Source organism: Acomys russatus, chromosome 8, assembly GCF_903995435.1.
Source record: "Acomys russatus chromosome 8, mAcoRus1.1, whole genome shotgun sequence".
Classification (NCBI taxonomy): domain Eukaryota; kingdom Metazoa; phylum Chordata; class Mammalia; order Rodentia; family Muridae; genus Acomys; species Acomys russatus.
The window spans coordinates 66,067,669-66,174,197 of record NC_067144.1 but is presented as its reverse complement, the minus strand read 5'-3'; the positions used below and the strand labels follow the sequence as shown (position 1 = coordinate 66,174,197).

General features: G+C 41.6%; 3 protein-coding genes across 6 annotated transcripts; 2 read left to right on the top strand and 1 right to left on the bottom strand.

Annotated features, from left to right (window-relative positions):
* The first annotated feature begins 14,144 nt into the window (after window positions 1-14,144).
* On the top strand, window positions 14,145-22,138 carry Rwdd2b (RWD domain containing 2B). Of its 4 annotated transcripts, none has more exons than XM_051150170.1 (5): window positions 14,145-14,295; window positions 18,956-19,182; window positions 19,317-19,384; window positions 19,515-19,877; window positions 21,724-22,138. In XM_051150170.1, the coding sequence occupies exons 2-5, from the start codon at window positions 18,976-18,978 to the stop codon at window positions 21,956-21,958; spliced, it is 873 nt and encodes a 290-aa protein (XP_051006127.1). In that variant the 5' UTR covers window positions 14,145-14,295; window positions 18,956-18,975; the 3' UTR covers window positions 21,959-22,138. The 4 variants fall into 4 exon arrangements, with proteins under 4 accessions (XP_051006127.1, XP_051006130.1, XP_051006129.1 ...); XM_051150173.1 differs by having other exon boundaries at window positions 14,285-14,309; XM_051150172.1 differs by lacking the exon at window positions 14,145-14,295 and adding an exon at window positions 14,442-14,522.
* A 10,872-nt stretch (window positions 22,139-33,010) lies between these two features.
* Ltn1 (listerin E3 ubiquitin protein ligase 1) lies at window positions 33,011-81,649 on the top strand. The gene is made up of 31 exons (XM_051150375.1): window positions 33,011-33,104; window positions 35,487-35,572; window positions 36,839-37,042; window positions 38,226-38,324; window positions 38,947-39,177; window positions 39,765-39,817; window positions 41,172-41,352; window positions 43,901-44,074; window positions 45,149-45,339; window positions 46,921-47,056; window positions 48,766-49,575; window positions 49,812-49,853; window positions 52,526-52,715; window positions 53,198-53,437; window positions 54,929-55,082; window positions 55,846-55,990; window positions 56,410-56,596; window positions 59,400-59,559; window positions 61,168-61,272; window positions 62,768-62,910; window positions 64,390-64,525; window positions 64,684-64,828; window positions 65,750-65,963; window positions 66,320-66,557; window positions 66,930-67,004; window positions 69,817-70,003; window positions 75,051-75,222; window positions 76,341-76,561; window positions 77,161-77,355; window positions 79,437-79,604; window positions 80,661-81,649. Exons 1-31 carry the CDS (start codon window positions 33,011-33,013, stop codon window positions 80,721-80,723), a joined length of 5,439 nt encoding a protein of 1,812 aa, XP_051006332.1. The 3' UTR covers window positions 80,724-81,649.
* A 4,847-nt stretch (window positions 81,650-86,496) lies between these two features.
* Window positions 86,497-99,546, bottom strand: N6amt1 (N-6 adenine-specific DNA methyltransferase 1). The gene is made up of 6 exons (XM_051150169.1): window positions 99,364-99,546; window positions 97,527-97,613; window positions 96,797-96,887; window positions 92,153-92,236; window positions 88,049-88,190; window positions 86,497-86,707 (listed from the first exon to the last, which is right to left on the bottom strand). The coding sequence occupies exons 1-6, from the start codon at window positions 99,495-99,497 to the stop codon at window positions 86,601-86,603; spliced, it is 645 nt and encodes a 214-aa protein (XP_051006126.1). The 5' UTR covers window positions 99,498-99,546; the 3' UTR covers window positions 86,497-86,600.
* Window positions 99,547-106,529: the final 6,983 nt, after the last annotated feature.

The following is a 106,529-nucleotide window of genomic DNA, read 5'->3' as shown; positions in this document are numbered from 1 at the left end:
CTCTCATTAACCCTAATTCTGTCCTATCCACTTATAAAACTGAGTAATCATTCTTCCAACCTCAGCCTTCACCTTGCGGATCTTGCGAAAACTGACAGGAGTTAAAGGAATATGTTACCGTGTAACATTTACAGTTGGTTGATAAAGAACAGTAAGTATACACGTTGTGCCAAGCCTTTGTAAAACAAATTAAATGGATCTCAATAGGACTGTAATCACAGAAAATTACATGTGGATGTCAGTACTAAAACAGGCAGAAGCAAGCAACACAATAAAAAACAAAGCTAGGCGTGGTGGTGCTTTTAATCCCAGCACTTGGGAGGCAGAGGCAGGCAGATGGCTGTGAGTTCAAGCCCAGCCTGGTCTACAAAGTGAGTCCAGGACAGCCAAGGCTACACAGAGAAACCCTGTCTTGAAACCCTTGCATCCCAAAACACCCAAAAACCAAACAACAAAAGCAAAACAAAACAAGAAACAGACACAGACTTGATTGCACATGCGAGGCGGCGCAGTAAAGTAGTTTCAGTGGAAACTACTGTTCTGTTAGGGGGAAGGTTTTATTGTGAATGAGAGCTAGAAAATATTTAAAGGCGTCTGGAATAGCCCAACACCAAGAGAAGAAGAATCTGAGGTGAGAAGGGCCAGGAGGCTAGTGTGGGCTTTGGAATACGTAACAGGTGCTTGCGAAAGGGCACTGAGGGGGCCTGGAGACTACCATGGGCTTTAATAGACAGCCATAGGTGTCTGTCAATGGAGAATCATGACTTTCTGCCAGAGGCAAGGGACATGAGCAGGAGGGAAAAACCTCAAGTTTCTGGGGGATGCTGGCTTTAATCTAACCACCAGAAAACCTTCTATAGTCTAGCTTGAGCTCTTTTCTGGACCTAACATAATATAAATGAAACATTCAAACTTATTAGTTGCAAGATAAGACATTAAGTAGTGCAGTAAGTGGTCAAATTGGCCAGTGTAATGTTTACTAAACTTTGGGGGGTGGGGGGAATTAACCTTCGTCCTCCTTACAGATGTAGCCAATGGACAGCTCAGCCTTCATGTGGGGCCACAAGGGAAAAGGACCCACTTAGTCCTCATGTGACTTGATGAGCTGGGGTGGATGGGAAAGGGGGGCTCCCCTTTTCTAAGTAATGCCCCGGCCCGCCAGGGTTCAACTAACGCTCGGGAGGAGAATTTTCCTGCATGGAGACAGAACACTAGACACGAAGAAGGGGGCAAGTCTGCATTTTGATCAAACCCCATTTATTGAGAATTTTTACAGAGTTTATATAGGCACAGAGGCATGGGTATTTGCGTAAGGGGGGTTGCTGTGGATACCTAACTCTGGAATGCTCCAGCAGGTAGGCATCTACCTTTATAGCTGCTAATTGCAGGAGAGAAATTCCAGGAAAGTCATGAAAGATCTGGTTAGTCAGGAAAAAGCGCCCGGAACTGCTGCTCACAGGCAGCTGCCCTTAATCTGATCTTATCAGTAGTTCCACCGGAAAAGGAGTAGCTCGGGGGTCTAGAATGACCAGCCCCCACAATAAACCACAACAGATGTCTAACTGCCAACCTACGACAAGGTCAGCTAGTTTCTGGTGAATGGCAGACTTCTGGAGAAATAGGAACCTAGGTTCTAACAAGATGGCTGAACATTGGCCATGTAGCCCGTCCCCAACAGAGTAATAGAGAAGGGAGGGGTGGGACTGAAAGGAGAGGACGATGGGGCTACAACCAGGTAAAATGGATGAATGAATGAATGAATGAATGAACGAAAGAATAGAGCCCGGCACGGTGGCACACGCCTTTAATCTCAGCCCTCAGGAGACAGAGACAGAGGGAATCTCTGTGTGTTCGAGGCCAGCATGATCCACAGAGTGAACTCAGGACAGCCAAGGCTACACAGAGAAACCTTGTCTCAAAAAACCAAAATAAATAAATAAATATATAAATAAATAAATAAAACTAACCGCCAGGTGGCGGTGGCGCATGCCTTTAATCCCAGCACTTGGGGGTCATAGGCAGGTGGATCTCCATGAGCTCGAGGCCAGTCTGGACTGCAGAGCGAGTTCCAGGACAGCCCAGAGCTGTTACACAGAGAAACCCTGTTTCGAACCCGTTCCCCTGCAACCCCTCCGCCGCAAAAAAACAAAGCTTACTAACCTTGTTCTTTACTGGTGATAACACGTGGTGGGTTTCTTTTACGTACTTATTTTGAGACAGGATCTCACTGTGTAGCTTGGCTGACTTGGAACTCAGTATGTAAAACAGGCTGGTTGTGAACTCACAGGGTGCAGCCAGCTTCATGCTCCCGGCTACTGGAGTTAACTGTATGCACCATCATGCCTGCACAGGGCATGAGAATTTAAAGCTAACTACTTTTCAGACCCAATGACAAGTTTTTCCTCCCTCCTTCCCCTTCATTGCATTGCCTGCTTCCTGTGCCTTGCTCTATCCCTTAATTTTCTGTGGTTGGTGCCTTATTCCACTCCCTAAAACTCACACTCACAGATACAAGCTAAGCAGCTTAACTAACACTGTCACTGGGTCACTCTCATCTTATTTCACATCTATGCCAACTAACCTTCATTTTGACACATTTATTTGCATGTTTGCATGTGTGAATGGAGGATATAAGCAGATATAACTGTGTTTCACTACATACACACATATGGGCAAGGATATATGTATACATTGAGATACAAGAACTAAAACTGGATTTCAGGGTTACCTGGGCAAAGGTTTAGGAATAGGCTTACAGGAGGTAATCTGGCCTGCTGCAGGGAAGAACCAGCAATGAGTCTTGTTGCATTTCTTTCTGCCTACAGGAAATAAAGTTGCTAGGAAACTGGCCCAGAGAGAGAGGGGAGGAGGGGGCAGAAGAGAGAGAGACAGAAGTGGGGGAGAGAGAGAAAGAGGGAGGGAGCAAAGAAAACCAGAACCATTTGTGATTTTGGTGCCCTCTCACAACCAATCATTTTAAAGCACAATACCCCTTGTGTATCAACCAATAGGTGATTGCCAGGCTGGAACTCCCCTGCATTGGGTACACTGGGAGGGAAAGGAGCCTATACATTTACCCTCAGCTCAAAGTCTGGTGCTTTTTCCAGATACCACTGCTGTGCTGATGGGCAGAGCCCAGTTCGAGTCGAAAATTAAAAGACCCCATGTGTATTGCATCAGTATTGAGTCCTGGAGATCTTTAGAGGTGGGAAGTCTCACTATCTGAGCACAACATTTGGAGGCTCATTCGGGATCCCCCAGGACAGCCGCCTCCCTGCCCCGTGGACCCCAAACTGGAAGGTCTTACACTGGCTGGTAAGTGTATAATCTGTGTCTGTGCCATGACTCTGTCTGTTACTTTCCTTTTCAGGTGTCCCAGTACTTCAGTATCTGTGGCAGGCAGGAGTGACTTAGTGGACACACTGTATAGTCAGGGCTGCGAGAGTCTGGAAGCTGATATTCCACACTCCATCAGGGGGGACTCCAATCCCCATCAGGAGGATTTAGAGCCTCACATCTGTTTGTCACCTGATCTGGAGGAGCTGATACTTTCAGCAAGCCAAACGTGTTTGTCTGTTTGTGTGTCTGATGACTGTTTTGTATACAGTGTTGATTGAGACTTATGGGACAGACAACCTCAAGTTTGTCTGGGAGACTAAGCAGGTTGCTCCCATGGTGTGGCAAGATGCCAACATCCCACTACCTGTGAGCACCAGGAAGTCTGATTTTTCTCAGTTTGTGCTTTGTTTCTTTCTTTGTCTTTGTGTGACTCTTGTGACTAAGAATCTTTCATAGGATATCCAGACCAGGTCTTGTTTTCTGATTTTGGCAAAGCCCGGTTATGGGATAGGCTGCTTCTGGTTTGGTTTATTGCAGAATGTGCAGTCCACCATTCTAAAATTTGGTTTTCTCGATGTACTGGTACATTTCTGTTTGTGTAGTCCTTTTGTGTTTCTGTTTGCTTGTAACCATCTCAGTTCTAGAAATGGGTCAGGTCTCAGGTGCCATTCTGCCCAATGCTTTCTACAACCTGCCGAAAGCATAGTGGCTTGAACCTGGTGCCTCCCATTTCCTGCTTAAACATTGCTGCTGAGTCCTGGCTAGAGAGGCCTGTCCCAAGCACAGAAGGCCTTCCAGGGATCTCTGCCACTAACATGGGGACTATTGAATCCTTGCTGATAGGAAATACCTGAGCACTCATCCAGCAGTGGCATGCCCTGCTCCCCACCTACTTGTACTCCCTATGGCTTGAGTGTGCATTTGGGGAGGGGTAGAAGCAGGGTTGCCAAGGTCTTTTAAGATGTCCCACTGTAGAGACCAAATCAGCACCATTTTGTGTTCAAGGCCTGAGCACCTGACCCACCCTCTCCCCAGAGTTTCCAGGGAGAGCCACAACCACACAACTAAAAACTGTTCTTAGGAGCTTGCACCCGGGGCCAACCAATCAGAGCTACAGGTCACAATGACCAGAACAAATGAAAAATTCCCTCCTGCAGTCTGGCCCTGGTCCCCTCGCTTAGCTCTGGTCACCCAGCCAATCAGCTTAAAAGTCACCCTGTTAGCCAATCAAGTTTGTACTAATCACTGTTGCTAAAGTCTGCTTCTGTAAAGGGTATAAAAACCCACTACTTTTGCTGCTCAGGGTCTCCTCCTTCCCAAAGGCAGATAGATCCTGTCATGATGGATCAATAAAAGCCTCTTCCGTTTGCATCAATCTTAGACTCAGTCTCTCATTGTAGCTTCCAGAAAAAAGACTCTCCTGACATGAGTTTACACCTTCATTCTCAAAAAGGTAAAAATCACTGCCCTAGGAATATGTTTGGGCTTATTTTCTGAATATGGCTATGTTTTAAAATTGCCTGCCACAGCCTCTAACACCATGTGGCTGGCCACCATGTTGATTCTGTGATAAAAAAGGGTAGGGCCATAGCCTTTCCACCATCTTGGCTAAGGGCAGTCCCATGGCTGGGAGCCATCTTGCTATAGCTTCCCCACCATCTTGACTAAGGGCAGTCATGTGGCTAGCAGCCATTTTGGTTGTGGGAGACTCAAGCCTCTCTGTTGAAGACTGCCAACCACATTCAGTTAGTTGCCTTGGTTAGCACCAAGGGCAACTTCTGTCCTTTAAGCTAGCCTTTTCTGTTTAGTCTTAATGATGAAATGTGACAGAATCAGCAAGATTGCCAGTCCATCAATGGATTGTATCTATGATTAAAAGTTTTGCTTTGATGATAGTTCAGAAATATATTTAAAATTATACTAATAACTGATGTAGTTTATGGTAAGCTACATCAGGGAATCAGTTGTCTGATAGTTAATGAAACAATTCTAAGAGAATGATGCTCCATTCCCAAGGTGGCGTAGATTTTTTTTTCAAATCTTTGTATATTGATACAAAATTAAGGTTATATGTTGATGACAGCATACTATGTATCAACTCTTTTAAGATATTGTGCCTACGTAATCCTTAAATATGCTATGTGCAGTTCCATTTCTTTTAAAAGCCACTATCACAAACTGTTTAGGATAATTAAAGCTTATGGTTTTGTTAGGTACTAGTTCTGTTAATCACGGGTGTTTTCTAAGTTAATCAGCCAATATATAGCTAGAAATAAGTAATTCAGGTATACTAAAATTAAACAGATATGGTCCTCTAACTCCTATTTGCAAATTATAAATTATAATATTCTGTTTTATATTTGAAAGATGTAGTTTAGAGCAGATAGCTAAAGACAGACAAGTATTGAGCACAGATATCCTCGCCCTCAAGCTTGTCAGAGATCTGATGAATATGGCATTAAATATATTTAAACTAATTATGACAGAGACTCCTACATCCTAGCAGTAACTCCCCAAGGTCTCAGAAGATTTTGGTGCAATGACAGGTGACTTTAACCCTAGATTTTGGTTTCTGGCCACTGAGCAAAACTGCTCCCAACATTCAGCCCTCTGCTATGGGTCAGCCTAACTGGACAAACTGGACACCCAGAAAGTCATTGTTTTACGCTGCTGAATAGGAAGTGAGGTCAATTTCTTCCGTGTTCTCCTTCCATGGAAAGAGCCTCTCATCATCTGTGCTTCTGTGCCTGATGGCCAGAGAGTCTCAGCCCATGGTGCCAGGTTACCATAGGAGACAACTGGGACAGCTGTCTAAGTACCAGGCTATAGTTATTCATCTCTGTCGTTTTAAATGATACATAAAATCGTCTAGGTTACAATTTATCCTTCTCAAGTCTCTGACTGCACTGATGGCTAAGCTAACAGTAGCTTGTCAGCTAGAGGACAATTAGGTCTACTGTTAGTACATTAGTCAGTTCATTAGCTAGTTGAAACTACTAGATACTAAGTCTCTTCTCTTGTTTAAAAAGGCAAATAGGCTTGCCTTGCTCACAGGCTTTGTGTTAAATGGTAAACAGTTTTTGGTGTAACTTTTTATTAATCCTTCATTTGGATGACTGCACTCAGTAACCAATTGCCTGTGTGTCTTAGCAAATCACTAGATTAAAAAAAATGTATAGTGGCTGAGGGTGGCGGTGCACACCTTTAATCCCAGCACTCGGGAAGCAGAGGCAGGCGGATCACTGTGAGTTCGAGGTCAGCCTGCTTTACCAAGGTAGTCCAGGACAGGCAAGGTTACACAGAGAAACCCTGTCTCAAAAACAAACAAACAAACAAACAAACAAAAGGTATAGTTTATATAAGGTCTGAGGATATGAAAGTTTAGGTTATGCAAATCTAAAGTATTTGATGGTCTGAGAAAGTGTTTAAGGGTTGATAAATGCAAGTTATAAAAGAAATATTTGAGGGTCTAAGAAAGTGTTTAAATGTCGCTAAGTGCAAGTTATAAAAGTTAATGGATATAAAAATTATAAAAGTTAAGAGAAGTTTGAGGTATATAAATGCAAGTTGTAGATTTAAAATATATGAAAAATAAGATCAATAGAGTTATTATAAGCTGATAGAGTACTCGGTACTTATTAATTAGCCCCAAGCTCAAGATTTTAATTTCTCTTTGGTTTTATTCTGAATATAGGCTTAAGGGTGCTTCTCATCATGCTAAAATGAGTCTTTCCAATCTGTCTATCAAGTCTTCTGGACTGAGAAAAGAATGTTCATGCTTTTACTGGGTTTCAAAGGCATAAGCCTACTCCAGGCTTATAGAGCACACTTTTAACTTTTATCCCTACTCTGTATTTGTCTCAGACAACAATTGGAACAGGTAAATAAAGTTTCTTTTCCATAGATACGCGCGAGAGAGAACATCCAGAGGCATCTGGAAGAGTGCAGAGGAGAGAAAGAAAGTAGACTGAACAGGGACAGCCGATTGAACATGGCCAAGGCTATCTTTAAGTGAGGGGAGAATAGCAGGGGATAGAGAATAGAGAAACCACTGAGAGAAGCAGGAGAGGGAAGAGAGAGTGAGAGAGAGAGAGAGAGAGAGAGAGAGAGAGAGAGAGAGAGAGAGAACATCCAAGAATATTAGGACTATAAGGAGAATGAGTACCGGGGGGTAGGGAAGCCCATGAGCTGGAGGGCATTTGTGGAAGAGGAAGTGAGAAAGGCTAGGATGCTAGCATGGACTTTGAAATGTGTAACAGGTTTTTGTGATACTGAAGATGCGCGGAGGCCATCTTGAGGTTTGATATGCCAATAAGCATCACAGGGAGCCTATGTCCCTTCTGCCAGAGGTAAGAAAAAGGATTCCTTTTGGTAGAAGAGAACCAGCCTAACAAGTTGCTGGCCTTTAACCACAAGGAATAGCCCACACTGAGATCATTTCTGCCTTTTAGACTTTGGGGAATTGGAGTTTCCTTTGGATCTAACATCGAGGTTTTTTTTTTTTTTTAAACATTATCTCTTAATCCCAAAGATAGGAAGAGAAAAACCACCAAGGAAAATCATCATGGACGAATTAATTACAGCAAATGTGAGGCCCGGTCCTTTTGGTATACCTATAGCCATTTTGTTTTGTTTTATTTTATTCTGTTTCAGGCCTAAAAGCCACATCATCTCAGCTCATTGCTGATATAGAGAAATCTCTCTGTGCAAGAGCAGGTTGACAAAAACAATGTGTGTGTTTGGTACACTCTGTGGCCTTGCTGCTCCTAGAAATTCCCCAACCATAAGCACAGTTGGCTTTAACTATAAACTCCACTTGAAACCATTCAAATTAAAGGTCAGCTAGTACTGCTTTGTCTAGTTAGCAAGAATTACTTAAGTCAGAGGTGACTATGCTATTCCGTGTCCCCCTGCCTTCCTCCATGTGATCTAATTGACATTTTGCCTTTATTAGATAACTCTGAGAAACATTCCATGTCACAGTTTGGCCCCCTAGTCTATTCTGTGCCCTGATCATGATCAGTCTTGGGGGATGCGTTCAACAAACCATCCACATCTGAGATTGGTATCTGAATGGTTTGTCCTGTTTCCTCTGGACCCTAACAGCAAGTGTTTGGTTACAGCAAGTTTTTTTTTTTTTTTTTTTTAATTCATGTACACAGGCTCCTTCCCCCTATAACAGGGTTGCAGAAGTTAACATTGGACTGGAGAAGACAAGGTTTTTATAGCTCAGTGGTAGGGAGTTTCCAGATGGGGGATTTGCAGGCAAATTGGGTGGGATTATAGAAGAACATAAGCATAACAAGTTAGTCATAACAACGACATGGCTGCAAGGGGTCATAACAATAGGCAAGCATAACAAGACAGTCAGAGGTGGTCAAAATGACCTTTTGAAACAAAGGCAGGATTGCAAGGCTGTTTTGAAGCCGTTGGGGATCAGGAATAGCTGCACACTGACCACTCAGACACTAGGTTCAAATAGACGGGAGTTTATTGAGCACTTAGGGACACAGTCTGGATTGGGTAATCAAGACTGTGACACTGAGCCATTTTCAGAGTGAGGTATTTTTTTGTTTTTGTTTTTGTTTTTTTGAGACAAGGTTTCTCTCTGATAGTCTTGGTGGTCCTGGACTTGCTTTGTAGACCAGGATGGCACCTGCCTCTGCCTCTGCCTCCCAATTGCTGGGAGTGATGGCATGCACCACCACTGCCTGGCCAGAGTGAGATTTTAAAGACAACAAAACAAAACAAAAAGACCATAACCAAGCAAAAATAATCCATTCTATTCCAGGTACATTGTATCTAGGTAGCTAGACAAATCATTTTAAGCTGATTGGCTGGGATAAGGTAGGGGAACTTTAGGGGAAGAGCTACGGTTATGCTAAAAGCTAAAGTAAGTCTAACAGCAAAAAGCTAAGGCAAAGACATGGTTGCCATTTCCTGGAACAGACAATACAGAACCATTTGCTGTTAAGGGGACATCTCCTGCATGTACACCGGCAGGCCAGAAGAGGGCACCAGATGGCTGTGAGCTACCATGTGGTTGCTGGAAATTGAACTCAGGACCTCTGGAAGAGCAGTCAGTGCTCTTAACCTCTGAGCCATCTCTCCAGTATCAGGTGGGACATCTCAATCCGTGAGGAACTGAGATTTAATGACAAATAGAAATGAGCGTAGCTTGCATTTACTATAACACAGCTTTTAAGCCCAAGATGGACACAAGCCGCTTTATCATGCTGTTTCAGAACAGCAACTTCAACCATAGGGAAATGTGCCCTGCTTTGCAAGAAGTGAAACAGATAGCACTTCATACTAGATAGCAGGACTTGGACAATCCAAAATGCATTCAGACACTGCTTGGGGTGAGGTGCGGAGCACACTAAGGCACACTCTCTTTATAACTGCTCTACTCTAAAATTGTCATTTAAAAAGCTCGGGGGGGGGGGGGGTTGTATAATAATTGGACCAGCAAAACCACAAAGCCTCCAAGATGGAGCTAGAGAGTTGTTATAGAGGATTTATCTTTGTAGGTTTTTTTTTTTTTCTTTTCCAGTTCTGAAAGGTAACAGTGGCATCTACTGTCAATGAATAACAAATGTTTACAAGTCATTTCTTTAAAAATAAACATTTAAAAAAGTGTAGAGGAATTTTACTTCAGAATATGGTTGTTCTGGCAAGAGATCACATACAAAGACCTTTTAGGTCTGTGTATTCTGGCTGAAATACAAACACCCCTTTAATCCAAAAGACAAAGGTAAACAGATCTGAGTTCAAGACCAGCCTGGTATAGAACAAGTTTCAGGTAGAGAAAAGCTTAGGTCCAGGTGTGGTGGTACCTGCCTTTAATCCCAAACTATGAAGGGAAAGTTAGTTTGGAGAAGGAAGCACTCATATTTAAAAGTGATGTCTAATTATGTGGCAGAAAAAGTAATGTCTAATGATGTGGCAGAAGATTTAACAGACTAGGATATTCCCAACTCTCCCAAGAAGAGAGGGAAAAGGAAATTTTAAGGGGCAGTTTTAACAGAGAGCAGGGGTCGAGGGAGGAGTTTTACTAGGACAGCAACAACAAGTTAGAGACAAAATAGCTAGACTCATTAAAGACTACGTGAGTCAGAGAATGAGAAGGAGTCTGAAAATTAGAATATATTTCTCGAGTTAGTTTGAGGCCAAGCAGAGCAATTCAGGGGCCGAGAGAGAAGCCAGACTGATTAAGTTAGGTGGGAGAGAAGACTGAGCCAGAACAGCTGAATTGAACCAGCCAGCCCAGAGCTGAGAAAGAACAAGAAAGGGTGAGCTTATTAAGCAGTAAGACTCAGAGGCTGAAATCATCCTAGGCCTAGGTTAGATTGTACGGAGGCTAGAAGCTTCCAGGTCTAGGCCTAGGTTAGCAACCAGAGGCAGTAATCCTCTGAGATTACAACTGAAACAGGTGAATAAAAGTTCCTTTTACATAAAAGTGTGTTGCATAAATATAGTTGGATAAGGAAGAAAAAATTTTTTTCCTTTTCTTCTTCTTTTTTGGCTTTTCCAAACATCCTGAACTCACTTTGTAGGCCAGGCTGGCCTCGAACTCACATTGATGCTGGAAGAAAATATTTTAAAAATACTTTCATGCTGAAGCCCCCTTCACTGTCCTTTTATTAATAGGGAGAAATTGACAGCTCTTCCTAGCTTAAAGCCAGGACAGTTAACTATCAATCCATAGTGTTCATGTTTCTAAGGCCATACTGCTCTATGGTTTAGAGAAAAGAGGAATTGCCACATCTGGAAAGGTTCTATAAACCTGGGATTTGTAATTATTTCCATCACCCCCTAGTCCAAATCTGCACATTTAAAAATTGCTCCAGTGAGCCTGGAGCAGTGGTACATACCTCTAAGCCCAGTAAGCTCTTGGGGAGGCAGATTGCTGTGAGTTCCAGGCCAGGCAAGGATACACAGGGAACCCTGCCTTGAAAACAAACAAACAAACAAACAAACAGTTGTTCCAGTGGACCTCTACTGCCTCTGTAAACACAGCCCGCAATGCTTCTGAAGAAGAAAAACAGCAAGCTTCACATTAATTTCATAATTAACAAGCCTACTGGAAGAAATACCAAATATATATTTTAGTAAATGCCATAAACCTTGTGTTTACAACAAGGAATTCAATTTTGTTACTTTTGTTTTTGTTTTTGTTTTTGTTGTTTTCAGACAGGCGAAAAGTTTAGCTAGCCTGACTCCATCTTAGGCCTGTCCTCCATATTAGCACACAGGTCTTTAGCTCAGGGAAAAACTGTAAAACCCACCAGAACAATGGGATCCCCCATCAGGCAAGGGCAGAGAGATGCTCCCACTCCCGAGATAGACCACTGTAGCTGCCTCCACACATTGCTGATGCCCCGGTCCTCATCACAGTTTGCTGTCTCTTGCCTTGTTAAAAATGATGAGTACTCTCATTTGGAAAGCTACTAATCTGCACTCCCGGCATACTCAGTTAATCAGGATTATTCCCTCTCAAGTCTCTGATGGGGTTGAAGACCAGGCAGCTTAGTTTTATAATGAAGCTTAGCTGTTTAGGGGTTAAGATATTTTTAGGTCTAGAGAGACGGTTTAAGTTGATGATGACAAGACGTCATGGGGATTGATTTACACTCAGAATTTTAGATGCACCAAGATAGGAAAACAATGTTTTCTTCAAGGCTCTCAAATACAAATAGTCAAAACACCAAGAATGTAACACTTACATAATTTCTGATTGTTTTATGGATCTTCTTGTTATAGGTAGTTTAGTGTATATACATGTAATAATATAAATATATATGTAAAAAGTAAAAAGAATTTTAAAAAATGAGTCTATCTGGTACTGACCAGTCCAGATAAGACTGCCCTCCCCTTTCTGTACATGTTTTTTGCTTTTAAAAGACTGTAACAAGCTTGGTTTTTTTTCTTGCCTTCAGCCACATCCCTGGCTGCCAGTGCCTGTTGTATGATAAATAAACTTTTTGCTCCACTACAGGTGTTCTAGGTGTTTTGTTTTTGAGACTCTAGACCCAACAACAGGGTTTCTCTGTGTAGCCTTGGATGTCCTGGACTCACTTTGTAGACCAGGCTGGCCTTGAACTCACAAAGATATGCCTGCCTCTGTCTCACCAAGTACTGGGATTATAGGCATGTGTCACCACACCTAGCTAATTCAAATATTTTTATCTCCCTCACCTGGTAAGAATTTTATGTACTATTTGACCACTTCCCCTTGGTGGGGAGGCCTGGTGGCACTCACAGAAAGGATAAGCAGGCTGCCAAGATGAGACTTGATAGGCTGTGACCATATAGTTCAGTTACAGACCTAGGGGAGGGGAATAGGGTGGAAGAGGGAGGGAGGGAGGAACAGGAAGACACAAGTGAGGAGGATACAACACTTGAGTTGTAATCTGAATAAATTAATAAAAATAAAATAATTAAAAAATAATTTTATGTACTGTTTTACCCAACCCTCCCCCCACTTAAACCTTTGTTTACCCAAAAGGCCAAGTGCTCTTTTCTAGTAATTTGATCACCTGGAGCAGTATGACCCTTTTCTCCTCAGAACAGTGACACAGTGACCCTTTTTCCTTTTTTTTTTTTTTTTTTTTTTTTTGGTTTTTGGTTTTTTGAGACAGGGTTTCTCTGTGTTAGCCTTAGCTGTCCTGGACTCGCTTTGTAGACCAAGCTGGCCTCGAACTCACAGTGATCCACCTGCCTCTGCCTCCCAAGTGCTGAGATTAAAAGCATGTACCACAACTGCCTGGTCTCCTTTCTCCTTTTTGCTTGCTTGCTTTTCGAGCCAAGGCTTCTCTATGTAATCCTGGCTGTTTTGGAACTCAATCTGTACACAAGGTTGGTCTCAAATTCAACAATCTACCTGGCTCTGCCTCAGGCATGGTAGGATTAAAGGTGTATGCTGCCACCTAAGCCATGGCCATCCGCCTCCTCCTTCATTTTCTATCTGCCAGTTATTTTCAGACCAGTTAAACTGAATAAAGACTGTGAGGTAGGATGGGTCAAAGGCAGTTACCACCTGAGTTATTGTAAAAACCAGATGTACTCCGGCAGAGGATGCAGAGGCAGAGTTCAAGGCCAGTCTAGTGTATAAAGCTACAGAGAGAAACTCTGTCTCGAAAAAATGCAGCGGACCAACAACAAAAACCCAAATGCACTTCCTGCCTGTGCTCGTTCTTCTAAGAGCGCCTTTTTGGTCAAGAGTAAAGTTTGCCTTGTCTCTGAGCATCAGCTGGAGTGGTGGTCTATTTCTAGGAGATCGTGAGCTGTTTTACTAACTCTTACTTAGGAAAAAGTTGTTAGGTAGGAATAAGCAAACAGACTATAAGTCAGATTTGCTTCTCGAATAGTCAAAAGTTCAACTACTGAACACTTTTGTCGGCCTGGAGTCGTCCTTTTTTCTGGAAAAGCATACATCTCTTGAGAAGTGACCACCACAAATATCCCTGTAGTATACACCAAGTTCTGTTTGCTGAAGTTACATGGCTCCAGTAAAATTAGCTTAGCTTCGGAGAAAATCTCGTTGAAGCAGGGCCGGGTCACACATAGAGAGTGACAAAACTGGCTACCCTATGTAAGCTATTAAGTGTTTCTGCTGCAGCCGCTTAGGCATTACCTAAAGTCCTGCCTCGCGCTGAGAAAGATTTGTTCTGGACTTGCTGGCCCTGTAACACTCCCACAGCCCCAGCACTCAGGAAGACAATGAGTCCAGGATGGTGAAGGGTTAAGAATAAAAACCAGGACAAGGAAGCACCTGGAGGATCAAAGTATCCCTTCGCTGTTCCAGACGTCAAGCCCCATCCTAAGCAAGAAGTGAGGAGCTTCCTGCTTCCGGGACTTAGGTCCTCTCTGCGCAGGCGCCTGCCCACAAAGAGCTAGCTGGCTTCCCGCAGGAAGGGTTCAAAGGTCGCACTGTTCCCTTTCGTCTTCCTGCCGGTGAGAGCTGTGCTGTGGGTGCATCTATTTTGTTTTTTCGAGACAGGGTTTCTCTGTGTAGCCTTGGCTGTCCTGCACTCGCTTTGTAGACCAGGCTGGCCTCGGACTCACATCGGTCCACCTGCCTCTGCCTCCCAAGTGCTGGGATTAAAGGCGTGCGCCACCACGCCCGGCTTGTGGGTGCATCTAGACGCGGGGTGTCTGCAGTACAGGAACCTCGGCTCTGGGTGAGTATGGCATTGGATGCTCATGCGAAGCGGAACTAAGAGCATCTCTCTACATGGGGCTCGAACGGGCAGTGGAGGAAGCAACACTTCCGCCCATTTGTCAGACTCGGTTTTGGTGTTCCTGGCCCCGCCCACAGTCTCCCGCTGGCCAGTCAGCAGTCACTGCGCCTGCGTGCGTGCTAGCGTGTTTATAGCTGGGTACTTGCTTTTGGGTCTAGCTCCTTAAATAATCCCACAGGGGGCGTGGTGGCTCCTCCCAGCACTGGGGGATACTCAGGCAGGGGCAGGGTTGGTTGGAGTGGATCTCTGAATTCTAGGCCATCCTGGTATACATAGCGAGTTCTTGGCTAACCAGGAGGGCCCTTTCTCAAAAAGGGAAAATTGTCCCCGTTAAGAAAATTCACATTTTTATCTACCTTTTCAAAGCAATCACATGTCTTAAGCCAGAAATTTATTTTAAGGACTTTTTTCCTTTCTTTTTCTTTCCTTCTTTCTTTTTCTTTTTCTTTTTCTTTTCTTTTCTTTTTTTTTTTTTTTGTTTTTTTTGTTTTTTTGTTTTGTTTTTTTTGTTTTGTTTTGTTTTTCGAGACAGGGTTTCTCTGTGTAGCCTTGGCCATCCTGGACTCACTTTGTAGACCAGGCTGGCCTCGAACTCACAGAGATCCGCCTGCCTCTGCCTCCCGAGTGCTGGGATTAAAGGCGTGCGCCACCACGCCCGGCTTCTTCTTCTTCTTCTTTTTTTTTTTTTTTAAGGGAAACGGGAGTGAAATCTTGGAAGAGAAAATAATTTGGCAAATAACTGATTAGCAACTTCTTTCTTGGAGCTGCTCGTCCACCGGTTGCTCCATGCTACCCTTATTTATTACTTCTGTTTGTCTCCCATAATGTATACCCCACTGACTGCTGTGCATCTCCACCGAATAGATTATTAATAGATACTATTACTTAATGTGCAAAAACCAAGTGCCACATTCCCACAATTATATCCATTTAAATAAGTTTTAGATCTATGGCACACGCCTTTAACCTCAGCACTTGGGAGGCAGCGGCAGGTGGATCGCTGTGAGTTCAAGGCCAGCCTGGTCTACAAAGCGAGTCCAGGACAGCCAAGGCTACACAGAGAAACCCTGTCTCAAAAAATCCAAAAACAGAAAAAAAAAAAAAAAAGATTTGTCATTGTGGAGAGGATGAGAATCCAGTAGCTGCGCAGTCTACAAGGCTTTCTGCATCAGCAGTGCCAGTCTGCTACTAGAGAAATCCTGAATCCCAAAGAAGGTGGTTCGAATACCATCAGAGGAAGGCAGTAGGAACAGGGTAGATGAGTTGCCAGTGAGGCAGACGGACCAAGAACAGTTACCTCTTTGCCCACCTTTTTATCTGGGACACAACGAAAAGGTATCATTCATATTCAGCGTGGGTTTTACCACTTAAAAAATGATCTGGTCAAGAAAATCCTCCACAGGCAGGCTTGGTGGCACACGCCTGTGATCCCAGCACTCTGGGAGTGAATCTCTGTGAGTTCGAGGCCAGCCAGATCTACAAATCGAGTCCAGGACAGCCAAGGTTACACAGAGAAACCCTGTCTCGGGGGGTGGGGGGGGAATCCTTCATGGAAGTGCCCAGCAGCTTGCGTTCTAGTTGATTCCAGCCAGATATAGTCAAGTTGACAACCCAAAAAAATGGCTTTTCCTTGTAACTCTACACAGTCCCCTATCCCCTGGCCCACGGTTGCTCATTCTTCTTGCTGTGTCTAGAGTCTTCACAGTTACTCACTTAGCACATGAAAAAGATCCTCCCACCCACCCCCAGACAGGGTTTCTCTGTGTAATAGCCCTGACTGTCCTGGAACTCTCTTTGTAGACCAGGCTGGAACTCACAGAGATCTGTCTGCCTCTGCCCCCTAAGTTCTGGGATTTTTTTCTTTTCTTTTCCTTTCTTTTTTTTTTCCAAGACAGGGTTTCTCTGTGTAACAGCCCTAGCTGTCCTGGACTTATTTTTTAGACTAGGCTGGCCTCGAACTCACAGCGTTCCACCTACCTCTGCTCCTTAGTGCTGGGATTAAAGGCGCACACCATCACACCCAGCTCAAAACCCCTTTTTTGATGTCAAGAGTTCCTCTCACTAACGTAAACCTCTGTGACAGCAGTGATATTTGTTGTCCCTTTTATTCGTCATTATATGCTTAGTGTCGAGGACCATGCTTGGCACACATAGGTATTTGGGAAGCAGTTGTTGAATTAATGACCAGCAAAAATCATTGAAGACACTCATATAGCACTTTACTGATGCGAATCATTTTATTTTTTGCTGTTAATTTTATTTTACTTTTGACACCGAATCTCACTATGTAGATCAGGCTGGCCTCAGACTGATTGTTCCTACCTCTGTCTCCCAGGTAGTTGGGTTTAGGGCTTGTGCTCCTATAACTGGCAACCCATCCATTATGTCTCTAAGCATTGGCATGTTTGCTTCAGGCCCTGGCTTTGATTCAAAGCTCTGTAAAATAGTAACAGCTAATAATTACAACAATGATACTTTGTTGTTCTTTTTACTGTTTGTTTTGTTCGGGAGACAGGATTTGCTGTCCTGGACTTGATTTGAGACCAGGCTGGCCTCAAATTCACAAGAGATTTGCCTGCCTCTGCCTTCCTGAGTGTGGGATTACAGGTGTGGGTCACATGCCAAGGGTCTGTTTCAGCAGATTCATGAACATTAGTAACAATGTCTATTTTAATGACTTTATAACATTTATTTGTTTACGTATAGTTGTTACACTAGTTTCTTTCTTAAGTTCATTCTTTCCTTCTTCTTTTTCTTTTTTTTTCTTTTACTCTGTAACCTTAGCGGGCCTGGAACCCTCTGTGTAGACCAGACTGGTATTGAACTTAAAGAGACTGTCCTCCCTCTGCTGAGTCACTGCCTCAGTTTAATTGAGCGTTGGCATCAAAGGGTTACGTCACCATACCTGGCCGGAAGCTGGAGTCTTGCCTGAAGCATCTGCTTGAATGCAGGGCTCAGGTGGAGGAAGGATGCGGATGAAAGTGGATGATGTTGATTATTCTGCAGTTTCTGCTTTCTAAGTTTGTACTTTTCAACCATTAAAAGGGGTTGCCGGAGCTATGGGACGTTTTACCTTCTCCTTCCCCAAAACAGGCTTCCTCTGTTATCTTGGCAGTTCTAGGCTTGCTTTGTAGACCAAGCTGCCCTCGAACTAACATCAATCCACCTGCCTCTGCCTCCCAAATGCTGGGATTGAAGGCGTGCGCCAACACACCTGGCTCTTCCATTTAAAGAGCAGTAAGTGGGGGATAGAGAGTTGGCTCAGCTGTTAAGAGCACTGCTTGCTCTTCCAGAGGAATGAGGTTCAAGTCCCAGCATCCACATGGTGCCTCACAAGCATCTCTAACGCCAATTCCAGGGACCCAATGCTTTCTTGTTATTTCTTCAGGCAGCAGTCCTGTACACGGTACTCAGACACACACCATGCATATAAAATACATGAAACTTGCAAAAGACTAGTAAACATGAATAGTTTCTTGAAAGACACATAACTTGCTGTCTTATTCTGTTCATCCTGGGTTCCAGGGTCACAGCCATCCCTGACTATATCATTGGGGTAGCTTTTTGACTACAAATAGTTTGTTTTCTTCAAGGAGACTGGCCATTGTTGTACCTAGAAATACCAGATCAACTGTCTAAATAATCTGCTGTGTAGATATAGAATACTTTACTGCATAGATTTTTAGGAATGTCAACATATTATCTCTTTTTTGTTTATTTATTTATTTATTTTGAGACAGAGTTTCTGGATGTCACACTGGCAGGATTATCTCTTAATTAAAAAGTGTGTGTGTGTGTGTGTGTGTGCGTGCGCGCTCGCGCGCCTGTGCGAGTGCGACTGCATGTCGTATGTCTGTAGCTACCCATGGAGGGCATAGGGTTCCCAAGGGCTGGAGTTACAAGCCCTTGTGAGCCGTGCAGCACGGAGCAGTGGGGACTGAACTCAGGTCCTCTGGAAGAGCAGGTAGGAGTCCTAACTACTAAGCTACCCCAAGCCCTGGCCAAGTGTTTTGGTCCTTAGCGTATAATATATGAAAGTAGAAAAACAGGAGAAAGACTTTGGCTAGTTTTTTTATTTTCTGACAGAATTAAGTTGTTTGTTTGCTTGCTTTTTTTGTTTGTTTGTTTGTTTGTTTTTTCGAGACAGAGTTTTTCTGTGTAGCCTTGGCTGTCCTGGACTCTCTTTGTAGACCAAGCTGGCCTCGAACTCACAGAGATCCACTTGCCATACTTCCCTGAGTGCTGGGATTAAAGGTGTGTGTCACTGCGCCCAGCTAGAAATTAAGTATTTTTAAAGGAAAAGACCCTGTCACTCTATTGAATTATCCTAACATTGTATGTATAAACCCTCTCACTTCTCCTTAACTCCTCAGGAACTTACAGATGTCTCAGCATGGCTGACATAGAGCACGCAGAGGCCCAGCTCTCCGAGTTAGACCTGCTGGCCAGTATGTTCCCTGGTGAGAGTGAGCTCATGGTGAACGACCAGCTGGCACTAGCAGAGCTGAAAGACTGTATTGAGACGCGGACAATGGACGGGCGATCGTCACAAGTGTACTTTACGATCAATATGAACGTGGACTTCTCTGAAGAAGCAATGGTAATTCTCTTCTGTTCTGGAGGGAATTGGAGCATGTCAAGAATTGTGTGTGTGTGTGTGTGTGTGTGTGTGTGTGTGTGTGTGTGTGTATTAAAATAACACTTACAACATTTTCTTCTTCCTCCACTGCTCAGGTGATGTTTTCTCTGTCTTGCATTCTTCCCTTTAAATACCCTACAGTCTTGCCTGAAATTACAGTCAGGTATGTCACAGACATCGTGTCCACTGTACAGGTCAAAATTGATGTGAAAATAAAAGTAATTCTTGCATTTATTTGCTTGTGTAAGAGAACTGACTGAAATTCCACCCCCACCCCCCTGTGTTTCCATCAGATCAGTGTCACTGAGCAGGTCCCAGCAGACCCAGCTGAACACAGATCTAACAGCATACCTGCAGAAGAACTGTTTGGGAGACGTCTGTATACTGAATGCCACAGAGTGGGTGAGGGAGCATGCGGCTGACTATGTCAGTAGAGATGCCTTCCCCTCCTCTGCCAAGGAAAGCGTGGTCCAGCCAGCGGATCTCACTCTCACAAGGCTCTGGATCTATAGCCATCACATCTACAACAAATGCAAACGAAAAAACATTCTAGAGTGGGCAAAGGAACTGTCCCTGTCCGGGTTTAGCATGCCTGGGAAACCTGGTGTCGTGTGTGTGGAAGGCCCCCAGAGTGCTTGCGAAGAATTCTGGTCAAGGTGTGCTTTCACCTATATTATGTATCATATCCGTAATGGTAATTTGAAATATGGTGCTAGAGATGTAGAAATAAACATGTTTGAGGGGAGATATCTTCATGTGGGTGGTAAGGCCGACTTCACATAGAGTCAGCATTATCCTCCTCTCCTAGCAGAGTGCACACTTTGCGAGGCCCCTCCCCCATGTCGGCTAGGACCTATCAGTGCTCACGAATCTGCTCCTACGTATCTAAAGAGTATGCTGAACTTCCAGTTTGTGAGGCAGCGAGATTATCCGTGAGCATTAGGATAGACACTAATCTAATTCTCTATCTAGTTCTGAGGGAAGTTCCTTAAGCAGTTTAGGAGTCAGAGATTTGTAGGATACTAAACTCTCTGCAACAGTGGCCGAGTCTGTAGCTCCTCCGTTGCTAGAGTGCCGGCCTGGCGTGCACGTGGCCTTGGGTTCTATCCTAAACACCACAGCCAACAGGCGTGGAGCCACATGTCTGGAATCTTGGCCCTGTGAAGGTAGAAAAAGGAGGGCCCAGATCTCAAGATAGAGGCCAGCCTGAGATTCACGTGACCCTCTCACAAAATAAATGATTAAATACTAAAACCCTGCATCGGATTCCAGTGGAAGATAGTAGTGATGACCATCACAGAATGTTTAGATAGACCCAAACCCAGACCCACTAGAGCAAGCCCCTGGGAGACGCCTCTTTCCTCACAGCAACATACACCAGCAAGTAGTTCATTGTTGTTGTTTTTTTATAGTATGTTTTGTTTTGTTTCAAGACAGAATTTCACTGTATAGCCTTGGCTGTCCTGGATTTGTTCTGTAGACCAAGCTGACCTGGAACTAACGGAGATCCACCTGCTTCTGCCTCCCAAGTGCTGGGATTGAAGGCATGCGCCACCACCGCCCAGGTGTATGTTTTGTTTTGGTTTTGGTTTATCTTTCTTTCTTTTCTTTTCTTTCTTTTTTTTTTTTTTTGGATTTTTGAGACAGGGTTTCTCTGTAGCCTTGGCTGTCCTGGACTCGCTTTGTAGACGAGGCTGGCCTTGAACTCACAGTGATCTGCCTGCCTCTGCCTCCCGAGTGCTGGGATATTGTTTTTAAAATTATATGTATTATTAGTATTATCTGTAGGCCCGGCTAGTAATCAATCAAGACACAGACACGTGTTATATTTTAAAATAGCCTTAGTTAACCTGGGGCAGGGCAGATATCAATCCTTTAAACTACCTCTCATAGTGGGGTCCCTGTCTCAATCTCAGGCCATCTGTTTTTAATAATTTTTATCAAGGTACTTTTTATGTATAATCTCATATACTTGTTTATATTTTTTATCTGGGCTGGATTTTCCATCCACGCCAGCCATGTGCTTTTCCTTTAGCTAACCCATGGCGGCCTTTTTCTCTTTCTTTTAGGTCTTTTTCCTTTCTCTCCCTGGCTGTCCTCTCTTTTTTTCAGAATTTTTTTTTTCTCTTAGCCCCACCTATCTTCTGCCCTGCCCAGGTGAGATGGCTTTTTATTAAAGAAAAAGTGGGTCAGACAACAAACTGTAATTAACATCAAAATACCATCCCCCAACACTGGGATTAAAGGCATGTGCTGTCTCTGCCTGGCCCATGTGTTCTGTTTTTGAGGCAGGACCTCACTATATAGCTTTGGCTGGTGTGGAACACATTATGTATACTAGGCTGGTCTCTAATTTACAGAGATTTGCATTCTGCTTCCCACGTGCTGGGATGAATGCATCTAGAACCACTCCCAACTCTGATAAGTGGCCTTATAAATTCTCTTCTCAGTGCTGTAGAAAATACATTTTGAAATTTTCCACTTTGAAAAACTATTTTCCAGGCTCAGAAAATTAAACTGGAAGAGAATTTTAATTCGCCATCGAGAAGATATTCCTTTTGACAGTACAACTGGTGGAATGGAAAAACAACGGAAGTTTTGTGTTTTTGAAGAAAAGGCCTTCAGTGTCCATGGAGCCAGAGGAAACCACATGGACTTTGGTCAGCTGTACCAGTTCTTAAATGCCAGGGGTTGTGGGGATGTGTTCCAGATGTTCTTTGGTGTAGAAGGACAGTGACTAAGCAAGGGGGTGTTCATGCCTGTTGGGCCATTGTTCCTCTTTCGATTATTTCTTCCCATTCTTTCTAGAAACTTAATTTTAGTTCCATTCTAGAATGTTATAGGGTTGCGGACATAAGAAAAAAAATTAATACAGTTGAAATTTGTTTGTTAAAATATGCCATGCCAGGCCAAGCATGGTGGCGCACATCTTTAAATCCCAGTACTCGGGAGGCAGAGGCAGAAGGATCGCTGTGAGTTCGAGGCCAGCTTGGCCTACAAAGTGAGTCTAGGACAGCCATGGCTAACATAGAGGGACCCTGTCTCAGAAAACAAATAAAAAACAAAACACAAAACAAAAAATGCTGTGCCTGGGCTGCTGAGATGGCTCAGCAGTTAAGAGCACTGACTGCTCTTCCAGAGGACCCAGGTTCAAATCCCACCACCCACTTGGCAGCTCACAACTGTCTGTATCTCCAAGATCTGACACCCTCACACAGACATATATGCAGGTAAAACACCAATGCACATAAAATAAAAATAAAGGAATTAACAAAAAAGCTGCCTTCAAAAAAAAAAGTTACATGCCTGAAAGAACTGCGTTTCAATGTATAAACTTTAAGTTACTAACTTAAAGGGAATGGCTCAGAGATTAAGAGCATATGCTGCTATCGCTGGGAGCCTAAATTCAGTTCCAGCTTCCATAGCAGGGAGCTCACAGTTACCTATAACCCTTGAGTTCAGGCTTTCTGATATTCTCTGTCCTGCAAGGGTGAATGCACAACCATGCACGCATACATGTACTCAGGGCATCACAGCCCATGCAGCTGGAAAGACAGGACATTCTGAGTTGCCCAGTGTGGTACTGGGAACCAAATTTGGGTCTTCTGCAATAGCCATCTATTAACCACTGAGCCATCTCTCGAACTTGCTGGAAACTTCTTGACAGGAGCTGGACTTGATAGCGCATGCTTGTAATCTCAGCACTTGAAACACAGAGGTAGGAGCATCAGGAGTTCAAGGCTAGCCTGGGATACATAAGGCTCTGTCTCAAAAACTAAAACTAAAACATAGAAACGTTTGAAAGACAAATTATATGTGAGGGTAATTTTGGTGGTTCCACTTGTTAGGCATTTCCCACACCTTCACTGAGGAACCTGGAAAAGCTGCCTGTTCACCCTCCTGGCCTCTCTGGTAGCTACATCTGGCTGTGGGTTACAGCGGCAGGACTTTTGGGGAAGAGTTTGCTGCTTTTCTCTTTCTGCCATGAATCCCGAAGTGAAGGCAGAAAGAGGGAATGATGGGCCAAGACATCTACAGAGATGCCAGACTTACCTACCTTGTCACCTGTGGACCACCATTAATCCTTGGCTATATCCAGACTTTTTAAAATAAAATGAAAATTTCAACTCTCTGTGCTTGTTATCAGTAGTCAAAAGTTAGTCTGTCAGGTTTTTCTTCCCCAAAGCTTTGGCTTTGAAACTACCCTGGCTTTTAATTAATATACAAATAATAACTTTTTTTTTTTCATTTGGTTTTGGTTTTTTGAGACAGGGTTTCTCTGTGTAGCTTTGGCTGTCCTGGACTCACTTTGTAGACCAGATTGGCCTCAAATTTATAGAGACCCACTATATAGAGAGACGTCAAGAGCAAGAGAGCTTGTGAAAACCACAATTATCTCATATAAGGGGGCAATGGTGGAACAGGATGGTCAGCTCTGACTCAAGTTATTTTGCTAACAAGAAGTTCTAGTGTACCTTGAAAGTGTGCCTGGCAGTTGGAGGCAGATGGACTTGTAGTGGGGGGATTTCTGGGAACAACGAGGCCATAGAGTTTCTCATTGAGCATAAGCATAGTTTATGGTCAACCTGACCGTGTACAGAGGTCCTTCTACATCAGCAACGAGCTGAGATAATGTGGCCGGTGGGCCTGAAGTAAGAATATCTAAAGTTATGCTACCCAGAAGAAGCAGGCCTCAGCATTCCTCCGTGTCTTGGTGTATCTGAATCAAATCTTTTTTTGGGGAGGGCGGTGTTTCAAGACAGGGGTTCCCTGTAGCCTTGGCTGTCCTGGACTCCCTTTGTAGACCAGGCTGGCCTTGAACTCACAGCAATCCACCTGCCTCTGCCTCCCGAGTGCTGGGATTAAAGGCGTGTGCCACCACCACCTGGCTTCTGAATCAAATCTTTAATGATACATTTTTGTTTGGTTGGTTTGTTTGGTTTTGTTTTCCCGAGACAGGGTTTCTCAGTGTACTAGCCCTGGCTGCCCTGGAACTTTCTTTGTAGACTAGGCTGGCCTCAAACTCACAGCAAACCAACCCCTTCTGCCTCTGTGATTACAGAAGTGTGCCACCATGTCCAGCTCAGTCAAGGATATTTTAAAGAATACAATCATTCATAAGGCAACCGACGATTTGCACATCTCAGTTGTCTTCAACAGTCCATAATAAAATGACGGCTGTTCAGCGAAACTCCTTCAGCATTAAGATATCTGAGTACAGAGACTGGGAACTTCCCTGACCCCTACATGGCGTATCACTCTAGAGCACAACAGTTCCCTGTATGCCCCAGGTTATAACCAGTTTTTAATATTGCTAATAAAAACAAGGAGGTTAAATATATATTTTTAAATCTGTCTTTGTTAGCCTGAATAGACCTTATGAGCCAGTCACTCTCATTTCCTACCATCCCCCCCCCCCCTCCCACCCCCTGCCCCACCTCAAGAGGAGTTTTACATCCTGACCAACTAGTAGTCAGAGTGTTTTATTTTTTATTTATACAGAGTTCATTTGGCAGGGATAGATGTATGTTGTTCTAAAACATAGATCACTTTTGTCCCTGGACATGTGTTCATCACAGATAAACCATGACGGAAAAGAATTATTTTTTTTATAATCATGTTTTTATTACCCCAACCCAATTTTTAACAGTCTTGTAGTGTTAAGGGCACATTTTGCCAAAGCATGACCACCTGTTCTTGGGCTTGTAGTTTTTGTAGTTTCAGGGACATTAGACAGAGAGAAACCATCCAGGCCATCCTGGGGGAATCGTCATGTCCCAAGAAGTGACTTTTAATAGTCAGAGAGCAAATTGTCATTAGGCCCAAGAAAAGGTTGCAGACCAAAGCTGCTGTAGTTATTATTTATGACATCACAGTGGCCCTCCATGAGCTGATATTTTAAGAAAGGGGGTCTAAAGATTGTGTTGTGTGGCACGTAGGGCATTTTTCAGTCCTCAGATAATAACTGGAACGACAAGAATCAAGATAAGCACAATTCCCAGATTTGTTTTCAAATTGATGATAATAGACCAAAAGTTGTCCTGAGAAAGGAATGAGAGATTGTTAGGATCTGTTCGCATCCTGGGAAGCTGAGGTGGACTCCAATAGAGCTGAACTAATAGCTTGTTAATGTAGACTGCATGTTTATGCCTAACTCAGAATTGTTTCAGTGCCCATGGAGTTGGAACTTAACCTATGCCCAGGTCATCTTAAAAGCATTGTATCTGGGAGCTGGAGAGATGGCTCAGAGGTTAAGAGCACTGACTGCTCTTCTAAAGGTCCTGAGTTCAATTCCCCTCATGGCAGCTCACAATCCTCTATAATGAGATCTGGTGCCCTCTTCTGGCTTGCAGGTGTACATGCAGGCAGAGTGCTATATACATACATAAATAAATCTTTTAAAAAAAAAAAAAAGTCAGGGAGGCACTGGAGAGATGACTCAGAGGTTAAGAGCACTGGCTGCTCCTTTGTTCACAACCATTTATAATGAGATCTGGTGCCCTCTTCTGGCATGCAGGCAGAACACTGTTATATAATAAATAAATACATCTGGAAAAAAAGGCATTGTATCAAATGCATTAGTGCCTGGTTATCAAACCAAGGCTGGGTCAGATTTACAGGTAATAAAACATAAGAAAGTTGATTTACCCAAACAAAACTTTTTTTTCCCCAAGAGAAATTAATACAATTAGCAACCATACAAAAGGAACAATTGATAGTAAAAAGAAACTACTCTTTTAGTTTACCTATTTCATTTTAAAATGTCTCATAGCCTTATATATTTAAACATTTTCCCCCACCCCTATTTAAACATTTTTTAAAAGGCTGTTTTTGCAATAAAGTACCTTTTTAAAGAGTGAAGTCACAGACCATACGCATAGTTTTTATAAGTTAAAACCAAATTTTAACAGTGTACAGAATTTAGTGTCTCTAAAATCAATACCAAGTGCATTATTTTCATGTTACAAAGTTTGGCTGCCAGTAAGAAAAGTTCCTGTAGATTTACACATAGAGGCGCTGCTCGGCTATTTCATTAGTTAAGCATAGTTTTAAATGCCATGCCTTTTGTTTTGTTTTGTTTACAGTCCAGGGCCTTTTCTTTCTTTTCCTACAGTAGGCCACAAGTTCGTACGGAGTGGGCTCCAGCAGCTCAGGCTCCTTTCTGTTTGTCCTCACAAAGTGTGCGTCTCTGGGTGGCGCGCGCTGGCGCTTCAGCTGGATCCGGGTGCCCTTCTCCCTGGCTTCCTTCTTCTTCTGGTCCTTTCCCCTCACGCGCTTCCGGAAGCTGCCCTGCTCTTAGAGTGCTTGATGTGTTCAACGCGCACTTTGGTCCTCTTGGCGAGAATCTTTCCATTAACCTGCTTTTTCACAATGATGCTCACAGCATGCTGAGTGACGTTGTAGACTCTTCCGGTTTTGCCGTGGTACCACTGATGGGCGTTCCTTTTCGGACAGTGCCCATTCCCTTGATGTCCACGATATCACCCTTTTTGTAGATTCGCATGTATGTGGCCAAAGGAACAGTTAGTTCCATGCTTCCTAAAAGGCCTGGAGAACATATAGTGAGTGCTCCTCCTCTCTCCTTTTGTGTTTGTCATTTTCGTGAGTTACTGGAAGATCGCTGCTGCCGTAAACTTGGGTTTTTGTTGTTGTTGTTTTTGAGACAGGGTCTCTCTGTGTAGCCTTGCCTGTCCTGGACTCATTTTGTAGACCAGGCTCGCCTCAAACTCACAGTGCTCTGCCTGCCTCTGCCTCCCAAGTGGGGGGGGGGGGGAATTAAAGGCGTGCACCACCACACTCAGCATGAGACCTGTTTCTTTAGTTGGCTTATATTATTTGCTGTTCAGAATGGCTTTAACCCTAACTTATGGGCTAAAGTTAACTTTTTGTTACAAATGTTAGGAATTTTTAGCCATACTCAATAACCAATAATTTATAAGCAATTTATATACAATGTAGTAAATTCATGCATTTAAAGCCAGTCAGAAACAAACATGTAGTAAGACAGACAAAACTTTCCTTCCTTTTTCTAGCTGTAGTTTCAAGGGAGGAGCGTCTTGCTGCCTGCCTGGTCAGCGTATTACAGTTCTCATTAATGTTATTATTTTAAAGCACAACTCTAAATGGACGTAAGTGTTAAATGCTAAAGGTAGAACTCGTGGAAGATAATAGAGAAATTAGGGCGCTCTGAGTTTGGCATCCTGCCCAGGATGTTTCTATACACACAATTCCCGGTTGCAAATGCTTTGCACAGATGCAGCCTCCATGGTGAAAGTTATGCAGAGCCCATCGACAACCAGTCCAGGGAGTGATTAGGACTGTAAGGGACCTTATCAGTGGCTTCATCTGGTCACTGCTTACCCCTGAGCTCTGGGAAAGACCCACCATGTTACCTCCCCACTGCTCAGGCACCCTGCAATCACCATGTTGAGGCTTTCTGGGCTTGCTGGAGCTCAGGACCATGTTATTTGTCATTGGGAGTTCAGGCAGCCCTGGGCTTGATGTCAGTTTGATCTAGGCAGGAGACTCCCAGCTGCAAAGTCAGACCAAAGAGAGCGAGCACTTCAGTAACTCTTCTTGGTGGAACCAAGCCCAGCCTCTTGTTTTGGGCTCATCTGTACATCTCTCAGTGTGTTCAAGGTTGTTTTTCAGCTGGCAACAACCAACACTGCCGTCCTCCCATGAAGTGGTTCAACTTCTTAATGGATAACCATCACCTGCTCTCTCACAAGTCTGTTCCCCATCCCATACTTGGGATTAAAACAAAAACATGTTTATCTTCCTCTATAGCCCATCATAAAAAAGATGAGAAACACAACATCAAAATGCTTTAAAATTTTCTAGTGTACCATATCACCAGCGTTAAATATTGCTTTGCCAGCATAATATATGAAAAGCTTAATATCCTGCTAGGTTTCAGAGTGCGGGAGGAGAATAAGGGGCTTAAGAGAGAGGTGACCCGTCAAATTATCTTTCCGATAGTATTAGCACCACTCCTCATAACCCCCCCCCCCCGCACCGTCTACATACATACTGGGTTCTTTCAGTGGTCTCTAGGGTGTTAGACAGGCAGAAGAATTTTGTGTGCGCGTGCTTTCTGCGCGCGCGCGTGTACGGTCTGAAATAGAGTTTCAGCCTTGCTGGGGAGAAATGAACTTCTCCTTTTTAAGAGTCCATTATGGAGGGAGCAAGTGTTGTGTTAGGGGGAAATGGATTCAAGGTTGGCTCATGCCACCTAAATAGACTAAAAGAGATCACGTGTTCTTGTATTTCTGCCTGAGACGCATGTTTGGAAAGCCCCGAGGGCATTTCTGGATAAAAAGCATCTAGAAGAACAATGACCCCAGTTACTCTAGGATGTGACATCTCACTTTCCCTGCTTGGCTTGTGGCAGGTCTTTGCTGTGCTATCTGGAAGGGCCCGCTCTCCAGGAAGTATGGGAGTATATGTGGAGGGGGATTAAGGGAGCAGTTCTTCTGCCTATGCCTTTATTTTTTGAGACAAATTTTCATGTAGCCCAGGCTGCCCTTGAACTCACTAAGTATGCAAAGCTCTCTTTAACCTCCGTGTCTTCGACACCGATATTGGAGGGGTGTGTCGGGCACATCTGGTTTACTCTGTGGGGAATCAAGTTCAGGCTTTATGAACGAATGCTAGGGAAGCACTCTACCAAGTGGTACCCTACCACTACCCTCCCCTGCTAAACTCTGTTTTTATTCATTTGACTTCTAGCGTGTGTTGTTTTTGACTTACCAGTACGGCCTAATAACGTTTATCATCTGGCCTATACCTATTATTATTACATCAGTATAATCCACAAGCAATCAATCAAGACACAGACACCTGATATATTTTAAAATAGCCTTAGTTAAAACCTGGGACAGGGCAGAAATCAATCCTCTAAACTACTTGCCATAGTGGGGGGGCAGTGTATGAGGATTTTAAATGTTTAATTATTATTTTTTTCAGGACAGGGTTTCTCTGTGTAGCCCTGGCTGTCCTATAGACTAGGCTAGCCTCAAGCTCAGGACTTAGAGATCTGCCTGCCTCTTGCCTCCCAACTGCTAGGATTAAAGGCATGTACTATCACTCCCTGGCTCCAATGGATATAATGGTTTTTTTGAGACAGGGTTTCTTTGTGTAGTCCTGGCTGTCCTTAACTCACTTGGTAGAACAGGCTGGTCTCAAACTCACAGAGATTCGCTTCCTCTACCTCCCAAGTGTTGTTAATGTTGTTAGGGTCCAGAGGGAGCCATATAAACCACTCAGAGATCAAGCTCAGTTAGATACTGATGGCTTATTGAATGCACACCCCAAGACTGATCATGATCTGGGAGCTGGTTCAGACTTGGGAGCTGAACTGCAACCTTGAGTACTTCCCAGAGTTAGATTATGAAGGCAAAACTTCAGTTAGCTCCTATGGGGGGCGAGGGCAGACCGCGGAACTTGATGCACGGCTCTGACTCAAATTATTTTTGTTAACTAGACAAACACTTCCAGCCAACCTTGAAGGTATGTCTGGTAGCCGGAGCCTGCCACAAGGCCACAGAGTTTCTCACAGAACAGAAACATAGTTTATGGGCAACCTGACCTTGTACAGAGATTCTTCAACAACCTGAGATGATGTGGCTGCTGGACCTGAAACAAAAATGGCTATAGTTATTCTAAAAGGAACAAACCTCAACAGCTGGGATTAAACGCATGTGCCACCATGCCCGACTTCCAAGATTAAAAAAAATATTTATTTTATGAATAAGAGTACTCTATCTGCATGTACACCTGCATGACAGAAGAGGGCAACAGATCTCATTACAGATGGTTGTGAGTCATCATGTGGTTGTTGGGGATTGAACTCAAGACCTCTAGAGGAATAGCCAGTGCTCTTAACCACTGAGCCATCTCTCTAATCCCCAAGATTTATTGTTGTTGTTTGTTTTTTGGTTTTTTTGAGACAAGATTTTTCTGTATAGCCTTGGCTGTCCTGGACTCATTTTTTAAGACCAGCCTGGCCTTGAACTCACAGAGATCTGCCTGCCTCTACCTTCCCCAGTGCTGGAATTATTGCACAGTGGCTCCCCCCACCAAGATTTTTTAAAATATATGTTTTAATTTTTTGAGGATTTGGATGAAGATCTTGACACACACACACACACACACACACACACACACACACACATACACACACACAACACACACACACACACATACACACAGAGTCTCACTATGTAGTTCTGGCTGTCCTGGGAGCTCACTGTATACACCAGGCTGGCCTTAAACTCAAGAGAACAGCCTGTGTTTGCCATCCAAGTGCTGAGATTATAGGTGTGCACCATTAGTGCCCAACACATATTTTTACTTTCATACATTTATTTTCTCTCTGTGTGTATATATGCGTGCGCACATGCACACGCGCACACATGTATGTTCCATAACACACGTGGAGGGCAGAGCTCAACTTGCAGAAGGCAATTCTCGCTTTCAGGACTGGCAATTGAACTCAGATTATCAGATTTTGAGGCAATTACCTTTACCTACTGAGCCATCTTGCATGCCCTAATCCTGATTTTATCTTGAAATATTTACAATATATAAGAAAAGTAATAATAAGAATACAGTGCATGGCCATAATGTTACTGTCCAGTTTAAGAAATAAAACTTAAAAAAAAGGAAATAAAACTTTTTCAGAGTCTCCACGCCTTTATTTTCAATGATTACAGTCTTGCTTTTTGATGGTCTGAGCCCTCCCCTGAAAGTGTACCGCACTCTCATATTTCTTCGTACTTTCAGGGCATACATTTGTATCCCTTTGCAATATCTATGGCTTCATGATGACAAATATATTTATTTTTATATTTAGGTGTGTGGGTACCTGTGGAGGTCAGAAAAGGTTGTTGGGTCCCCCAAAGCTGGGTTTATGCATTGTGGTTATCAGCCACCTGATAAGGATGCTAGAAACCTAATTTGGGTTTTCTGGAAGAGCAGTGAGGTCCTTAACCACTGAACCTTTCCAAACCCTTGAACTCGAGCTCTGATGGCTTCATGCTTAACATTTTGGAGTGAGACATGCAATAGATACTTATTTTATACAACAGCAACTAGTTTTCCCGATGATGTTTGAGATGCCACTGTTCTAAGTGCTTGAATGCAGTGAGAAAATTTAAAGAGTTAAGAACCCTTGCTGCAGAGCACTCAAGTTGGGTCCCTAACACCTGTGTCAGGTGACTCACAGAGGCTGGACACTTCAGCTCCAAGAGATACAATGCCTTTTTCTGGCCTCCATGGGCATCTGTACCCTGTCCCCCGCCCCCACAACACAATTTGAAATAAAATAAACCTTTAAAATTAAAACAATCTAATCTAAGTTCACATTCCTCTAATAGCACATAATTTGATTCAAGCAAGAACCACACATTGTTTACAAGTTCTGTCTTAGGTTTTAAAAAATATAATTTTCTCCCCAACCCCTGCCAAGATACTTACCATTTGTTTATTTTTTTTATTTTTCACTTTTTGAAACAAGGTTTCTCTGTGCAGCCTTGGCTGTTCTGGACTGGCTTTGTAGACCAGATTGGCTTCACTCACAGAGATCCACCTGACTCTGCCTCCCTGAATGCTGGGATTACAGACATGTGCCACCGCGCCCAGCTTGCCAATATATTTATTTGTGGAACCATTTAAAAAAAAATTATTTGGTCGTGCCAGTGTCATTTTATATGCTCTTATTCTGTAAATTATTAGATCTGAAGCTCTGCTAGAATCGGTTTTAGACTTCTTTGCAAGAATACTTAATAGATCTTGAATACTTCTATCTTATTACATCAAGACGCTTAGTAGCTTACTGATAGTTTTTTGATGCTCATTAAATTCTTAGAGAATTTTGAGGGTAAGAGATTTAAGCAGACCTTTCAGCATGTTAGATAAGTACTCTCTCATTGATCGGCACCCGAAATTTGATGCTATAAAGATCTGTCATATGTTGTCAGTTTGACCCCTCCAACTTACTATGGGCTCTTTCCCGATACCTAACTCCTGCCGCACGTTAGTATGGAAAAGGGGGGGGAGAGCTACAAAGAATATAGCATAAACCAGTATCCAAATTTTAGTACGATTAGGACTCTTCTTAAATGCAGAATGTGATTCTCTAGTCATGGGTCTGAGAGTCTGTTTTTCATGCCGATGTTCGCATCACTTTGTTTACTTCTACCAGTTTTTTTTTTTTTTTTTTTTTTTTTTTTTTTTTTTTTGGGTTTTTCGAGACAGGGTTTCTCTGTGTAGCCTTGGCCATCCTGGACTCACTTTGTAGACCAGGCTGGCCTCGAACTCACAGCGATCCGCCTGCCTCTGCCTCCCGAGTGCTGGGATTAAAGGCATGCGCCACCACGCCCGGCTCACTTCTACCAGTTTTTAGCCCAGTTGCTGCCATATCATTCTATTGCTAGCTTGTGCGAGGATATAGCTGAAGTCAAATTCCCACACACGATAAAGGAAGTCTACATGCTGCAAATACCTAGGACAGGATTTGGCGCCTGGGGTTCAATGTTGGCTTCTGATTGGCCCTCAGTGATGCCACTCACGCAGGCGTGGCTTTCTTTGTTACGTTTCAAGCAGCAGATGGTCAAAGTCCCGATGGGGAGGCGGGAGCGGAAGCAGGAAGCGGGAAGCCAAAGGGCCGGGTGGGTGGTGGGAAGTTTCTATTATGAGTTCCCTTCCGGTGCGAGGGCCCGGAAGTTGTGGCCCGGCGGTGTCAACTTCGGCCCTGCAGACTGAGAACGCGGCCGCCACCGCGACCATGGGCGGGAAGAATAAGCAGCGGACCAAGGGGAACCTGAGGGTGAGGCCCGGCATGGCAGTCCCTGCGGCGCGGCCCGGGTGTCCAGAGGGCCGTGAGGGAGTCGGGTGACCTCTCCTAGTGTGAATCCCCACGGGTGGGCAAGTTGAGGAGTTAGGACCCAAACGACGGTTCACGTTGGAGCTGTGCGTGTAAGGAGCGCGCACAAGGAGGTGTCGCTGGGAAACGGTGTCAGCGTGCAACCCACCCGGGTGGTACCTGCCCAGGTGGCCGAGGTTGTGTAGGAGCGGTAGGAAGAGGCGAGTGTGAGCTTCATTTGCACGGAAGTGTAGTGTAGCTTTCCAGGTCCCTCCCTGCCGAGGCCCGAGCCTGTACGTGGAAAGCCTGCTGTCAGATCGGTGTCTCCCATTGGGTCTCTGGCCTCCAGCTCACCTCGCTCTTCTGCCTCATCTTGGCCATCCCGAGCTCCCCGCGTCTTGGCCTGGCCTGGCTTGGCAGGCTCCGGATGCCCATATGTTAGGTGACACCTCAGTGCACCCTTCCGATTGTATCAGCCCCATCTTAATGTAGCTATTTTCTGTGCTGACAACACTGTGTGCCATGTAATTTACTAAAATGCTTTTATAAGCATTGTAAAGGCAGATGTTTTTCTGCTGCAGTTATCGTAATGGAACACACACACACACACACACACACACACACACACACACACACACACACACACTGACCCACACACTGTTCGGTTTTATAGAACTCTTCCGCCATTTCTGAGTTAACGTTAGTGATTTCAGTATCAGAATTGCGGTATTAACGTTGCTATGTTAACTGCTTTTGTTGCATGCTTGTGTAATTGTCACAGCACAAAAACTTTAATAACTGAAGGGGCACAGTTAGTAGAATTGTTTACAGTTCGCAGTTTCTTTTCTTTTTGTTTAAAGAATGTTTCACTGTGTAGCTCTCTGCCTGGCCTGTAATTCATCTATGCAGATGACCAGGGACTCACAGAGACCTACTTTCCACTTGCCTTGGGGGTATTGGAATTAAAGATGTGTGCCAAGCCCAGAAATCCCCATATTTACTCCCAGTAATCATCTGTTAATATTTGTTCAGATTTCATTTTCCTCTCTCAATGATACATTTTTTGATACCCTCAGGAGAGTTGATTTCAGTAATTAACAACCAAATTCTCCACTTTATATATTCTAAACACAATACCATTTTTCATATAACATATGCAAAGCTTTAACCATGGTGGAATACCCAAATATAATGTTTAGACTTATAATTTCTACTAACATGTTTATTTTAAATTTTGTTGTTTGTTGTTGTTATTACTACTACTACTTTGACTAGCCCTAGCTAGTTACACTCATAGAGAGGTGTCTGCCTTAGCCACCTGAGTGCTGGGATTAAGGGTGTTGAAAGGATTTATAATAACTTTTTTTTTTTTTTTTGAGACAGGGTTTCTTTGTGTAATAGCCCTGGCTGTCCTGGAACTCTCTTTGTAGACCAGGCTGGCCTCCCAACTCACAAAGGTCTGCCTGCCTCTGCCCCCTGAGTACTGGGATTAAAGGCGTGTGCCACCACACCCTTAAAGCTTTTATGACTCAGCTAAGTATCACTTATTTCCTTTGGCAGCCATTTAAGGCTTTTGATTTAAACGGTCTCTTGTTTCCTGCCCCTTAGATGAACCTGTCTTTTATGTCATAAGAACCAGGAAGAGTTGCTGTTGCTTTGATTTGTTTAGACTTATCTGTTAGTTTTCTTATATCAATTCAAGTTAAGCTATTTTTGACCAGAATGCCATTCTCAGTATATCACACTAGAAATGCACATTCCCCCCCACCCCCTTTCCAGATAGGACTTCTCTGCGTGTGTATCCCTGGCTGTTCTGGAACTAGTTCTATAGACCAGGCTGGGTTTTTTGTTTTTTGTATTTCTTTTTCTTATTATTGACATTTGCTTACTGTTGACCATTGGGTAAGAATATGTATTATAGTCTGAAATTTAATATACTTATCCCTAAAGATTTTTTGCACCCTTAGATGATTCTTTCTGGGATCAGTTATTATTACTATAGTTGTTTAAAAACTTACTTTTGATAATTGCAAATGCCTCAGAGTGAATTGATTGCTCTTACAACAAGCTGGGCATGGTGGCGCACAGCTGTAACCCCAGCATGGAGGAGGCAGAGGCAAGTGGATCTCTGAGTTCAAGGCCAGCCTGGTGTACAAAGTGAGTCCAGGACAGTCAAGGTTACTGACTGACTGAGAGAAACCCTGTCTTGAACAACCAAAAAACAAACAAAACAGATGATCTAACAAGCTTAGAGAAGTTTATTTGCTTGACTTTGTGGGGCCCAGAAACTTCAGAGTTAGGGCTTGAAGTTAGTTGTAGAATGTTGCTTGTTGGGTGTGGCGTGGTCAGAGGACAGCTCCTGGAGTCCACTCTGTCTTTCTCTTTATGTTGTTCCTAGAGTGGAAGCCCAGTCTTCTGACGGCTTGTACAGCAAGTGCTTTTACCCTAGAAACATTCTTACTGGGCCTGGATTTGAACATAAAAGTAACATTTGTTCAATAGAAAATAGTGCTGGGTGCCATATATATTTGTAGATCATAGATACATGTCTGGTTTTTTGGTGGGGGTTTTGTCTTGAGATAGGGTTTTTGCTATGTAGTACAGCCTGACTTGAGGCTTCTTATGTATGTAGCCCAAACTGGCCTCAAGCTCGTGAACTTTTTGTTTGTTTGTTTGTTTTTTGAGACTTGGTTTCTCTGTGTAACAGCCCTGGCTGTCCTGGACTCACTTTTGTAGATAAGGCTGGCCTCAAACTCACAGCAATCTGCCTGCCTCTGCCTCCTGAGTGCTGTTAGTGTTCTTCTAGCTTGTCCAATGTTCTTTTTATTTAGTTGTTTTGGTTTTTTGAGACAGGGTTTCTTTGTGTAGCCTTGGTTGTCTGGGACTCGTTTTGTAGACCAGGCTGTCCTTGAACTCACAGCATCCACTTGCCTCTGCCTCCCAGTGCTGGGATTACAGATGTGTGCTACCATTGTCAGCTCTTTTTTTAAAAAGTGCTTAAAATATTTATTTGTTTATGTACATGAGCATGCCTGCGTATGTGCAGTTGTGTGGAGATGAGAGGCCAATCAGTTCTCTCCTTTCACTGTGTGGGTCCTAGGATGTAACTGAGGTTCTCAGGCTTGGTGTAAGGTACCTTTACTTCCTGTGCCATTTTGTTTGGCCCTTAGGTTTGTAATTTTAATTTAACTATGGTATAAGTATCTAACCTGCAAAAATCACAATAGTAATTGTATTTTATATCCACAGTAGACATTGAATAAAAGATACCATTTGCACATTTAAGGAAATTGTTGTAAGTGGGAGGCTGGGGATTTGATACACTTTTCTCTTGCTCTAGTTATCACTGTCAAGTCAACTCGACACTTTAGTTCTCAGTGCAGTCTTCACTGGTTTAGTAGTAGGACTTCGTGTTTTTTGTTTGGTTTCTGAGACAGGTTTTTCTCTCTGTAGCCCTGAATGTCCTAGAACTCTTTCTGTATGTCAGGTTGGCCTCAAACTCAAAGATTCACCTGCTTCTTTCCTTAATTGATAGTGACTAGATTTTCTTTCTATAATTCAGATATTTGTTTTTTCTTTAACAACAGATCTCCTAACATTTAGAACTAGCAGATTTTTATGTTGAACATATTAGTCAATATACTGACTGAGGTTCAAAACGGTATTATCTTTTAAAAAAATGTATTTTTAATTAATGTATGTGTGTGAATGTCTTGATTTTTTTCCCCCTCTATTTTTCTTCCTTATCAGCCTTCCAACAGTGGCCGAGCTGCAGAACTCCTTGCCAAAGAGCAGGGAACAGTGCCTGGATTCATTGGCTTTGGAACATCTCACAGTGACCTCGGCTATGTTCCTGCTATTCAAGGAGCTGAGGACATAGACAGTCTCGTAGATGCTGACTTCCGAATGGTGCTGCGAAAACTTTCCAAAAAAGATGTCACGACAAAATTAAAGGCAAGTTTTCTTAAAAACAATTCCATAGTTTTGTTAGAATAAATGTTAGGTATGTTTGATGTAAAGAAAACTGTGCAGTAATTTATCATTAGTTCTTTTACAGTTGTAATTTTTTTGACACATAAATTTAGTTTTCACTTATGTTTTGGGTTATAAATTTGTTGCTCTGAAACATTTTGAGCCACATTTTGGAATATTGGATATGTAATTATTCATGGTAGGGGAATATAATTTTTAAAAAATTTTCAGTTATTTTTAGAGTTTTGCCCTTGCTGTTCTGTAACTATGTAGACTAGGCTGTCTTTAAATTTGTGGTAATCTTCCTATAGGTGTGAGCCACCATGCCTGGCTCTTATTTGTATGTATGTATGTATGTGTGTGTGTGTGTGTGTGTGTATGTATGTATGTATGTGTGGTGTGTGTCTGTGTGTGTGTGTGTGTATGTATGTATGTATGTATGTATGTCTGTAAGTATATAAGTATTCTGCCTGAATGCTTGGGTGCCATGTACATGTGTATGCCCAAGAAGCCAAGAGAAGTTTTTGGATCTTCTGGAACTGGAGTTACGGCTGTGAGTCGTCATGTTGGTGCCTGGAACTGAACCTGGGTTACTTGAAGAGAAACTGGTGCTCTTAACTGCTGAGCCATCTCTTCACTATTTTTTTTTTTTTTTTTTTTAATTTTTGAGTTGCAGCGTTGTGTTATTGCTAAGCTAGTCTAAGATTTCTAGGCATAAGTGGTCTTCCTCAGCCTCCAGGTAGCTGATGACATGCTTGGCTCAGTCCTACCCTTTTATTATTCATTGATTGTTTGTGTCTGTTTAGGTTTTTAGGAGACAGGGTTTCTCTGTGTAGCCCTGTCTATCCTGGAACTTACTCTGTAGACCAGGCTAGCCTTGAACTTAGTGATCTGCCTGCCTCTGCTTCCCAAGTGCTGGGATTAAAGGCATGTGCCACCACTTGGCTTTGTTTTATTTGTTTATGGTAAAGTCTAAACGTCAATGGTTATGTTTCTTCTGTAGTGGATTTTGGAAGAATTTTTTTTTTTAATGTTTCTTTGTCTAACAGACAGAAATAATGCATTCTCCTTTTAAGTAAAATGGATTAAGCTTCCAGAACAAAAGAAAGAAAATTGTCAGGCAGTGTTACATTTGCTAATCCTTGATAATGTCAATTATTTTTAGGCAATGCAAGAGTTTGGAACTATGTGCACTGAGAGAGACACAGAAGCTGTGAAAGGAGTTCTTCCATACTGGCCAAGAATCTTCTGTAAAATTTCCCTTGTAAGCATTAGTGTTTATGAGCCTGTTTCTGCTTAAATGATTCATTTCTGGGGAGGGTTTCCCTTCTGTACTTGAGAATGAATTTCGTATAGTTACATTTGAGAATGAATTTCGTATAGTTACCAAGTCTTTGAACCTATCTTAGATATAATCTCATTGGAAATGGAGGACAGGAAAAAATTATTTCACATGATTGCCAGTAAAGAAATGCTAAATCCTCAGTATTTCAAAGCATTTTTTCTTTTTCTTTCTTTTGTTTTTCTTTTTATGGCTTGTAATTAAATTCACGACTCCCCTAATTCTCCCTCTGCAGACAGGGTTTCTCTGTGTAGTCTTGGCTTTCTTGGACTCACTTTGTAGACCAGGTTGGCTTTGAACTCACATTGATCAACCTGCCTCTGCTTCCCTGAGTGCTGGGACTATAGGCGTGTGCCACCATGCCCACCTAATTCAGTGCATTTTTAATGGAGAACATACTGATGCCCTACTGAGTTATTACTCTAGCCTGTCAAAAGTTAATATTAGTTTGATTATATACATAGATGATTTCTTATTGTGAGTCATTGTAGAATATTTACAAATATTAATATTTGTTTTTAAACCATATTTCTGTTTTCAATAGGATCATGATCGCCGGGTACGAGAAGCTACGCAGCAAGCTTTTGAAAAACTTATCCTTAAAGTAAAGAAGCACTTAGCTCCGTATTTAAAAAGTGTAATGGGATATTGGTTAATGGCTCAGTGTGATACATATCCACCGGCTGCACTTGCAGCGAAGGATGCATTCGAGGCTGCTTTCCCTCCAAGCAAGCAACCTGAAGCCATAGCGTTCTGTAAGGAAGAAATTACAAGTGTGAGTTTTTGGAATCACTCTGTACCTGTATGTCTACGGTGTCTAAAGCACGCAGGCATGCAGTGGTAGCTCTTTTACCTGCTCTTGTGAAGTGTGCCAAGAAGTAAACTGTGTCTCTCTCCTCAGACATAATCACCATAAAAAGTTTCTGTAACCTGAAAAAGTATAGCGGTGCTAGCAATATGGCTCTGTGGGTCCAGTGCAGTGCTCTCACCGTGTGAGCCTGAGTGCCTGAGCTTGTTCCTTACAACCCTCATAAAGGCAGCGAGAGAGCACCGACTCCACAGCTGCCCCCTGACTGTTGTAGGGACTATGAATGGCAGTGGCTGCAGGTGTTTAGTGGAGAATTTCCCTTGATGGGAATTGGAGCTGCTTTACAGTACCCTGTCTTTACCACAGTAGCAGCCAGTGTAGGAGATAGATAGGAAGAAAAAAAGGGGCAAAATTCCCACCTGTTAGTTTTGATGTCTGAAATGGCTTATAGGCAGTTGACGGTATGGGAATTTTTAGAACATGAATTTTCTCTATATCTGATCACCATTGACAGGTCCATAACATCTCATGGCTTTGGTGGTTTTCTCCTTCAGGTCCTACAGGATCATCTTCTAAAAGAAACTCCTGATACACTCAGTGACCCTCAGTAAGTCACATTGTTTCTAAGAAACTCCCTAGGCACTTACTTGGTTGGTAGCCATGTGTAATTTCAGTATGACATATTTTGAGAAAGAATCCTAAATGTGGGTGAAATTATTTTAGAATATGCTACATAGTGCCTGCTTGAATTTTGGCTGTTAAATTTGAATTTTCTGAGATACATATGTAATTTTATTTGAATGAATTTTACTTTTATTTTAGTTTTTTTTTTTTTTTTTTTTTTTTTTTTTTAAAGATTTATTTATTATTATGTATACAGTGCTCTGCTTGCATGTACTCCTGCAAGCCAGAAGAGGGTGCCATATCACATTACAGATGGTTATGAGCCACCATGTGGTTGCTGGGAATTGAACTCAGGACCTTTGGAAGAGCAGGCAGCACTCTTAACCACTGAGCCATCTCTCCAGCCCCCTTATTTTAGTTTTTCAAGACAGGGTTTCTCTTTGTAGCCCTGGTTGTCCTAGAACCCACTCTGTAGACCAGACTGCCCTCAAACTCATATCCACCTGCTTCTGCTTCCTGAGTATTGGGGTTAAAGGCATGAGCCACCACCTCCTGACTTTGTTTTTTGTTTGTTTTATTAACCTTTTGGCAGTCAGGAACTCTATGAAGGTATACTTGAAGATGTTATTACATAGTTCTGTCAAAAGTACAAATATTTTATTTACCTTTACCATTACATTGTAATCAAACGTCTAAAAACTGCATGAAGGAAAGTAGTTAGATGCCTTAGCCCCATTCCTAGGTAGTACATGTTACTGAGAGAACATTTTGCTTGTTCATTTACTCCATCCTGTTAGCTACGCATTTGCTTTCATTTTGTATTAGTTGCAAAATGTGTGTTTAAAATTCTGTAGGCCAGCCGACCGGCCCAGTAGGTAAGTGCACTTGCTATCAGTCCTCACAGCCTGAGTTCAGTTGCTAGGACCTGCATGGTGGAGGGAGAGGCCCCCACAGTCCAGTTTGTCCTCTGCCTGCCTGCGCACCCGTGCGTGCTCTCTCTCTTGCGTGCTCTCTCTCTCTCGTTTGTCCTCTGACTTCCAGCCCTCCCTCTCTCTCTCTCTCTCCACACACACACACTCACACAAACACACACACACACACACACACACACACACACGCACGCACAAGTGTGCACACATACCATGGCATAGGAGCATAGACACACATAGTAAATAAATGTGACAAAACATTCTGTGTGTGTTTGTATTTTGAAAGGAGTTTGCAGAAGGGGAAAGATACAGAAATAATAATAATAATAGCCATTTTAATTAAAAGCTGTCAGATATGTGGTTTGGCTTCTTTGCAATCTAACCCACTTATTTATTTTTCGAACCCAGAACTGTGCCAGAGGAAGAGAGAGAGGCTAAATTCCATCGGGTTGTGACATGCTCCTTATTGGCACTGAAGAGATTGCTTTGCTTCTTACCTAACAATGAGCTTGATTCTCTGGAGGACAAATTTAAATCACTTTTATCACAGAATAAGTTTTGGAAGTATGGAAAACATAATGTACCTCAGGTATCATGATAGTTTTTACTTAAAGCCTTCTTTTTTTTTTTTTTAATTTATTTACTTATTATGTATACAGTGTTCTGCCTGCATATATACCCGCATACCAGGAGAGGACATTAGATCACATTACAGATGGTTGTGAGCCACCATGTGGTTGCTGGGAATTGAACTCAGGACCTCGGGAAGTGCAGTCAGTGCTCTTAACCACTGAGCCATCTCCCCAGCCCTCAAAGCCTTCCTTTTCATAGCTTCCCCTGATTTTTACTGCATGTATGCTCATGTTTATTGTTTATGTTTAAAGTCATGCAAGCTCATCTCTGTGGTTGGTCCTTTAGGAAGTCCTTGTCTCTTAGACTGCTGCTCTGCTTTTGCTTCTGTGTGGTTGTTTTTGAGCACTGAACTCTTGTACATGCTGTGCTAGGTCTGTGTTACTTATTTAGTATTTAGGTTGGGCGTCTGTCTGAGGGCTGGGGTTAAAGGCATGCACCATTATAACCAGCTGTCTTTACATTTTCTCCTTCTCCTCCTCCTCTTTCTTCCACCCTCCCCTCCTTTCCCCCTCCCCCCCCCCCCCGTTTTTCTTCTGTGTTTCTGAGACAGGATCTCTCTGTGTAGCCCTGATTGTCCTGGATTTGCTTTGTAGATCAGGCTGGCCTCGAACTCACAGAAATCCCCCTGCCTCTGCCTCCTGAGTGCTGGGATTAAAGGCCTGTGCCACCACATCGAGCTCTTTACATTTTAAAAATTGTAGTATGTGTTCTGGTGTGGAGTTTCTATCACACATTTATGTGTCTTGCTCATAATTAGGATTTTTTTTTTTTTTTTTGAGACAAGATTTCTCTGGTAGCTCTGGCTGTCCTGGACTTGCTTTGTAGACCTGGCTGGCCTCAAACTCACAAAGAACCGCCTGCCTCTGCTTCCCAAGTACTGGGATTAAAGGCGTGAGCCAGCCTTTAATTGTTCAGTCTGTGGATTGGGGGACATTGAATTGCCTCTAAAATTCTTAGATATTGCCTCCAGATAGTCCTTTTATTTCATTCTTCTTCTTTGGTGTTGTAACTAATTATAGATTATTCTATGTTACGTGTCCTGTGTGTTTTTCACAGTTTTCTCTCTGTGTGCTGCTTGTGAATAATTTCTTTTACCCAGTCTTCCACTTCACTGATTGTATTTAATCTGCTGTTTCAGCCCATCCATACTACCCAAACAAAATAGCTTAAACTAGGTAATTAATAAAGAGTAGAAATGTATGTCTCACAGTTACAGAGGCTGGTCATGGCTTGATGGAGGGGCTGAAGATAGGACAGCGGTTTGGGCTCTTGCCGAGGATCTGTGTTCAATTTCCATCACATCACAATCATGGGCAACTCCAGCTCCATGGGATCTAACACCTCTTCTAGCCTCTACCCTTAGCTTATGGCCTCTGCAGGCATCAGGCATTCACGTGGTGCACAAACATAAGTGCAGGCAAAACACTCATAAGATAAAGTAATTCTAAAAATATGTTTGAAAGACTAGATGATTGTTCTAGCAGATCTTCTATTGAGGGATATTGTTTCAAAGATGGGCTTATGCTTCAAAGATGGATTCTTGTCACTGCATCCTTATATTGTTGGAAGACATGGAAGGGCAGAGGGCCAACTAGCTCCCTCAAACCCTTTTGTGCAGTTATTGTCTTATTGCGTTGTTTTACGTTTTTAATTTTATTAATTTATTTGTATTACATCTCGATTGTTAGCCCTTCCCCTGTTTCCTCCCATTCTTCCCTCCCTCCCACTTCCCCCCTTCTCCCCTCCCCTATGTCTGTGATTGAGGGAGACCTCCTCCCCCTGTATATGCTCTTAGAATATCAAGTCTCTTCTTGGTAACTTGCTATCCTTCCTCTGAGTGCTGCCAGGTCTCCCCATCCAGGGGACATGGTCAGAAAAGGGGCACCAGAGTTTGTGTGAGAGTCAGATCTCACTCTCCACTCAACGGTGGAGAGTATCCTGTTCATCGGCTAGGTCTTGGTAGGGGTTTGAAGCTTACTGCCTATATTCTCCTTGGCTGGTGCCTTAGTTTGAGGAGGACCCCAGGATCCAGATCTGCCTGTCATAAAGTTCTTCTTGTAGGTTTCCAGGACCCTGTGGGTCCTACTATTTCCCCTTTCTTCCATGCTACTCTTGCCTAAAGTCTCAATCGGATGTCCTCTCCTCTGACCCACTTTCTTGGTAAGTAAAGATTTTCATGGTACGTATCCCTTGGACTAGTGTTTTGATATAAGTGAGTATATACCGTTTGTCTCTTTTTGCTTCTGGGTGAACTCACTCATTATGATAATTTCTAGATCAATCCATTTGTCCACAAATTTCGGGAATTCCTCGTTTTTAATAGCTGAGTAGTATTCCATTGTGTAAATATACCATGTCTTTTCAAATTGCTACTCTTTATTTTTATATAGTGCCTTTAGTTATGTAGACAGGTAGTTGTGAGTAATTGTAACCTGCTGCTGCCATAATTAGTTGTATCAAGCATCAGTAGGCTTTAATTTAATTCTACTTTCCGCTTCTTTTAGGTTCGCTCAGCGTATTTTGAGTTAGTTTCTGCTTTGTGCCAACACGTTCCCCAGGTGATGAAAGAGGAAGCTTCCAAAGTGAGTCCCTCTGTCCTGCTTAGCATTGATGACAGTGACCCTGTGGTGTGCCCAGCTCTCTGGGAAGCTGTGCTCTACACACTGACAACTATTGAGGTATGAGAGTGGTCATTACATCATCCTGTCTAATACACTTAGTGGAAATGCTGAACAAATGCGCTAAACATGTTGAACTGGCCATTAAGATGCATAAATGTTATCTTCCCTTTCCTACTCCTTTTTTCTCTTCTTGCCTTTCCTCTCCCCACCACCTTTTTTCATTTAAAAATTTTTTTTGAGACAGAGTTTTTGTATCTCTGTCTCTGTAGACCACAGATTTACCTGTGTCTGCATCTGGAGTGCTGGGATCAAAGGTGTGCACCACCAAGCTGGCATCTTTTTTTTTTTCTCTTTAACTTTTAAACATTCACTTACCTTTTCACATCACTGATTTTGAGTCTCCTCAGGGAAGCACAGCAGTGTGAGTGCCTGTGGCATCATGAGGAGAACTCGAGTCTTTGGTCACAGTGTTTGTGGCCTTTGCTTTAATTTTACTTTGTGGCTTAGTAACTTGAAAACTCAATCTCAACACTACAGAAGCATTTCTGTCTGAGTTGCTCTTGCTTGGTGATTGTTTCTTTAGAACTCTCCCACGAAGAATTTCTCAATAAAGAACATGGTTATTTCTTTAATAAAGTAGCTTTTCTAGAAATGCTTTATATAATCTTCCTGTTAGCACAACAAATACATAGTTATTAAATGCAATGTATTTTTTCAAAGTTTTATTTTAATAGTAGTGAGACTAATGCCTTCTTAGTTAAATTATTTTCTTTTAAATAAAAAAAATTTTTTTTTCAGGCAGGTCTTCCTACATCGCTCTGGCTGGCTTAGAGCTCATATTTAGACTAGGCTGGCCTTGAACTCACGGAGACACACTTGTTTCTGCTTTCTGGGTACTGGGATTAAAGATGTGTCCCCCGTGCCTGTTCTTATTTTTAGTTTGTATTTATTTTTCTTTGGGGGCAGGGTCTTGCTATAGCTATATGTACAGCCTATAAATAGCCTCACAAGTGCTGGGCATATGGTGTGTTCTACCAGTCTCAGCTTGATTTTCGTCAGATTTGTTTTCTCTTATTTGGGGAACATGCTTGTAAGTTCTAATTGCTGTTGTAATTTTGTTGTTGTTGTTAGGACTGTTGGCTTCATGTAAATGCAAAAAAAAGTGTGTTTCCCAAGTTGATGACTGTGGTTCGTGAAGGTGGCCGGGGCCTAGCTGCTGTCATATGCCCTTACCTTCTACCGTTTATCAGCAAACTCCCCCAGGCCGTCACGGAGCCAAAGCTGGACTTCTTCAAAAATTTTCTCACCTCTCTAGTTACTGGGTAAGCAATTAATTTTCTTTTAACTAAAAAAAATTTACATTTGTGCTTTATTGTGTGTGTCATGGTGTATGTATGATGTTCAGAGTGCAGGCTGCAGGCGCCTCTTCTGTCTCCCCAGAATGTAGGTTATAGGGTGGAGCTCCTCCGGTACTTGGGGTTCGTGACGAGCGCTGTTCTCCGCTGAGCCGTCTTGCCAGCCTAAATTCTGGTTTTAAAAGCAAAAGGAATTTCTCTTGTTTTTATTCTTGTAGTTTTCCTTATTTGAATTTCACCATTTTTTCCCCTTCTGTTTGTTACACACTTAAAGCTTTCAGAGAAATAGGAATGTGGAAGCAGGGCAGAGTGTTACCATGTTGTGTAGGTTGGCTAGACTCAAAAGAGCCCCATGCCACAGCCTCAGCTTCAGCCTCTGATTGCTGGGACTACAGGACCCAGAGTGGTAACCAACTCACGTCTTTCTTTGAAAACTGTCAAAGCTTTTGTGATAGTGTCCAGTACAAAGATAAAGACAGTTAAGTGCCTAGATGGAAATAGGACACATTCTAAATGAGTCATGGTATTTTTATATTGATTAATATAGATGCCCAAATCCAGAAAGTAAGCTAATTTTAAATGTTCCCAAAAATTACACATTAGATCTGTTTAAGGGCCCAGAATATGTCTCATCTGCCTAGAAACAGGTGTGAGGTCTCAGGTCCTGTGTCCAAGTACCAGAAAAAGTTACTTCTGTTTAACACTTAATAAAGATTGCATTTTTTTTCAGGAAGCAGAGGTAGGTGGATTGCTGTGAGTTCGAGGCCAGCCTGGTCTACAAAGTGAGTCCAGAACAGCCAAGACTACACAAAGAAACCTTGTTTCAAAAAACAAACAAACAAACAAACAAACAAAAAAACATTATTTTTTTGTTTGTTTTTTGTTGTTGTTTTTCAAGACAGTTTCTCTGTGTATCCTTGGCTGTCCTAGACTCACTTTGTAGACCAGATTGGCTTCGAACTCACAGAGATCCTCCTGCCTCTGCCTCTGCCTCGCAAGTGCTGGGATTAAAGGCCTCTGCCACCATGGCATATTTTTAATAATTATTTTATACCATTTTCACATTTTATGTTTTTTTTTTTTTCTCGAGACAGCATTTCTCTGTGTAGCCTTAGCTGTCCTGGAACTCGCTTTGTAGTCCAGCTGGCCTTGAACGCACAGAGATCCACTTGCTTCTGCCTCCCAAGTGCTGGGATTAAAAGCGTGCGCCACTGTAGCCTGGCTTTTGTTTCTTGTTTTTGTTTTGTTTTCTATTTTCACATTTTAAATATAATCTCTTTGGCTGTGTTTCATCGTTCATGTTTATAGATGGATTGATGCATAGGCAGGAACTATGTCTTACCTTAGGTGTGAAAATAAGTTGTTTTTCTTTTCATAATTCTTGACATTTACATTCTCATCAGCTGTAATATTTTGGTTCTTAGTTTCTAGTTTGAAGAAATTGACTTTTAAGTCTTTCTTTAATATGATGCCCTTTTAATGTCTTTAGTGATTCTAAGTTCTTATTTTCTTTTTCTTGGAAGAATAATCCTCACTATCATTTCTCAGCCTGTCAACAGAGAGAACCAAATCAAGCTTTTCTGAGTGCTCAGCTGTCATCTCTGCGTTTTTTGAATGTTTACGGTTTATAATGCAGCAGAACTTAGGCCAGGAGGAGATGGAGCAGATGCTCATTAATGACCAGGTACGTGTGCGTGTCACCTGTGCTTTGTCACAGAGGAAAGACTCAAACTCACTGTGTCCTCTTGACCTTTTTGTAGTTAGCCTTCTATGTCAGGATTTCACTTTAATAATTTACAAATTGAATACTTTACAAATTGAAGAGTATATTTATGACTATTCAGAATAGTAAAAATTCTGTACTGTCAGTTGCTATTGTAGTATCTGTAGACTAATTTACCGTATCCTATCTCTGGATTTAAATCCCTGACTGCTTTAGAGAGAGAGAGACAATGCAAAACAGAATTTGCATGGTGCTCTTGATGTTGTGTAGTGTAGGTTTCAATTATTTGGTAATCTTGCCATTTCTAAATTGCTCTGATGCATTTACCCTTTTATGAACACTTGCATTTGACTATGGGATCCATCATAAGAGCAGGTTCTCTATTATAGAGGGGTGAATATTTGTTGACATCTTGGATTCTTATTCTGTCTGTTTATCTGTCTCTCTTATTTATTTATCTATTTATTTATTTAGGTTTATTAAGATAATTTTTTTGTGTAGCTATGCTTATCCTGGAACTAGCTCTGTAGTCCAGGCTGGCCTAGAATTTAAAAAGATCTGCCTGTCTTTGCTGTGCTGGGTTTAAAGGTGTGGGCCACCACTGCCCACCTCTTTCTTTACTTTTTAAAATGTTTTCTGTGTGTTTTTGGGGTGTGGCTTTATGCATGTGTGAGTGTAGGCATCCAATGAGTCTAGATGAAAGATTCAGATCCCCTGGAGCTGGAGTTAGAGGTGGTTGTGAGCAACATGTTATTGGTCATCTGCAAAAGCAGTGCAAGCTCCTAGCTACTGAGCCGTCTCTAGCCCCATTATCATCTCTTCCCTTCTTCCTTGCTTTGCTTTCCCTCTCTGTCTCTCTCTCTCTCTCTCGTTTCTTCAGACAGGGTTTCTCTGTGTAGCCCTTGCTGTCCTGGACTTGCTTTGTAGACCAGGCTGGCCTCAAACTCACAAAGATCTGCCTGTCTCTGCCTCCCTAGTGCTGGCCTTCCTTCCTTCCATTTTTTTTCTTTCAAGGTGATTTGAGACAGGGTTTTTCTGGAACTTGCTCTGTACATCAGGCTGGCCTTGAACTCAAGATTTAATTGCTTTTCTAATTTTTCTTACTTTTCTAATTCAGGAAAGGTGTTCTGAATTTTTGGTGCCTAAGTGCCTCAATTATCTTTCAAATGACTTATGCTTTTTTTTTTCTTTTCTCTAATTTGGCTTTGGGGGGTTGAAGTGAGGTCCTCATCCTGCTTGGCAAGAGCCTTATTGACTGAGCCATGCCCTTGGCCCTCACATGGGAGGCTATAATGTTTAAACCTTGTTTAAACTCTCTGGAAATGGAATTTAAATTTTTACCTTCCCGTTGAGTGGAGAGTGGGACATGACTCTCTCACGTACTCTGGTGCCTCATATTTCACCATGTCCCCTGGAGGGGGAGACCTGGTGGCACTCAGAGGAAGGACAGCAGGTTGCCAAGAAGAGACTTGATACCCTATGAGCATATACAGGGGGAGGTAATCCCCCTCAGGAACAGTCATAGGGGAGGGGAATAATGGGAAAATGGGAGGGAGGGAAGAATGGGAGGATACAAGGGATGGGATAACCATTGAGATATAACAAGAATAAATTAATAAAAAAATAAATAAATAAAATAAAAAAAAATAAATTTTTACCTTCCCTTTCAGCTGATCCCATTTATTGATACAGTTCTCAAGGACCCAGGACTGCAACATGGGTCGATGTTTAAGCACTTGGCAGAAACATTAAGTTCTTGGGAAGCCAAGGCAGATGTAGAAAAAGATACTGAAACAGTTTACAACTTGGAGAATGTTCTGCTTAATTTTTGGGAAAAACTGTCAGAGATCTGTGTTGAGAAAATCAGTGAACCAGAAGCGGATGTGCAGTCTGTTTTGGGTGTGTCTAACCTAGTAGGGGTCCTTCAGAGGCCAAAGAGCTCATTGAAGTCAAACAAAAAGAAAAATGGCAAGGTTAGGTTTGCTGACGACGCACCCGAAGCTAATAAGGAGACTGAAAAATGGGCATCTTCAGGAGGAGAGAACAGTGAAGGCTCTGAAGGAGTGATTGAATCTCCTTCCATTTGCAATTCTTCAGACCTTGTGTCTCCTTTAAGGAAGAAACCGCTGGAAGACTTAGTCTGTAAACTTGCAGAGGTCAGCATCAACTTTGTCAATGAGCAGAAGTCAGAGCATCACCTGCACTTTCTCTCTACGCTGCTTGATTCCTTCTCCTCAGGCCAAGTATTTAAAATTCTCCTTGGTGACGAACAGAAGAACATTGTCAAAGACAAACCTGTGGAACTAGCCGAACTTGCACAGAAAAATCCTGCAGTGAAGTTCTTATATCATAAGCTGGTAGGCTGGCTAGATGAGAGCCAGGAGGGGGACGGGGCCTTCCTGGTGGACATCTTGTATAGTGCCCTCCGATGCTGTGACAGTGATGTGGAAAGGAAAGGTGTCTTGGATGATCTGACCAAGGTATCACTGTCATTTATCTTCAGAAACATTTTTATGATGCATGATAAGAATAAGCCTGGGCTATTTGTGCATTATTTACTTGACTCTGAATGTCAGTTTAAAGTCAGTATGCTCTTTCAGACTCTACCCTTTAAAGCTGGACTGCCTAGAGTAATGTTTTGTTTTGGATGTGTGGAGCTTCAGTAAGTTTTTAAAGCATTCCTATTCATCCTGTAACTTTGTGTTTCTTCTTTCAGGAGGACCTGAAATGGAGTTCTCTTCTTCAGGTTATTGAGAAGGTATTTTAAGCCCCTACCCCTTTTCTTTATCTGGTTTTGTGTGTGGATATGGACAATTAAAACCACAGCCCTATTTTCATACTGACTGTGGTCAAGTGTCTGCTATAGGACATCCCTCCTTTTTTAGATTCTAATGAGAAACCAACTCTGTAGAGTCCAGGTTGTTGCTTAGCAGGTAATACCTCATTCTGCTGTATTCTAACTGAGAATGTGAGGCTCTGCTTGTTGTGGTTTATAGAAGTGAAGTGAATGGTTAATGTTCTGACTAGAACACATCTGGAAATTCTTCTTTCTGTGGAGAACTGTGCAGGATGTGAAAATGTCTCAGCCCTGTACAGGTTGCCACTTGATTAAGTAAGAAGAATGATAATAAAAGTGATGAGGTGAAATCAAAGGATGCGATATGGAATTTTAAAAAATGACTTTAGTATTCTTTCCAATGATTATTTAAATGACAACCACATTTTCAAATGTAGATGCTTATGATCAACTACATAAGAGACTTCTTCTTAGAGCATATTTTACTGATTTTTCTATCTTTATGTTTTTTTAAATTGTAGTGAAAAATACAAAACAAAATTATTATCCTAATGATATCTCTTCTTTTTTTCCCCTTTGCTATATTGGGAATTGAACCCACAGCCTCCTGCATGTTTAGCAAGTATTCTGTCACAGAGCTATGCCTCAGTCCCACTGTGTTTTTATGTACAGTTCAGTGATGATTAAGTATAATCACAGTATTGTCTAATTTTCACAAACTTTATTTTGTGAACTACATCATGGTTGTTAGTGTAGCTCAGAGGTAGAACACTTTCCAATTGTGTTTGCTGCCCCAGCTTTGATTCTTAGCACTACAAACAAAAACCCTTTCAATTATGTTCATGGATTTCCCAGTTTCACCAGTTGGTTTACTTTTTACAAAATACAAGTGCAGAGTATGTTTTTCCTGTTTACTGAGAATTATAACTCCAGGCACACAATTTACATTCATTCACTGAGTAGTTTGTAAGCTACACGAAGAGTTAGATTAGCTGCTTGGTAGGCCTTGACTCGGAACAGGGAGAGTCAGTAATTTACTAAGTAAACTGACATGGGCTCAGTGGGTAAAGGTACTTGCCTTTTGACCTTATGACCTGAGTTTGATCCCAGGGACCCACTTGGGAGAAAGACAGAACCAATTCTTGCAGTTTGTTCTATGATCTCCACATCTGTGCCATAGGTTGTATGTCCACACACATACAAAATGTAAGCATGTCTCACACATGCATTTGTGTGCACACACCCACACCACAAATGTAAGTTTTAAAATCTAAGAGAAAAAAAGAGTAAATGTACACCCATCCGCGTGACACCAGCTGTAGTTGCCTGGTTGTCTAGCTCTTGTGCTGTTCAGAAGAGCACCCTCCTGTGCAGTGTTTGTAAGGCCCCAGGTCTCTGGGCTCTTGGAATGCCTAGCTGTCCTGGCTTCTTAGGGCTGCCTAGAGTCGAGCTGTGTTAATGCATTGAGACCCTGTCTTGGTAACTTGAAAGACATTTTATTCAGACATTTATTTTCTCCACCAGGAGAGAAACTTATAGTTTCTGAATATTAAACCTATTAGTTTACAAACTAGTAAGTGTGTCCAGGTTGGTTGAGAGATTTGTCAAAGATCATAAGGCTAGTTTAATGATAAAGCTTAGATTGAAATGTAAGCTCTGATTGTCTATACTTTTTTTTTAAAACATAAAAGATAAGCAATTTTTAAGTCACTACCCAATGTGCACTTGGGTTTTCTTTTTTTCCAGATTGCTTTGAAATGAACCAAGTTGCAAATTCCTTTCTTCTCAGCCTTTAAAGCAAACGAAGCTGTGGGAACATGGATCAGCAATGGTTTTGGGGGTGGATTTACAAGTTTTTTGTTTTTTGTTTTTCTCTCACTTCCCTACTTAAGAAAAATAAAAAAGTTACCATTAGATATTTGGCCCTATGCACTCTGTTTCAGAGACTTTGGGGAAATAAACCCCATTGTTAATATTGAAGTAATTGACCATTATATATTAATTATTCTTTAATTTTAGAAAAATTAATGAACAAAAATGTACCATTAAGAAGCCATTTGTAAATCTTTCTTCAGAGTTCTTTCATTGTTCATTGACCATATCTTCAGGGTTGGTAGCAGGTATCCAAGAAGTTTAAAACAGTGTCAGCTATCAGGGAACTCATAGTCTCAAAGACAAGACACACACACACACACACACACACACACACACACACACACACACACACACACAGATGAAACATTTATACAATAATGCCTTCTAGTAAGTGCTTTAAAAAGTGAAAAAGTAGTTGGCTTGGGCAAGAAAAGAAAGTGTTCTGGACTAGGAGGAGTGGGGAGATTTTGAAAACAAAACAAAACAAAACAAACAACCAAACAGGTGGGATTTGTACAGATTTTCAAAGACTAAGTGGGGTTTTGATACACGGGAGTATGTGCGGTTGGAGGATAAGATAGCAGAGCAGGGGAGTGATCACCAGGTGACTGGGAAGACTGGTCTCCCCAGAGCTTGCCGAGGAGGGAGAGAGGATGGGACAGTTGGGACCACATGATGGAGGGAGCCATTGAGAGCTACATAATGGTCTGGACACACCTTTTGATCTTGCTTCTAATCTTAAATTTTATGGTTCTTAGGCATGCTCTAGTTCAGATAAACATGCTTTAGTGACTCCGTGGCTAAAAGGCAGTATTCTTGGAGAGAAATTGGTTGCCCTGGCAGACTGTCTTTGTGGTAAGGGCTTGGAATCTGCGATGTCTTCTGAATCTCACTCCTCAGAACAGTGGACTCTGCTAAAACTGGCTCTATCCCACCATGTTAAAAACGGTAGGAAGACAGCTTTTGTTTTATGGCAAGGTTGATATTCCTTTCCACCCTCCTGGGGGATTCTGTGCTTTTAACTTGAATCTTGTTGATTGAGATAAGAGATATTTTCTTAAATATCATTCATTTGTTATAAGTACTGTGTTTGTTCCATGTTATGGCTTGAAAGATATGTAATATTTTTAATTTTGATTTAAAATTCTTTGAATATAACACAGCAACCCACTCTTTAATTTTGTAGGCCATTGCTGGGTTTTGCTTTTAAAATTGCTTTCTAAAACTTGAGGGCTTTTACGTGTTAGAGGGGAGATTAACTTTTTAAATAACTTTTGTTGTTTAATATACATACATATATAAGTGGCTTTAAAAAGACAAATACTAAACATTAGAAAGATTTACATGCTTGCTTGTCCAGGGCAGGATATTTCAAAATACATTGTTAATACTCTTTACATTTGTCTGTTTGGATTTTTTTTTTCCTGTAGATTACTTGATTGGAGAAGTGTACGTTGGAAGAATTATTGTTAAACTTCATGAAACGTTATCTAAAACAAGGGACTTGTCAGAAGCTGAGAACAGTGACTCTTCAGTGTCTTTTGTCTGTGATGTGGCCCATAGCTACTTCAGCTCAGCAGGAGCAGGCTTGCTAATGCCACCGGCTGAAGACTTGCTGTTAACTCTCTTTCAGTTATGCGCTCAGAGCAAAGAACGAACACACTTGCCAGGTAACAGCCTACTGCTCAGATGTTTTGTTGGGAGTCTCTGGCTCTGACCTTCGTAGTGAGTATAAGTTCTTAACTGAATCATGTTTGTTCATTTAAAGAACCTTGAGAAAATAGCACCTTCATGTTTTTAGTTGTAAAAACCAAGCTAAAAATGAATGTGTGCCTGATATTTCTAAGTGCATGCTTGTTATCGAGGGAGCAGTTCAAGGGCCTGAACTAGATGACTTGGGGTCTTCACCTCTTCACTCAGCAGCACTAGTAGAGTATTTCCTTTCTTGTACAGTTAACATTTAGTTAGTATTTGTGTACAGGTGTGTACAGGTGTGTGGGCATTTGTAGTTCATGAGTATGTGCCACTGTGACTGTGAAGTCATGGGACAACTTGTAGGAGTTGGTTCTCTCCACCACATGGATGTTAGGGCCAGCACCTTTGTCTGCTAAAGACACAGTACCAACCTGGGACCTCATTCCTTCCCTTTCCTTCTCTTCCCTTCCCTTCCCTTCCCTTCCCTTCCCTTCCCTTCCCTTTCCTTTCCTTTCCTTTCCTTTCCTTTCCTTTCCTTTCCTTTCCTTTCCTTTCCTTTCCTTTCCTTTCCTTCCCTTCCCTTCCCTTCCCTTCCCTTTCCTCCCCCACCTCTTCCTCCTTTTTGGTTTTAGTTGTTTTTTTTTTTTTTTTTTTGAGTCAGAGTCTCACTGTGTAGCTCTGGCTGTTGTGGAACTCAATATGTAGACCGGACTGGCTTTGAACTCAGAGAGATCTACTTGCCTCTGCCTCTCTGGTGCTGGGATTAGAGGGGTGCACGTCCATTTGTACTGTACCTTGATGACTTAATTCCCTTATTTATAAGAGGATGATGATGATAATAAGTCTTTCTATTATAGTGAAATTTTTTGATTCTTAATGTATGAAAAATGAAATTGAGACTGCCTTTTAAGGACTAAACTCTTGCCTTCTGTATTCAAGTTTATCTAAGAAAGAGAGATATAAAAAAATATTATTGATAAGGCTGGGCATGGTGATGCATGTCTTTAATCCCAGCACCAGGGAGGCTCACACAGGAGAATCTCTGAGTTTGAGGCCAACCTGGTTCACATAGTGAGCTTCAGGCCAGCCAGGGCTACTCAAGGGGATCTTGTCTCAAAAAAGAGCAAAAACTAAGTAAGTAAAAAATTTCTAGATGGATAGCTCTCTTCCCCTAGTCCTTTCTTTAACACTTACTTTTCTGTTGGAAAGATAACTTGTTGTACGCCTCAAAGGGCGGCTTTTGGTAAAGAAGCTCAGGGAGGGAAAGCCAGCTACCCTGCCATTTACACTCATGTGCTCTCTCGTGAATATGATAGCTACTTTCTTTTGGTAATGAGAGTTTAATTTTGTATTTTATTTCCTATTTAACATTTTAAAGATCTCATCAAATTTGTTTCAGATGTTTTGTATTGATAAGAGTTCGTTCAGTGAGATTACACATTATTGATAATACCTTGATTTTTTAGATTTTCTGATCTGTAAACTGAAAAATACTTTGCTTTCTGGCGTACATTTATTGGTCCATCAAACTGCAAGTACATATGAGCAGAGTTCCTTCCTGCGCTTGTCCGTTCAGTGGCTGAGGGACCAGGTTCAGTCTTCAGCTCTGGATAATGCAAGGTAACCTTTCTGTGTACATTTGCAGTATCCTTATATACGATCTCCTTCTGGCTGTGGTAGTGCATGTCCTGGCTCTCAGAAGGATTGCAAGCTTGGGCAGTTCTGGACTATATAGTGAGGACGGCCTTCAAAAGAAAAAGAAGTTCATGATTAGTGTGTTGGCAGTCTGTTTAAGAATTTTGTGAAACTAGACCACCCAGATTTTACAAAAAACATTTTGTTGTAACATTATTCATTTAAATTGTCAATTGAACAATTATTTATCTGCTAAACTATGTGTACTCAGTAGCATGGTTGTGGTATTATTCTGTGTAAAAGATTTTGGTTCATTAACTGTGATCTTTAATGGCCACCATACATACTAATTGTCCTTGGTGATTCATTTTTAAGATATCAGATTACAATTTTATATAGCTGTTCATATGATGAGCTTGAAAACAATGCATACAGTGTCTTTGGGGTTTGTCCAAATAATCCTCCTCTTACCATTCCATAAGGTATTTGTGTTTCAAACATTCTGCACCTGAAAATGGTCGTCCACTGAATCCCGAGGTAGATGCCCCATTCAGTTTCACATTACAAATGTTAGATTAACTCTTAGTTTTGAGTCTGTGCTTCTTAGGTATGGCAAGGGGTAGGAAAGATCATTTTCTTTTTCTGTCTTTGCTCAGGTATGCTATTTCTCTAATTGGATGTTTACGGCGTTCTAGATTGTTGAACGTGGTTGTACCATAACTACAGCTGTTCTTTGCACTCCTTTTAGTCTTCAGGTCCTCTTGTCTGCTGCTGGTGATTTGCTGAGCACTCTTGTAGAGAGCAAGGACCCTTCTCTTGTTGGAGGTTACATTGGGAGTGTAATGCCCAGCGACAGTGAGTGGGACAAGATGAGGCAGTCTCTTCCTACTCAGGTGAGTCAGCTTGGAGTGCATGTCTCATTCTGAAGTCTCTGTTTGCTTCTGTCTTAGTCTTTTTATCCTGGAGTAGAAAAAACAGATAACAGTGTTTCTTGCTTTGCTTTTATGTCTCTGAACATTAATAACAGTTGTTATTAATGCAAATAATACCACCTGGCACTGGTGTCAGACTCATGGAAAGAAGAATAAGGCTTGGCTCTGTCTTACGGCATCTTATGTGTATGCTGGTGACTGCTCTGATGCAAACCAAGCTTCCGAGCTACTGCGCTTTTACATAAACTACATATTCCAATAGCTTTATTTGAACAAAGAAACTGGGTGAATACAGTGAACAAAAAATGGAAATCTATAAGTAATAAGCAGTTTACACTAGCTAATGAATTTGCATCTAACTTAGTGTGTTCTGTTTACAGTGGCTACACAGACCTCTGTTAGAGGGAAGGTTGAGTTTAAATTATGAATGCTTCAAGACTGATTTTAAGGAACAAGACATAAAGACTCTACCCAGCCATTTGTGTACGTCATCATTATTGAGCAGCATGGTCTTAACTGCACGGAAAAAGAAAATAGTCCTGGAAAACAACGTCCTTGAGAAAATAAGTAAGTCTATGAGGATTCAGATAAAAAATAAAAAAATAGGATTTATCATGTAGTTTAGACATGCTATAATATTGTGACTTGTTCAGCATAATTTGGTATAAAATCAGTTATTTTATTCAAGCTGGCATAACATCAGAGTAAGGAGGTCCTGTGCCACATGCCCTGAAGAGAGTTGGTGGGATGCTCTGTGCTTTATCAGGATTCTCTTGGGATTTGAACATACATACCATTATAACCATGGCTTTGATTATTTTACTGGCGAGTAGAGACTCAAATGTTGGCTCTCAAGAAGATTTAGAACCTCAGCAAATTTCCCCATTCATACTATTGTAGGTGTGTTCTGTACACAGTAGTGTTCAAGTGGAAGATTTGTGTACATGAGCGAATACATGCTCTGGAAGAAAGATGGGACTTCATTTGGCGATCGAGGGCTGTACTTAATTTACATTGCTCAGAGACTCTGTTCAAACAGAAGACTAGAAGTTGATGGTTCTTGTTGGTTTACCAGTTTTAAGCTGTTGTATTATTTTATGGTTGTGTACATGTGGTTATTCCTAGAAGCCGGAAGACCACCTCAGATCATCATAGAAGCTAGTGGTGCAGGCACTTTTAGTGGGTCGATATGGCTGCTGGGAACTGAACTCAAATCTTCTAGAAGTGCAACTGCTTTTAACCAATGAGCCATCTCTCTAGCCCCTTCCCCCACTTTTTTTGGGAGACAAACTCTCCGCCTGCCTCAGCCTACCACACATGGAGATATTTAATCATTGTAATCTTTCTCGATTGATTGATATTTTTTGAGATAGGGTCTCAGTGTATAGCCGTAGCTGATCTGGAACTCAAACTCAGAAAGATGGACTTGCCTCTGTCTCCCAAGTTGCTAGGATTACAGGGCTGAGCTACTATTTCCAGATAATGGATATTTAGTTTTCTTGTCAGCTCTCAGTTAAATACAGTAATTGTTTTTGCTAACTTAAGAGCACTTGTTAAAGTAGAACCAAGTTTCAAGACTCTGACTTCATGACCTACACCTGACTTTATAAAAACCTGTGATTGTGAACTTTTGTGCTAGACTCTTGGTCCTTTTATTCTAATAGCCCTAAGAGACTTTAACACAGAGAAGGTTGTTACTGAGACACATGGTTGCTTTTCTGTTTGTTGTTTTGAGACAGGGTCTTACTATGTAGCCTTACCTGGCCTCACAGAGACCTTCCTGTGTTTGCCTAAGTGCTTAGATTACAGGCATGTGCTGCCACATCCACCCATGTTTACTTTTGTGGTTTACATTGGATCCTATTTTTGCCTAATTGGCTTGAAGCTCTTGTCTAAGGTCTTGGAACCTTTTAGGTTTTTTTCCCTGTTGTTTTTGTTTTTTAAAGTTCCTTTTTATTTTTAATTATGTGTATGTGTGTATGTACATGTGAATGCACATTCCCTCAGGCCAAAGGAGTTGGATCCTTTGGAGTTAGAGCTGTAGGTGGTTGCGAGCTACCTGGCATTGGTGTTGAAAATGAAACTTGGCAAGTGCTTTTAACCGCTGAGCTCTTCTTTTTTATAGACCAAGCTCACCTTGAACTCACTGTCTGCCTGCCTCTTCCTCCTGAGTGCTGGGATGAAAGGCATGTGCCACCACCACTTTTAGCCCTGTTTCTTTTGTCTTAGTATAGTTTGCCAGTTGCACTACAGTATTTGCTGTTTTTTTTTTTTTTTTTCCTTCTTCCTCTTTATCAAGACAGGGTTTCTCTGTGTAGCCTTGGCTGTCCTGGACTCACTTTGTAGACCAGGCTGGCCTCGAACTCAGAGATCTCTGCCTGCATCTGCCTCCCTGAGTGCTGGGATTTTTTTTCAATGTCTAGTAAATTAGGGCTGTGTTTGAAAGAGGAATGGTATTTCCTTTGATATGGATGCTCACAAAGTTACCATATTGGTCTCTGATTTCTCTGACTATAGGTACATGCCACTGCACCCAACAAAAGTACTGTTTAATGACTGGCAGCTATTGTTAATTTCATTATGCTTTCAAATGTCAAAGCAAATTGAAAACCAGCTGATAGCACAGCTATTAGAAAATGGGTAGAGGGATGAAAGTGTTTCAAGGGCCAGCCACAGTGTATTCTGTATGTCCAGAGAATCTATGATGGCTGTGCTTTAGATTTTTGAGTGAGCAAATATAGTAAGTGCATAGCAAGCAAAAATGAAAGAAGAAATAGCAAGTACCTGATAGAAGTATCAGAGAGCTAGCAAAACATCATCCATTAAGCAGCACAACATCCATCACAGATGGCTACAGATGCTCGATTAAGAGGGTAAACAAAAGGTAAAGCTCACAAACACCCAGCAGAAATCAACTGGGGAAACCAAGTTGAGGCAAATAAGTGGAGTTCCTATTGAGCCTTAGTCAGAACAGTGTCACCTGCAGTAAAGCTGGCTTATAAAAGAATAAGTAGCATCAAATAACATCATCAAAGCAGGGACTTAAGTGACCTATCAGTCATCAACTCAAGGAGAAACCCAGGTGGGGGATCTCCTCGGTCCTCTCCATGGAGGAGCAGCTAGTGTCCTTTCCCCATTGCAGGCAGTTTTTAGACTGTGGGATAAACAGTAGTTACGTGGTGGAAACAGATTCTTTCTCACCATCATATTTTCAGTGCCTTCGGCTGCTTACAGATTTTCTCCTTGTTACAGAATTAGGAAGCCAGCTTGCCCCAGGACAAGGGAGGGCACAGACTCAGTTTCCCTCAGGCTCAGATAGTATGTGACAGTTCCGTGTGCTTCTGGTAACTGGCTGTCTCTGTTCTTGTAGTTGCTGAGCTGCTGTACTCGCTGCAGTGGTGTGAAGAACTTGACAATCCACCATCTTTTCTAACTGGATTTTGTGTAATGCTTCAAAAATTGAATATAACTTATGGCAACTTATCTGTACTTGGTAATACTTCTAGCCTTTTGCAGCTGTTATTTGACAAGTAAGGCTTCCTTTCAGTTTATTTTTAAAGTAATTATTTGTGTATGGCTTTCCCCTCTTTAAGATGTCAGTCCAATTGTGCTTTTGTTTTAATCAGAACATTGATCTGAGTCCCTTTTAATAGTGTCTTAGTTTGGGTTTTATTGGTGTGAATAGACACCATGAATAAGAGAAAACATTTAACTGGGGCTGGTTTACAGTTTCAGAGGTATAGTCCATTATCACCATGGCAGGAAGCATGGCAGTGTGCAGGCAGACATGGCGCTGGAGCTGAGAGTTCTACATTTTGATCTGAAGGCAGCAGAAGGAGACTGTGCCACACTGAGTGTAGTTTGAGCCTGGGAGACCTCAGCCTGCCTTCACGGGGACACACTTCCGCTAACAAGACCACACCTCCTAATAGTTACACTTCCTGTGGCCAAGCATTCAAACACTTGAATCTGTGGGGACCATTTCTGTTCAAACTAAAACAAATAATAAACAGTTACTTTATAGATTTTTTAAAAAGAATTATTTATTTATTATTATGTATACAGTGTTTCACCTGCATGTCAGAAGAGGGCATCAGATCTCATTATAGATGGTTGTGAGCCACCATGTGCTTTCTGGGAATTGAACTCAGGATCTTTGGAACAGCAGCCAGTGCTCTTAACCTCTGAGCCGTCTTATAGATTTTAAATATTTGATTTAATCTTCTAGAGGAGGTATTTGGATTTTGCCTCTTATTTAATCCGTAAATACACTCAGGAGGCAGAAGATGAAAGAAGCAGAAGCCTGTAGACATTGTTTTAATTTGTTACATGGGACTGATTTTCCTATTGCTTCTAAATTCAACCTGCACTTTAACTGTACCTGTAAGTTAGAAGTTTCTTAATGTCCTAGCCATGAATTCATTCTGCTAAGGTGAAGAAAATGGATCATGAAAATAGTCCTTGTAGCATTATAGTAGTTAGATGTTTAAATTTTTGAGTGAGATTTTTCTTGTTTTAGTTTACCAGTATTTTGAGAATGCATCATAGTATGAGGGTACCAGACTTCCTCTGTATCACCAGTCTGTACCAACACTTACAACTTGCTGGACCTGGTGACGCAGGCTTTTAATCCCAGCATCCATATCTCTGTATGGGAGATAGAGGCAGGTGATCTCTTTGAGTTTGAGCTAGCCTGGTGTACATGGCAAGATCCAGGTAGCCAAGGCTACATAGTGAGACCCTCATCTCCGAAAAGAAAAGAGAAAAGAAAAGCCAGCTCCAAGTACAGCTTCCCTCTCGGTTCTGTTTGTGTTTCTTCTCTGGGAGACAGCCCTTTCCTAGCTGTGGCTCTGGTCTTCAAGCCAGATGTTTAAGGTCGTCCCTCTGATGGGATCTTGGGGTACTCTGACTTTTGCCTGGGAGTGAGAGCTCAGTCCCAGTTGTGAACAACCTACCTTTGGGTAATTAGTGGCAGTTGGGTTCAAAGGTTTGCATTACTATTTAATCCATGCTCATTTAATTCTGTAGAAGGAATCCTGTTAATCAGTGTTTTAAATCTTAACAATTTTCAGAATGATTGATCCATACCTATATCTATATATCTGTATTTATTATCCATGTATTGCTTCTTTTCTTAGATCTAGAAAAAACGGCACACTTTGGTCTCTTATTATTGCTAAGTTGATCCTTTCAAGAAGTATTTCATCTGATGAAGTAAAACCATATTATAAAAGAAAAGAAAGGTATTTTTAATATGCTTCCACTTTGCAATTTATTATTATAATCGCTTACATTGGCATTGGCTATCTGTGATTAGTGAACAGTGTAGTGAGTCAAGACCACAAGGTTGGGGAAGTGAGGGAATTGAATGAAAGGAGAGCAGAACTAAAGTCTGACTGATGTAAATGGGCTTTGATTGGAGTTATATTTGTTTGTTTGTTTGTTTGTTTTGTTTTGTTTGAGACAGGGTCTCACTAGGCAGCCTTGCTTCACTCAGAACTCATTTTGTAGACCAGGCCGGTCTGCCTCTCTGCTGCTTGAGTGCTGGAATTAACAGATTTTTTTTTTTTTTTTTTAATGAATCATTTTCTAACTTGATGCTTCATGAAATTTTAGACTTTATCAGAAAAAGAACATTTTATAACCCTAATTGCCTCGGGAATCCTTTGGTAGGGAGCTAGAGAGAAGACTCAGTACTTACGAGCACTTGTTGCTCTTGCAGAGAACCTGGGTTCAGTTCCTAGCATCCTAGCACCCACATCGTGGCCAACAACCATCTGTAAACCCAGTTCCAGAGGATCTGACACCCTCTTCTGGTCTCTGAAGGTAGTAGGCATGCAAGTGGTGTACACAGACATTAGGGCAAAACACCAGTACACATTTTTGTTTTTTGTTTGTTTTTTTTTCCCTCCAAGACAAGGTTTCTCTTTGTAGCCTTGGCTGTATTGGACTCTAACTCACAGACATCTGCCTGTCTCTGCCTCCCCGAGTGCTAGGATTAAGGCGTGTGCCACTGTTCTCGTCTTAAATTTCAGTTTTTAAAATCTTATAAAAAATTAAGATGCCAGGTGTGGTGGTGCACACCCTTAATCTCCCAGCACTTGGGAGGCAGAGGCAGGGGCAGGTGGATCTCTGAGTTTAAGGCCAGCCTGGTTTACAAAGTGAGTTCAGGACAGCCAAGGCTACATGGAGAAACCTTGTCTCAACAAAACAAAACAAAACAAAAAATTAAGAAATTTTATTTAGGTAACTTGATTCATTTATAGGAAGTAAGAAAAGAATAAAAATAACAAGGAATAAACTGTGATGATATGTATGCCCTCTGTTACTCATTGGTACCATTCTGTGTAGAAAGTTTACGGTTTTTTGTTTAGTTTTCTTGATTTAGACATTGATCCTAGGACTTCAGGACTTTGTGAATTCTATGCAAACACACCCCACTACTAGGCTGTATGCAGTCCAGCCCACTGGTATAAGAGTAAGAGAAAAAAAAAATCGTCAGACTCTAGGAAAGTTATAAATCTTCAGTTCAAAACTGAGAAATAAGCAGAAAACATAAAAAGCAACAAAAGAAAAAAATAAAAATTTGGAATTAGCAATTGTCAGTCTCGTGGTTTCTTTTCATGTACAAGTATTTGTACATTAGACTTACTTCCTTCTGAGTGGTCTGAATGACAGAATTTTGCAAAAGAGCTATACACACAGAATAACTATAAGTCATATTTTCTCTCTAAACAGTTTCTTCCCTCTAACAGAAGGTAATTTGCATACCATTCAAAGTCTCTGTCCGTTTTTGTCTAAAGAAGAAAAGAAAGAATTTAGTGCTCAATGTATACCTGCTTTTTTGGGCTGGACTAAAGAAGACCTTTGCAGTATTAATGGTTAGTTGCTGGGTAATATTCTATGTTTTAATCATTTCTTAAGATTAAAAAAGGATTTTTTAATATGTAAAAACAAATGCACAAATAGCCAAGTGTACTTGAGTTTATTTGCTTCCACTGTGTAGTTTTGTTACTTGTAAAGTTGGTAATTGTTAAAGTGAGTACCTGAAAGGGTGACCGTTACCTCTTTTGAACAGAAGTGCTCGAGCCTTGAGAGAAAATTTACATCCAGCAGTGCCCTGTAGTCTATTTTCCATCTGTGGGCGGTTTTCATGAAGGGATCTAGGGCCTTCTGCACTCTAGACAAGCACTGTCCCGCTGAGCAGCCATATCCTCTATCTTCACCCATATAGGTTTTAAAGCTATGTCTCATTTCTCCCTAGTCACCAACAATTGAACATTTAAAGGTAGACAGAATAGTTTTTGCAGAATTTGGAAGTCTTTTGAACTCTGCACTGTGTGTGTTCTTGTAGTAAGCATGCCATGCAGTTTCTGTGGTAGAGAAGACAGACAGAAGTCATGTTCCATGCTGTTGTAACTGACTGTAGCAGAGAGCCTATACTGCTACGGAAACAGCAGGAAGGAGGGAGCGTCCACTGCTTCCCAGTGTCAGCGGCAATTTCGCAAGACGAAATACCTCAAATAAGGTGTTGAAGTACATGTTTGAACACGCATACATGCTGGAAAGAGCATTCCTGGCATGCAGTGAGTGTAGATAGTTCCGTTTACCTGACATTTACCTACAGATGCGGGATAACCAGAAGGTGGGTTTTGAAATGGTAGAGTCCGTAGGAGTGACGTTATGAGCTGAGTGGTGTGACCGCACCAATTTTTAAAGGTATTGATTTGGACTCTGCTCAAGAGAGATAATGGCTTTTAAAGTACACTTTGTGCCTTATGGTAGTAGAGTTTAAAATGCTTTTGTGTTTTACTTTACAAGGTTTAAGCATCTTGTAAAAGCTTACTGGAAAGCATATGTGCTTATATAATTTTACATTCTATATATCCTGTTTTCTACCTTACTTAACTTCTCACTTCGTAGCTCTGCCTTTTTGTTTGTTTGCTTGTTTTGCTTTTGAAAGGTAAGTACAAAAGGCCCCTTCCTGCATACAGGTAGAGCAGTCTAGTGTAAAGCCCAGTGCCATGCATTTCCTGCCTGTCTCCTTCTGATTCTCTGCTCTGGATTCTGTGCTGGGCTGGGGCTCATAGACTGAGTAGCTCTTTTGTTGTCTCTTTAGTATAATACCTTTTAGATAGATTTGCTTATTTTTGTTAACTTACTCATAGAGAAAGCCTGTGTGCAGCCCCGGGCTTGTCTGGATGGCAGCATCCTCCTATCTCCGCCTCTGAAGTGCTGGGTGCAGGAGTGTTAGAAGAGTTAGCAACTTGTTCATTACATTTGTAGTTTTCCAAAGGTAACTTTTGTTTTATAGAAGCTGTTTAAAATATATTTTCTTTTCACTCTGATTTTTACTTTAGGAGCTTTTGGACATCTTGCCATTTTCAATTCTTGCCTGCAAACAAGAAGTGTAGATGACAAACAGCTATTGTATGGCATATTAAAAATTATAATAAACTGGAAGAAACAGCATGAAGATATTTTTCTTTTTAGTTGGTAGGTAATACTTTATTTTTCCCCATGTAAAATGTGAACCCAGAGTCTGTATTGTATACTTACAATTTTTTTTGAGTTAAAATTTTTGTAGATATTTAAGGCATTATATATACATCCCTGTTTTAAAATGGAATATTCTTTAATTGTCTTTATCACAGTAATCTATCAGAAGCGAGTCCAGAGGTACTTGGTGTGAACATAGAAATCATGCGATTCCTCTCCTTGTTTCTGAAGTACTGCTCGTACCCTCTAGCAGAGAGTGAGTGGGACTTCATCATGTGCTCCATGTTGGCTTGGTTGGAGGTAAATTAGCCTGATTGTCATTGCCTTCGTTGGGTCTTTGCACACTCCTGTATATCTTAACTCTTTACCCTGCTTTAAATCATGATTTTAATCAGTTCTTTTGTGAGGAAAGCATTTAAAATGCTTTGTAGTTTTTCCTGAACTAGCTATTGCTGGATAGGCCAGAAAAAAGATAGTGATTTCATGAGTCTGGCTGTCAGATCTCCAAATTGCATTTAAAATCTTCCATTAACGTGTTTTGATTTATTTAGTATTTACAACACAGCCTTTTCAGGTTACATTTCATCATGGCAAGGTTTGGGGTTGTTTTGCTTTGTTTTTTTGTTTTTTATCTCTAAAGCATGCTGTGCATATTACTAAAATAATTTATGGAAGGCAAACACATTGAGGAGGAATTAGTGTTCTTTTCATGAACCAAAGCAACTAGAGAAATAGTAACTCGTATAGTCTGTGACAGCAGGTCAGTCAGGGCGGATGTGGTATGAGTCTGATTTGCCTGTTAACCAGCTGTGAGTTAGAATTTTAGCTCCCATCTCATCCTAACATTCTTTGAGATAACTTAATGCTCAACTTGTAAAGTCCAAAGCATGTGTATTTAATGTATTGCACTTGGAAAATGCAAATATTTTGTTCCACACTTTATGAATTTAAAAAGTTCATTTCAGAATAAATTGTTCATTGATAATTGTTAATTTCGGTATTTAATTTTAAAAGCTGTTGATGTAAACATACATGAATTTCTCCTGAACTATGTATTCGGCAACTACCTTCTCCTTTTCCTCCTCTTCCTCTTTCTCCTCCTCCTCTTTCTTTTCTTCCTGTTTCTCTGTTTCAGAATGATGAAGATCTTCTCCGTCCTGTATTCTTTGTGGTATTCTGGTAGCAGCCTGCTTACCTCTTTTATTTCTATTGTTTCCTTAGACAGCCAGTGAGAACCAGGCGTTGTATTCTGTTCCGCTTGTGCAGCTGTTTGCCTGTGTCAGCTTTGACCTGGCCTGTGACCTCAGTGCCTTTTTTGATTCAGTGACTCCAGATACCATTGGCAATCTTCCTGTAAATCTAGTCAGTGAGTGGAAAGAATTTTTTTCTAAAGGCATCCACAGTTTGCTATTACCTCTTTTGGTAACTGCTATAGGTAAGTACAAAGGGGCATAATAATCATTATTGAAAACAACTGTTGAAACATTTTAAATAAGCTTGTTTCTTAGAGGCAGTTGTTATACTGCTGCTTCATGGTAGAGACGGAGTGAAAGATGGCTTGATGTCAGAGACCGTTGCAAGTTATGATACAGCAGTTCAGCAGAGTACATGACTTTTTAAAAAGTGTGTGATAGAGCCCATTACAGCAGTTGAGGGTAACAGAAACACATTTCGTTTCTGGTCAGGACTTTTGTAGTGGTGGTACCTAGTTTTCATAAGTGACTTTTGATTTGATCGGGCCACTTATGCTTCTTTTTTATGAGTTGTGTGTGTTTCTTCACTTTATATCAGGAGAAAACAAAGACCTGTCTGAAACGTCCTTTCAGAATGCAATGCTGAAGCCCATGTGTGAAACGCTGACATACATCTCAAAGGACCAGCTGCTGAGTCACAAGCTCCCTGCGAGATTGGTTGTCAGCCAGAAAACAAACTTGCCAGAGCACCTCCAGACTTTGCTAAACACTCTGATCCCATTGCTTCTCTTCAGAGCCAGACCTGTGCAAATTGCCGCTTATCACATGCTCTACAAGTAAGACGTTTTCGACTGGATGAGTATTTAGTGTCTCAAACATGGTGTGATTTTAGGTTACTTTAGTTTAGTTTTGTTTTAACCCATTGAGCCACCTTTCCAGCCCTTAGTTTGTATTTTTAATCTTTAAAAAAATTAAATGAGAAATGAAAGGAGGACTGGATTATATATCCTAGTTATGAGGAGGACAAGGTTTTGACCTTGTCGTTTTTGTCCCTGTGTAATTCATATTTAATTAATCTTGGCCATATGTAGTTATTTTGGAAGAGAATTATTAAAAGATAGCCTCACCACAAAGTATGTCCTGTTGGCCGTAAGCACAAGTTAACAGTAGACAATTTAGGTATTTAAAAGTAATGTTCTGTTTTTCAGGCTGATGCCTGAGTTACCACAGTACGACCAGGGTAATCTGAAGTCATATGGAGACGAAGAGGAAGAACCAGCCTTGTAAGGTGGAGTGTGTGTGTGCCATGGTGTGTGTGTGTATGTGTGTGTGTGTGTGTGTGTGCGTGCGCCATGGTGTGTGTGTGTGTGTGTGTGTGTGTGTGTGTGTGTGTGTGTATGCGCCATGGTGTGTGTGTGTGTGTGTGTGTGTGTGTGTGTGTGTGTGTGTATGCCATGGTGTGTGTGTGTGAGTGTGTGCCATGGTGTGTGTGTGTGAGTGTGTGCCATGGTGTGTGTGTGTGTGCCATGGTGTGTGTGTGTGTGTGTGTGTGTGTGTGTGTGTGTGTGTGTGTGTGTGTGCGTGTGAATGCTTTCTATCTTGTCTGTGATAGTTTCTTGTTTGCTGCTGCAATTTGCCCTGCCCCTCTACCTGCCATCTTTCTCTGTGAGGGCTGGGATTAAAGAGACATACTAACAGATTCAGCCTTACGTGAACTCTGAGGATCCAAAGTCAGGTCCTTAGACTTGTGCAGTAAGTGTGTCACACATTAAGGTACCTCAGTCCTGTCTCCTTTATAATTCCGTTTTCCAGATTCTTAGCATTTGCATCCTGACTTTAGGAAGTTGAAATGCAGACTCTGACTCCAGAATTTGCACCAATTCTGCATTTATACCCTTTCGAAGTTCCATAGGGCAAATGAAATCCAGAGTTCGTGTTAAAAGTTTTCTTCCTATTTTAAAAATTACTTTATGTGTATGAGTGTTTTTTGAAAGATTTATTATTATTTATACAGTATTCTGCTCCCATGTGTGCCTGCACGCCAGAAGGCACCAGCTCTCATTACAGATGGTTGTGAGACACCATGTTGTTGCTGGGGATTGAACTCAGGACCTTTGGAAGAACAGACAGTGCTCTTAACCGCTGAGTCATCTCTCCAGCCCTGTGTACGGGTGTTTTGTCTGTATGTATGTCAGTGCACTACATGTGTGCCTGGTGTCCATGGAGGTCAGAAGAGTACCTCACAGCCCTTAGCATGGAGTTAGAGGTGATTGTGAGGTGCCACGTGGGTGCTGGGTATCAAACCTCAGCTCTCTTAACTGCTGAGCCGTGTCCCCCTACCCTGTATTTTCTCTCTTCATTGTTTTTGAATCATAGTTCAGCGTGCTGCTTGCTGTTCATTCAAACTCTCTTTGGCCATGTGGTAGCTGTATAGATAGCGAAGCACTTCAGGTATCTATAGAGCCCCATTTTGCACACCATATAGGTGTGGAGGGCAAGTACAGTATATAAGCACATGGTTTTTGTTAAGGAGCTTATAATGTAATGGGCATGGCTGCTTTGTAGTAGAATGTACGTGTGACAGCTGCTAAGAAAAAGGATAACATATTAACCTTGCAGTAGGACACAGAGAAACACTGGGCAAAGACATGGAGCTATGACTGTTGAAGACATACATGGGAAATGTTGAATGTTTGTCACTGAGTATTTTATCCAGTTATTCAGCAAACTATGAGAGAAAGAATTTCTGTCACCTAACCTTGCCATATCATGCAGAGTGCTTGAGATCATAGCAAACCCACAAGTAACTCTATTCAGTGCGAGTCAGAATGAATTACTGTGTACAAATCAGGGGACGCTATAGTGGAAGGGGAAGCTAGAACAGTGGTTAAGGGGCAGGGTAAGAGATGGCTTTAAACATGGTGTTGGCCTAGGAACCCTCAGACCTACAGAAGAACTGGGCATGACTGATGTGCCCGGTATCCAGGTTTGGGAGCAGGACAGTTAGAGCCTGGCAAGTTCCCAGAGTAACCTAAACAGTGAATGAGTGTTGGGCTCAGTGAGAAGACCTGGTCTGAAGGGAATACATTGGAGAGTGGAAAAGGAAGAAACCCAGTGTCCTCTTCTGGCCTGTGCATGTGCATCTGGGCAAACACATACATGCACATACCACATATAGCCTGTGAAGATGGAATCATCAAGGATGTAGGACATTATGCGCTAGGACGTAGTATGCCACCAGCTGATTCTGACATGATGTAAAGCATAAATTCAGAAAGAAACAAGCTGAGGCAGAACCGTTCCAGAAGTTGCATGACAGTATTGAATGGCAGCATGGAAAGCAACTTCAGATGATGTTTGTAAGATAGTAGTCACAATTGTCAAAGGCCAGGAAGGCTTAGTCCATGAGATGGTGGAAGCTTGGAGAAAGCCTTATAAGCTAGCAGCAGGAAGCCAGCAGGGGAAAATAGCACCGGACTCAAAGGAAAGAACCAGGGTAGAGTGATGAGGAGAAGAGCTTGAAAGGCCAGCAAGGATCTCACCTTTAAGACTCCTAAGTTCACATGCAAACGGTCCTGAGGGAAATGATCCAGTAAAGAAAGTTAGCTACATGGTGAGTCACTGGAGCATCAAGCTTCTCAGCAGAGATGCTCTGATGAAAGTTTATCCTTTGGATAAATTGTGATCATCTTTTTGACGTGTTTTAACTGCAAAGGAAGTGGACAGTAGGAACTGGAAGTGGAAAGTAAGGCAAGGCTCTGTGTCTTCTCCCCTTTCTTGGTACAGAGCTATAAAGGGCTCAGTAAGACATGGAAGCCTTACACTTACCTGACTTGCTTTTACATAAGTCATGTGTTCTCTGGCTGTGGGACTTGTTTTCTTAATTATGAAACAGAAAGTTGGGATAGGTATTTTCTAAGGCTGTGTTTGGGTGTTGACATTTGTGTCTATTTTTATAGCATGGCAACATTTTTTTTTTTTTTAATAGGGGAAGACTTTCTTTTTTTGGGAAGACGTTCTTGTTTTACTGCTTGAACTTTGTAAATACCTTGAATTTGTTGAGAGACAAGTGAATGGTCCTGTGTTGTTCCTCAGGTCCCCACCGGCAGCACTGATGTCTCTCCTCAGCACTCAGGAAGACCTGCTGGAGAATGTCTTGGGCTGTGTTCCTGTGGGGCAGATAGTTACCGTTAAGCCCCTGAGTGAGGATTTCTGCTGTGTTCTGGGATACCTCCTTACTTGGAAGTTAATACTTACTTTCTTCAAAGCTGCTTCATCCCAGGTAAATAAGTTCAAGGGCTTTTCTGGGATGGTGGTGAGGGTGCTGTGTGTGACAACTTTGGACTGTTCTGTCACATATGTTCTCCAAGCTCCTTCTTTCCTATCTTTTGGCTCCGAATGGGGATGCCCTACATTTTGGTCTAAACATGTCCAGCCAGGTTCATATACCTGATGCCGAGATTATTTACTCTTCTGAATGCACGCGTCTTTCCCCCAGGATGAATCTTGGAAATGGGTCTGAGACATTTTTCCCCCTTACAGAATGTAATCAACTAATTTCTGTATTTTAGGGAAAGATGTTATGATTTGACTTTGGCTCTAGCAGTGATTTTAGAGAGTTGAAATCAGGGGTTGCTCTTTTGGAAGTCGCCATCTTACTACAAAGATTCAGTTGCTGTGCCACTGAGAACCAGTGTTGTGAGGAAGGTCTTTGAAAGACTACCCACTGTCATGACTATATTTCCTCCTCATCAAAACTTCGATTCAGTGAAAATAGCTTAATAATCTCCAGTTACCACAGTGGCCACTAGATGTCTCTGTTATTTCACATTTCAGAAGAAAGTGCTCAGTCTCCCCCACCCAGCCTGTTTTGGATGGCCAACTGTTCCTGGGCATGTGGCCTGCCTCAGAGTGTAGTGGACACACACAGTGACTCTTTCACTGCAGAAAACTGATTTTCACTTTCCCAGGGGGTCCCAATCACAAGTAGCTTCGTGTGTCCACTCCCTTTCTTTGAGCTGAGATTTTGTCTGGTTTGAACTGTGCAGGTTGTGTGTGTGCTGTCATAGTGTCTATAAGTTCATATGTGCATCAGTCCTGTGTGTCTGGGTGACACTGCTTCCTTTGAGTCATCCATCACCTTTGACTGTTCAAATCTTTCTGCTACCTCTTGCACATAACATGCCAGAGCCTTGAGTGAAGGTGTCTGATAAAGCTGAGTATACCAAAGTCTCTCACTCTCTGCAGCTTGGCCAGTTTTAGATCTCTGTGTTAATTACCATCTACTACGAGGGAGAAGGGTTTCTGCTGGGAGCTACGTGGTACACTAATCTATTGGTGTAGCATGATGCCATTAGGAGTCTTTTTATTGCTGTGTTCCTTTAGCAGAATAGAAGTGGGTTTTCCCCCTGGGGCTGCCCATGACCTATCCAGTTTGGTTGCTTTGGCAGTGTTAGTTATAGACAAAGTCACCTTCCAGTACCATGAACACTACTCAGTAGGAGTGAAGTGTTTGGTTGGCCAATAGCACTGTCCCTCCATGTTTGATGACATAAGTTATATCTTCAACAATAGGGCCTTATCCTCAGGTTGCAGTGTTTGGGGGAAGGTCTATGGGGCCCCTTTAGCCAATGACTCAAGAAAGTGTAACCCATTCCTGGCACTGGAGGTTTAACTTGGTGGCATACGATGTCCAGTTGGGCATTGTCTTATTTATATGGTGCCTACTTCATTTAGATCCCTACCATACATGTGTGTGCCGTAGGAATCTTTTGCAGTAGCAGGTTTCCTTATGGCTCTTCCACAGGCCTCTCCTTTAGTGTTAGTTTTTCTCTCCATATTTATTCCTTTACGCTTTTTCCCTGTCTTCTTCCCTCATATTCTGGTCTTGCCTTTATCTCTCCCCATAGCAATATTTTCTATTCTCCCTACCTTAGGAGGCCCTCTCCTCCATCCTGGTCCCTTATTAGCTGCCTAACTTCTGTGGTTACTTGTATCGAAAGAAAAATATCTAAATCCACGCATGCAGTGTTTGTTTTTCTTGGGTCGGCGTTACCTCACTCAGGATTTTTCTAGCTCTATCCGTTTACCTGCAAACTTCAGATTTTTACTTTTCTTAACAGCAAAACTATTCCATTGTATAAATGTACCCACATTTTCTTTATGTATTTATCAGTTGATAGACATCTAGGCTATTTCTAATTTCTGGTTATTATGAATAGAGCAGGAATGAACATGGATGAGCAAGTATTTCTGTAGTAAGATATGAGTATATGCCAAACAGTGGGGTAGCTGAATACTGTGGTAGATCAGTTTTCACCTTCTTGAGAAACCTTCTTACTGATTTTCTTTTGTAATGGCTTTACAAGTTTGCACTCCCACCAGCAATGGATTAGGGTTCCCTTTTCCCTGCATCCTTATCAGAATCTGTGGCCATTTGTTTTATTGATCTTTGCCATTATAACTGTGGGTAAGAGGAAATCTTAAAGTAGTTTTAATTTGCGTTTCCCTGATCGCTGAGGATGTTGAACATTTCTTTTAAATGCTTCTTAGTCATTTGTATTTCATTTTTTGAGAAATCCCTGTTTAGTTTCATATCCCATTTTTCATTTGGGTTATTGTTTCTTGATGTCCAGTTTAAGTTGTTTGTATATTCTAGATACTAACCTATCAAATGGTAATTGGTAAGTTTTTTTCCCCCATTCTGTAGGCTGCCACTTTGACTGATGGTGACATTTGCTGTACAGAAGCCTTTTAGCCTCATGAGGTCCCACTTATGAGTTGTTGATCTTAGTGCCTGTGCAATTAGTGTACTGCTCAGAACATCTTTTCCTATGCCAAGGAGTTCCAGACCGTTTCCTACTTTCTCTTTTATCAAATTAAGTGTATCTGGTCTTCTGTTGAGGTCCTTGATCCACTTGGAGTTGAGGGTTTTTTGCAGCATAATAGATGCAGATCAGTTGTCATTCTACATGTAAATATCAGGTCTGACCAAGACTATTTGTTGGAAATGCTGTCTTTTTTCCAGTATATACTTTTGGCTGCTTTGTTAAAACTCAGGTGTTTATAGGAATGTGGAGTTATTTCTGGGTCTTTGGTTCCTTTCAATTGGTAGACATACCTATTTTTAGGCCAACACCATGCTGTTCTTATTACTGTAGCTCTGCAGTACAACATGAAATCTGGGATGGTGGTACTTCCAGGACTTCCTTTATTACGCAGGATGGCTTCAGCTATCCTAAGTTGTTTGTTTGTTTGTTTTTGCATATGAAGTTGATTATTTTTTCAATTTCTGTGAATTGTGTTGGGATTTTGATGGGGATTATGTTAAATCTGTAGATTGCTTTAGGTAGGATGACCATTTTCACAGTATTAATCCTCCTGATACACAGACTTCTATGTAATGTTTTAAAGATGCTTATTTCATTTTTAAGTATGTATGTGTCTGTATGTTTGTGTCTGGGCATGAGCCAGAAGAGGATATATGATGTCAGATCCTTTGTAACTGGAGTTACAGGTGGTTGTGAGCTGCTCAGTAGAGCTCCTAGGAATCAAATCTAGTCATCTGCAAGAGCAGCAAGTGGTCCTACCTGATAAGCCATCTCTCCAGGCCTCCCTCCAGCTTTTTAAAAATATGTCTCACTGTGCAGGGCAGACTGACTTGGACCTTCATCTAGCTTCAGGCTGGTCTTCAGCTTGTGGCAGTGTTTCTGCCTTCCCTCTTCAAATGCTGGCTCACAGACATGGGCATGCCATGTACAGCAAGAAACACAAAACCATACCCACAGAGATGTAGTTACTATCATTTTAATTTTTAAAGGATTTACTTAATTTTAATTATGCATATATGTGGTGGTAGTGGTGAGTGCCCATGAAGTGAGAGCCTGAACTGCCTGACGTGGGTGCTGGGAACTGAGCTGAGGTCCTTTGAAGGAGCAGTACATAGTCCTAACCACTGAGCCGTTCTCTAGCTCTGTTCATGTTTTGAGACAGTTCCGTGTAGCCAAGGCTGGCCTCAGATTCTCTGGGTAGCCTGAGATGTCCTTGAAATTCTGATCCATGTGCCTCTAGCTCTCAAGAGCTGGGATTATAGGTATATGCCAGCACACTGGTTTTATGCAGTGCTGGATTGAACCATGGAGCCCACATGAAGAGAATGAGCTTAGTTAGGTGGTGTGTGTGTGTGACAAGCATCCTTATTCAATGAGCCATCTTGCTGGCCTCTATATTTACTTGTATTTATTTATTATTTGGAAATATGTTGTAGATATCAGGATGCCTTATAAAAGCAGTTAACCATCTGTATTTGTAGTGTGTTTTGCAATTTGGGTTTCTTTGATTGCTTTCTCCTGATTAGTTTTCAGCAGAGATACTTGCCACAGGTCACGTGGCTTGCTTTCTTAGGAGGCCTGCACTGGTGTGGTAGTGGTATAAAACTTGGCTACTTAATAAAGATTCTGTGTCTAGATTTCTTCATTGCAAAGATGTTTTATCAGCTCCAGATCTTACAGCTTATGGTGTGAGGTGTGTGGTACAAAGAAAGGATTCAGAGACCAAAGCAGTAAAGCAGTAAAGCTGTGAGAATGCAGGCTTAGTTACCGAGAGACAAGCAGGCATGAAGCATGAGCAGCACACAGAGCATGGGTGCTCCTAGGCTGCTGGGCTGTCTTAAGTCTAAGAGGAACTGAAATCTGTATCTCTATATAGGAGTTCCTGATTGGTGGTTAAGCAGTTGTAAAAACATTCTGTGCTACTCATTTGTGTGTTCTGTTCTAAAAGAACGTGGTAATACTTGATATAGAATGAAGTTACACTTGAAAATGCATTTAGTTTTACTCAGGAATTTGCAAGATTAAGACTATGGTGTGGAAGGAATGTGTGGGAGTGTGGGAGTGAGTCATTTATGGGGAATGGCAACTAGATTCTTGGTTCAAATAGATCCTGCAAACCAATGTGGCTGTGTTGATGGGGAGTTGATTTGAGAAAAATAGTAGAAGTATATATCTAATAACGAGGAGGGACACTACTAATTTATGAGGAAGGGTGCAGTGCCATGTCATGTAGCGCATTTGGAAAATAAAGATTGATAGGAGTGTTCCTGTAACGAAGCTGTGACTCTTTCTGTCTCTTTGTCGGTGTCGGAGATGAGCCTACTATCTCAGTACTTGTTAATGCTCTGCCACTGAACTACATCCTAGCCTCTTCTGTATAATTCCAAGTGTTGAAATACATTTTTTCGTATTGTTGTATATAATCTGTTATAGTTTGATTTGCTCTTTTGCCTTGGTTTAGTTGAGTTAACTAATAATATATTCTTTGCTTTCTACCAGCTTCGTGCTCTGTATTCAATGTACCTTCGGAAAACAAAGAGTCTGAATAAATTACTCTATCATCTGTTCAGACTTATGCCAGAAAACCCTACTTATGGAGAGACACCTATTGAGGTGTCAAATAAGGACCCCAAAACATTCTTCACTGAGGAGCTTCAGCTGAGTATTAGAGGTCAGTGGGTTACATGTGTGCATCCTTCTTAGCGACTGCTCAGACCAAGTACTAAACAGCCTAGGGGCACGGAGGGCAAGCCTAGATGGAAGTCTCAGCTAAGAGAGTGCCGACATGCAAGATTTTCCAAATTTATCTAATAGGACAAATGCTGGATCTCAGGGGTAAGGATTTCATTAGTTTTTGAAGCTTTGTATTCCTTATTTTATTTTATTTTATTTTAGAGACAGTGTGTCACTTTCTGGCCCTTGCTGGCCTGGAACTCTATGTCCAATATGGCCTCAAGCTCATAAAAGATCTGTCTGCCTCTTTAGGGATTAAAGGCATGTCCCACCACACCCAACTATCTGTATTTAGTTGATGAAACAAAAATAATAAGTTCTTCATTGAGAACTCACATTTTAGTTTAGGAGATAGAAATGCAGAACACCATATAAACTGTGTCCATGAGGAAGAGCTACTAAAAAACCTGTGACCCAAGGATGCTGTGCATGGCGTGAAGACTGGGATGTTTTGTTTTGTTTTTCAGCTTTTTAAGGTTTATTTTCTTTCCTGTGTATGGGTGTTTTGCATGCATGTATCTACACCCTGTTCCTGCCCAGAGGGGACAGAAGAGGGTGTGTGTTCCCTAGAACTAGAATTACAGAAGTTGTGAGCTGCTGTGTGGGGCTGGGAATCTGGTTCCTTTGCAGAAGCAGTAAGTGTTGTTGACCAATGAGCCAGGACTTCCAGGGCTTCGATACAGCAACTCAGTGAGCTTTGGGGACAGTAAAGGAGACACCTCACTTTTATAATTAAAAAACTAAAAAGGACACATATTTCTCTTTTAAAAATTACGTGTCCCATTTCATTTGTGATCTTTTGTATGAAACATAGGATATTATTTCTAAGCTGCCTTAGTGGGATTTTTACTGCTACGTCTTGTCATTGCTGTGGTTCAGTTTGAGTGTGTGGGAGAATGCTAACACTCTTTGAGTTGGCGTCTTTCTTTGTTTTCTGAGCTACCACACTATTGCTGAGTAATGATGGGGGAATATACTTTCTAAAGAATATACTGTTAGTCTGCTATTCCAGGTGAGAAGTACACATCACTAACTTGGAATTTGTTTTTTCCTCAGAAACAGCAACTCTTCCGTACCATATTCCACACTTGGCATGTTCAGTCTATCATATGACTTTAAAAGACTTGCCTGCCATGGTTAGGCTGTGGTGGAATAGCAGTGAGAAGCGTGTTTTCAATATTGTAGACAGATTTACAAGCAAGTATGTCAGCAATGTTCTTTCTTTTCAAGAAATATCTTCTGTACAAACAAGTACACAGCTATTCAATGGCATGACGGTTAGTATTATTGTCTTGACTTTCTAGAAGTAAAAATACCAGTTATATCTTTGATTGCTTATGTCATCACAAATTGTAACCTTTGATTTGGAGTTTATAGAAAACTATCTACCTTATTTTCTGATTCCTCTGTAGTAGAAAGACATGGTAGGCATCCAGCTGACACATAGGACTTTGAGTGTCCTTTGCCTGTTCAACAATGCTTTACTGTATTAAAACCTAGCTATAGTTAGGTACTTTTTCTGTACAAAGTATATCTTGTAGGATAATCTAAAGTCATAAAGTCACTCTAAAGTATGCTAATGTCTTTTATTTTTTGAGACAGTCTCACTTGTAGCCTTGGTTCACCAGAGACTCACCATGTAGACAAGTGTAGGCCATCCACTTGCCTCTGCTTTCAGAGTGCTAGGGTTAAAGGCGCGTGCTATCGTACTCTGCCACATGTCAGGCTCTTACACCTATTTTTTAGAGACCTGGTACCCAATAAATTATCTTCCTATGTAGTCTTCAGCTGTTAGTTGCTCAATCAAAGTGTTTTCATTTTTCAACAATAATAGGGTGTTACTTGGTAAAGAGAAAACACTGTTCTTGTATTGTAGGTTAAGGCACGAGCTGCTACTCGGGAAGTGATGGCTACTTACACCATTGAAGATATAGTCATTGAACTGATAATTCAGCTGCCTCCCAATTATCCCTTGGGTTCAATAACAGTGGAAAGTGGGAGAAGAATTGGGGTGGCTGTGCAGCAGTGGCGCAACTGGATGCTGCAGTTAAGCACTTACCTCACCCACCAGGTATGCTTTTGCTTATACATTTGTCTTTCAGACAAGAGGGAGGATCTATTTGAAAGAGCAGCTGAGCACAAAGTACAATCTCTCTGCTACATGTAGAAAGTAAAAATTCTTGGATAAACACAAATGCATTCCTAAATGACCTGAAGCTGCCATTTTTGCTTTAATTTTCAAAGCTCAGTAATTACTTTTCTGTTGTTTGGCAAAGATGGGCTTCATTCCATTCATAATGCAGGAGATGTAGAACAACATGTGGTGGTAAACTGAGGGACCCTCTTAAGAGTGTTGATGAGTGCTTTTTCAGTTGCCTTTATTCTTGCATTTCAACTTTCCTTTGGTCTTTAAATTAATTATAAATCTCTGGTTTTGTTTCTGGATTGTAAAATAAAAATTATTATTATTATTATTTTTAATATTTATTTATTTTTATGCATATGAGGGCATCAGATCACATCTTAGGTAGTTGTGAGCCACCATGTGGTTGCTGGGAATTGAACTCAGTGCTCTTAACCTCTGAGCCATCTCTCCAGCCCAATAAAAATTATTTTAAAGCAAAATTTCATTATTGTGAATCAGTTGAGGTCAGATGGTGTCATCACTATCAGTTAAAAATTAGGAAAGCTGTAAGAGCATAACACTTAAAATATTGGTTCAGAAGGCTTTAAAGTTTTTTTTTCCTATGTCTTTAAAGAATATCTTTTATTTCTCCCATTTTTCTACATATATACACTGTATCTTGAGCATACTTGCTCTCAACTTCCCTCCCTAAGTTGCTCCCAACTCGTCTTCCTCTCTTTCATGTCACAGTAGTCTCCCTCCCCACTGAGTCATTGCCAATGCTGCTGTACTGTTGGCATCTTGTTGGCTTGACCTCGTGCAGGTTATCATAGCTGCAGTGAATTGATAGGTATAGAAGCCATGCCATGTCCAGAAGACAGCACTCTTCCATATTGTCTGCTGCTTACATTCTCTCTGCTCCCTCCAAGATGTTCCCTAAGCTTTGGGTGCTTGATTCAGATGCCTCATTTAGGGTTTATCAGTCAAATGTCATGTATTCTTTGAGCATTTGACCAGGATGAGTCTACTGTGGCCCACTTGAGAAAGAACATCACTTCTCTATGGATTTGAAACATAAATGTTTAAAAGGACGTAAAAACCATACTTGTCATTTAGCAAAATAAAATAGGACATGGGCTTTTGACCAGTTCACAGTACTGGGCTTGAATTCCCTCTTATGAAGCAGATCACAGACCCAATGGGAAAGCTCTTGTTACCCTCAAAACAGTCTTGTTACCATTGCACCAGTGGGCACATAGCCTGCCTGGGAAGTCAGTACTATAGTAGAGTCCAGCGCTGGGTAAGACAATGTCCTTTCTCCCCCAGCATCCTACATAGCACCTTTTGGCACTATGAAAGCAGGGAGGAAGTGTTCAGGCCAGTTCTAGCTTGATTTCTCTATGTTCCGCAACCAAAGTGCATTGTGTCATATTATGTAGTGTTGGTAGGAAGCCAGGGATAATAGTTGTAGCCTTTGTTGTTTGGTGGCCTCTGAGAACTTGTTAACTAACCATTCATATATAGGTAGCATTATGTTAAAAGTTTTTAAACCCCCAACCTCCTTTTTAAAAGAGGATACAAAGTTTGGGTGGGATTAGTTAGGTGGAAGGTAGATTTGAATGGCGATCAGGGAGGAGTTGGTAGATAATGATCAAAATATATTATGTGAAATTCTAAGATTAATAAAAAGCCTAAATAAATAAATTTAAATTAGCTTACCAGGTGTGGGCTTCTGTAAGAATTTCTCGTACTCTTTAGCTTTGGTTAACCCACTCCCAAACTCCCCCTTCTCTTCTCTGCTCCTGCCTGAATCTTAAACCTTTAGCTCCCAGCATTTCTTGTAAAAACTGTCTTTAATGAGAAAAATTGTATTTCTTCCTAAAAATTCAGAGACAATTTACAATAACATTTAGGGAAGTTAGGAGATAATATAATCAGCCAAATTCAGGTTTGAATTTTGTGGGATTGAATAACAGTACCATCCGGAGGCCTTCAGTGTGTGGTGATTTTCTTCCTCTTTACTACAGAATGGAAGTATTATGGAAGGCTTAGCACTATGGAAGAATAATGTAGATAAACGATTTGAAGGTGTTGAAGATTGCATGATTTGCTTCTCAGTTATTCATGGTTTCAACTATTCTCTTCCCAAAAAAGCCTGTAGAACATGCAAGAAAAAGTTCCACTCAGCTTGCTTGGTAAGGCAAAAAGAAATTTCTCAGGAGGTAAACTTTAAACCCCTACCCAGATCTAGCCAATGGTCAGAATATTCTCCACAGTTGAGTGGAGAGTGTGATACGACTTTCTCACATACTCTGGTGCCTCACATTTGACCATGTCCCCTGGAGGGGGAGACCTGGTGGCACTCAGAGGAAGGACAGCAAGTAGCCAAGAAGAGACTTGATACCCTATGAGAATATATAGGGGGACGTAATCCCCCTCAGGAACAGTCATAGGGGAGGGGAATAATGGGAAAATAGGGGGGGGGGGAGGAATGGGAGGATACAAGGGATGGGATAAACATTGAGATGTAACAAGAATAAATTAATAAAAAAAAAAAAAAAAAAAAAAAAAAAAAAAAAAAGAAATTTCTTACATGTTTTGTGCTCTGTATATATGTGTGATATTTATTTGAAAGACGGTGTGTAGGGACTGGTAAGAGGGCTCAGCCAGTAAGGAAAGAAACTTGCTGCCTAAGACTGGCAACCATGTAGAGGTAGAAGGAGAGAACCAACCTACAAGGGTTACTCTCCAATCTCACATCCTTGCCATTGCACCTTCCTGTCATGCAAACACACACTTTCAGAAAAGAGTATGTGGTTATAGGAGACATCAAGTGAATTTTCAAAACCTGTAAAAGATGATTAGTGATTTACTGAGATTGTGCATCACAGCACTTTAAGGAATGGATGCTCTCATAGCGCTCTTAGCACTCAGTGAATTGCCGGTCCAGGATGGGAGGCTACAAGACTTGACGTGGGCCACCTAGCATTAGAGCTCTCTGTAGGATGTTAAGTTCATTTCTTCATGTATCCTCCTTCTACCTTAGTTTTATGCATGAGCCTAAGTATACAGAACAAAGGGACCAGTGTAGGCTCTAGAAAAAACATTTAGTTGTGCAAATTTTGGAGATGGGAGGCATAATCCCTAGTCTTTCCTCTTTTTCATTTTGTCCTTAGAAATTACCTTTGATGTATATATGTGAAATGAAAGCTTTAAAATTTATTTTAATGTTACAACCTTTTCTTTTTCAGTATAAGTGGTTTACATCTAGCAACAAATCAACTTGTCCACTCTGTCGTGAGACCTTTTTCTGAGGTGTTTTTATTGGAAGTTATCCCTGCAGTAGGTCAAGCCAGAGGCAATGGACTTGGTCCCACCGTGAAGGACTGATGTGAGGAAGCCAGTGCGCATGACAGAAGTGCCATCTCTGTTAATGTGACCCTCAGATCAGGCTCACCTCTCCCTAGGTTTGCTTTGTGAATCTTTGGAAGCTTTTTCTTTTACAAGAGAACATTACATATTTGAGAGAAAATATTTATATTAATGGCTTAATCTCTTTGTATATTTAAAAATAAATATATCTCTTCTCAAAAATACCCTAAATTAAAGAACTGAAATTTGTGAAAGTATAAACCATATTATAACTTATAGAATTGAGAGCTGATTTACATCTATAGGTAAAACTAAGATTTGTTAGTGATGACAAACAATAATTAAAAATTACTGATTTTCATAGGTTGTTTTAATGATAAAGTGACCCTGAGCTTTTTATAGCCGCATCCAGAGCTGTTTGAGTTGTGCTCTGAAATATCACATAGAAGAGTGAACTGAGCTCTAAGAAGTTCTGTCGAGAATTATGAAATTCATACACTATAGCCATGACACTAATCTTGCTTGTGAAAGAACTATTTCCGTATATTAATGAGATTTGAATTGTAAATTTGTTAGATGACTTCATTACTCAGTTTAGTGAGTCTTCAAATGGTGGGAATTTGAAGCAGTTTTTGATTATTTTGTTTCTGAAGTAAAATGGTAACTGTCTATCAAGAAAGGACTGAGTATTACTAAAGCATAATGGCATGTTGAAAAACCAACATGTAAAAATGTTGTAGGAGACTTTAAAATAGCAAAGTTTGCTGTCTACTAGCCATAGTTCCACCACATCAGGGATTGGGTGAGCTGACTTACAGCTATCAGAAATGAAGGATTTAGTAGTAAGTAAAATTAAGTCTTTTGTTTTGTTTTGTTTTGAGACAGGAATTTACTCTAACTCTGGGCTGGCATGGAACTCACCCTGTAGAACAGACTAGCCTGAACTTCAGTGATCTGCCTGCCCCTGCCTCCCAAATGCTGGGATTTTAAAGTGTACCAACCAAGCCTGGTGAAATTAAGTCTTCATGGACTGAAGAACGGAAATAAGTGAAGAGTGGCCTTGGCCTTGGCCATTGCCTTTAAAAACTGTATCCAAAGTAGAAAGTGTGGAAGTTTGGATCTTAGACTAATTTACCACAGTCTTCCATTTCATATCTAGTAGTTAGGATACCTAAAAGGTCAGTTTATCATCTGTGTTGCAAATGTTTAATTAGAAGGTACAACTCAAGCCAAATAAAATTACTGCTTACCATCAACTGGTCAAAATGACTGTTATTGAAATAGTATGAAATTGGTCAGGATTACAGTTGAGAGTGAAAACTGGGTGTAGGTTACAGATGCAGCATTGGTTTGTCTCCTGATTTTTTTCCTGTGTAGTATTTATTATCTTACAGTCTTGAGGTTCCAAGACGGAGTAAAGCGTAGAAAGCAAAACTCTACTACCTCTTCGTATCCCCATACAACACTCTCTTACCTTCCTATGTCTGCCTCTGACACAGTAATCACAAGGGTTATGTGATGCCCTGTGAAAATTACTCTTCCTTTAAAAATGGCTTTACAATAAAATTTTGTTTATAATCTTCCCAGTATTGGTTCTTCTTCACTTCTGACCCAAAGCCCGAGTAGAGAAGAAGTCAGAGCAGCAGAGCTTTGACTTCTTACAGTGCGCAGGTGACAGTAGCTAGCTAGCTCAGGGTTAGGACTGGGGCTACTTTCTGTGAGACTTGTGTGGATAGTTTTCACTTCACCACTGTTGAAATGCTTAAAAAAAAAAGTTGACAGAAGCAAGACTGAAACTCAGATACCATGTTTATGTTTTGTTTATTTAGCTTTGACAACACTCATGAACAGATACCAGCCATGAAAATTTTAGCATAAAAACATCTTAAAATTGTCTAAAAATGAAAGCCCCACTACAAACTAAATAGCAATTTTAAATTCTTATTTCTTATAATTTCATATATGTATATGCATTTCTGTGGCTTAGATAATACTAATACTTGATACATTTTATGGTATGGATAATAATTACTTTATTATTATACCACTAAACTATAAAACATTTCAAATATACAGAAGTATATGTCCCTTGTACTCCTCCCATACTATTTTGCCATAGTTGCTTCTGATTTTTAAAGAAATAAAAAATGTTATCTTTTGTATTCTCTGTCCCATTCTCCTTCCTTCTCCAGAGCCAGTTTACTGTCCTGAAGTGTGTGCATCTCCTTCCTTCTGAACGGTTTATACTTAATGCTATGTTTGTATCCATAAATAATGTGTAGCAAGTTTTTTGCTTTAAAAAAATTCAAGGTGCTATCCTACTCGTGTCATCTTTTGCAACTTGCTTCTTTACTTATTACTTAGCATCACACCTACCAGTCCTAATTGTCATTTTGAACACATACATTTGGATGTCTCAGCTTGTCTCCAATATACACCAGAACCCCAAAGTAGGCTCTCCTGCCAGTGAAGAAATGGACTTAGCAGCAAGAGCAAGCAGGCAAAGAGCAAAAGTGTCCTCCTTCCATGTCCTTTATAAAGGCACTTGGCAGAAGGTGTGGCCCACATAGAGGTGGACCGTCCCATCTCAGAAGGTGCAGATTAAAGATGGGTTTCAGCTGGGTGTGGTGGTGCACACCTGTAATCCCTGCACTCAGGGAGGCAGAGGCAGGCGGATCTACAAAGTCAGTCCAGGATGGCCAAGGCTACACAGAGAAACCCTGTTTGGAAAAACAAAACAAAGATGGGTCTTTTCTACTTCAAATGATTTAGTTAGGGAAAATCCCTTACACATGTACCCATGCATTAGTTAAAAGTTTTGTTCCTCCCAGCTCTTCTGCCCTCATCAAATTTTACCTTACAGATCTTATAACCCAGCTGTTGTTTATTTTCTGCTCTAAATTAGATGTAAAAGAAATGTGTTCTCTGTGATGGAATTCTTTAGTGTCTGTATATAGAACTGTCTTTCCATTTTGTAAGTCTTAAAGGGTGTTCATCTGTCTCTGATAGGTTTGATTTATTTATTGTGAACTTTAATAATGAGGACTCTGCCGGGCGTGGTAGTGCACGCTTTTACTTCCAGTACTTGGGAGGCAGAGGCAGGTGGATCTCTGAGTTTGAGGCCAACCTGGTCTACAAAGTGAGTCCAGGACAGCCAAGGCTACACAGAGAAACTCTGTCTTAAAAAACCAAAACCAAACAAGCAAGCAACCAACCAACCAAAAAAACAACAAAAAAGAATGAGGGCTCCATTGAGTAACACCAAGGCATCTTGTAATTTGTGTCTTTGGTCCTCAGATTCAGTAGGGTTCTGGAGGGTAAGAAACAGCTTAGTTTCACTGAGTTAGCATAGCGGTAATGAGCTCAACTATGGCATCTTCATGGGTGTCACTACACTTTGTTTCATTTCATCCGCGTTCTCAACGTGAACGGGAAGACATGGATCCTGCGTCTCTCTACAGCAGTCTGGTAAACCTAATGTGTACCAAGAGAAGGCATAATAAGGAAAGACTCAGGCTTCCTGAGAGTTCCTGTCCTCTAACACAATATACAGTTAGTATGTGTACTGCTCCCACCCCCACAGGGATTTGGGACAAAGACAAACTGATGGAGACAGTACCAGTGTTCATATTAACTGCTATGCTGGTGTCCGCTGCTCATGTGCTGGAGCCTGGTTTTGCTGGCCAGCAGGGAAGCTGTACCTGACTAGTGCAGGATTGCAGGCAAGGTAAAGTTTGTAGTCCTGTATGTTTCTTGACAGTTCAGTGTGGTGCAGTTTCCCCTTTGCAGCTTCCATTGGTGCTGCCTGCTAAAGCCACCCATGTCTCATTTAATTGTCCACTCCCCAAATGTGGCACATTGGCAGCATTTCCATAGGACCCAGAGGCAAGACTATAGGTTCCTGAATATCTGAGAGGTCTCACCTAAAACCAGCTTCTTCCGTACTCTTGCTCAGGCTGCAGAAGCTGCTCTGGCACTCTGGCCGTGTAGTCCAGCAAATCCAGTGGTCTTTGATGTTGTGGCGGACAGGGATCCCATACAGGGCCAGTGGTGGCCCTTGGGCAAGGCCCTTTGGGTTCTGGAGCAAGACCCTGTTAATATCACAACTGCTCTTGCTTTGAGTGACAGCTCTTGGCCTGATACTGTACCTTGGCAGATCTGAATACAGAATATCGATCACTAAGTTATTCTGACCCTGATTACCCTATCATGAACTTAGGATTATTATCAATTTTATTATTTGATATTTTCATATGGGCACACAGTATATCTTGATCATATTCACCCCCAACTTCCTCTTAACGCCTTTGTAACTTCACACTTACATGCTCATATGCTTGATTTTAACTTACATGTACAGAGCTGGAGAGATGGCTCATTGGTCAAAAACTTATTGCTGTTTAAGAGGACATAAATTTGTTTTCCAACACTTGTGTTTGTTGGCTCAAAACCACCTATAACTCCAGTTCTAGGGCATCTGGACTCTATAGGTACTGGCCCTATATGGTATATATTCACACACACACACACTCTCTCTCTGTCTCTCTCAAGTCTATATATTTACTTAACTCCCTGAGTCTAGTCAGTGCTGCCATGTCCATGGGTACAGGCTTGTCCACTGGGACATAGGTAACATTCTAGTAGCCACCCCCTAAAGAAATATCTCAGAGAGGGAGGGTGGTCGAAATCCCTACAAATTATCATCTAAGATTACCTCATAGGAGGCTGGACTTCTGGATGACATCACTAGCCTCTGGTGGGCCTTTATGAATAACTGGAGAAATGAGGACACCTTGTAGCAGCCATTGATGTTATTTTATTCCAAGAATGAAATCACAGCTATTAGACTGCACTTAAGATTTTTATCATGTTGACTATGATAATCCAGTCATTCTTTAGTACTACAATTGTGTAAAAACAAATGCCACCACAAAAAAAGTGGAAGTTCCTTTATTCCTGCAGTTTATCTCCCAATACTGTGGTATACACACACATCAACACACTGCTTTGGCTGGCTTTTCAAAATAGCATGTACGGGATAAAATTCATCTGCAGCTTTTTTGCACTCAGTTGTAACCAGCTGCAATGGAGCCTGTGCTTCAGTGAGTGACTTGTTTCATGGCTGTATGTTCAGTAGAATGGATAGATTTATTTTCACCAGTGTCCTTTCTGATGGACATTTGAGGGGGGGTCATGTTGCTAATGCTAAACCAAACATCTTTTTATATATAAAATATAAGTTATAAACATTTACTTGCATATGTACAGAAATGCTCATACGCTTGATTTTCTAAAAACAAAATGCCCCAGCTTTCTTTTTTTCTTTCTTTTTTTTTTTAGGTTTAGTTATTTTGTTTTTATGTATGGTGTTTTGCTTGCATTATGTATGTATGCCATGTGTGTGCCTGGTACTCTCGGAGGTCAGAAAAGGGCAGGGTCCCTTGGAACTGGAGTTCCGGGAAGCTGTGACCTACTATGTGACCGCTAAAAACTGAACCCCAATCCTTTGTTCTAGCAGGCCGTGAATTAACCTCTTAGACATTGATCCAGGTCCCCCATTTTTCATCTGCTTCTTTTGTTGTTTGTTTTTGAAAGACAAGGTTTCTCTGTGTAGCTTTGGTTGTCCTGAAACTCGATTGTAGACCAGGCTGGCTTTAAACTTAGAGAGATCCTCCTGCCTCTGCCTCTCGAGTGCTCTACCTTTTTTTTATGACAAATGTGTGATAAAGTTTCTTGTCCAAAGAATGTCACCAGTCTCAAATCCACTGAGTGTGCTGAGCTTTCGGCAGCTCTTGCTTACTTCAGTGGCTTTCAGGATGCTAGGACTTGCTGAACCTGAGGACTGACAGGATTTCTTGGCCTGCTTGCCTGCAAAGTGCTGTGGTCCCTTGCAGGCCTTTTGTCTTCAGTGTTTTCAAAATTTCTTCTAAAATGAAAAAACAAAAAACAAAGGTAAAATCAAATAATAAATAATTTGATGATATGCATGATCACTGGGCGACTTAATCGGATGATAAACACATTAAATTCCTCTGATTAAACAGTGTATACACCAACTGAGTGTTAACTCAAGCTTGGATCTCAGAGAGGGGGACACAGCTTTAAGATGCTTTGAGGATTCCAACAGGACCTAAGTTCCTGGTTTGTGGGGTAGCCCACTTCAGACTACACAGAATCATCATTTCTCGATACTGTAGCAAGCAACCAAATTTTAGCTGGATGGTGACAATGTGCACCATATATCCTTTCTGGGCAGGCCAATGAAAATGGACAAACTGAATCCTGACAGTGCCCAGAGAGTGGAAATGAGTTTACTTCTTTTGAAAATAAAACCTGGGGCTAGAGAAATGGCTCAGTGGTTAAGAGCACTTACAGCTCTTGTAGAGTGCCTGGGTTCATGTCCCAGCAGCCACATGATGGCTCACAACCATCTGTAACTATAGTTGCAGGGGATCCAGTGCTTTTGTCTGGCCTTCTTAGGCTCCTGCACACACATGGTACACATATACTCCGGCACACACAAACACATTAAAAAACAAATAAGACAAAAATCTTAGTTAAAAAGAAAAACAAACTGAAAAAGACTGAACTAAGAAAACAGTACCAAACATCCCCTCCCCACACAATGAGTGGGGATACAATAGACCAACTCTCCCCACAAACATTACAGGCCATTGCCAAAGCTGCTGTTTACCCTGCACAGTCTTGATGGTTCAGACCATATTGCTAAAGACCCCACACCTAAGTGGTCCTGGGCTGGAGGCTTCACCTTTACTGCCTAGTGTTCATGGTGCTGGGAGGTCTTATACACACCACTGGGGTTATAAAAGTAATCAGTCTCCATTCATCCAGCTATGAACCCTGTGAGCTGCAAACATGGCCCGCCTGGAAGATGTTCTCACTGGTGTAGATGCTACCGGAGTAACCGACTTCTCTTTCTAATACCACTGTTGGAATTTAAGGCCTGCTCCATGAGAGGGAACCCACAGTGAGGGTGAATTGTTAGAGGGCAGAGTTTATATGTGAATATTAGTTTATGAATGAGGGAAAACTGCGCTGTCCCAGGAAGACAACAGCTTTTAAAATATGAACATTTTACCTCTTAGAAGTTTCCTTTTTCAACATGAACTTCTGGCTCTATTAGCTGCTGTCAGTGATTAAATTGCTCAACAGCCCAGGTTACTTTATAAGCTACAGTTACCTTTATAACACTTCATGTTTGTTGTCAGCAAAGTAAACAGTTAACAAGGAGCTGCCTTTCTCTTACCTGGATTGTTTTCTTTTATGGTAACTAGGTAGAAGAGCCCTCCTGGGGAGAGGAGCTCTGAAGCCAGTGGGAAGAATCGGTCCATGACTTCGCGGCCATTTCTGCCGCCAGCCCATGCTGCTTCTATCCCGTGACTTCCTACCTGTCACCAACCAGAGAGACCTGATGCAGGTTTCATTGAGATTACAATCTGTTTGACATAAAACATCACTGAAAACAAGTACATATTTTCAAACGAATGTAGCTTGCTTCTGAACATCCCTCTGCAAAACTCATGAAGCCCTGTGCTAGGAGAGCGCTTACAATCACTCAACAAACAGGACAGTGTACTGGGTTGCTGGGCACACCTGCAATCTCTTAGGACTGGAGTGAGAAGGCTGATTGCAGTTTCAAGGCCAACCTGAGCTGCACGGTGAGACCCTGTCTCAAAATCCCAAGGGACAGAATATAGCGCAGTGTCAGAGCCAATCTGGCATGCATGGAGTTCAATCAGTACCACAGGAATATTCTGAAGAAATCAATGAAAATTAAGTTCATTGCTGACACGATTGTGTTCTTATTTCTTGCTGTGGCCTTTACCCATATTTGATTTTAGTTTTATATACTATCATGTTTTTTGTTTTGAGTAACTTAGTAACAGCGTATGTTTCCCAATTTAAAATAAGCCCTTAACAATCAAACACAAAATTTTACAAAGCAAAAAAAAACCCAAAATCCTATATATGCCTGCTGATAAGGGAAGGTTTTCCAATTGTGCTTGTCTGCCTCTCCTCTACCATCAGCAATTTTGTTTTCAACCATGGTTCAGAATGTAGGATTGTTCCACGTCCTTCCCTGCCTCTCTTTGTGTGTAGGTGGTGTCATGTATAGCATGTATGTGTGTGAGTGGGCGTGTGCAGTCAGACGCAGTCCTTGCCGTCCATCTTGTGGGAGCCGGGGGTCTCTCCTGCTTACTACTGGATGAACCAGCCTAGCTGCCTTTTGGGCTTCCATCAGGCCACAGGTCTGCTGGGGTTACAGATGCACTGCTATGTGGCTTTTACACGGGTCCTCCTTTTCAAAAGCACCTTATCCACTCACACCCATATTCCCAGCCCCATCACCAACATCTCAAGGAAAGCTCACTTCCTCTGGTGTAGTTCTAACTCATTTTTATGTTGCTACCGTACCTTACTGAAGGAACGTATCTTATTTAGTGTGTTTAGCGTGACTTTCTTTGAATCTAATTTCGATTATTCCCACACCTATCATCCTCCCTTTCAGTGTAGTTTTGCAGTAACATTAGGAGATCCATTAATTCCACGTTTGCATCAGGTTTTCTTTCTGCAGCCCTCCCTTGGCTGATGCTTCTGCTTTTCTTCTGGGCGAGCTCCTCCTGTTCACATCCCATCTCTGTTCACTCCATCCCTCTGTGGGAACTTGTCTAGCTATTTCAACAGCTAGGAGGGGTTGGGTCGGTCCCCATCACGCCTCTCGAATCAGTGCTCCACTCCAGAATGTGGCAGGACTTCCTGTGGTTACTGAGCCCCGTTGATCCGCTTATCATTGAAGATGACTTCAGGAATGTCTAGCACCAGCCCAGCCCTGAGGCCAAAGAAGAGGGGGACCTGGTGGCACTCAGAGGAAGGATAGCAGGCTACCAAGAAGAGACTTGATACCCTATGAGCATATACAGGGGGAGGAAATCCCCCTCAGGAACAGTCATAGGGGAGGGGAGTAAGGGGAAAATGGGAGGGAGGGAAGAATGGGAGGATACAAGGGATGGGATAATCATTGAGATGTAACAAGAAGAAATTAATAATAAAAAAAAATTTTAAAAAGGGAGGATTCCATTTTAGAAGGCAGCAGGCTTGTGTTGTGGCCTTCTGTTGGCTTGCTCCCTGGGCCATGGAGTGGGTCTACTCTTGATTCCGTAGAGACCACAGACTCTTAAGGCTTCAACTCTTATTTAAATGTCTTCTGGATGCCATCTCTTTAAGTTTCTTATTTCTAACCTCTGTGATTGCTTTTACTTTGCCTTTATACTTTATGGACTGAAATCGTGTTTCATTTAGTTTCCAGACTACTATTTTTTAATTTTTCTGGATTAGAACAAAAACAAAAACAAAAACCCATACAGTGTATGTGCACTAATCAAAGGAAAGCTTTGGGGAGTCAGTCTTATGCTGAGTCCCTGGTTAGAACTCAGATTTTGTTATCAAGCACCTTTACCTGCTGAGCCATCTTGCTGGGCCTGCATCCTAACCCCATCTAATCATTCAGCTGTGGGAATTAAGGTACCAGATCTCCTGGGTCTGCAAAAGAGCTCAAGGTATTTGTAGCAGTTGGTCCTCCCTTGTATCTCAGCAGATGTAAGGCTCAGGGACACACCTAGCTTAGTGCTACAACTAGAAATACATTGAGGCCTCAAGTGCACCACCATGTTCTCAATTATTTCTTCAGTGACTGGTTTTCTCAGGATGAACCATAACCTTGACTGTGAACTAACCCCTCTTGCTGCACACACAGGCTCACGTGGGCATTATAAATAGGAATGTAATAAATGTTTGTCCATTTTAGTTTTTATCCTTGTGTTCAATGATTTGTGTTTGTTTGGAGATACAGTCTCACCGTATGGCCCTGGATGGCCTGTGACTCAGATCTGCCTGCCTTTGCTTCCTGACTGCTGGGAGATTAAAGGCATGTACCAGCACACCAAGCTATTGAATGGTTTTTAAGATTTGATCTTAAAGATCAGAATTATTAGACTGAAACACTTTAAAAAATTAAATGTATTGATTTATTCTGTGTATTCATGTGGTACATGTGGTCAGTGGACAGTTTTTTGGGAGTTTCCTTCTACCCATGTGCATCTTGGGGAGTAGGCTCACGGGCAAGTACCGTTACCCACTAAGCTATCTGTGGCCTGGATTGAACCATTTTTATCACAAGATTCATTTTCATAGCGTTTTCTTGAGCTTTGAGTTTATATATTGGAAACTCCATCTCCCATCGAAACACCAATGGCGTGTGGAGGAAGTCTGATTAGGGTCAGGGAGATCATGAGGGCTGTGATGCACTGGGGGCCATATTAAAAAGGAGAAACGAGCCATGAGTTTATGAATGTCTCCTCGTTCTCAGTGTGTGATATCTCTGTCATAATGCAGCAGAAAGGCTTCTGCCAGAGCCACACGTGCTGAGATTGCTTTCCTTAGCCTCCAGACTGTGAGAAATTATCAATTAACCAACCTGGGGTATTTTATTAAAGGAGCAGTAAACAGAATATAAGACACTGCAGTGCTGTTCCCTTTTTGACTGTGACTTACTTCCGGCTCCTTAGTGCACGTGAGCACAGCAAGGGCAGTCAGAAAAGGCAAATGGATGCCTTCTATCTTGAAGTGGAAGTGAGTGTAATCTTTATCAGCTTTGCCAGAGAATAATCACCAAACAATACAACAGGTATAATTAAAGAGAAGCTAGCACTTGTCTGTTATTAAACTATGTTCCCTCACCTTCTAGGAGAACACTGATATGGCTTACCGCCTCATATGGAGATTCTTAAATACATGTGTTTCCTTTCTTTCCCTGTGAAAGATCGGGATTGGCCCTACATTTTTAAGTTCTAAAACTATGATGGATGAAACTTGAGACTTTGAGAAGGAAATTGCCAATGAATTTATGGTTAACTGGAGTATTTTTAAAGTTTGCTTTATAAATTTGGTATTTATGGCGATGGGGCCTGATCTGGGTGAGAATTCTGACTAGCAGGTTACACTTTGTATTCCCATCAGTATTTGTTTGCTTCTGTGACACTCACAGTATCTGTTACTGACAACCTCGGTACAGTCAGAGGAGTGTTGTTAGCAGCAGTAACTGAAGTCATTTTTGCCTCACAAAATGTCTGGGACAGTGACGAGGTCCTGCTGTGGTACAGGACAGCTGGGACAGTGACTAGGGCCTGCTGTGATACAGGACAGCTGGGACAGTGACTAGGTCCTGCTGTAGTACAGGACAGCTAGGACAGGGACGAGGTCCTGCTGTGCTACAGGACAGCTGAAACAGTGACGAGGTCTTGCTGTACTACAGGACAGCTGGGACAGTGATGAGGTCCTGCTGTGCTCTTACCTCTTTGGGCGGAGTCACCACGTAGGGCGGGTTGAACACCAGCAGGTCTACCTTCCCCTTCAATCTCGGCAGCAAGCCTTGGACCTAGATGCAGTAACAAGAACAGTTTAGGCTGAATTCTGATTTAAATAATAAACGAATCTTTAAGATTACTCTTGGGCTGGGCATGGTGACATTTGGGAGACAGAGGCGGGTAGATCTCTGTGAGTTCGAGGCCAGCCTGGTCTACAAACTGAGTCCAGGACAGCCAGGACTACAAGAGAAACCCTGTCTTGGGGAAAAAAATTACTTTCACATTTTTCAGGAAGGAAGTTACTTACAGACAGAACTACTTCAAAAATTTTTCATGCAGATGCAGTTTTTATGAACTTAAGTTAAAAATGAGTAAAGTATGGGTGAGAGCAAACAGATGCTGCATGGGGCTTCTACTCACTCTGGGCTCACGTTTAGATATGAGGACAAGGAGAACTGATTTTATTAAATATATTCCCTGTGGATCTGTGAAGAACTTTATAGTTATCTATATTAACTTACACAACAATATCCTGTAGCTAAGAAGTGTGTGTGTGTGTGTGTGTGTGTGTGTGTGTGTACACATGTGTGGAGGTGACCCTGATATCTTTCCTAAGATACTCTCTACCTTCTGTTTGAGACAGGGTCTCCCACTGGCCTGGAAGTTCACTGCTGCCTAAGGCTGGCCAGTCAGAAAGATTCCAGGAATCCATCTGTCTCCACTTCTCATTGAGCTCTGGCTGGTATTACAAACAAGCATGCCGCCATGCCTGGATTTTTTTTTTCCTTTTTTGGTTTTTTGAGACAGGGTCTCTCTGTGTAGCCTTGGCTGTCCTGGACTTACTTTGTAGACCAGGCTGACCTCAAACTCACAGCGATCTGCCTGCCTCTCCTCCTGAGTGCTGAGATTGAAGGCGTGCGCCACCACCGCCCGGCATGCCTCGATTTTTGTATTCATTCCTGGGACCTCATTTAGGTGCTTGCAAGACAGACACTGTACCACCTAAGGCGGCTACCAGTTCCCAAAAGAAATCTTTTATAAGATGACATAGTATCCGAATGACATACACCACCAAGGATGCCAAAGACCTGTTTTTGAGGATATTCTTCCAGAACTAATTATTTTTCTGCTTCTTTAATTTTTAAAAAAGATTATCTATCAATTGATTTATTTATTTACAGTATGTAAGAGCTCAGACTGCATGAATGCCTGCAGGCCAGAAGAGGTCATCAGATCCCATTACATATGATTGTGAGATGCCATGTGGGTGCCGGGAATTGAACTTAGGACCTCTGAAAGAGCAGCCAGTGCTCTTAACAACCAAACCATCTCTCTAGCCCCTTTTCTCCTATTTTAAAGGTAGAAACAGTAATTATTCTTTGAAATAATTTGGACGTAACTTTGCTGGCAAACCAAAAGATGATTAATCTGTTCCTCCAACAGTGCAAGAATGAGGAAATAACTCTGTGTGTGTGTGTGTGTGTGTGTTGATGTACAAAACTTTGTTTTCATCTCCATAAAGAAATCAAATTCCTTAAAAGAACTTTAAAGTATAATTTTCCAGAAATGCTGGGTAAGGAAACAGAGAAGATTTTACTTTTTAACCCACAGTGCTTTGTATTATCCAGCTATCCAGTAACAACTGCAGGATGGATTTTGAAAAAAGGAAAAGGACAAAATATTAAAACAGAAGCTTTTGACATTAAAATAGATTTAAATAAAGAGGAACCAAGGGCTGCCTGTCTAGTGCCCACGTCTCTAACCAAGCCTAGTCAGTTCCCTGCCTTAACATCTCCAAGAGTTGAAAAATAAGTGAAAGAGGCCTTGCCAATGTTCAATGCACGCAGCAATACACATTTGCCCTAGGGACACTATGGAGGGCCCTCGTGCTAAATACTAGCCAAAGTCATCTAGTTTTCTTGCATGAGCACACGAACAGGGAGAGCAGACATTCCGCCAACAGATGGCAGTGAAACAGGACAGCAGTGAAGACATAAGAGATGACCAGCTGCTTCACGGAGCAGACAACTGCACGGGTCTGTGTGCCATACAACTCAGAGTAACTGACACCGATGAGTTTGTAAAAGGTAAAGTGTGTCTGTATGGTTTAACAATGTAAGGAAATGCATGATGTGTATTTTTAAAGACTGCATTCTAAAACTAAAAAAGAACACCAATGACAAGTCTACCTTTTGGATTCTGAGAAAGGAGTCACACTGTGTAGCCTAGGCTAGCTGTAAACTTGAAATCCATCTTACACTTGGGTACAGGAGTGAGCCACCAAAAACCCAGCTGGTTGCTACTTTTTTTATTTTTTTGATTTTTTTCTGGTTGCTACTTTTTAAACATGTAAACTCAGCTAAGGAATGGGTTGCTTTTCTATGATAGTTGTAACAACCCTTATATTTTAAATGGAAAAGAATCTGTAAATTGTAATAGTTCCATTGAAGCCTGTCTCTGGTTTTTTGGCTTGCCAACTTTAAGTCCCGAGGATATTGACTCCAGCACGGAGAGCCTCCAGTCATGGCCCTGAGCTGCTGTGTGGCTTCTGGAGCTGGACACGAGACCCAGGCTACAACCCTAGAGATTCTTTTACTAACACTGCAGTTTTCAAAGACACCTTCGTTTCGTATCTGCTCTGAAAACAGTCTGGGTTGGTTCTCCCCGGTTTTACTGTTCTGTCAAAAAAGATGTAATATTCTTTACAGACATACTGGGGGATCCCGAAGCTCTGCATCATCATGTTGATCTGATGTGAGTAAGCCGAGAACCTTTTCTCAACACTCTAGTTTTTGTTGATATTAAAAGAATTTCTTATGCTGGCTGTGGGGGCGCATGCCTTTGATCCCAGCACTCGAGAGGCAGAGGCAGGCAGATTGCTGTGAGTTGGAAGGCCAGCCTGGTCTACAAAAAAAAAAAAAAAAAAAGAATTTTTTGTCTCTTGGACTCTTCTGTAAATGTGAAATAGTGGGAGAGTGGCCTGTCATCATCAGGGTAAGGACAGTGTTAGTTGGGAACATGGAGAGCTGGGTGTGATGGTGCACGTTAGGAAGTTCAGAACTTGGGAGGTGAAGGCAGAAAGTCATTGTCAACTGAAAGAGAGTTAAAAACTACCCTAGATTTTTTTAGCCTTTTAACCCCTACCTCCAGAAAAGCAGCACTGGCTTTTGTGGGCAATGGAGAAATGTGGTTCAGAGACATACACATAGGCAAAACACACACACATGTGCTCGCTTCTCCCCCCCCCCAAATTAAAACTTAAAAAAAGTATATATTAAAAACACAATGGAGTGGGAGTGTCGTGGTCTACTGGAGAAATAGAGGCAGGAGTAGCTAGCAGTAAAGGTCATCTACAACTATATAGAAAGTCCCAAGACAGACTGGGATATAGTGAGAACCGCAGGAAAGAGTGGATAAACGAATGAAGAAACAATCAACAAACAAACAACTAACCAGCAGTGGCTCTAAAGCTGTCATTTATTTTTGCTTGTCCCCAGGACCTGTTTTTCCTTGCTACTGCACTGCTTACGTCCTCTTGGCTTTTGATGGCACTGAGGCAGTGTGGATGGGACTGGCACCATATGCTCACATGGGAGCCTCGGAGGAGGTGTACCAGTGAAGTCATTTTGAAACTCTGAGGTTCAAAAGCCCATGCCGGCCAAGTCATGTCCAGCCAATCCCTACTTCCTCTCTCCTTCTTTTTCTCTCCCCCTGGCACGGTCTCTCTTTCTCACGGCAATAGAAAAGTAACTAAGACATGGAGTTGCATCTCTTCTCATTCTCAACCCTAGCTTGAGGAGGATCTATGTGGAGTGGGGTTGGGGGACTGTGACCCAGGTCAAAGCCAGTCCTGAGACACGTGACCCAGCTGGATCAAAGTACTTATCCCATGACTCCTGCGGAGGTACTGCCTCCCATCGGCAGTTGCTAGTAAGACACAAATGCAAGCATCTTGTTACTGTGAGGGTGACAGATTGCCCAAGAGACACCACAGAGACACTCAGAACTAAGGAAAAAAAAGCGACCTCACCCGAGCTCCTGTGTTAGCAGTGTGTAACACTTTTAAACTTTAAGCCAATATGAACTGGATACAGAGTCATAATTAGTCATGTTTATGGTTAGTACTCACTGGGTGCATACCTGTAACCCCAGCATTTATCTAATACCAAATGGCCAGGTTTAAAAACATACATATAAAACAGACTGAGCAGGTTATATTTAGGAATATATGTGTGTGTGCGTATGTGTGTGTGTGTATGTATATTTGTGTGTGTGTATCTATGTGTGTATGTATGTATGAATATATCTAATAACAATGAGAAAAAAAGAGGCCATGAATTTGAAAGAGAGCAAGGAGAGTTATATTGGAGGATCTAGAGGAAGGAATTACGTAATTATACTATAATCTTAAAAATAAGAAGGTTTTAATTAAAAATTAGAACAAAAAAGAGAGTTCAAGTTATCTTCGGCTATGTAGTACGTTTGAGGCTAGCCTGGGCTACATGAAACTTTGTCTCATAAGAACAAAATAAAATGAAAGTTAATTACTAAAGCTTATTTGCACTAAAACCTATTGACCTTCAATTAATAGAAAGAAAACTGATTACTACTGAACAAGGATTAAAGCTCACCAAATCTGTAATTACTGGCTGAATGTGGACCCTGTTACAGCGTGCTGTCTCCAGGGTACATGCGGCTGCCTCAGGGTTGATATCAGTGCACCTATAAACAGGAGAAAAAGATCAGGGTAGTGTGCAGATTTGCTTCTGTCACACATTACTGAGTGACTTTAGGAATGCTTTGTTAACTATACCTTGTGTAGGAAAAAATCAGAATGTTTTTATAATGGCAAAGAAAAAGAGAACAAAGCCTTGTTATACTGATGACAAACATTGATAAAAAATCTGTTTATATTCATTTGAAGGAATTTATTGCAGTATGGCTTAAGCAGCCAGCAAAATGAAAACTGAAAGAAATTACTGATAGGAAACTGCTATGCAAAATACATAGGAAATAACAACCTGAAAGAAACACATTTGTTTTGTATATGGCACAATCTTCTGGTGACAATTTCCTGCCTTTTGTATTCTCAAGGTCTCTGCAAAAAAAAAAAGTTAACTTTTTTTGCTATTTTCTGACAAACTGTTTACTTGAAGGCAATTCAAAGTAAGATAGCTTAAAGTTACGCTGCTTCTAAAATCACACAGCATGAAAGAGTGAATATGAAATTATAACGGTGGCTAGCGTAATTTATGACCAGTCATTGTTGAAACACTATCAGAGTGTGTAAAATATATCACTCTGTCATTACTGCCACAGTCATAGTGACGCAGGAAGTGTAGAGGAACGTCACATACTCACATGTACAAGGCCCGAGGACCTATCATGGAGGCCAGGAATGCTGAGACCACACCAGACCCGGCTCCTACTTCAAGGCATATTTCCACCCTGACAAAGAAAAACAAAAAAATTTAGTTTATTCCTATGTAGATATTCTTCATGGGAGACAACACTCATGCAATATAATGTAGTTTTCCAGCACCATCATTCACCTTCAAATACATGGGAATATAAATCACATGTACAATTTCTGACACTCACTTGGTGCTCACTGCACAGCTCAAACCTACTAACAGTTCAGGCGTGTAATCTATCACCAGTCCTCTTGAAGTAGTTAAATAAATCCAGCAGCAGCACATCCTAGGGACAAAGCCCTCCACCTCTCCAGACAGACATGGAGCACAGACTGCTTTACTAAATTGGGCAAGTCCCTCAGTGTCTGCTCTTAGAATGCCAACAATCTTCTCTTTCGAAACTTAAAACTCTTCGTTACTTCTAATAAGTTTATTTCCTTGATCACGGTACATGCATCAAAAGCACTACTTAATTTCCATGACTGATTGGCCGGCCTAATGGCATTTATGGGATTTTCTGGCACTTAACTTTTCAAACAACTACTCAAGAAGCAGTCACAGAAATTTTAGCTGTAGAAGCAGCCACATCTCTGACATGGGTCATAGTAAAGTCTGTGAATCTTACCAGGTGGCTTCTTTTTGGAAATAACCATCACAGTCTCATAAATAATTAGAATTCCAAGCCTTTGTAACAAGGTCAGCTCCATTACAGCACCCTCTGCAATGCAATTTGCAGCTGTAAATCTTTCTGGGCTATTCTGAGCACACAAGTTACAATCCAGAATTCCGTAAGGCATTCCAGTAAATCGAAATGCTCCACTGTCTATGATGAAGGACTGATTTTTAAGAGCATTTTATAGGTGGAAAAAGACGACAAAGCTTAAGAGGGGTAAGCATGCTGGCTATTTCGTTTTGAAGAGATCTACTTGAAATCTTGACCGTTAAGTTAATGACCCAAATTCTTTCCGCACAATGTTTTATTAGACTTATTTTGTGTGTGTATATATGTGTGGGCATGCATGGTATTCAGCATTGCAACCGGAAAGTCCAAGAACAACCTGTAGGAGTCATTTCTCTCCTATCATATGGCCTTGAGGATTGAACTCAGGTCCCCAGGCCTGGCAGCAAGTGTTTTTACCAAGTGAACCATCTTGCCCACTCTTAACTCAGATTTTGTTCACTAAACATCACCATGTAAGCATTTATTGTTTTTTCATTAAACGCAATGGGTCATCAGGTTAGTGAAGGTCCTGCAGGCCTTAAATCTAACTATTTAAGTCTTTCATAACAGTTCTAACCAAAGGCATTTCTAACAGTTTGGTAGAAAATTCAGTTTCTTGGTTGCAGTAACATTCCAAGCGCTCATATGGCCAACGGCTGTTTCTTGGTTGAGAGGTTTAACAGTTCACTGCTCCACCATTTGTGTCCCTCCCTTGCCCAAGGTTGCTATTTATGCAAGTAACCCTATGCAAATTATACATTTTCATGAAAAACTGAAAATTGAAAAGCAGCAATGTTTCCAGAACGTCTTGTTTCTGGTCGCAACACTATGGCTGCTCTTCAGGGCATGCTTACATCCTTCAGATTAACAGGTGAAAAGCAGGGCAGAGTGATTATCAGCCCCAAGAAACACTAGAGGGAAGCACTAATCCCCGCACGCCGGAAACTCATCCGCTACCCCGCTCCGCTGTCAATCACCAGAAAGTGGGCCGACCCCACTTCCGGAGGCGGGCGGCAGAACTTCCGCCTCTAGGCCACCGGGTCTCTCCCGCTGAGGTGCGCACCCTGCTAATTCGGCCGCTGCCGCCTCAAGCGCGTCCAGGAGCAGGAACGTGTCCTCCGCGGGCTCGTACACGTCACTGAAAGCTCCGCGACCAACGTGCCCGTACAACGGCGTGGGGATGCTCGGCGCCGCCATCTTTCTCTTCCGCGTCTCAGGGGCCTGCGTTAGGAGCGCGCACGCGTTATGCGTGCGCATGCGCTTTGGTCTGACACTGGGGCGGAGTTTGGAGCGAAATGTTTGTGTGAAGTCTGCTGGACTATCGTGGAACTTTTAAGTAGTTATTTATTCTGCAACCGCTAACATCAGTTTTTATATTCTGAGCATTTTATGTTTACTTTTATCAACTACCCTAATATTGGCCGTCCTCGGTAATTTTTTTTTTTTTTTTACTAAGGTCTATTATAATGATATTTGGAAATTTTCTTCCATTTTAACTTGTAAGGACTTGCAAATAGTAATTCCTAAATTTTACTTAAAAAAAAAAAACAACTGAACTGTAAATACTGATTTATAAGATTATTACTACTTTTATTTGTTTTATTTTGTTATGCAGAGTCTCACTATGTGTCCCTGGCTGTTTTGGAACTCACTCTGTAGACCAGTCTGGTCAGGAGTTCATCCCGCCTGCCTCTGTTTTCCGAGTGCTGAGTGCGACTAAAGGCTTGTGCCACCATGCCCATCATAGATTATGAGTTTAAAATTTTATTTGTCAGTTTCATACATGTATAAAATTTATTTTGGTCATTTTCACTCATTAAAATTATAATTTGGGCCGGGTAGTGGTTGTGCACGGTCTTCAATCCGAGTACTCAAGAGGCAGAGGCAGACAGATCTCTGGGTTCGAGGCCAGCCTGGTCTACAACAGGCCTGCTAGGGCTACACAGATAAATCCTGTCTCCAAAAGCCAAAACAACAACAACAACAACAGAGGCTACAGTCGGGGTGGGAGTGGGAGAAGTGTCCAGTGATTGAGACCTTACACTGCACTTGCAGAAGACCCAAGTTTGGTTTCTTGCACCCTTGGTGGCTCACAACTGCCTTTAACATCATGTCTTGGGGATCATTGCTCTTTCTGCTTCAATGGCACTGAACTGTTATGCACATACATGCAGATAAAACACTTATATATAAAATAACTATCTTTAAAAAATGTTGGGTGCTGGACAGATGGTACTGCAGTTAAGAGTATTAACTGCAGCCAAGTGTGGTGGCGCACACCTGTAATCCCAGGACTGGGGTGGGGGGCAGAGACAGGTGGATCTCTGTGAGTTTGAGGCCAGCCTGGTCTACAAAGTGAGTCCAGGATAGCCAAGATTACACAGAGAAACCCTGTCTCTTTAAAAAAAAAATTAGCTGCTCTTTCTGAGGACGAGAGTTTGATTCCCAGTTCCTACATCCAGTGGCTCATAACCACTGGGACTTCCTTGCATCCACTGCCAGCATCCACAAATACAGAAATAAGGATGGTAAGATGGCTCTGCAGGTACAAGGCAGGTACTACCAACCCGAGCACAGGGTCAGGTCCCTGGAACTCACACAGCATAAGCAAAGAACCTATTCCTATAAGTTGTCCTCTGACTTCCACAAGCATGACAGTGTAAGTGCACACACATGCACAAACAAATCTAAAAAAAAAAAAAAAAAATGCAGAAACACTTTTCAAAGTGCCATGTGCCACTAGACTTGACTACTGTTATTTTCACACACATCCTTAAAATAGCTTTCAAACACAAGAAATAAAATTAAATGGCTGTTCATGCTGTGTTCAAGTTACTGTATTTTGTGGCCTGAATGTTTCTTAATGATTTATTTTTATGTATATGAATGTTTTACTTGCATGTGTGTCTGTGTGCCATATGTGTGCAGCTCCTGCAGAGGCCAGAAGAAGGTGTCTGATCCTCTGGGACTGGAGTTACAGACAGTGGTGAGCTGCCATGTGTGTTGGAATCAGACCTGGGACCTGTGGAGGAGCAGCCAGTGCTCTTAACTTGCAATGCTTCTGGCTCCTAATTTCTTGTAAGGATTCAGTTTTTGAAATATTATTATATTGTTCTGTGGATTATTGTTTTGCTTATGTGTATGTGAGTGCCCCCATGTAAGTGCCTGGTGCTGGAGTAAGTCAGAGAAGGCTTCTGAAACCCTGAAACTGAAGTTATGGCTGACTGTGAGCCTGAGAACAAAGGGTGTTTATGTTTATAGAGAAGCAGAGGATTAAACATGTGTATGTGTACTGCATGCATGTACTGCATTTACATGAGTGTCTGGGCAGACTTCCCCATGTTCATGCATGCAGAGCTTAGGGGAGGATATTGGTTGTCATGCTGCCAATCAGACCTAGGATCTGCAAGGACAAAAACATGTGCTTAACCACTGAGTCATCTTTCTAGCACCCATGTGGGTGCTGGGAATCAAAACTGGGTCATCTGGGTGAACTCCCTCATTATGATTATTTCTAGTTCAATCCATTTGGCCACAAATTTCTGGAATTCCTTGTTTTTAATAGCTGAGTAGTATTCCATAGTGTAAATGCACCACAGTTTCTTTATCCATTCTTCTACTGAGAGACACAGAAAGAGTCAAATGGTATATACTCACTTATATCTGGAAACTAGCCCAGGGGGCATGTCCCATGAAAGTCTTCACTTACCAGGAAAGTGGAACAGAAGGGAGGACTTCCTATTGGGACTTTAGGCAAGAGAAGTGTGGGAGAATGGGGAAACAGAAGGATCTACAAGGTCCTAGAAACCTACAAGAAGGCGGATCTGTGCCCAGGGGTCCTGCTCAAACTATGGCACCAGCCAAGGACAATACGTGCAGTAAACTTCAAACCCCTAGCCAGATCTAGCCGATGGACAGGACATTTTCCACAGTTGAGTGGAGAGTGGGGACTGGCTTTCACATGAACTCTGGTGCCCCATATTTGACCAAGGCCCCTGGAAGGGGCCGCACTGGATGGTGGGAACTGAACTAGGGACCTTTTTCGGGAGCAGCAAGTGCCCTTAACTTGAGAGACCTGAATTTCTTGGTAAACTCTTATGGATATTGCATATAACCATTTGGCTGACTCTTTTGTCCTTTTGCATTCATATATTCTCAATACAAAGTTTTGGCAAAGTGCATTTAAAAGTTGTATAACTAGTAAGAAGTTGCATATATTGGTTTTTGGTTTTTTTTTTCATTCAAAAATTTGAAACTTAAGAGGTTTTTTTTAGTGTTATTGTTTGTTTATGTATATATGTGTGTGTTTGTGTGAGTGTATTCCATGTATGTATGGGTGCCCAAGGAGGCCAGAAGATACCCTGGAGTGATAATTTCAGGAGGTTTCTAGGACCCTCTGGGTCCTTCTACTTTGCTATTCTCCCATGCTTCTCTCATCTAGAGTCCCAATAGGATGCCTTCCCCTCTGTCCCAGTTTCCTGGTAAGTGAAGGCTTTCATGGGACATGCCCCTTGGGCTAGTATGCAGATATAAGTGAGTATATACCATTTGATTCTTTCTGCTTCTGGGTTAACTCACTCATTATGATCATTTCTAGCTCAATCCGTTTATCCACAAATTTCGGGAATTCCTTGTTTTTAATAGCTGAGTAGTATTCCATAGTGTATATGTACCACAGTTTCTTTATCCACTCTTCTACTGATGGACACTTAGGCTGTTTCCATGTTCTGGCTATTATGAATAAGGCTGCTATGAACATGGTTGAGCAAATTTTCTTGTTGTGTGCTGGAGCATCTTCTGGGTATATTCCAAAGAGTGGAATAGCTGGGTCTTGAGGAGGTTCAGATCCCCCCATATAGGTGCTGGCAGCTGAATATGGCTTCTCTGGGAAAGCAAGAAGTGCTCTTTGCTGCCAAGCATGTCTGCAGCCTCGAGGCTTATGTTTTCACTACTTTTGGCCACCACGCACCATTTTACTGAATAAAAATGCTCTATCCAGATTGGGTAAATGCCTATTGGCAAATGCTGACTTTTTTTCCCAGGTTTGTCTGTTACAATTCTTAATAATAACTTCCGTAATTTTCTTCCACTGTTGTACACAATTCCTGATGTGAGGTCTATTGGTTTACATACACGTTTTTCTAGATATTGCACCATTTCTCGCCAAAAAAATCATACTTATTTATACTTCTGCCATTTCTTGGTGGCAGATTTAATATTAGATAATTGTTTTAGATTGAATTGGTCTGACTAATGATTTAGTTTAAGCTTGTGCCAATCATGGGAATTTCTTTCTTTGTATTTTGTGACTTGTCTGTACTTTTGTGCATAATTGCCCTTTTTTGTAGGGGAGGAGTGAAACAGGGTATCACTCTGTAGCCTTGGGCTGCCTGGAACTCACTATGTAGAGAAGGCTGGCCTCTAACTCACAGAGATCCCCCTCTATCTGACTCCCAAGTGTTGGGATTAAAGGTGTGAACCACCATGATTGGCTTTACTTGTTTGTTCATTGTTCTTCCTTCCTTTCCTCCTCCTCCTCCTCCTTCCCCCCCCTCTCCATCTCTCTTTCTTGTTTTGATGTTGTGCATTGAACCTAGGTCTTCAGATATTATATGTACACATTGTGACCTCCAGCTATATTTCCAGCCCCTATTTTGATTTCTTTTTGAGACAGGGTCTCATGAAGCCCAGGCTAGCCTCAAGCTTGCTATGTAGCTGAGGGTGGTCTTGAGCTTCTGATTCTACTGCTTTCCCTTGCTGGACACTGGGGTGACAGGTATATCCTACTGCGCTCTCTTTGTTTGGTACTGGGGATAAAATTCAGAGCCTGGGGATGCTGAGTAAGTACAGAGGCAGTGAGCTACATCCCTGCACAGCTCTTTGGACTTTACTAGAGTCTTGCCCTGCTTTTAAAGCCTTTCAGAGTATAGTTTTTTATTTTTTGAGCATGAGCCTCTGGCCCAATGCTTGTATTGATTTTCCTACTCTGGAGAGTTGGGGGTTAGGCTTCTGAGAGATTGGATGCTGATGGCGTCACTCATCAGTCACTGGCTGCTTTGGGACTCTCACCAACTCTTTTGTCGACAGGATCCACATTTGGAGTTCTGAAATCGTATCTAAACTTTCATTTGACAGTCCCATCCTCGCTTCTCTCTTGTGTATGTTGGTATGACACTCCCACCTCATTTGGTATTTTTTATCTTCCCTTTATCATGGCTTCTAAAGTTACTGAGTTTGGAGACCTTAAAACTGTTACTCTATATTCCTGGATTTTAGAGCTGACTTAGTCCTTTACAGCCAGGTGAGCAGAAAACTGAGTTACAGCTGACTTCTGTTGACTCTGCTGGTTTTGCTGGCAAGCAGAGTTCCTTCTCTGGAAAGGGCCACGTGGAATCTTCAGCTCCTCAAGTGTGTAGACAAGGCACAGCTCCTGCATTTTGTAGCTGTAAAAGTGGTGGCTTGGATGGCCTGGCCTGGAACCATCAACTGTAGCAGTGGATTTTTGATTCTACAGTTTTCTGACCATGACTGGGCCAGAAGTTCAGTTGTGCAATGTGGTTTTAAGAGATACTCTTGGGAGCTTAGCCTAACGCTGATCTTTGGATTGCTCAAAGCTGGCTGGCCACCCTTTGGCTATTCTGGAAAGAATTCCTTTTAACTTAAACTAACTAAAAATGGACTCCGTTCATGCAGTAGAACTGCCACCAATGCTGTTGATTCCTTCTTTTTCTGGTTTGGTGCTGTCGTGCTATGTTTCCAAGAGGTTTAAAGTGGATTATTGTAAGGGAGTTTGGTTCCATCCCTGGTCATGGGTTTTGGTGATACGGTGTTAGGATCATGTACCACCATCCATTAACTATGGTTAATGCTTGCACTTTCTCTTCATAGGCATAAGAGAAATTTTGGCTAGGGGGTAGAAAGATTCTAATGATTAGAGGATCAGGGAGTTTGTTAGACAGTTCAGTTTTCTTAGAAGCATCAGAGTTCAATAGCAAACTATAATAAAGTTTATTTCTAATCCAAGAGTATTCTAGCATGACATAGTAACTCTTCCCTTTTCTGATAAAAAAGTAGTTCTTTTTCCCACCCTAGCCTGGCTGGTATTTTAACAGAAGTCACAAGTTACAGTCAGCTTTATTCATGATACCAAGTAGTGGCACCAATCCTAACAAAATTCTACCTCCTAAAATAACGGAACTGTAGTCACTCTAGCTGACTCTGCTAAATTTAGTACTGAAATAATGCAAGATTTAAATCAGAGCATTTTTTAGTGCACATTGAAGTTTGGTTCTAAACATTTGCAATCATAGGATTCTTTCAAAGTAATTTTGACCTCATAAAATCATACCTCCAGATCTCCTTAAGGTTCATTGTAATACTCAAAACAAAGTAACACAGACTGAAAGAAAAGATTTTCAATGACTTATCTTGATAAAGAACTGCTGGCCAAAATGCACAAAAGAACTCTTAAAGTCAACACTAAGACCAACCTGATTGAAAACTGTGCAAGTCTGATAACCCTGAAGGTGCATTAATGACACAAATACGCTGCAGTAACAGCAGCTGTTTAATTGGACTTAAGACATCCTCAACAAGGGAAAATCATTCCTGCTACAGGAAACCTATGAAACCACCCAGTGCTAGTGATGCCATGGGTACTGGAGAAGAAACTGAAACCTCTAGTTTATGAAACCATCATAATCCTTAACAATAATCTACAAATATTTGCCCTTATACTACAAATAAATGCAGCCTTTATCCCTCCTCAAGGAAGCTTGTTTACAACAGATGGAAACCCCTACAGCAAAACTCAACCAAAGCTCAGAATTGTGGAGCCCAGTCCCAAAAGATACACTTAAAAACACTGCTGTACCCAATGCTAATGGAACATTTCAGAAGAGGGGGTAGAAAGACTGCAACAGTTACAGGATCAGGGAGTTTGTTGTGAAATTGTGTCACCTAGTAACATCAAAATCTAACCTGTGAAATATCATCAACATGACTGTCCAAACGTGAGCAGAACAAGGATAACACCAACAGACATGCAAAACTAGATCGAGAATGCCATAAAGCCTCAACTCTATACAAAGAAGTGAAGATAAGTAAAGAAAGCTAGGAGCAGAAGACATGGTTTTTGGAAGAACACACCAATTAGTTGTTCAGTGCCAAATGGATAGGCCTAAAACCATACATACAGGGAGCATTATACTTACTGAACAGGTTATATTT

Excerpts from the sequence above, each read along its gene's own strand:
- N6amt1 (XM_051150169.1), bottom strand. The coding sequence starts at position 99,497 with ATGGCGGCGCCGAGCATCCCCACGCCGTTGTACGGGCACGTTGGTCGC. Across the intron at positions 88,191-92,152 it reads TGGTGACTCCGCCCAAAGAG|GTAGGAAGTCACGGGATAGA; the intron begins GTAAGAGCACAG and ends GGTTGGTGACAG. Across the intron at positions 86,708-88,048 it reads CATAAAAGAAAACAATCCAG|AAGAAATTTTGAAAACACTG; the intron begins GTAAGAGAAAGG and ends TTTTCATTTTAG.
- Ltn1 (XM_051150375.1), top strand. The coding sequence starts at position 33,011 with ATGGGCGGGAAGAATAAGCAGCGGACCAAGGGGAACCTGAGGGTGAGG. Across the intron at positions 77,356-79,436 it reads GCACTTACCTCACCCACCAG|AATGGAAGTATTATGGAAGG; the intron begins GTATGCTTTTGC and ends TCTTTACTACAG. Across the intron at positions 79,605-80,660 it reads AGTTCCACTCAGCTTGCTTG|TATAAGTGGTTTACATCTAG; the intron begins GTAAGGCAAAAA and ends TTTCTTTTTCAG.
- Rwdd2b (XM_051150170.1), top strand. The coding sequence starts at position 18,976 with ATGGCTGACATAGAGCACGCAGAGGCCCAGCTCTCCGAGTTAGACCTG. Across the intron at positions 19,183-19,316 it reads ACTTCTCTGAAGAAGCAATG|GTGATGTTTTCTCTGTCTTG; the intron begins GTAATTCTCTTC and ends TCCACTGCTCAG. Across the intron at positions 19,878-21,723 it reads TGCGAAGAATTCTGGTCAAG|GCTCAGAAAATTAAACTGGA; the intron begins GTGTGCTTTCAC and ends ACTATTTTCCAG.